This window comes from Pelobates fuscus, chromosome 5 (genome assembly GCF_036172605.1).
Source record: "Pelobates fuscus isolate aPelFus1 chromosome 5, aPelFus1.pri, whole genome shotgun sequence".
Taxonomy (NCBI): domain Eukaryota; kingdom Metazoa; phylum Chordata; class Amphibia; order Anura; family Pelobatidae; genus Pelobates; species Pelobates fuscus.
Genome location: NC_086321.1, coordinates 303,754,489 through 303,890,507, shown reverse-complemented (window position 1 = coordinate 303,890,507; position 136,019 = coordinate 303,754,489). Strand labels below are relative to the sequence as shown.

The window sequence follows — 136,019 nt, the reverse complement described above, 5'->3', positions numbered from 1 at the left end:
ACACACACTGCATCCACTACACTAACACACACTCTGCATCCACTACACTAACACACACACTGCATCAACTACACTAACACACACACTGCATCCACTGCACTAACACACACATTGCATCCACTGCACTAACACACACATTGCATCCACTACACTAACACACACACTGCATCCACTACACTAACACACACACTGCATCCACTACACTAACACACACACTGCATCAACTACACTAACACACACACTGCATCCACTGCACTAACACACACATTGCATCCACTGCACTAACACACACATTGCATCCACTGCACTAACACACACACTGCATCCACTGCACTAACACACACACTGCATCCACTGCACTAACACACACATTGCATCCACTGCACTAACACACACACTGCATCCACTGCACTAACACACACACTGCATCCACTACACTAACACACACTCTGCATTCACTACACTAACACACACTCTGCATTCACTACACTGACACACACACTGCATCCACTACACTGACACACACTCTGCATCCACTACACTGACACTTTAGGGGTTCCACTGTCCCAAGAGAAAACTATAGGCTCTACCACAAGTCTTACGTTCCTGGGCATTCACCTGGACACTGTTACCTTACAGGGTAGTTTACCAGGAGAGAAGGTGCGACAAATCATAGAGATGGTGGAGTATTTTCTGGTTAAGGACACTTGTACCACGTCAGACCTACAATCTTTACTGGGCACGTTGAACTTCGCCATGAGAATCATTCCGCAAGGCCGGGCATTCATCTCTAGATTGTTGTGCCTTCTCCCTTTACTCAATAATGACTCCAGCTCCCTGTCACTAGATACTCACGCCAGGGCAGATCTACTCATGTGGCTACGCTTCCTGTCTCATTGGAATGGGAGAGCCATGTTCATCACACCCTTGTCAGAATCCTCACCAGTCATCTGGACCGATGCCGCAGCTCACACAGGGTTTGCGGCCATCTATGGCAATAACTGGTTTAGAGATTCCTGGCCCTTAGAAACCTTTGGTTTGCCCTCATTTAACACTACTTCAGCCTTATTTGAAGTCTATCCAATTGTGGCAGCCGCAAGAGTATGGGGACACCTATGGCAGGAGAAAGCAGCCTGTGACATCATAAACCAGGGTAGATCTTCCTCGATCACCATAATGAAATTGATCCGAAGGCCAACTTGGTTAGCAGCAACACGACAATTCCACATCACGTGCATCCACATTCCAGGAAACACTAATACAGATGCTGACGCATTGTCACGATCTAACTTACAGCTTTTCTTCAGGACGCATCCCACAGCCAACTCCAGCCCGGTCAGCAACCCCTCATTCCAAGACCTCATCCTGGACTAGAGAGACTGCTATCACACAGCAGTTACCTAGCCAGAGCTGCCCTCTCCACTAACACATCCCGGGCATACAATCGAGCATTTACCATATATACCAAATTCACGACAGATTATCAGATAAGCGACACCCATTCACTAGTTTCTATCATTCCGTTTATCTCCTTTTGCCACCTTAACCTTAAACTGTCATTTAATACCATAAAACTGTATCTCTCAGGTATTTAAAACCACATCATTAGTGCCTACCCTAGTTCTCAAGCCTGTATGTCTTCCTATCCCGTAAATATTCCACAGCCGTACAAGAATTAAGATCAGCATTTAAAGGTCTAGCAATGTAACTTATGTCCAATAAAGTTATTTGTTTACTCCAACCTTTTTGCCCTCTTTTATTACAGGCCTACCCCAAACGTCTATTCCGGTACACCACAACCGACTGTTATATTCTTATGTACTTATACCTTATGGCTTATGTCCCCGACTACAAATAGAAAGGCGTAGCCTGTAATTGTGGGAGGGGTTACCCGGCTATAAAAGCTCAGGCCCCCTCCTATGCAGTACTGGTATCGCTGGGTTGATCCCTCCCACCTCACCCCTTTTATTAGTACTATTCAAGGGTAGGCCCTCTTTTATTATAGGCCTACCCCATACGTCGGTTCCGGCACACCACAACCGACTGCTAAATTCTAAAGTACTTATCGTACCTTACGGCTTATGTTCCCGACTACAAATAAATATATATATATATATATATATCACACACAAACACGAATTTCAGCGAATCCAATGCTTCCCTATAGCGAAACATAGGAGGGCTAGTTCGCATTTGAGCAACATACGAAGTTTGACTTGGTTCTCAAAATTCTGGAAAACAGCCACTGGAGGTGTGTTAACCCTGCAATGGAAATATTGCAAATTCTATAAAACTGTTTCACATTGCAAAGGTAAGACTACAGGGCCTCTGCTCCCAACAACATCACTGAGATAAAGTAGTCTTGGTGCATTTAGTGGTCCTTTAAACATTTTAGCCTAATGCATAAAGTCAAAGGAGTGCTGCACACAAGAAAGTTTACATGGGAGCTTTGTGGAAAGGGGTCTGCATTCCACCAGGAACAACTAAAAACAGGTCCACATGTTACACAGTTACATAGCTGAAAAGAGACTTGCGTCCATCAAGTTCAGCCTTCCTCGCATAAGTTTTTGCTGTTGATCCAAAAGAAGGCAAAAAAAAATGGTTATTTATGCCTTCTTTTGACTCAACAGCAAAAAACAAATTTGAGGAAACAACAAAAGGCTGAACTTGATGGACACATGTCTCTTCACCCTATGTAACTATGTACCTACAGTATGTGGATAACTTCCGACCGCCTATTTTCTTTATGATATGTGTAGAAATATTGTGACTAGATGCCACGGAAGCTGCTCCTATGCGAAAAAACTGTCTAGAGAAAGAAGCAGGGTTGAAACCTAACCCGACTAAGCGAATCCTAATACATAGTGTAATTTATGTGTAGTGAGAAGGTTCCCATGCAATGATAGTTACAGAGAAGATGGGAGTTTATCTGCAAATGTCTAGGTGAGATCATTAAGTACCTTTACTGGACACCAACTGTTATTCTAAAGGTAAATAGGTATTACTACTGGGCATCATAGGCGTGCGCATGTGCCACCACAGGCAGGAGAGGACCCGGGGAGCTCTAGCCAGCAGCTCCGCCGGGTTCCTCTCACGAGGTCGGAGCGTTGCCGGGGCTAGAGTTCACTCACCATTGGACCACCAGGGATGGCAGCAGCACGGTCGCCCCTCCCTACATAAGGTAAGAAGGGAGGGGGATATTTACTAAACGGTCCCCACACAATACACATACAGCACCCTTACACATACACACAGCACCCTCACACATACACACACAGCACACACTAACAGCACCCCCCCACACACACACCACCCTCACAAACACACACACTAACCGCACCCTCACACACACAGTGCCCACAGGGCCGGACTAACATAGGGGCTGATGGAGCTGCAGCTCCAGGCCCAGGCCCATGGAATAGGCCCATTTAAAAAAAAAATAAAAAAATCCCACACACTACTCTTAGGTTTTCCACCTGACTGGTATTTTACTGGCACATCTGGTATTTGAGGCTGTAGCGGAGTAGAGGTATGATCCAAGGTAGCTCCGCTGGTAGACAGGAACAGCAATCCAAGACAGGTATAAACAGGTAGCGTAGTTACAATCCCTTCCCTCCAAGAACTAGACGACACATAGCTTGGAGGTCAACTGTCAGCTTTATTCCCACATTTTCTTTTATGTCTTTTTCCCATGCAAGGGAGGTAACATAAAATAACCAATCACATCGTAGTCACCTCCTCTCCCTCTCCTCCCCTTAGATTAACAGTTAAGTTCATTAGTGGGAACAGAGTTTTCCCCAGTTTCTGGATGTCCCCTAAATACAGGGGGTACGGTGAGGGGTCCCCTGGTAGGTCTGTTCTGGGTGAGCAACATATTCAAAATTCACCCAGATCAGACCAGGGGTTCGGGAGTTAAAGCCATTTAAAGATTTGACCGACTGCAGGGATTCGGTAGCCGAAAACAGCTCCATGGATTCTGGCCCTGTAGTCGGTCTATTTCACTGAACAAAAAATACCGAACATTTCAGCCATCCGGCTCTAATCTGCCGTTCGGCAGTTTGAATCGTGCATTTTGGTGGTCCTGGAGGTCTGAGCGGTGTTTGGGTAGTCGAGCGTCCGATTTTAGTTCCAGACGCTCGACGACCAAACACCGCTGTTCGGGAGTTAAGATGGCCGCCGCCACGTGGAGATTAGGCGAACGGCGGCCACTCACGAACCCAATTACGGTTCCTGCAACATTGTTTCTTTCTATTAACTGGAGGCACACGACCACAGCAGGGTGGTCTTGCCTTCGGTACTTTCAATCGGTTCCCGAACCGGCTACGCATTTCTGGTTCGGGAACCGATTACATTAACATGCTGGTAAAATACAAGGTATATTCAGTGACAGGTAGTTCCAATAACATTTAACATTTCAAGTAACAGTCTCTTGTGGCTGCTTCTGCCACAATGCTCCCCCAGAACCAAGCCAGCATACACAGTCTGATCCCAACGGATCGGCTTGGGGATGTCTGGAGGAGTACCCACAGATCACTTGTCCAGTTCAGTTTGTCGGGATAACCCGTCGGCATTCCCATTGAGCTTCCCCGGGCGATATTGGATGTTGAAATCAAATGGCTGCAGTGCTAAGCTCCAGCGCAGCAGCCTGGCATTGTCCCCTGACACCCGGTTCAGCCAGACCAACGGGTTGTGATCTGTGAGCAGTGAGAATGTTTGCCCATACAAATAGGGCTGCAGTTTCTTGAGGGCCCACACCACGGCAAGGCATTCCTTCTCGATGGCGGCGTAGCTTACTTCTCTGGGTAAAAGTTTTCGGCTGAGGTAAGCTACCGGATGTTCACCGCCATCGGCTCCGATCTGGCTCAGTACTGCTCCCAATCCGAACATTGAAGCGTCTGTATGGACGAGAAAGCGTTTAGTCGGATCGGGAGCAGCTAACACAGGGGCATTAACGAGGGCATTTTTGAGGAGTTGGAATGCCTGTTCACACTCTGGGGCCCATACTACTAATTTAGGAAGGTTCTTGCAGGTTAAGTCTGTAAGGGGCTTGGCTAGGGCGCTGTAGTTAGGTACAAACTTTCGGTAATACCCTGCGGTCCCCAAAAAGGCTAGTACCTGGGTTTTAGTGCGGGGGGTTGGCCATTTAGCTACGGCCTCTATTTTGGCTGGTTCGGGTTTTTGGTGGCCGCTGCCTACTCGGTGTCCTAGGTATTGGACCTCGGCCATCCCTATATGACATTTACTGGGTTTGAGGGTCAGTCCGGCTTCTCTGATGCGGTCGAGTACTGCCCCGATATGGTCTAGATGGTCTGCCCAGGAATAACTAAAGATGGCTATGTCGTCTAATTAGGCGCAAGCGTACTCCTGAAACACGTCCAATAGTCGGTCCACCATTCTCTGGAATGTGGCCGGAGCGTTCTTCATCCCAAATGGCATGACCCTGAATTGATACAGGCCAAATGGGGTGACGAAGGCCGATTTGGGAATAGCGTCCTCGGCTAGAGGAATTTGCCAATATCCCTTGCAAAGATCAATTGTGGTTAAGTATTTGCCCCTGGCCATTTTGTCTAATAGCTCGTCTATCCGGGGCATGGGATAGGCATCAGATACGGTTTTATCATTGAGCCTCCGGTAATCTACGCAGAAGCGGGTAGTTCCATCCCGCTTCGGCACGAGTACCACTGGGGATGCCCAGGGACTATCCGAATGCTCAATTACCCCTAACTGCAACATTTCCTTTAGCTCCTTGTACATGTTCCCCCTCACTGCTTCGGGAATGCGGTAGGGCGGTTGACGGAGCGGGGTCGGATCTAGGGTTTCTACTCGATGGGTAGCTAACGGGGTATATCCCGGGAGGTTGGAAAAAGTGGCTCCTTTTTCCCTAATTAGACTTTGGGCCTGAGCTCTTTCCTGGGGATTCAAGCTCTCACCTAACTGTACGGCTGCGAGATCCTCTTGTAGGGTTTCTCGGGCTAGCATGTCAGGGAGGGGTAGGTTATCTGTGTCCTCCGCAGCCGAGGCGCAGATGGCGGATACTTCCTCTGTGCGCTCGTGGTAGGGTTTCAGCATGTTCACGTGGAACATGCGTCTGTCTCCGGTCCCGGTGCAGGGGCCAATTATATAGGTGGTATCGCAGACCTGCTCTACCACCTTGAATGGGCCCCGCCAGGAAGCCTGCAGCTTGTCAGTAGGGACGGGTCGTAGGACTAGCACCTTCTGGCCGACCTGAAAGCTGCGGTCCCTGGCTCCCCTATCATACCATTGGCGCTGGCGTGTCTGGGCCGCCTGGAGGTTGTTGCGCACAGCCCGGGTCAATTCCTCCAAGCGGTTCCGAAACTCCAACACATAGGGTACGATAGGGGTGCCGTTAATGGTCGTTCCCCCCTCCCAGTGTTCTCTGATTAGATCTAGGGGTCCCCTTACTCTCCTTCCGAACAACAATTCGAAGGGGGAGAACCCAGTGGACTCTTGGGGCACCTCTCGGTAGGCGAACAGGAGATGGGGTAAGAACCGCTCCCAGTTTTTCTGGGTTGCTACGAACGTGCGGATCATTTGTTTTAGGGTTCCATTGAACCGTTCGCAGAGGCCATTGGACTGGGGATGGTATGGGGAATTAAGGATAGCTCGGACCCCGCATACTTTCCAAAGCTGGTGAGTGACCTCTGCCGTGAATTGGGTACCCCTATCCGAAATGATCTCCCGGGGAATCCCCATACGGGTAAATATGCGCATGAGGGCGTCTACTATAGTCTCAGCATGTACATTCGTCAGGGCTACTGCTTCGGGGTATCTAGTGGCGTAGTCTACTACGGTCAATATGTATTTCTTGCCAGACGGGCTTTTTTGTTTCAGCGGTCCGATAATGTCTACCGCTACCCGGCTAAAGGGTTCTTCGATTATGGGCAGGGTGTGTAGTTTGGCCTTGTATCGGTCCCCCCGTTTTCCCACTCTCTGACAGGTATCACAGGTATTACAGTACTGCTTAATATCCTGGGATATCCCTGCCAGAAGAAATTCTGCAGCAGCCGATGTTTGGTTCGGCTGATCCCTAGGCGTCCTGACAGGGGAATGTCATGGGCGATTCGCATTAACTCTTGTCTATACTTTCGAGGCACAATTAACTGGTTGATGGGTACGGGAATCGATCCGGCTACTACCTTTTCTGCATACCGGTATAATAACCCCTTATCCCAAGCATATCTCTCCCCCTCTCTGCCAGTCTGGTTTTTATCTATCCGGTCCTTGTAAACTTGTAGGGACGGGTCCAGGGCGACCTCGCTACCAAATTCTAATGGGGCAGCCCAGGGTAACACAGTGTGATCGGGGGGGTTCGAGCTTACCTGAGCCTCAGAGTCGATGTGGGGTGCCGTGGTGCGAGCCTGTTGACGGGTGACGACCGGGTAAGCTTCCTGTGGAGGAGGTCGGGTAACAAAAGCGGAGGTTAGCTCCCCCAAATCGTTCCCCAAAATCACATCGGCAGGCAGATCCTGCATCATTCCCACTTCAATTTGTCCTGCCCCCGCTCCCCAGTCCAAATGTAGTTTAGCAGTGGGTACTTTGTAGATGGCTCCCCCTGCCACTCGAACTGCAATACAGTCCCCAGTGAGATGGTTCGGGGCCACTAGATGGTTCCGTACCAGAGTGATGGTGGCCCCAGAATCTCTTAACCCCTCCATCCGCTTGCCCTCCACATGGACCACTTGTCGGTGGCCTTGGCGGTTGTCCGATGCCGCCTGTACCGGGTTTACCTCATGGAGGGTGCCCAAGGGTTCCTCTATTTGGGTAGGGGTGAAAGGTTGAGCCAATGCTCTGGCCTGATAGCAGTGTACTGCGGCTCGAGGGTTGGTTGGTGGTCGTTGAGGGGTCCAGGCCGGCCTGGCTTCGGGGACAGTCTCGTTGCATGTGACCCATCTGGTTACAGGCATGGCACCGGATAGATGCCCTGTTGTTGTACCGGGGAGGTTGGGACTGGTAGGTCCCACCTGGTCGGGGCGAATCTACTTGGGTAAGTCGGGGAACATCTGGCGTGGATTGCACTCTGGTGGATGAGTGCTGTTCCCGCCGGGTGTCCTGATGCTCATCTGCTAGCTTAGCGGCCTCTTGCAGCGTACAGGGCTTACGGTCCCTTACCCAGATCTGTAGCTCTGCGGACAAACATTGGTAGAACTGTTCCAGCACCATCAACTGCTTGATTTCTTGGGACGTGACGGCTTTGGCTGCCTCAAGCCACCCGTTAGCTGCCCGTTGTAGGCGGTGTGCAAATTCTGCATGCGAGTCTTTTCCCGATTTGAGTAGTTTCCGGAACTGTATTCGGTATGCTTCAGGTGTAATGGCATACCGTGCGAGCAAGGTTTGTTTTACCTTCTGATAGTCCCGGATATCCTCTGCCGGCATAGCTCGGTAGGCATCTGCTGCGCGGCCTGATAGGTTACCCGCTAGCAATGGCACTTGGTCTTCAGTGCTAATGGCATGCAGCTGGCACAACCGTTCAAAGTCCTGTAAATAGCCATCAATGTCCCCCTCGGTATCAATAAATGCTTTAAATACCTGGTACAGTATTTTAGCTTTCGCTGGCGGGGTGGGGACAGACGTTGCGCTTCCTTCCCCCGCTTCTCTGTGTCGCTAGCAGCATAAGGTATGCCTGTACATCGTTGTACACCTGGTCTGCTCTCTGCTCTGCCATGGCTGGTGGGAATAGAGCCATCCTGCTCCTATATTCCTTGATAAACTCAGTTTCCTCCTCCTCCCTTGGAGGTGCTGCAGCAGCTGCGACTCTGTCTCCTTCCATGAGCTCTGCGATTAGGATAGCCTTTGTTTTGTTGCTCGCTATCCTCCCTCTCGCTTCTAGTAACTCTTTTAGCGTGTCCCGTTTCAAGAGGGTATAATCCATTTCCATTCAGTCCTTTTTAATTTCTGCTGAACACTTCTTGCTGTGTAGTACGATCCCACCGCTGCCACCAATTGTAGCGGAGTAGAGGTATGATCCAAGGTAGCTCCGCTGGTAGACAGGAACAGCAATCCAAGACAGGTATAAACAGGTAGCGTAGTTACAATCCCTTCCCTCCAAGAACTAGACGACACATAGCTTGGAGGTCAACTGTCAGCTTTATTCCCACATTTTCTTTTATGTCTTTTTCCCATGCAAGGGAGGTAACATAAAATAACCAATCACATCGTAGTCACCTCCTCTCCCTCTCCTCCCCTTAGATTAACAGTTAAGTTCATTAGTGGGAACAGAGTTTTCCCCAGTTTCTGGATGTCCCCTAAATACAGGGGGTACGGTGACAAATGAGGGGTCCCCTGGTAGGTCTGTTCTGGGTGAGCAACATATTCAAAATTCACCCAGATCAGACCAGGGGTTCGGGAGTTAAAGCCATTTAAAGATTTGACCGACTGCAGGGATTCGGTAGCCGAAAACAGCTCCATGGATTCTGGCCCTGTAGTCGGTCTATTTCACTGAACAAAAAATACCGAACATTTCAGCCATCCGGCTCTAATCTTTCGTTCGGATGAATCCCCTAGTCTGGGTAGGGCCGTTCGGCAGTTTGAATCGTGCATTTTGGTGGTCCTGGAGGTCTGAGCGGTGTTTGGGTAGTCGAGCGTCCGATTTTAGTTCCAGACGCTCGACGACCAAACACCGCTGTTCGGGAGTTAAGATGGCCGCCGCCACGTGGAGATTAGGCGAACAGCGGCCACTCACGAACCCAATTACGGTTCCTGCAACATTGTTTCTTTCTATTAACTGGAGGCACACGACCACAGCAGGGTGGTCTTGCCTTCGGTACTTTCAATCGGTTCCCGAACCGGCTACGCATTTCTGGTTCGGGAACCGATTACATTAACATGCTGGTAAAATGCAAGGTATATTCAGTGACAGGTAGTTCCAATAACATTTAACATTTCAAGTAACAGTCTCTTGTGGCTGCTTCTGCCACAGAGGCTGCCTGTCCAGTACCAGTATTGCAGTAATACCGGCAATACAAATGCAGGTTTTTTATTCAGTATAAATGGAAATTACTCTTCAATACCAGCACCGGCCAGTTGGGGTCACTGTGTGTGGAGAGATGGAGGGATAGGAAGTAACAGCATATCCCTCCCTGCCTTTCTTTACTACTCACTAATCCATGGGGGAGCAGCCAGGGCTGGCCTTAGGCAATTAGGTGCCCTGTGCGAAAAGTCTTCACGGCGCCCCACCCCCCACGCCCCACCAAGTTGCCTGAATATAGTAACACACACAGGCATCTGGAACGTGTGTATTGCGAGGCAAACAAGGCATCTGCCTTGGGCGGCACTTTGCAGGGGGCGGCAAAAAAAGCCTCCCCCAAATGCAGATCCCTTGCTTGCCTCGCATCCTGGAGGGCTCAAGAGCTGGCCGGCTGGCCACTTTGAGCCCCCCTGAGGCTGGCAGTGGGCAGCGAAGTAGCATACTCACCTGAGCTCTTCCTGCTCAGCTCCCTCCTGCGCCGCCTAATGAAGCCGGGAGCCGGAATATGACATCAGTCCGGCTCCCGGCATCACTAAACGCCGCCTACTCAGCCTGTGCACCCCCTGCCTGCACGCCCAGCAGCCACACTGGACTGCAGGTAAGAAATTCACTCCAGCTCTCCCAGGGAGGCTGGGTGGATTTAAAATAAAATTTAAAAAATATTAGTTTGTGAGTGTTAGTGGAAATGTCTGTGAGTGTGTATGTCTAAGTGAATGTGTGTGTGTCTGTGAGTGAATGTGTGTGTGTGTCTGTATGTCTGTAAGTGTGTGTGTCTGTAAGTGAATGTGTGTGTGTCTGTAAGTGTTTATGTGTATGTGTCTTTGAGTGAATGTGTGTGTCAGTCAGTGAGTATGTATGTGTTGGTCAGTGGGGGCGTGCATCTTCCAGTGAGTGCGTGCGTCTGTCAGTGAGAGTGTGCATCTGTCAGTGTGTGTCCAAGTAATGGTGTGTGTGTGTGTATGTCATTGTTTGTCAGTGTATATGAGAGTGTCTGTCAGTGAGTGTGCGTCTGTCAGTGAGTGAGCGTCTGTCAGTCAAAGTGCGGCCTTGACAATAGGGCTGGGGGAAATTTAAACTCTGTTACAGGCATGTACACACACACTCTCTGTTAAAGGCAGTCACACATACAGGCACAGGTACACACAATGGCACAGCTACAGCGACACACACAATTAGAGTCACACACAGGCAGGCAGTCACACAGACAGACAGTCACACACAGACAGACACACACGGGCAGGCAGACAGTCACACACACACACACACACACACAGGCAGTCACACACACAAGCAGGCAGTCACACAGACAGACAGTCACACACAGGCAAACAGTCGCACACACACAGGCAAACAGTCGCACACACACAGACAGACAGTCACACACACACACACACACACACACTTACCTCTTTCCAGTGGATGCAGTTGGCTGATGGAGAAGCAGGGACTCCTTCCCTCTTCCTGTGCAGCAGGGGCTTCGGGAGGTATTAGCCCCGCCTCCGCCTCGCGATAAGCCCCGCGGCTCAGTAAGCCCCGCCCCCTCTGCCGCGATTATTTTATTTTTTTTAATAGACCCGGGTGGAGAATAATTAATCCTCCACCCGGGTAGCTGTTTTAGCTCCCCTGCACTCTGGCCATGTGCGAGCTGTGTCAGCCGCAGGGCGCCCCCTGCTCCATGGTGCCCTGTGCGGCCGCACAGCTCGCACACCCCTAAGGCCGGCCCTGGGAGCAGCTACACAGCACAGAGAGTCCACACAGCAGCTCTACAGCTCAAGTCAGTGAGGGATGGGGGAAAGACAGCATGGAGACATGGGGACACTGAGACACTAAGGGACACTGAGAAACTAGGGGACACATGGGGACACAGACACATGGGGATACTGGGAGACCTGGAGACACTGAGACACTTGGGGACACTGGGATAAATGGGTACACAGACACATGGGGACACCGAGACATAGAGACATTGGGAGACACTAAGACATTGGGACACAGACACTAGGGACACAGTGTCCCATAGTCTCCCAGTGTCTGTGTCCCCATGTTTCAGTGCCCCTAGTGTCTCAGTGTCCCCATGGCTCCCAGTTTCCCCATGTCTCCCAATGTCCCTAGTGACTCAGTGTCTCCATGTCTCCCTGTGTCCACAAGTGTCTCAGTGCCCCATGTCTCCCAGTGTCCCCAAGTGTCTCAGTGTACCCGGGTCTCTCAGTGACATGGGGACAAAGTGAGACATGGGGACATTGGGAGAAATGGGAACACAGACACTGGGAGACTAGGGGACTGGGCGACATGGGGACACTTACACTGTGATACATAGGGACACTGAGAGACTGGGTGACTGGGAGACAGGGAGACCCCACTGGAAACAGTCCATCTATACAGCAGAATCAAACTGTGAGTAGTTTGTTGGTGATTTTACAGAATTTTCTCTTATGTCACTCCTTGTGATTTACATCATGTAATGTCACGCATAACTAATTAATTATACAAATGTATAAGGCTGGTATTTTTTTCCAAGAAAGGTGGCAACCCTAATTACTCTTCACATACTCTTGCTTAAAGGAACACTATAGGGTCAGGAACACAATCATGTATTTCTAACCTTATTATGTTAAAACCACTATTTAGCCCCCCCTGGCCTCCTCTTGCCTCCCTAAATATAGTAAACTCTTACTTGTATTCAAGTCTGTAGCTGCTGGCTCTGTCCCGGTCTGTCTCTGAACTGACTGTCTGCTGACATCATCATAAGTGGTGGTCTGAGCAAATTACAATGCTTCCCCATAGGATCATTGGCGGATCCAGGGGGGGGGGCAACGGGGCAATTGCCCCCCCCGAGATTCTCCCCTGCCGGCTAGTGCAGGGCTGACATTGCCCAAGTGCCAGCCCTGCATTGTGCCTGCAGACCGGGAGGGAGATCAGTGATCTCCCTCCCCGGTCCGCAGGCACATTACTGACAGCCGACCGGCAGGGGAGGGAGAGAGGACCCGGGAGCTGTTACCAGCAGCTCCTCCGGGTCCTCCTCTCGCGAGATTTGGAGCGTTGCCGCGGTTACCACGGCAACGCTCCAAATCTCGCGAGAGTGAACTCTAGCCCTGGAGCGCGGGCTAGAGAGTTCACTGGAACCACTGGACCACCAGGGATTCCCCACTGGGACCACCAGGGATCCAGAAATGTCCCCCCTCCTCCTCAATAAAGGTAAGAAGGGAGGGGGGACATAATATATTTTATTAAATACATTTTTTTTTTATTTTTTTTATTAAAAAGCCTCCCTTCCCTCCTCCCCTCCCCCATACACACTGCCCCCATACACACTGCCCAACATACACTGCCCCCATACACACACTGACCCCATACACACTGCCCCACATACACTGCCCCCACACACACTGCCCCCACACACACTGCCCCCATACACACACTGACCCCATACACACACTGACCCCATACACACACTGACCCCATACACACACTGACCCCATACACACACTACACACACTGACCCCATACACACACTGACCCCATACACACACTGACCCCATACACACACTGTCCCCATACACACACTACACACACTGTCCCCATACACACACTACCCACACTGTCCCCATACACACACTGCCCCCATATACACACTGTCCCCATATACACACTGTCCCCATATACACACTGTCCCCATACACACACTGTCCCCATATACACACTGTCCCCATACACACACACTGCCCCACACACACACTGCCCCACAAACACTGCCCCATACACACACTTCCCCCTTACACACACTGACCCCATACAACACTGTCCCACAAACACTGTCCCCATACACACTGCCCCACAAACACTGCCCCATACACATACTGCCCCGCACACACTGCACACCTATACACACACAGTGCCCTACACACCCTGCTGCCCCCCCATACACACATTGCCCCAAACACACACACACGACCCCCCCATACACACAGTGCCCCCCATACACACACTGCCCCACACAGACATACAGTGCCCCCCCATACACACACTGCCCCACACAGACATACAGTGCCCCCATACACACACTGCCCCCTAACACACACACTGCCATCCTTACGCACTCACACTCACTTCACCGCTCACACACACACTGCACCTTTCACACACACTTCACCCCTAACACACACCACTTCTCCTATGCCCTATATCCCAGCAGACCCCAGGTAAGTTGTCAAACTGTTCTTAAACGGTATGACTACTTACTCCGGGGTGGGATCCTGGCACTACTGGCACCATAACTACTACACTGAGCTGTAGTGGTTATTGTGCTAGGATTATTTTTTTTAAATAATCTACAAGTGCCCCTCCCGAGATCAGGCTCTGGATCCGCCACTGCATAGGATTGGCTGAGACTGTAAACTAGGGAGATCAGGGGCAGAGCCAGCACAAGTCAATCATAGCCCTGGCCAATCAGCATCTCATCATGAAGATAAATTGATTCAATGCATCTCTATGAGGAAAGTTCTGCATGCAGAGGGTGTATTGTAAGTGTATTTTGTAAAGCTGGTGTGTGATCTGTATTTTGATCACTGTAGTCAGTGATCTGATGGCAGGGAAGGGGTTAATGTTTATTTAAAAAGGGTAAAGGGGGTGGGATTTTAAACTAACTTTTTTTTTTTTACAGGGAGAATCAGATCACTGCTGATCCGTCTCTCTGCATTTGTGCCTGTCAGCCTGTCAGAGCGATCACAGCTGCACGGACAGCGCAATCGGGTGCTCCCGGTCTGCCTCAAATACCGAAGGAACCCGGAGGAGCGTTAACCAAGCAATTGCCGCGATCGCAGCGATCTGAGGTTTACTTTAGTAAATGACAGAAATTTACCGTCATGCGTCCTTAACAGTAGGACAAGCATGATGGAAAATGTTCATCTAACACCTGGAAGGGGTTAAGTACTTAAAATATTAGGCAACTAAAAGTCTCAGAATTATTCAACCCCTTTATAGCAAGCATTTTTAATACTTAGTATAGTAGAGCACTCTTTTGCTGTTATAACCTGCTGCAAATGAGACGCATAGCCAGACACCAGCTTCTGGCACCGTTCCTGAGGAATGTTAGCCCATTGCTCATGAACAATGGCCTCCAGTTCAGTAATATTCTTGGGTTTGCGTGCTGCAACCGCCTTTCTCAAATCCCCCCAGAGATGTAGTATGAGGTTCAAGTCACGTGACTGTGATGGTCATTGGAGAATTTTCTAGGACTTTCTCTGCAAGCAAGACTTGGTGGAATTTGAGGTATGCTTGGGATCATTATCTTGTTAGAAGGTCCAATGACGCCCAAGCTTAATTTTCCTCACAGATGTCATTATGTTTTCTCCTAGGATTTCCTGATACTTCAATTAATACAACTTGCCTTCCACACGCTGCAGGTTTCCAGTGCCAGAGAATGCAAAGCAGCCCTAGAGCATCACAATGCCACCACCATGCTTAATTGTAGGCATAGTGTTCTTTTTAGCATATGCTTCATTCTTCTTCCTCCAGACATACCGCTCATCCATTGGGCTGGACAGTTTTACGTCATCACCGCTTGTCAGGACCTGCTCTGCTCTGTTCTGATGTCTGACCATGGCTTCTGGTATCCAGTCCTCTTTTTACAATTCTTGTTTAGTTTTTCTTGTTTTCTTTTCTATGTCTGGTTTTCTTTATGCTGGGTTTTCTGGGTTCATTCCTGTATTCAGTTCCTGGAATTCCCAGTCTCTTGGATTCCTTTATATGTTTGTTTTATGTTGCCACAACCATTCCTTTTCCATTAATCCTTTTGTTCCAGTTGGTTCCTGCAGGCAGTTGCTCCAAGCCCTCTGCCCCTTTCTTGCAGGTAAGTGCTGTGTGTGTTTTATTATTGTTTATTTAGTCATGCATATCTAGGCAGATAGGACCCACCGTAAATTGGCTTATTTATATGATTTTTAGCATATTGGATCTTTCTTTTCTTGTGCATTTGTGTCAGTAGTGTTGTACGACTTGGAGTTCTGCCATGGAAAACATCTGCATTTAGTACACGCCTTACTGTGCATACTGAAACCTCAGTACCTGTTGCCACCAGGTCTTGCTGCAGGTCTTTTGCAGTCATTCAAGGGTTTTTCACAACCTACCTACTCAAAAATCTAGTTGCAGCCATTGATAGCTTTCTTTTTCTGCGCCGTGCAGGTAGTGTAACAACTGTTCCTTCAACTTTGAACTTGCAAGCTATGCTTTCAACGGTGTCTCTAGGAACATCTAGTGCTATTCACGATCTTTTTGTATCCGGTTTGTTGCTTGTGACTTAGCTATATTTCCCTATAGCTCCCTCGCCACATCTGATCTGGAGACAGGCACCCAACCCACTGGACCCCAGGAACATGTCCACGCCAGCTCTCCAGGTCTGTGAGTGTATGTCTGTGTGTCTGTGCATGAGTATATATATGTGTGTGTGTCTGTGTCTGTGTGTCAGTGTGTGTGCGCACGCGTATTTATATACACACACACACACGTGTATATTATTTTTTGGGGGGTTGGGAATCTTGGGAGAGTTTATCCCCCAGGACTTCTCGGGAGATCTCCGGATCTCCCCTGTCGGCTCACGCAGAGCCGCGCTGCTCTAAGCCTCAATGGGCTGGCGGGGAGATCAAAGATCTACCTCACCAGCCCACAGCAGCATGGAGGGAGGCAGGAGAGCATCCAGGGAGCTCTAGACAGCAGCTCCACCAGGTTCCTCTCACAAGATCTGAGCATTGCCACGGCAACACTCAGATCTCACGAGAGTTATCTCTAGCCCTGCAGGCTAGAGTTCACTCTCCACTGGACCACCAGGGATGGCACATGGCAGCAAGGATCCCCCCTCCCTACATAAGGTAAGAAGGGAGGGGGGATATTTACTAATCTGCCCCCACCTCCACAATCCCTCCAATCATACAGCACCCTCACACATACAGCACCCACACATATACAGTACACATACAGCACCCTCACACATACAGCACCCTCACACACAGCACGCTCACACACACAGCACACTAACCGCACCCTCACAAACACAAACAGCACACTAACAGCACCTTCACAAACACACACACAAACAGCACCCTCACAAATACACGACACCCACACACATCACACAAACAGCACCCTACAGTAACAGGACCCTAACAAACACACAAACACAGCACACTATCAGCACCTATACAAACACCCTCACCCACATAGCACACTACCAGCACCCACACAAACACCCTCACCCACATGGCACACTACCAGCACCCACACAAACACCCTCACCCACATGGCACACTACCAGCACCCACACAAACACCCTCACCCACATAGCACACTACCAGCACCCACACAAACACCCTCACCCACATAGCACACTACCAGCACCCACACAAACACCCTCACCCACATAGCACATTACCAGCACCGACACAAACACCCTCACACACACACACACATCACACTAACAGCACCCTCACACACACACAGCACACTAACAGCACACACACACAGCACACTAACAGCACAGAGCAGTGTATATATGTGTGTGTGTGTATATATAATACATGTATGCACATGCGGCGTGTCTTTGTGCTTTAGGGTGCACACCCTAATGCAATAGGCTGCGCACGCCTATGCTGGGCATCCTGTTTGACTGGTCTTATTGTGTTTTAGTGATAGGATGTAATATTTGTTTGTCTTAAAGGGACACTATAGTCCCCCAGACCACTTCAGCTCAATGATGTGGTCTGGGTGCCAGGTCCCCCAGGTTTTAACCCTTCAGATGTAAACATAGCAGTTTCAGAGAAACTGAATCAATGTTGTGCACCCTCCTCTCCCATTTTTATAACATACTCACAGCTAGGGGGGCCCTCTTTGTAACAGGCCTAACCTCTCATCGGTTTCGGCACACCACAACGAACTTTTAGATATATAATTACACATAGTCCTCACTGTACTATCAGCCTATGTTACCCGACAACAAATAAATATTATATATATATATATATATATTAACTTCTGCTTTAGATACATCAGAAAAGGAGGTAAGACCAGAGGTGAATGATTTGACAGATCCACGAAGCTCCTGGCACCATAATCACTAACCCTTTAAAGCTATTATAAAGTGAAGGAAAACAAGCTTATTGCATTACATATAAAGAGGGAGACTACTAGTCCATTATTCCATTTATATCATCCATGAGTAAAGATTAAATTAAAGTTTCACATATCACCACACAAAGGGAATCAGGGATACTTTGACAAAACTAGCACAAATGTATAACAATCTCCTGAAATATCACCAGTACAACTCTTTCACAAAAACTCAACTATTGAACTCCTTTAGGGGAATCTAAGCAACTTAAACATTACATCTCACTGTAGTGGTTATGTTGCCAATAGTCTATGGTTGTCATACCTTCTCTTTTATTAAACTATTTGGAGGCATTTTGACAGAATATGCATTTTTATCAGTATCAATTCCATCTAACCTTGGAGGCAATGATAAGCTAAGAGCACTGTGGGACAGAGTCCACAAACTATGGGAAAATGGAAAAAGGCTATTATCAACATAACCATTTAGCTGAGCTGTAGAGATTATGTTGCTTAGATGGGCCATTTAAGACTTCTGTCAAACATCTATCAACTAAACGTTTAATAATATGACGTTGCTTAGTTTACTGCTACAATTTTCCAATAAGCTTTTCAAAGTTAATATTGGGCTTTATAATTATTCAGAAAAGGCATTAAGAGAATGATTTGATTTAGACATCACGCCAATGTCTGTCAACGTTTATTTACTTAACTGGGAAAAGATCACTTCATTGTAATAAAACATGCAACTTTCCAGAATTGTAGTGTAGGAAATAAGGTACTACATGATTTATAAATAGATGCTGGGGGTTAGAGGTTAACACTTTCATAAACTAAATTGGGAACCCCCACCCCATTCATGTAATTTCCTTTAATGCAACTCCTCTTACCTCAGATTCCCTGAAACTGAAAGTTTCCCTATTACAAACCAAGGTCACACAGGGATATATAATTCAAAGGGATAAAAGTGCCTGCACATAAAGGAAGGGACACCCACTGAGAGAAGCCTACAGAACAGATCCAATGGCTCAGACTTGCAGGATCGTACTCCAGATGGCACTTCTGTGTACTGGTGAGTTCAAGCAGCATGCAGAACCTTAAATGTAGATTGTTACAGCAGATCAGAGTAGATATAACAAGGCGATCTACTTACTAAGTACTCATTTAAATGCAAGATAGTTGCTTAATGCTTAGTAAAAATAAAACATTAGCTTGTTGAATTTTCCTCTCATTTTGTGGCACAAAATAGCTTCACATTTGATTTTCATCTTCTTGTTGAATCAACAGCAGTAATACAGATGTATGACAGGTTGAATGTCAAGGATTTAAATGGTTTATTTCAGCTTATAGTACTATGGGATCTATTCACTTAACTTCAAATTGTAGGAAATTAAAAACTGAATTTTGATATGCAGGTTTTAGTTAGCTAAAATTAAAAAGAGAAAAATAAAATAATGATTTTCAAAAAGCATTTAAGTCAGCAATTTTCTATACTAGTTTGGCCTTTTAAAATGAATATGTAAAATGCAATAGAATGAATAAAATTAAATTGATTTCTTTCATATGTTATGCGAAGTAAGCTTTTTATGTATATTCTGAAGGAGTACAAATATTATTATGTTTTGCTAACCCTAACCTTACATTGTGACATAGTTTCATACAGTGTTATGCACTAAATTCCCAATTGCCCTACAAAGAAAGTTAAATAATGTAGTATTAATATACTTAGGTAATGATTCTACTCACCAGAACAAATTAAATAAGCTATAGTTGTTCTGGTGACTATCGTGTCCCTTTAACTTTCTTAAGCCCTTGAGGACCGATGCCTTTTGCCAAGCATTAATTCCGCCACAATGTTCCCCTTTCTGTTTAGGTGCACCCATACATATTAAATATCATTGTTTAACCCCTTAAGGACACATGACGTGTGTGACATGTCATGATTCCCTTTTATTCCAGAAGTTTGGTCCTTAAGGGGTTAAAGGAGAAATTGGTCTACCTTGTGATAACCTATATGTATACATAATGCAAAATTAAATAGGAATACAATATTAAAAATGGGGGGAAAAAACACTTTTTCAGTTATACATTTAATAATTTCTTCACACCAAGTGCAAATAAAGAAAAGTAACTCAAAACATATGCACTAATTATTGTCAAAATTCCCAATATGTTTAGGGTGTCACATGATTTTTAGGTTATAAAGCAATACTGCAAAGAATGAATTACAGATTTAAAAACTAAAACTTTCCAAAAGTTTGCATTTTGAGCTTACAACTTTTATAGTAGTCACAGAATAAAAAAACACTACACAAAAGTATCTACTTATAGAAACTAAATCCCACAGGGATGTAACGAAAAGCATTTTGACAATATTCATTTAACCATTATATAACAATTGTTATTTTTTTTCCACACGTAGTTTGTGGATATTCATAGACTACACCTGCAAAGCATATTTTATTCTTATCACTGGGCAATGATATCCTACACGTGTGCTTGTGTACCTTTTACTCTAATCCTAACCCTAGACAAAACCTTAATCAAACTCCTCATCCAGCCCTTAGTCCAATATCAATCCATAACTCTACTAATAATTCAACCTGTAATGCTACCCATATCTTAACCCATTTCTTACCTATAATCCAAAACTAATACTACCTATAATATTACTCTATTCTAATCCATAATGCTATTCATAATTTGACCTATAGTCAGGGTGACCAGATCCACCACGTTTACTGGGACACATAATTTTGTCATATTCATGAAAATGCATGAAAAGGTTTGCCCTGCAGTATGTATAATGCATATTCTGCAGGATTCTTCATTGCCAAATTTCTTAATCGTATACACTTTCTTCTGAATTCTACATATTACAGGGCTACCGTTTTCATCTGCTGCCTATCAATATGTGGCCCAGAAAACTCTCACCTCTAAAGGGAATTCCCTCTGCTGATGTCAGTACTAACATCAGCAGAGAGATTTCATAGCTCACACAGTATAGAGTGCTATATAAGCACTGTGTATTGGGTGATTGCAACATGAGATGGAGAGCATTTACACCAAGCATGTCAAACTCAAAGGCTAGTACGGGCAAAAAAAAAGAAACCCTTAATTTTTTTTGAAAAGAACAATATAAAAAAAAAAAAAAAACAGCATCCCCCTCTACTAAACCCCAGTCCGCCCCTCTGTAAGAAATCCCAGCCCCCCCTCCTCTACTAAACCCCAGCCCCCCCTTCTGTACTAAACCCCAGCCCCCCTCCTCTACTAAACCCCAGCCCCCCTCCTCTACTAAACCCCAGCCACCCCCCTTCTCTACTAAACCCCAGCCACCCCCCTCCTCTACTAAACCCCAGTCCCCCCTCCTCTACTAAACCCCAGTCCCCCCTCCTCTACTAAACCCCGCCCCCCTCCTCTACTAAACCCCGCCCCCCCTCCTCTACTAAACCCCAGCCTCCCCCTCCTCTACTAAACCCCAGCCTCCCCCTCCTCTACTAAACCCCAGCCCCCCCTCTCCTCTACTAAACCCCAGCCCCCCTTCTCCTCTACTAAACCCCAGCCCCCCCCTCCTCTACTAAACCCCAGCCCCCCCTCCTCTACTAAACCCCAGCCCCCCCTCCTCTACTAAACCCCAGCCCCCCCTCCTCTACTAAACCCTAGCCCCGCCTCCTCTACTAAACCCTAGCCCCCCCTCCTCTACTAAACCCTAGCCCCCCTCCCCATCTCTACTAAACCCCAGCCCTTGTTTTAAAAAAAAGCAACAAAAAACAATATTAGCCAACAAGCAGACTCCGCTCACATTTCTGCTGCCTGTATGCGACTCTGGTCAGTACCAGGCTAGGAGGACCAAAACTATTTTTAAAATTACACTACCACACCATTTAAAGGCTATGAGCAGCACTCACTTTGACCACTGCTCATAGCTCTCCTGTTAGTCTGGGCCCACAGTTAGTTAACTGTTAACTAACTGTGGGCCCCAACTGACAGAGGGGAACTACAGGTATCAAGAGATATCAAAAGCCCCCAATATATGGTTTTGCAAACTTACAGGGTCAAATGTAGGGCTTTCCCCTTTTCCATGTTTGCACATTGAAATTTGCCAGATTGGTTTGCTGGGCCTATGTTGCCTTTGAGACCGTATGGCAGCCCAGGAATGAAAATTAACCCCATCATGGCATACCATTTGTAAAAGTAGACAACCCACGGTATTCCAAATCGGGTATGTCCAGTCTTTTGTAGTAGCCACTTAATCACAAACACTAGCCAGAGTTAGCGATTTTATTTGTTTTTTGTATTTTTTTTTTTTACACAAAAACTGCACTTTTACTGGGGATTTCATCGTCATGATAGGTTTTACGGTTTTAAACACTCATATTGGTGTTCAGCAAAGTCTCCCGAGTATAACAATACCCCCCATGTACATGTTTTATGGTGTTTTAAATTAAAGGGTTAAATATAGGGCTTGTCCAATTCAGTTTGCCAGATTGGTTTGCTGGGTCTGTGTTGCCTTTTGAGACCATTTGGTAGCCTAGGAATGTGAAATAACCCCATCATGGCATACCATTTTCAAATGTAGACAACACAGGGTATTCAAAATGGGGTATGTCCAGCCTTTTGTAGTAGCCACTTAGTCACAAATGCTGGCAAAAGTTATTATGTTTTTTCATAATATATATATATATATATACACACACATACACATACATACACATACATACACACACACACACTTATTTCCTATATATGTAAAATATATTATAATTAAAGCATTTTATAATATATTATACATATATATGATTTCATTATAAGTGCATTTTGAGATATGTGTATATATATATATCTCAAATTACACTTATAATGAAATTATATATGTATTAAAAAATTATATAATTATTTGATATTATATTGGGCATAGGCAACCTTCGGAATTGCAGATGTTTTGGGCTACACCTCCCATGATGCTTTGCCAGCATTATGTGTGTAAGAGCATTATTGGGGATGTAGTCCACAACATCTGGAGTGCCGAAGGTTGCCTATCCCTGTATTATATTATACATATATAATACAGACACTCCTCACTTACCGACCGTGTTCCGTTCCTATGACCTGGTCGTAGAACGAATCGGTCGGTAAGTGAGGAGTTAAGGGATTCCCTGCTCTGGTGCGTTTGTCTATGTTCTGGTAATTTTCCCCGAACATAGACATGCGCACCAGATCAGGGAAGCCCAACGACGGCTCGCACTTACGCCTGGTCGTAAGTGCGAGCCATCATAAAAAAGGTAGGTCGCTAAATGAGGACCACCTGTACATGTATAATATAATTATTTTATAATTATTTTTTTTTTTTACTTTTTAGCAGCCTGGGGGACTGCCTGACAGCTCAGACAGTCCCCCTGCTGGCAGCTCCTAGAGTCCTATTGCGTCGATGTGATCATGGTGATCACATGGCCCTGGAGGGCCTGGGTGGCCGGAGCTGCTGCAGGGGAACTGCTTTTTTCAGGCAGCAAGGGGAGTACCGGTCATCGTTCTAATACATTTTACCGTTTTGAAACACTAATATTTGTGTTCAGCGAAGTCTCCTGAGTAAAACAGTACCCCTCATGTACAGGTTTGTATGGTGTTTTCAAAGGTTACAGGGTTGTGTGTGTGTGTGTGTGTGTGTGCATATATATACAGTATATGTCCTGATGAAAGCTCTGAGAGAGAGCTGAAACGTCGAATTTGTTTATTGGATTAAAAGAAAAAAAGCTTAATTTGGAAAACCGAGGAGTGCTGGTATTTTTTCTATTGTTATATATATATATATATATATATATATATATATATATATATATATATATATATAAAACCGATCAAACTCTTGCACTCCTACTAAAAATGTGTCCTGATGAAAGCTCCGACCGGGAGCTGAAACGCTGACATCTCTGGATTCACCAAAAATAAATCGGATGAACAAAGCCTAGAGTGCCGGTATTTTTTTGAGAGATATTATATATATATATATATATATATATATATATATACACACACACACACACACACTTATGTATATAGATTGTATTATTGTATATAGAATGTATTCTTTTGTTCTACATGTATTTTGATATCAATATTAATTTTAAAATACAGTTAGAACGAATTTACACATGTATATATTTTTTTTTTTAATGTATTTACATATTTATATTATATATACATATATATAATGATAATTATATATTTAATCAATATCATTCTACGTGTACTTAGATAATATATATATAAAATTATATATATATATATATATTATTAAAATACACTTAGACTGTGTGTGTATACTAATATATACTAAGATAATATATATAATAAATATATATGATCTAAGTATATATAATTTAATTTTAAACTGTTTTAACATTTATTTTACTATTTACAGGCAGCAGGGGGAGTACCTGTCATTACATGCATTCCCCCTGCTGGCACTGACATGGACGGCTATGCCCAGGGGGGCCGGAACAGAAGGAAGGGGACTCCCTGGTAAGCCAGCTGAGTCCCCACACCACGATTTCCGGCGACCGGTAAGTAATGCCGCCCCCTGGCGTTTAGACCTGGGACCCCAAGGACGGCGTAGCACAACCGCCGTTAAGGGCTTAAAGGACCACTATAGTGCCTTGAAAACATACTCGTTTTCCTGGCACTATAGTGCACTGAGGGCGCCCCCACCCTCAGGGTCCCCCTCCCGCCGGGCTCTGGGGAGAGGAAAGGGGTTAAAACTTACCTTTCTCCAGCGCCGGGCGGGGAGCTCTCCTCCTCCTCCGATCCTCCTCCTCCTCCTCCTCCTCCTCCTCCTCTCCTCCCATGCGGCTGAATGCGCACGCGCGGCAAGAGCTGCGTGCGCATTCAGCCGGTCTCATAGGAAAGCATTATCAATGCTTTCCTAAGGACGCTTGCGTGCTCTCACTGTGATTTTCACAGTGAGAATCACGCAAGCGCCTCTAGCGGCTGTCAGTGAGACAGCCACTAGAGGATTTGGAGGCTGGTTTAACCCAAATATAAACATAACAGTTTCTCTGAAACTGCTATGGTTATAAAAAAAAAAAATGGGTTAACCCTAGCTGGACCTGGCACCCAGTCCACTTCATTAAGCTGAAGTGGTCTGGGTGCCAATAGTGGTCCTTTAAGTTTGGTGACTAGCATTAACTCTTTCTTCGGAATCAATGTCACATGTATTTTATTTGCGGTCACCTTGTGTAAGAAAGTGATCTTCCTTCCTTCTTTTTTGAATATCAGCAGAATCTTAACTTCCCTTTCTTTAAAATAAAATAAAAATGTTTGGCATACAATTCAAAAATATAGCACTCTTGGGACTTGTTATTAAAAATAAAAATAAAAACTTAACCTTTATTTGTTCATTAAATTATGTCAGCGTTTCAGTTTTATCTACAAAACTTCCTGATAAAACTAAAATGTTGACACATATCCTAATGAGCAAATAAAAGTTATGTTTTATTTTTATTAACAAGTCCCAAGAGTGCTATATTTTTGAATAATTTGTATTGTTTTTTGATAGATTCTGGGCACAGTAATATAGGAGTGCAGGTTTCTGGAGATTATATAAATATATAGCAGCCGTATAAGTCCAGTGATGCAAATGAAATTTGCATCTTGTAATATCTTTTTTTATTGGACCAACTGAATTTTGGAATGACAAGCTTTTGTGAGAACCGCCCTTTCTAAAATCTAAAGCATTTTAGAGCAAAAACGACACATAGAATTCATAGTTGAGTTGTGATACAGTGGTTAAAGCGATGTGAGTGCAACGAAGGCACAGGTCTGATAGCAAAAATACATTCTCACAGAGGGTTGCAAATATATTGTGTAAGGTAGGTATATAGTGTGCTATTCTTATGATCTAGAGTCTAGCACAGGGACCTGCTACCGTGCTGTTTCATTTATTAGTTTATTTACTTTTTCATCTAATATTTGGTAACAATTTAATACTAGCGTTCACTAGCTCAGTGGGACTATCGGCAAGTGCCCTCGAAGGCACAGGAGGATGTTAGCCCTAGCACCAAGAAAGTGTTAGTTTACTCTGCAGCAACTAATATTTAGATGCAGTTTTCATTTATCATTGAGATGTTGAGACCTACTGATTAACACTGCATATTAAAGGGACACTATAGTCACCCAGACCACTTCAGCTCAATGAAGTGGTCTGGGTGGCAGGTCCCTCTAGGGTTAACCCTGCCTGCTGTAAACATAGCAGTTTCAGAGAAACTGCTATGTTTACATTTGGGATTAAGCCAGCCTCTAGTCAAGTGGCTGTCTTCCGGACAGCCACCAGAGGCGCATCAGCGACGCTGGAGGCATATTATGCCTCCATCACGCAGAGCGTCCATAAGAAAGCATTGAAAAATGCTTTCCTATGGACACTTTGAATGAGCGCGCGTTGCGCTCCGCTGACGTCAGACGGGGGAGCTGACGGCGGCAGGGGAGGAGAGGTAAGGGAGCCTGGCGGTGGAAGAAGGGGAGTAACTGAAGGGGTTTTAACCGCTTCGGCACCACGGGAGGGGGACCCTGAGGGTGGGGGCACCCTCAGGGTACTATAGCGTCAGGAAAACCGATTTGTTTTCCTGACACTATAGTGATCCTTTAAGAAGTAGTACAAATAGACACTTCATGCTCTTTTGATTTAGTCCTTATAGATCTAGACTATAAGCTTTTCAGATTGGGACCTTGGCTAATCCCCCTACTAATCTTTAGTTCTACTACTCAATACAACTTTGTTTTAGTTTCTATTTCAACAGCGATTAGCATCTAAGGAATATTTATTCCACTGGTTCAGCATTATACATGGCAAACTGCCTGCATATTCCTCACCAGTCCTGAGAAAACTGACATCTACTTTCTAAGTGTCAGCTCACTCTGCTGTAATTACTGTCTAGATGCCTCATTTATCTGTCTATTATTGAGATCCATCTAAAAATACTCTGCATACCAAAGGGATACTATGGGACACCTATGCTGTGTGATCAACAGATGGCCTTTACCAAAAGGATCTGTATGCTACTTAAGCCAATCTTTTTTATTAAACACTAAAACGGTTTAGTTCTACTACCAAGTACTATCTTGCTATTACCTCTATTTAGTAGCTTTAAAGGGACTCTATAGTCACCATATAAAAGCAAGAAAGACAGGTCCCCCAGCCTTCCTTCTTGCTTTTATATGTACTTTCATTTATTAAAAATAAATTTCGAGGTGTTTTTATATTAAAAACTTACCTCCGTTCCAGCGCCGAGCTCCCCGCTAGGCCGCGCCCCCTTTTTCGTCAAAATGACGAAATCGCGGGGCCCAATGGGACGGCTTCGCGCTGCACCAATCGCGTTCTTCATAGAGCGGCATTGAATGCCGCCCTATGAAGAACCTGAGCGCTTTACCGCGCATGTGCGCGGAATGCGCGTTCGCGAGCTGAGCTGTCTGACTGACAGCTCAGCTCACTTTCTAAAATTATCAATAAGGGGGGGGACCTACTGTCCCCCCCCGGCCCCCACCCCTGTGCGGCGGGTGGGGGCCCTAAAATTATCAATAAGGGGGGGGACCTACTGTACCCCCCCCCGGCCCCCACCCCTGTGCGGCGGGTGGGGGCCCTAAAATTATCAATGAGGGGGGTACCTACTGTCCCCCCCCGGCCCCCACCCCTGAGCGGCGGGTGGGGGCCCTACAATTATCAATAAGGGGGGGACCTACTGTCCCCCCCGGCCCCCACCCCTGTGCGGCGGGTGGGGGCCCTACAATTATCAATAAGGGGGGGACCTACTGTACCCCCCCCCCGGCCCCCACCCCTGTGCGGCGGGTGGGGGCCCTAAAATGATCAATGAGGGGGGGACCTACTGTCCCCCCCGGCCCCCACCCCTGTGCGGCGGGTGGGGGCCCTACAATTATCAATAAGGGGGGGACCTACTGTCCCCCCCGGCCCCCACCCCTGTGCGGCGGGTGGGGGCCCTAAAATGATCAATGAGGGGGGGACCTAATGTCCCCCCCCGGCCCCCACCCCTGAGCGGCGGGTGGGGGCCCTACAATTATCAATAAGGGGGGGACCTACTGTCCCCCCCGGCCCCCACACCTGTGCGGCGGGTGGGGGCCCTAAAATTATCAATGAGGGGGGGGACTTACTGCCCCCCCCCGGCCCCCACCCCTGAGCGGCGGGTGGGGGCCCTAAAATGATCAATGAGGGGGGGACCTAATGTCCCCCCCCGGCCCCCACCCCTGAGCGGCGGGTGGGGGCCCTACAATTATCAATAAGGGGGGGACCTACTGTCCCCCCCGGCCCCCACCCCTGTGCGGCGGGTGGGGGCCCTAAAATGATCAATGAGGGGGGGACCTACTGTCCCCCCCGGCCCCCACCCCTGTGCGGCGGGTGGGGGCCCTAAAATGATCAATGAGGGGGGGACCTAATGTCCCCCCCCGGCCCCCACCCCTGAGCGGCGGGTGGGGGCCCTACAATTATCAATAAGGGGGGGACCTACTGTCCCCCCCGGCCCCCACCCCTGTGCGGCGGGTGGGGGCCCTAAAATTATCAATGAGGGGGGGGGACTTACTGTCCCCCCCCCGGCCCCCACCCCTGAGCGGCGGGTGGGGGCCCTAAAATTATCAATAAGGGGGGGGGGACCTACTGTCCCCCCCCCCGGCCCCCACCCCTGAGCGGCGGGTGGGGGCCCTAAAATTATCAATAAAGGGGGGACCTATTGTCCCCCCCGGCCCCCACCCCTGAGCGGTGGGTGGGGGCCCTAAATACAAAGGGGGGGGGACCCTAGTTAACCCCCCCCCCCCCAAAAAAAATATCTCCCTACCTACCCCCCTCACCCTAAAAATAATGAGGGGGGACCATTAACTAAAAACCTGTAAAAAAAGAAAAAATGAGAAAATCAACTTACCATTCGATGTTTTCTTTCTTCTAAAATCTTCTTTCTTCAGCCCCAAAAAAGGCCAAATAAAAATCCATAATAACCGACGCAATTAAAAAAAAAAAAAAAAAAAAACGAGCGCAAAAAAAATAATCCATCTTCACCCATGGAGGGCTCCGCGCAGACTGAGCTCCGCAGGGCGGGGGAAGGCTTATAAAGCCTTGCCCCGCCCTGCAATTATGCTAAGAACACTCTGATTGGTGGGTTTAAGCCAATCAGAGTGCTCTTTGTCATTTTACAAGCGTGGGAAAGTTCTTTGGAATTTTCCCACGCTTGTAAAATGACACAGAGCACTGTGATTGGATGGATTTAAAGCCATCCAATCACAGTGCTCTGTGTCATTTTACAAGCGTGGGAAAGTTCTTTGGAATTTTCCCACGCTTGTAAAATGACACAGAGCACTGTGATTGGATGGATTTCAAGCCATCCAATCACAGTGCTCTGTGTCATTTTACAAGCGTGGGAAAGTTCTTTGGAATTTTCCCACGCTTGTAAAATGACACAGAGCACGGTGATTGGATGGCTTGAAATCCATCCAATCACAGTGCTCTGTGTCATTTTACAAGCGTGGGAAAATTCCAAAGAACTTTCCCACGCTTGTAAAATGACAAAGAGCACTGTGATTGGATGGATTTCAAGCCATCCAATCACAGTGCTCTTTGTCATTTTACAAGCGTGGGAAAGTTATTTGGAATTTTCCCACGCTTGTAAAATGACCAAGAGCACTCTGATTGGCTTAAACCCACCAATCAGAGTGTTCTTAGCCTAATTGCAGGGCGGGGCAAGGCTTTATAAGCCTTCCCCCGCCCTGCGGAGCTCAGTCTGCGCGGAGCCCTCCATGGGTGAAGATGGATTATTTTTTTTGCGCTCGGGTTTTTTTTTTTTTTTTTTATTCCGTCGGTTATTATGGATTTTTATTTGGCCTTTTTTGGGGCTGAAGAAAGAAGATTTTAGAAGAAAGAAAACATCGAATGGTAAGTTGTTTTTATCTTATTTTTTTTTTCTTTACAGGTTTTTAGTTAAAGGGTCCCCCCTCATTATTTTTAGGGTGAGGGGGGTAGGTAGGGAGATAAGTTTTTTTGGGGGGAGGGGGGGTGGGGGGGAGAGGGTTAACTAGGGTCCCCACCCCCTTTGTATTTAGGGCCCCCACCCACCGCTCAGGGGTGGGGGCCGGGGGGGGACAATAGGTCCCCCCCTATTGATAATTTTAGGGCCCCCACCCACCGCTCAGGGGTGGGGGCCGGGGGGGGGGCAGTAGGTCCCCCCCCCTTATTGTGAATTTTAGGGCCCCCACCCGCCGCACAGGGGTGGGGGCCGGGGGGGGGACAGTAGGTCCCCTCCCTATTGTGAATTTTAGGGCCCCCACCCACCGCTCAGGGGTGGGGGCCGGAGGGGGGACAGTAGGTCCCCCCCTTATTTTTTATTTTAGGGCCCCCACCCGCCGCACAGGGGTGGGGGCCGGGGGGGGGACAGTAGCCCCCCCCCTTATTGTGAATTTTAGGGCCCCCACCCGCCGCACAGGGGTGGGGGCCGGGGGGGGGACAGTAGGTCCCCTCCCTATTGTGAATTTTAGGGCCCCCACCCACCGCTCAGGGGTGGGGGCCGGAGGGGGGACAGTAGGTCCCCCCCTTATTTTTTATTTTAGGGCCCCCACCCGCCGCACAGGGGTGGGGGCCGGGGGGGGGACAGTAGGTCCCCTCCCTATTGTGAATTTTAGGGCCCCCACCCGCCGCACAGGGGTGGGGGCCGGGGGGGGGCAGTATGTCCCCCCCTTATTGTGAATTTTAGGGCCCCCACCCGCCGCACAGGGGTGGGGGCCGGGGGGGGACAGTAGGTCCCCTCCCTATTGTGAATTTTAGGGCCCCCACCCGCCGCACAGGGGTGGGGGCCGGGGGGGGGCAGTATGTCCCCCCCTTATTTTTTATTTTAAGGCCCCCACCCACCGCACAGGGGTGGGGGCCGGGGGGGACAATAGGTCCCCCCTTATTGATTATTTTAGGGCCCCCACCCGCCGCACAGGGGTGGGGGCCGGGGGGGCAGTATGTGCCCCCCTTATTTTTAGGGCCCCCACCCACCGCTCAGGGGTGGGGGCCGGGGGGGGGGGAGGAGAATAGGTCCCCCCCCCCCCTTCAACCACTATTGTGGCCGGACAGCATCCCTGTGGGTTCGGGCTTCAGCTGTCAGCTGAAGCCACGCCCACAGCAGTGCTGACAGGCTGTCAGCACACAAAGCGCGTTCACAGTGCTTTGTGTGCTGATAGCCCGTCTGATGCATTCACCCAGAATGCATCGGACGAGAGGCCTTTTTAGGGCCTCTGAACTCGGAAGTCCCTCTGGTGGCCGTCTGATTGACTGCAACAAGAGGTGTTCCAAGCTTCTAATGTAAACACTGCATTTTCTCAGAAAATACAGTGCTTACAAGAAAAAGGCTCCGGGTAGCTGTAGCACTCACCTAAACAACCTCATTAAGCTGAAGTTGTTCAGGTGACTATAGTGTCCCTTTAAGAACATCTAATTATTTCATTGACCGTCATTCAGATTGATCTTATTGTTATGACTCCATACCTGCCAATCTACCCGTGTATTCCTTACTAGTCCTGCTCAAACTGGCACCGAATTTAAAGTGGCCCCAGTACTTATGAGTTTTTTTCTGATCCAGATATATGCAAGGTAAAGCAGGCTAGACAGTTCTCTAATGTAAGTCGGGGTCTGGTACAATAACAGACGATACCCTAGTTTACAATCTGTGTAAAAGAACGCTTACAATCTGCACTAGACTAGTAGATTGGAGATCGGAATGATTATTTGCGATTAGTTTCAGTACCACAGGGTGCTTTTTAACAGGGTATTGATTTTTGTAAGAACAGGGCGGGGGGAGGGGGAGGGGGAAGGGGAGGAGAGAGTCAGCGCTAAATAAGATGAAAGGCAGCAACCCAAAAAAGGGAATCCCTCAAGACCCTTATTAAAACAGGATACAAGGGGGTAAGGGCTGCGCTCGGGGCTAACAGCAGTAGTCTATAACAATGGAACCAGACCAAATGGTCTAAAAGGATAAACAACAACAAGTAGGCCTATGTAGATAATAAAAAACGGTAGAGAGTAAAAAGTCTCAATTAAGACAACAGAATAAACTAGAAAAGCTACAATTTCTGGGGAAATTGTGTAAAGTGTCCTTGCCTCCACCAGTAGTCTACAACTGGAGTGGGCGGAGTAACTGTTATTATTTATTTATATAGCACATTTAATTGCAACGTGGTTGCCCAAAGTGCTTCACAGTTACATTAACCCTTTAAGCCGGACTGAGCCAAATGTACACGTTGTGAACAGAACAAAATGTAAACAAAACCTGGCATTTGCGCTATATGTCTGTCCAACCGTAATTCACCTCTTTCATATTAAATGCACCCCCCTTATTATATATAATTTTATTCAGGGGAAACAGAGCTTTCATTTAATATCAAATATTTAGCTATGAAACATAATTTAATGTGAAAAAAATGGGAGCAAATAAGAAATTGTTATATTTTTAGTTCTACATGACATTTTAACTGTCCATGTCATAATACTGTTTGCTTTTACTGCAATAAAATACACATATTTGTATTCAGCAAAGTCTCACGTGTAAAACAGTACCCCCTATGTACAGGTTTTATGGTGGTTTGGGAAGTTACAGGGTCAAATATAGCGTGTTACATTTGAAATTGAAATTCACCAGATTGGTCACGTTGCCTTGGAGACTGTATAGTAGCCCAGGAATTAAATTTACACCCATAATGGCATACCATTTGCAATAGTAGACAACCCAAGGTATTGCAAATGGGGTATGTCCAGTCTTTTTTAGTAGCCATTTGGTCACAAACACTGGCCAAAGTTAGCGTTGGTATTTGTTTGTGTGTGAAAAATGCAAAAAACGCCAATTTTGGCCAGTGTTTGTGACTAAGTGGCTACTAAAAAAGACTGGACATACCCCATTTGCAATACCTTGGGTTGTCTACTATTGCAAATGGTATGCCATCATAGGGGTAATTTTCATTCTTGGGCTACCATAGGGTCTCAAAGTCAACGTAAGCAATCTGGCGAATTTTTATGTGAAAAAAATGAAACAAGCCTTATATTTGACGCTGTAACTTTTGAAAACACCATAAAACCTGTACATGAGGGGTACTGTTGTACTCGGGAGACTTCACTGAACACAAATATTTGTGTTTCAAAACAGTAAAAAGTATTGCAGCAATAATATCGTCCGTGTAAGTGCTGTTTGTGCGTGAAAAATGCAAAAACTTCACTTTTACTGGCGATATCATCGTTGTAATACATTTTACTGTTTTGAAACACTAATATTTGTACAGGTTTTATGGTGTCTTGGAGAGTTATAGGGTTAAATATAGTGCTAGCAAATTAAATTCCCTATACTTTCGGCATGGGTTGTCAGGCAGGTCCCGCTAATTGTAATTAATTAGGATACCTAATTATGTAACAATATTACATAAATATATGTGTAGAATTAATATATGTATATATATATATATATATATATATTTTTTTTTTTATATTTATATTTTTATTTATATGTAGGTATATATACGTATATATTTATGTATATAGATATATATATATATATATATTTCGTTCTACGTGTATTTTAATATACACGTGTATATATACACGTGTATTTTTAAATGCAGAGATTAACCGACTGTTAGTCCAGTCTACCTCGGAAGCTAGGGTAGGAAATTCTATGGCATATTCCGAGATAGACCGGTTCCCTTGTCTGATATGCATCAGGGCAGTAGAGGCGTCATCCTATCTGCCTGAAGGTTCAAACGTAAGCCTACGTAAGCCTACTCAGAGATATACACCCATTCATTAAGAGTATGCTACACTTCTATTAACATGGTCAATGGATAAGCCTATACAGCCTCTTACACACACACACACTGACTTGCACCACACTACTGTCTACTTGTATTAAATGTAAAAATTTGCACAGTTTCTTCATGCCAATTATCTTCATATGTATATGGAAACTCTGGCATTAGCCGTTGTGGCATCGCTGGCGTAAATGTAATGTGTATAATCCATGCACGACAAAATAAAGAATTTTAAAAAAATAAATAAAAAAAAAATGCCAGGGAGAGTAATAATAAAAAGTGCATATAAAATCCAATAAAAAGAGAATTGGTACAGAAAAAAAAAAGTAACCAAGAAACATTTATTGTTAAAATACACAATTTAAAACCAATAACACATTTCACCTTTCAGGCTTTTTCAAAATGGTATAAGACATCATACCTGGCATGGCGAGTTTATATAAGGATATGTAAATTTAAAATTGGCGCCAAAACGTGGATCAGCCAATAAAGAAACAGATCATAAAAATCATATTTAAAACAAATAATACCTATATGGTTTCATAGAGTAAGCAAATATGAACATAGTGATATAAATACATGTGTAAAACAAAGCTTGTATAATAAAATATAGAGAGAAACATGGCATCATGTGACCGGTATTATTTGGAACAAAGCTCTTTGGGTAATGTAGTTTAGCCAGTAAACGCTAGCCGGCGAGAGGGGGGCATACGTAACATAAAGGGAAGGGCTAGATGGGGGAAGGTGCGGCGAGCAGCAAGCTCTGGCCGCTGATAGCCTTGGACGCATGCAAGGGGAGGGGGGGGCTATGAGGGATGCAAGAGGAGAGCGGCGAGCATAATGTTTATGCCGTATGATCGTGCCGTCAGAGTCAATGGACAAATCCATTTTAGGAGGGGAGCACTGGCGTACATACCGCGGTACCTGGTGTCACCGGCTGGACCTGGGGGTGCGCGAGGGAGGCTGGCAACTCAGAAACCCTGAGCGCGCTCTCTGCCCAGCTCCCTCACGCACCGCAATGATGCCGGAATAGGACGTCATTCCGGCTCCAGCATCAGTTAGCGGCGCGCGATGGAACTGAACAGGGAGCGCTCAGGGAGCACCCCCAGGACCGGCTGCCGGGCAACACCACTGGACCCCAGGGAATCCCCTCACCTCTCCCAAAGGTAGGGAAGTGTGTGTGTATGTGTGTTAGTATTAGAGTGTGTGTTCGTTTTTGTGTCAGTGTGTGTGTTACTGTGTGTGTCTGCTAGTGTCAGTGAGCTACTGTGTGTGTTAATTGTGTGTTAGTTTGTGTGTGTCTGCTAGTGAGTGTCAGTGCGTGTGTTAGTTTGTGTGTCAGTGAGTGTGTTACTGTGTGTCTATTACTGAGTGTGTTAGTTTGTGTGTGTCTGTTAGAGAGTCTGTTTGGTGTCTGTTAGTGAGTGTGTGTTTGTCAGTGAGAGTGTATGTGTGTCTGTCAGTGAGTGTTTATGTGTGTCTGTCAGTGAGTGTTTATGTGTGTCTGTCAGTGAGTGTGTCTCTGTCAGTAAATGTGAGTGTCTGTAAGCTAGTGTGTATGTGTGTGTTCGTGAGAGTGTGTGTGTGGGTTTAAAACCCCTTCAGCACTTACCTTTCTCTAGCGCTGGACTCCCTTAGCGCTGGGGATCCCTCCACCCCCATCCGCCTTTCAGCTCCGAATGCGCATGTGTGGCAAGAGCCGCACGCGCATTCAAACCGCCCATAGAAAAGCACAGGCCCGGACTGGCCCACCGGGATACCGGGAAATTTCCCGGTGGGCCGTCGGCACCTGGGGCCGGGGAGACATGTGGATGTCCTGCGGCCGCATGGAGAGCTTGGATGGCGGCCACAGGGGAAGCTCTCCTTGCGGCCGCAGGGGAAGCTCTCCTTGCGGCCGCAGGGGAAGCTCTTCTGGCGGCCGCTGGGGGAGCAGGCTGTTCTGTCTCTGCTCCCCCTCCCTCGCGCGCTAGAAAGAGACCGGCGCCGGAATATGACGTCATATTTCGGCCCCGGTCTCATTAAGCTGCGCGCGAGGGAGGGGGAGCAGAGACAGAACAGCCTGCTCCCCCAGCGGCCGCCAGAAGAGCTTCCCCTGCGGCCGCAAGAAGAGCTTCAGGAAGGCTGGCTGGGCTGGAAGGTGAGCACAGGAGGGGAGGGGGTGGGGGGGGGAAGTAACAAAGGTCACAGGAAGGGGAGGGTGGGGGGTAACAAAGAGCACAGGAGGGGAGGGGGGTAACAAAGGGCACAGGAGGGGGGGTAACAAAGGGCACAGGAGGGGAGGGGGCTAAGAGGTCACAGGAAGGGGAGGGTGGGGGGTAACAAAGGGCACAGGAGGGGAGGGGGGGTAACAAAGGGCACAGGAGGGGAGGGGGCTAAGAGGTCACAGGAAGGGGAGGGGGGGTAACAAATGGCACAGGAGGGGAGGGGGCTAAGAGGTCACAGGAAGGGGAGGGGGGGTAACAAAGGGCACAGGAGGGGAGGGGGCTAAGAGGTCACAGGAAGGGGAGGGGGGTAACAAAGGGCACAGGAGGGGAGGGGGGGTAACAAAGGGCACAGGAGGGGAGGGGGCTAAGAGGTCACAGGAAGGGGAGAGGGGCCAAAAGATGAGCACAAAAGGGGCTGAAGAGGGTACAAGTCGGAAGGGGGGCTAAAGAGGGCACGGGATGGGGCTAAAGAGGGCACAGGAAGGGAGGTGGCTAAAGAGGGCACGGGAGGGGGCTAAAGAGGGCACAGGAAGGGAGGGTGCTACATAAGGGCACAGGAGGGGAAGGGGCTAAAAAGCACACAGGGGGCAAAAGAGGGCACAGAAGGGGAGGAGCACCTATCAGTCTGCCCACCCACCCACACAGGTAGCAACAAGTATGTATGTCAGTGGGAGTGTGTCTGTCTGTGTCATGCTGTGTGTGTGTCTGTCTGTGTCACGCTGTGTGTGTTTCTGTGTCATGCTGTGTGTGTGTGTGTGTCATGCTGTGTCTGTGTCTGTGTCATGCTGTGTGTGTGTCTGTGTCATGCTGTGTGTGTCATGCTGTGTGTGTCTCTGTGTCACTGTGTGTCTGTATCATGGTGTGTGTGTCTGTCTGTGTCATGGTGTGTGTATGTCTGTCATGGTGTGTGTGTGTCAGTCGTAGTGTCTGTGTGTGTTTGTAAAAATAGTGTTTTACTCACTTTTTTTTTCCCAACGTCATGCTGGTCTCTGCCTCTATGACTGAGATCATCAAGCTTGATGATCTCAGCCAATCCGCACTGACACAGGAAGCGCCTCTAGTGACCGTCTGAGTGTCTGTCACTAGAGGTGTCACTAGGAAGCAATGTAAACACTGCCTTTTCTCTGAAAAGTCAGTGTTTACATTCAAAAGCCTGCAGGGACAGGCTATAGACACCAGAACCACTACATTAAGCTGTGTGTGTGTGTGTGTGTGTGCGCCTGCTAGTGAGTTTGCTTGCTTGCATGTGTGTGTGTGTCTGCTAGTGAGTGAGCTTGTATTTTTATGTCAATGAGCTTATGTATATTAGTGAAATTGTTTGTCTATGAGGCTGTGTATCAATGAGCTTGTGTGTGTCAGTGAGATTGTCTGTGTCTGCATGTGAGTATGCTTACTGTATAATTAAATGTTTTACTCTGAAAGGACCAATATATTATATTAGAAAAAGCTATATATATATATATATATATATATATATATATAATTACTCAATCATCTGGGGTGGCAAGACATAGCCTTACATATTACATGCGACAATATATGGCGCAATGACTTATGGGGCTGGCATAGATTTTTTTTCCCAGGGCTGCTTTGTATCCCCAGTCCGGCCCTGGAAAAGCATTACTCAATGCTTTCCTATGGATGTCCAGCGTCTTCCCACTGTGATTTTCCCAGTGAGAATCGCGGAAGCTCCTCTAGCGGCTGTCAATGAGACAGCCACTAGAGGCTGGATTAACCCTCAGTGAAACATAGCAGTTTCTCTGAAACTGCTATGTTTTCAGCTGCAGGGTTAAAACTAGAGGGACCTGGCACCCAGACCACTTCATTGAGCTGATGTGATCTGGGTGTCTATAGTGGTCCTTTAAGTGTACGTGTATCTGCATGCACTGGCGTACATAACACGATCGCAGCCCTGCGACCCCTGCGACCAGGTGCACGGCGCCATGTGTTGCGGCCCCAGCTCGCGCAGAGGGGTGGGGGTGGGGGGGCCCATGGATCAATTTTCGCACCGGGGCCCCATGGGTCATGTGTATGCCACTGGAGGGGAGTAAGGGTATGCCACTGGAGGGGACCACTTGCCTAATTGGTGTGGTGGGGGGGGGGGGAGAAGGGGGAAATAATTAATAATTAATGGGACAAGAGAGTATATAGTGGTAAAGGGTAATAGGGGTCATCCTCAATATTTAAAGGAACATATACATTACATAAAAACATGAATATATGCAAAATAAATATGTAACATTAACTTGCTGGTTACAGACAAAAAAAAGTAATAGAAATTATACGCAACTTTTAAAAGAGCAAGATCGACCTGTACTATTGGGGTGCTGGCCTTACCCCATGTGAGTTGTAGCGGTGCCCTATCACAGTATGCATCATGACTCCATAAAAGTCACTAGCGGGCTCCACCGAGGCACATACCTTCGCGGTACCCAAGCCGCTCAAAAGCCCCACCATTGGGGATGGCCCTAGGCCCCACGGAGGATGACCCACCGTGCCACTCACTAAACTCCCAGACCATACCCACTTATCCATATAACACCTTTTATGCGTGGAAACACCAAGTAAAGATTATACCCAGAGAGCATCTATTTCATTATATATTTAAACCCTATCAGATACATACTACGAGACAACTCCAGTCATCCCTGCCCCCCCCCCCCTCCATACAGCCTACTACCGAATATAACAAACCTAGGCCTCTATACACATGATATGGTATTTCTTGCATGGAGTTGCCTAATGTTCCTCTAGGCTTAGATGGAATGACTTATAGACACCCTATCTCACAGGCAGTCTACAATGTGTAGATTTTATATAATACTTACTTACATATTAAGACGTCTCTTACATGTTCATCTCACTGTTTATAACCATGTATATTCAAAACAGATCTTTATAACATACTATAAAAATGTGCGCTGTATTGCCATGCCATGCCTTAGTAAACCGATGTTGATTGCTAAAGCGCGAGTACATGCTCTTGGGGCATGACAAACGCATTTGCTTTTCATATATGCACTTAAAAATAAAGAATTAAAAAAAAAAAAAAAAACTTTGAAAAGAGCATATCCATTGTATGAAAATCCGTAGCACTGGCTTGCTAGTAACAGTATATTCATATTAAATGAAGCTTGTTAAAAATAAAACATAAAATATAACATTAACCCCTTAAGGACCGGACTTTTTTTGCGATGTTGTACATTTGCGACCAGGCATCTTTTTGACACTTTTGTGGTGTTTGTGTTTAGCTGTAATTTTCCGCTCTCTCATTTACTGTTCCCATACAAATTATATATTGTTTTTTTCAGGACAAAAGGGGCTTTCTTTACATACCATCATTTATATAATCTCATGTAATTTAATTTTTAAAAAATGAAAAAATATGATGACAAATTTAAAAAAATACACGTTTTTTGAATTTTATGTGAAAAATCTTTTACTCATCTACAAAAGCGAATGAAAAAAACTGCTTAATAGATTCAAAATGTTGTCCTGAGTTCAAAAATACCCAGTGTTTACATGCTTTTTGCTATTTTTTTGCATGTTATAGGGCTATAAGTACAAGTAGGATATTGCGGTTTCAAAACATACATTTTTAAAATGTATCAATAGTGACATTGTAACACTATTATCTGTCATAAATTGCTAAATAACACCCCACATGTACATATTTTTTTAAAAGTAGACAACCCAGGATATTCAATATGGGGTATGTCCAGACTTTTTTAGTAGCCACTTAGTCGCAAACACTGGCCAAAGTTAGCGTTCATATTTGTTTGTGTGTGAAAAAAGTAAAAAACTAAATTGAACGCTAATTTTGGCCAGTATTTGTGACTAAGTGGTTACTAAAAAAGACTGGACATAACCCAAGGTATTGCAAATGGGGTGTCTTCTTTTGCAAATGGTATGCCATCATGGGGGTAATTCTCATTCCTGGGCTACCATACGCTCTCAAAGGCAACGTAACCAACCTGGCCATTTTCAATGTAAAAATATTTGACCCATATATTTGACCCTGTAACTTTCAAAAACGCAATAAAACCTGTACATGGGGGGTCCTGTTCTACTCAGGAGACTTTGCTGAACAAAAATATTAGTGTTTCAAAACTGGAAAATGTATCACAATCATTATATCATCAGTAAAAGTGCTGTTTGTGTGTGAAAAATGCAAAAAAAAGTCACTTTCACTGACAATATCATGATATTGTGATATGTGATATGTTTTACTTTTTTGAATCACTAATATTTGTGTTCAGCGAAGTCTCCCGAGTAAAACAGTACCCCCCATGTACAGGTTTTAGGGTGTCGTAGAACGTTACAGGGTAAAATACAGTGATAGCAAATTAAATTCTCTGGACTTTCGGCCTGGGTTGGCAGGCAGGTCCCTTAAATTGCAATCAATAAAATAACTTAATTATGTAAAAATATTACATAAATACGCACGTAGAATTTAAATATATATGCATATTTATATAAATTATTTATGTAATTTTGTATATGGACATATGAATAGTTCGCATTCTTTTTATTTATTTATATATACATAGATATATATACAATTTCATTCTAAGTGTATTTTGATATAAATATATATATATTAATAGCAAAATACAGTTAGAATAAAATTTCGTATAGATATATAATTTTTTTAATTTTTATTATTATTTTTAATTTAATTGAAATTATTTATTATTCGTATTTTATAATATATATATAGTTATTATATATATACACGTGTGTAAATTAATTCTAAGTGTATTTTTATATTAATATATGTACATATTAATATAAAAATACACTTAGCATGACATTATATATGATATATAGACATATATTATATAGGTATAATATATGTCTATATATCATATATATATACATATATAATAATTTTTTTTTAATTAACTTTCACTTTAAATTTTTTTATGATTTTACAGTTGCAGGGAGACTGCCTGTCAGCACAGACAGTCCCCCTGCAGGCAGAGACTAGGACACCTATTGTGACCATGTGGTCGCCCTGTTGGGCGATCACATGGCCCCAGGGGTCCTAAACCGCCATGGGGAGACTGTCTGGGCTGCAGACAGTCTCCCCACACCGGGAGCACCGCCGATCGCCGCCGTGGGAACGACGGCGATCGGGTAAGTACATTTTAAATTTAAAAATGCCGATAACGGTCCTGAACCGTCTAGCGTCCTCAAGGGGTTAAAATCAGTATAAAAGTTAATATTGGTTTCTGTATACACAATTATAAGAAATGAAACAGATCAAAGTCTGCATTTAAACCATGGGGTGTGAGAGTCTGTAACTTGTAGACCCATTCCATTTCTGTTTTTCCTAGAACGTTTTTTATATCACCCTCCCTCCAAGGTAAAATACATTTTTTAATCCCCATACATTTAAAAAATGTGGGATCTTTGTTGTGATTAATAAAGTGTTTGGATACCGAGTGATTTAAGTATGCATTTTTTATATTTCTGCAATAGCTTCAACAGCTAGGGGTAATAGTCTCTCCTTGATAGGTATAGTATTACCTTTAACAAACTTAACATCAATGAAGTTTCCAGCGGCACCTGAATCCATCAGAGCTTTGCATGAAAAGTTCTTCTTTTCAAAGGCAATAGTAATATCAAGGAGAAACCTATTTTTATCCTTTCCAGAGGACGTTTCCATTACACCTAAGACCTGTCCCCTTAAGGTGCTTAGATGCGGTAGTTTTCCGGACGTATGGGACAATTGATTCTCATATGTCCCTTCCTACCGCAGTATAGACATAGGCCTTCTTTTCTCCTATATTGTCTTTCTGCTTCCGACAGTCTAGTGACCCCCAACTCCATGGGTTCGATAATTCTATTATCAATCTGTATGACAAAAGTGATAAATTCATTAAAGGACCACTCTAGGCACCCAGACCACTTCAGCTTAATGAAGTGGTCTGGGTGCCAGGTCCAGCTAGCTTTTACCCTTTTTTTATAAACATAGCAGTTTCAGAGAAACTGCTATGTTTATACTGAGGGTTAAGCCAGCCTCCAAAACCTCTAGTGGCTGTCTCATTGACAGCCGCTAGAGGCGCTTGCGTGCTTCTCACTGTGAAAATCACAGTGAGAGCACGCAAGCGTCCATAGGAAAGCATTATGAATGCTTTCCTATGCGACCGGCTGAATGCGAGCGCGGCTCCTGCCGCGCATGCGCATTCAGCCGATGTCGTCGCGAGGAAGAAGAGGAGGAGGAGGAAAGCTGCCCGCCCGGCGCTGGAGAAAGAGGTAAGTTTAACCCCCTCCTCCCCCCAGAGCCCGGCGGGAGTAGGTCCCTGAGGGTGGGGGCACCCTCAGGGCACTCTAGTGCCAGGAAAACGAGTATGTTTTCCTGGCACTAGAGTGGTCCTTTAAGCTTTTTGGGTACGTCTTTGAAGGCAATTTCATCAAGCATAGTTCAGATAGTCCCTTTTTAAATGCAGAGATTAACCGACTGTTAGTCCAGTCTACCTCGGAAGCTAGGGTAGGAAATTCTATGGCATATTCCGAGATAGACCGGTTCCCTTGTCTGATATGCATCAGGGCAGTAGAGGCGTCATCCAATCTGCCTGAAGGTTCAAACGTAAGTTTGAATTCCGTAATAAACTCCTGGTAATTGTGTGCCACACCTCTATTACTCTCCCATAATGGATTGGCCCAAGCTAGAGCTTTACCTTTTAACGGATTCATCAGGTAACCAATTTTAGCTCTGTCTGTGGGAAAAGATCCTGGTGAGGCCTCAAAATGATACTCTTTTTGGTTAAGGAATCCCCGGCATTCTTGGAAATGACCATCAAAATGCAGAGGAGGAGATAGAGAGATAGTTGGTGCCTTGTATACTATAGGCAGAGGTACATAAGGCAGAGGTGAGACAGTAGGAGCACCTGCAGGTTGCAGATGCGCTGTATGAGTAAGAAGCGTATTGAAAGCCTGGGCAAATTGATCCATGCGGTGATCATTCTCATCTAGTTTCCTTTCGCAAGCAGCTATGTGCTTACACAATTCTACAGGATCTATGGCCATGTCGTAATGTCTGGATTACAATATGATCCAGCACGTAGTGTAACACAGAGGACTAATAGGTAATGTATACCGGACCTTAGAATGGCCGGACTAACGTACCAAAGAATAGTCAGGAATAGCCAAGGTCAATTGATACAGCAAGAGACACAATGATAAGGAAAAGCCAGGGATTAGGGATGCCAGAAAACAGGGAAGTCAAAAACAATGCCAAAGTCAAATAACCAGAATCAATAACGCACTCTCGGACAACAACAATGGAAACCATGACAGGGCACTGAGCAGGATGAGAACTGGGCCTAAATACCCCGCCTCTGGATCTGATAGGCTGTAATTGGCCTTTGACCCCAAAGGCAGTTACCAGGTTCCCATTTGCATAATTGCTGCTCAGCACAAACCCTCATGTGGATTTGATTGCTTCTCGGCACAACTTTTCCTGTCTGAACAGTAAATTCCATTTATCACATTTTTATAAGCGGATGAATATGTGACAAGAAGTAAGGGACGTTTCTAGTTTGATGAACAGTTCTTGTTGACTTTAGCTAGGGTAATTAATTTGAATTGGGCTAATTACCTCTGTATCAAAAACATTTTCAACAATAATAATGGTTTCTAAAACAAAAGATATATCAGTGAAACTTTTATTTGACTTTTACATTTTATTATCCGGACTGATCAACTTCTGAGGATTTCACCCCTATTTTATTCTTTTGTCTTAAATTAGACTTTTTACTCTCTAACGTTTTTTTTTTGTTTTTTTTTGTATCTACATAGGCCTACTTGTTTATCCTTTTAGACCATTTGGTCTGGTTTCCATTGTGATAGACTACTGCTATTAGCCCTGAGTGCAGCCCTTACCCCCTTCACATCCTTTATCCTATTAATGTTTAGTACTTACTGTATGTTTACTGTCTGCACACAAGCACATTCACTAATATATATATATATTCTGTTATAAGAGTTTATATATTTTTTTATTTTATTAACCTAGTATTCTGTCTGGCAGCTATTAGTCTGTCATTTCTGACATTTTGACAGTTAGCTACAAATTTTCAATTTCTATTTCAGGCTGTATAGGTACACCACCTTTTGCCTTTCTATATTGTGTAAGGATCACAGATCGAGGGGGACACATCCACATTCACATCCAAGAGTCCAGAATATGCATGAAGGCTATATATATATATATATATATATACACACACACATATATACATACATACATACACACGCACAAATATATACATAGAAATATACTTAAATGCACAAATATATGTGCATGCACACCTATACATACTTCATATTTGACAACATTAGAAAAAAAATTCCAGGGACACTTTGCCGCACAGCTATTAATTATTACCTTACAAATTTACCACACCCACTGCCGCAAAGCACCGCCCACTGTGTCCAACCCACATTATTAATTTCTGCCTACCTATAGTGTAGATTACAGGGTCTACTGAATAAATAGAGAAATACAAGGAATTGAGATGGTAATTTTAAACTTAAGGCTCCCATTCAGCTGCATTTTTTCGACCTAAAGTCGGAGCACAATTCCCTGCAATTCTCTTTATTGAGTAGACCTTTATAACACCAAGTATCCACCAACAGTACCATGTATCCTTGGTATGCAATAGACACATTCACAGTATAGCATCCATATCAGGCAGGTACATTTGATCACTTTTAAGTGAGTTGGGTATCAGTGGTAACACTGTCAGTTCTTCAGTCAGAGAGTTGTGTCTACACCATAGAACATACATTAGTTAACAAAAATAATTATATTGGGGAGTGAATGTATATATATATATTTTTTTTTTTTTTTAAGAGCTGAAAATATGAAATATAAGATATATTAGTAGAATTTACAGAATGGAATTAAAGAAATGGGAGCAAAAGGAAAACATGTGCACATATTCCATTAGCCCCTTTTCATGCCTCAATTAAACATGTTGAATGTATGAGATTGAGGCTTTAGTCACCACTAAACTGCTTCTGACTCTTCTATTTCCTGGAGTCTGTGGGTATTATATGTGTATTCAGAGGCGGCTCTCTAATTAGGCGGTTTAGGCGGCCGCCTAAGGTCTCGCGCTGGCTGGGGCCTCGCGGCCGCCTAAACCGCCTGTTGGCAGAGTGTGTCAGGTCCTTGGTCACTGACCGAGGACCTGACACCAGGAGGGGGCCCGGCGGCTTGCCCGGTATGCCGCCGGGTGCGAGGCCCCTCCTGGCTGCCCGGCCACCATCGCAGACACTGGTCTGCAGCTCCGCAGTGTGTAGAGCTGCAGACCATGTGACTCGCGAGAATTGGCCAATCAGAGCGTTGCCGCGGGTTACCACGGCAACGCTCTGAAATCTCGCGAGCTTACACGGAGGAGGAGCTGCAGACCGTGAGCAGTGGCCACTGGACCACCAGGGAAATCAAGGTAGGCCTCACCCCCTCCCAGTCACCATCCCCTCACCACCCCCCATCACCTCCCACCACCCTCAGCCTCACCACCCCTAGCCCCCACCACCCTCAGCATCACCTCCCCTAGCCCCCACCACCCTCAGCATCACCTCCCCCCACCACCCTCAGCATCACCTCCCCCCACCACCCTCAGCATCACCCCCCACCACCCTCAGCATCACCCCCCACCACCCTCAGAATCACCCCTACCACCCTCAGCATCACTCTCCCACCACCCTCAGCATCACTCTCCCACCACCCTCAGCATAACCCTCCCACCACCCTCAGCATAACCCTCTGTCACCACCCTCAGCCTCACCCCCCTCTCACTCTCACATTACCCCCTCTCACTCTCACATTACCCCCCGCTCCCTCTCACCATCAACCCCCCGCTCCCTCTCACCAACCCCCTGCTCCCTCTCACCATCAACCCCCCGCTCCCTCTCACCATCAACCCCCCGCTCCCTCTCACCATCAACCCCCCGCTCCCTCTCATCAACCCCCCGCTCCCTCTCATCAACCCCCTGCTCCCTCTCATCAACCCCCGCTCCCTCTCATCAACCCCACCTCCCTCTCACCATCACCCCCCTCTCCCTCTCACCATCACCCCCCCTCTCCCTCTCACCATCACCCCCCCTCTCCCTCTCACCATCACCCCCCCTCGCCCTCTCACCTTCACCCCCCCTCTCCCTCTCACCTTCACCCCCCCTCTCCCTCTCACCATCACCCCCCCTCTCCCTCTCCCTCTCACCATCACCCCCCCTCTCCCTCTCACCATCACCCCCCCTCTCCCTCTCACCATCACCCCCACACCATCACCCCCCTCTCACCATCAACCCCCTGCTCCCTCTCACCATCAACCCCCTGCTCCCTCTCACCATCAACCCCCTGCTCCCTCTCACCATCAACCCCCTGCTCCCTCTCACCATCAACCCCCTGCTCCCTCTCACCATCAACCCCCTGCTCCCTCTCACCATCAACCCCCTGCTCCCTCTCACCATCAACCCCCTGCTCCCTCTCACCATCAACCCCCTGCTCCCTCTCATCAACCCCCCGCTCCCTCTCATCAACCCCCTGCTCCCTCTCATCAACCCCCTGCTCCCTCTCATCAACCCCCCGCTCCCTCTCACCATCAACCCCCTGCTCCCTCTCACCATCAACCCCCTGCTCCCTCTCACCATCAACCCCCTGCTCCCTCTCATCAACCCCCCGCTCCCTCTCATCAACCCCCTGCTCCCTCTCATCAACCCCCTGCTCCCTCTCATCAACCCCCGCTCCCTCTCACCATCACCCCCCCTCGCCCTCTCACCATCACCCCCCCTCGCCCTCTCACCATCACCCCCCCTCGCCCTCTCACCATCACCCCCCCTCGCCCTCTCACCTTCACCCCCCCCTCGCCCTCTCACCTTCACCCCCCCTCTCCCTCTCACCATCACCCCCCTCTCCCTCTCACCCCCACACCATCACCCCCCTCTCACCATCACCCGCCTCTCCCTCTCACCATCACCCGCCTCTCCCTCTCACCATCACCCCCCCCCCCAAACACACAACACACTTCAAGCAGCTACCCCATACACATAGGGTCTCAGACAAAAACGCAAACATGTTCAGAGACATACATTCACACACACAAGGATACTCTGTCAGACACACTCTCAGGCACATACACAGGTAGACAGTGCATCAACGTGTATATGTGACACTTTTTTTGTTAGTGGGGCCTCATGTTTGCGTTTCGCCTAAGGCCTCATAAAGTCTAGAGCCGCCTCTGTGTGTATTATACAAAGAGCAGCACTATACAGGGAGCACTGACTGTCCCAGGATATTATACACTGATCTGTACTATACAGCAGTCTTTGTACTATACAGGGAGCACTGACTGTCACGGGATATTATACAGACCCAGACCTGTATTATACAGAGAACAGCACTATACAGGGAGCATTGACTATTCTGTGATATTATACAGACACAAACCTGTATTATATAGAGTGCAGCACTCAGGGCCGCCATCAGGGGGTGACAACCGTGATGGTTGTCATGGGCCCGGCGGTCCTGGGGGGCCCGGACTGCTTTGGCAGTCCAGGGCCCCACAATTACACCCTGCACATATATATATCGATCATCGCTATATATATATGTGCAGCCGCGGGCCCCCCTCGGCTCCCTGTATTTGCAGAGGGGGCCCAGCGGACTGCAGGAGCACTTTCCAGCATTTCCCTGTCTCTAACTCCCGCGAGACGTGGTTTGCACGTCGCGCGGAGCGTTGCCATGGTAACCCATGGCAACGCTCTAATGGCCGCACATCTCGCGGGAGTTAGAGACAGGGAAATGCTGGAAAGTGCTCCTGCAGTCCGCTGGGCCCCCTCTGCAAATACAGGGAGCCGGGGGGGCCCCAGAATGCCATCGGACCACCAGGGATCAAAGAATCTTCCCCACTCCCTGAACCAGGTAAGAAACAGGGAGGGGGGAATAACTTTCATTACATTACATGCATACACTAGTAAACACACACACACACACACACTGCATCCACTACACTAACACACACACTGCATCCACTGCACTAACACACACTCTGCATTCACTGCACTAACACACACTCTGCATTCACTGCACTAACACACACACTGCATCCACTGCACTAACACACACACTGCATCCACTGCACTAACACACACTCTGCATCCACTGCACTAACACACACTCTGCATCCACTGCACTAACACACACTCTGCATCCACTACACTAACACACACTCTGCATCCACTACACTAACACACACTCTGCATCCACAACACTAACACACACTCTGCATCCACAACACTAACACACACTCTGCATTCACTACACTAACACACACTCTGCATTCACTGCACTAACACACACTCTGCATCCACTGCACTAACACACACTCTGCATCCACTACACTAACACACACTCTGCATCCACTACACTAACACACACTCTGCATCCACAACACTAACACACACTCTGCATCCACTACACTAACATACACACTGCATCCACTACACTAACATACACACTGCATCCACTACACTACACACTCTGCATCCACTACACTACACACTCTGCATCCACTACACTAACACACACTCTGCATCCACAACACTAACACACACTCTGCATCCACAACACTAACACACACACTGCATCCACTACACTAACATACACACTGCATCCACTACACTAACATACACTCTGCATCCACTACACTACACACTCTGCATCCACTACACTACACACTCTGCATCCACTACACTAACACACACTCTGCATCCACAACACTAACACACACACTGCATTCACTACACTAACACACACACTGCATTCACTGCACTAACACACACACTGCATCCACTACACTAACACAAACACTGTATTCACTACACTGACACACACTCTGCATCCACTACACTAACACACACACTGTATTCACTACACTGACACACTCTGCATCCACTACACTAACACACACACTGCATCCACTACACTAACACACACACTGTATTCACTACACTGACACACACACTGTATTCACTACACTGACACACACACTGTATTCACTACACTGACACACACACTGTATTCACTACACTGACACACACACTGTATCCACTACACTAACACACACACTGTATTCACTACACTGACACACACTCTGCATCCACTACACTAACACACACACTGCATTCACTACACTAACACACACACTGCATTCACTACACTAACACACACACTGCATTCATTACCCTGACACACACACTCTGCATTCACTACACTGACACACACACTCTGCATTCACTACACTGACACACACACTCTGCATTCACTACACTGACACACACACTCTGCATTCACTACACTGACACACACACTCTGCATCCACTACACTAACACACACTCTGCATCCACAACACTAACACACACACTGCATCCACTACACTAACACACACACTGCATTCACTGCACTAACACACACACTGCATCCACTACACTAACACAAACACTGTATTCACTACACTGACACACACTCTGCATCCACTACACTAACACACACACTGTATTCACTACACTGACACACTCTGCATCCACTACACTAACACACACACTGCATCCACTACACTAACACACACACTGTATTCACTACACTGACACACACACTGTATTCACTACACTGACACACACACTGTATTCACTACACTGACACACACACTGTATTCACTACACTGACACACACACTGTATCCACTACACTAACACACACACTGTATTCACTACACTGACACACACTCTGCATCCACTACACTAACACACACACTGCATTCACTACACTAACACACACACTGCATTCATTACCCTGACACACACACTCTGCATTCATTACCCTGACACACACACTCTGCATTCACTACCCTGACACACACACTCTGCATTCACTACACTGACACACACACTCTGCATTCACTACACTGACACACACACTCTGCATTCACTACACTGACACACACACTCTGCATTTATTACACTGACACACACTCTGCATTAACTATACACACAGCATCCACTACACAAACATCCTGTATTCACAGTACACACACTACATCCACCACACATTTAAACATTCTGCATTTACTATACAGAGACACTGCGTCTAATACACACACTACATCCACTACACACATTGCATCTAGTACACACAAAAACTACATCCACTACACACACTGCATCCGCTACACAAACACACACTCTGCATTCACTGCACAAACAGTATCTAATACACACAAACACTACATCCATTACACACATTCTAATTCACTTCCACTATACACACACCACATTCAGTCCTGCATCATTGTCTGCGGACTAGGTAAGAGTCCTGTGGGCGGACTCGTGGGCGGGCCGGGGGCATGGGGCAGGGGGGGGGGGAGGGGGCCCAGACCTTGTGCTTTGTCAGGGGCCCCAAAATTTCTGGTGGCGGCCCTGGCAGCACTACACAGAGAGCACCGACTGTCCCCAAATATTATACACCCCTAGACGTGTATTATACGGAGAACAGCACTAGAAAGGGAGCACTGACTGTCCCGGGATATTATACACACAGATCTGTACTATACAGGGAGCACTGACTATTCTGGGATACTATACAGAGAGCAGCACTATACAGGGAGCACTGACTGTCCCGGGATATTATATACACACAGACCTGTACTATACAGAGAGCAGCACTATTCAGGAAGCACTGACTGTCCCATGATATTATGTACACAGACTTGTATTATACCTAGAGCAGCACTATACAGAGAGCACTGACTGTCCCGGGATATTATACACACAGACCTGTACTATACAGGGAGCAGCACTATAAGGGGGCACTGACTATTCTGTGATATTATACAGACACAGACCTGTATTATACAGAGAGCAGCACTATGCAGGGAGCACTGACTGTCCCAGGATATTCTACACACAGACCTGTACTATATAGAGAGCAGCACTATACAGGGAGCAATGACTGTCCCAGGATATTCTACACACAGACCTGTACTATACTGAGAGCAGCACTATACAGTGAATACCGACTGTCCCAGGATATTATACAAACAGACCTGTATTATACAGAGAACAGCATTATAGTATTATACAGATAGCTGAGCATAATACCCTATGTTACAATCTTTAGACTACTAGTACCTGTTAACAGCAGCTCCCAGATGCGTGTAACAGGGCTGGGCAATGCAGGCTTAAGTGTGCGGTAGTTCACACCAGCCTTATAAGTTATTTTATACAGTTAGCACACAAGCTCACCGATACACAGGCTCATAGACAGACAAGTTCACTAACACACAATTAAGCTCACAGAGACAAAACTGACACACACAAGCTTGCTACTGACACACACGCTCACTAAATACAAGCTGACTGACACACACTAGCTCGCTACAGACAAGTTCACTGACACTAACTCACTACATACAAGCTCACGGACACACACAAGCAGTGCCATCTTAACAGCGTTATGGGCCCCGGGCAAAGCAAAGCACTAGGGCCCTTCCTACACAACAACTTTATCGATTATCGATAAAATTAAGCTTATATTTATTGGTACCTCCAACAAATGCAATACATTCATACAAAACATACACACACACACAGACTGCTGCATACAGTCACAGACTGCTGAACAGATTCACACAAAGACTGTTACATAGTTACATAGCTGCAGGGGTCAAGTCCTGGGGAAAAAAGTATGGGAACTCCCCCGTGGGAACTCCCCCCCCCCCCCAAAAAAAACCAAAACACTTGTATGCATATATAAACGCGTGCACACACATACACTCACAGACGCACACACATACTCAGACACTCACACAGTGGTGTATTTTAATTTTGTGCTGCCCTAGGCATGACTATACCTGAGCACCCCCCTAACCTAAATTTACCACCCCTTCCTGGCAAGGGCGCACCGCTTCCTGATTAAGAACCCACGCCTTCCTCCACCTTTTCCTGCTCCTTTTAAAGAAATACTATAGTGCCAGGAAAACAAAGCTGTTTTCCTGGCACTATAATTCCCTATAGTTTACCCGTCCCCCACTCAACACTGAAGGGGTTAAAATCCTATGGGTAATTAGCAGATGCTGGGTGTCCTCATGCACAGGGTGGGGACGTCCAGCATCAGTTAGGCGACTTTTGGTCACCTAACCACCCGAAAGTCCCTCTAGTGGCTGTCTGGTAGACAGCCAGTAGAGGTGGAGTTACCCCTCAAGGTAATTATTGCAGTTTCTGAGAAACCGCAATAATTACACTTGCAGGTTTAAGGGGACTGGGACACTGCACCCAGACCACTTCAATGAGCTGAAGTTGTCTGGATGCCTATAGTGTCCCTTTAAGCACACTCTCTGACAGACACCCACACTGGCAGATACACACTGACAGTAACACACACACGTCATTGATTTGACACGCACACATTCACTGACACACACTCATTCATTGACAGAGAGACACACACAAACACACTGACAGACACACACTAATAGTAACACACACTCTAAATGACAGACTCTCACTGATTTGACAGACACTTACAAACATACACTAAGAGAAGCACATACACGCAAACATACACTAACAGAAGCACATACACCAATACGCACACACACGTGCATACACTAACAGAAGCACATACACGCAAACATACACATGCATACACTAACAGACATACACACATACTAACAGACATACACACACATACACTAACAGACATAAACACATGCACTAACAGACACACACAGACATACACTAACAGACATAAACACATACACTAACAGACACACACAGACATACACACACATACACTAACAGACATAAACACATACACTAACAGACACACACACACATACACTAACAGACACACACACACATACACTAACAGACATATACACAGACATACATATATATACAAATTATTATTATTATTCACATTGCCCACCCACCCAGCCTCCCTACCTTTTAGGAAACCTGTCATGGGGGGGCCACCTGATTGCCCCTCTCTCCCCCCCGGCGGGCGGCTCTCTCCCCCCCCAGCGGGCGGCGAGGGAGCTGTGTCCTCTCTGCTCCCTCTCACCGTGTGGGTTGTCTGCTGATGCAGGGAGCCGGAATATGACGTCATATTCCGGCTCCCTGCATCAGAAAACGGCGCGCGGTGAGAGGGAGCAGAGAGGACACAGCTCCCTCGCCGCGTGTGACCGGGAGAGAGCCGCCCGCCGGGGAGGAGAGAGCCGCCCGCCGGGGGGGAGAGAGGGGCAATCAGGTGGCCCCCCCATGACAGGGGGAACACAGAGCATTGGGCGGCGGCATTTTTTGCCGCCCCCTGAGTGCCTGCAGGGGGAACGGCGTTCCTGCTGTGAAAAAAGTGCAGGAACGCCGTTCCCACGCGTTCCTGAAGGACTCGAGCCCTGCATAGCTGAAAAGAGACTTGCGTCCATCAAGTTCAGCCTTCCTCACATATGTTTTTTGCTGTTGATCCAAAAGAAGGCAAAAAAACCCAGTTTTAAGCACTTCCAATTTTGCAACAAGCTAGGAAAAAAATTCCTTCTTGACCCCAGAATGGCAGTCAGATTTATCCTTGGATCAAGCAGTTATTACCCTACATTGAAAGATTATATCCTTGAATATTCTGTTTTTGCAAGTATGCATCTAGTAGCTGTTTGAACATCTGTATGGACTCTGATAAAACCACTTCTTCAGGCAGAGAATTCCACATCCTGATTGTTCTTACCTTTCCTTTGCCTTAGACGAAATCTTCTTTCTTCTAGTCTAAACGCATGACCTCGTGTCCTATGTAAAGTCCGGTTTGTGAATAGATTTCCACACAGTGGTTTGTATTGGCCTCGAATATATTTGTTTTAAATATGTTTATTGGTATCATGTCTAGAGTTCTCATATCGGACCGTTTTTTATGAAAGCAAACAGTCGCCTGCGCAGAGGCTAAATTATCGGTTTAAAAGGGTTAATGCAGAATATCACCTGCGCAGAGGCGTATTACTCAGTACATATAAACATATATAAACTTTGCAGAAATGCATTTGTACATATTTCAGCACAGACTGCGCATAATGAACAGATGTATCATGCTACGCTAGCTGCCTGTGAGCGTGAAGCTTCATGGGTATGTATCTTATACATATGTGTCTTAATAAAAACGTATAGAAAACTAATAGTGCAAAAACTGTATGCATGGTACATGAGCTCACATCCGCTTAAACATGTGTTACAGTAATCATATGCGGCTGGAGTATCCCATCAGTCAACTGTCTTAATGCAGTAATAAGTGTGTAATCTAGGCGTTTAAGAAAAGCCTTTGGTGAGCTGGTGTGGCCGCAGTAATAGTGACGTGTAGCTACATGTGTGGCGTGCGTCTCCCTGTTGGGCTATGTTAGCATTTTAACCTACATCATGTTTTGTATCCATCTGGTTATCTAGTCAACAAAAATAAACTGCCTTAAGCGGAGGCCCTAGGGGGCTTTCGAAATTTAAATAGTTAATGTCGTGTAGCTATACGTATAGCTTGCGTCTTCCTATTGGGATATGTTAGCATTTTAACCTACATCATGTTTTACATCCGTCTGGTTATCTAGGCAACGAAAATAATAATAGTAAACGGTCTCAAGCGGAGGCCCTAGGGGGCTTTTGAGATGTAAATAGCATGGTCATAATTTGAACTAAGCATAATTAACATAAGGAAACAATGGCATATGTAGCCTTAGCAAAGCTGAATCGAGCTTCAGAATAACAAAAACTATTATCCAGGGCCTTATCAGCTTCCTGTGATTCAGTGAATGAGTTCCAGTGGCCTTATCAGGGGCTTGACCGTTCCATCTCAACTTTGAAAAATAAATGCAAACGTGGAAATTAAGTCTGTGAACTGTCGAACAGAGCTTTGTTATTTAATCATGGCCAGACTAAACAGTGTCTTTACATGGTGTGGACTGAGTGGAGCAAAGTTCGTTACCCCAGGTGAGGGCCGATCCCACACCTGCCGTTGTGGGCCCTTTAGGCCGTCCATCCTCCGTCAGTCCTCCCCAAGTCATATCCAGCTCCCCCGCATGATGCCCCGAGGTTCCGTGGGCACTCAGAGTCCGGATTGGTCTTACAGACCCCCCACCAAGAGTCCTCGTCCCATCCGTCTCCTGCACCTCCCCAGCACCCCAGATGCATCTGTGAAGCGTCTGGGCCCTCACACCCCACTGAGCGCCGGCCACATACTTGGGACTGGGTCCACCCTCTCACGGCGACCGGTATACCGGAAAGGCTGGTGTGTTCCCGTCCCACAGGACTCACGGTGTCGGGGGCATAAGGCTGCCCCCCCCCGAACCCAGAGGCCGGGTCCATATCTTCCCTCGGGAGGGGGGTTGGTTGCTCAGGGGTCCTTCCGTATGACAGCAGCCGTCGGGGCCCCCAGGGCGGCGTCTGATCATTTCCCCATCTGAGTGGACGGAGGCCTCCCTCTTCATCCATATCGGTGTCTGCTGGCGGGCTGTGTTTCAGGCAGCCTTTGCCAGTTCAGGCGGTCAGCGTGGGACCAACGCGGGAGCTCCCGCCATTGTGTGGGCTGCCGCCATGCGGCCGGGATGACCCCCGCCGGCCAGGGGGGGGAAGCGGGGCCGAGCCCGGGGCCGGAGCAGGTCTCTTTGTGTGCTGGTACCTCTTACAGGGCGTCTGTCTCTCACCCTGGTGTCTCCTTTGGATGTGTCTCCGAGTCGTTATGGTGGCAAGAAGGCCGAGGGTAGCTGTTTTAGCACATCCCGGTTGCTGCAGGCATCTTCCAGGTATCTGGTTAAAGCTGGGGTTGTTCTCTATTGAGTGGAGACGGACAATCCGTCCTTGACACGGTCGGTAATGTCTCTTTACGGTGTTTTAGTAGGCTCGGTGCTGGAGCCTAAGCAGATGGCTGCCAGTCGGCCCGGCGGCCCGGCCCCGCCCCCCCTCGAATATATTTGTATAATGTTATCATATCCCCTCTCAGGCAACGTTTTTCTAAACTAAATAGGTTTAAATTTGTTAACCTTTCTTCATAGCCGATATGTTCCATTCCTTTTATTACTGTCTATGTGTACTCTGCAATCTGTGTGCGTGTATTCAGCAGACTGCGGAGTTCACACACAGACTGTTAAATATACACACAGTACACTAAATACACACACAAACACACAGACTGCTGAATACACACAGGCTACTTCATACACACACTGCTGAATGCACACACAGAGACTGAGGAATACACACAGACTCACAAATGTGGCAATGTGCATTAAATAAACACATCTCCAAGTTGGTCTTATCTGTCCAAATGACATTGTTCCAGAAGTCTTGTGGTTTGTTCAGATGCAACTTTGCAAACCTTGCTGCCATGTTCTTTTTAAAAAATAAAAAAAGACTTTTTCCTGGCAACCCTTCTAAACAAACCATTTCTTGTTCAGTCTTCTTCTAATTGTACTGTCGTGAGATGTAACTCTTCCTATGAGAAAGCATTGGAACTGGCTGAGATTGTCAGTTCTGATGATCTCAGCCAAAGAGTGGATTGGGGCATGGCCAGCCCCACGCAGGTCTGAATAAAGGGGAGTTTTATTACATTTTTGGGGTGGGCAAGGGGGGCCTGAACCTAAATGGTGATTTTAACAGTATAGGTTCAGATATACACGTTTGTATTCCTGACCCTCGTGTTCCTTTAATGGAATATTTGTTTTCTATTGTATTTAAATAATTCACCAATGCCAAATGGATCATATTCAATGAATTATTCTAAACCATATTTTGATTGTGTACCAAGGTAACCCCTTAAACCCCTTTTCTTTCGCTTTCCAGCCCGGACTTCTTTAAATGTGCTTCCTCAGGATCCCATTGTGCCCGTTGGTGGCACAGTTCAACTGAATTGCACTATTAATTGCCATGGAGGTTCTACTACCTGGAAGGGACTTGACACAAACCTGGCTGGACTAGTCTCGGGCATAGGTTACAGCTTACTTACCATCGAAAATGCAAGCATCTCCATGGGAGGTTACAGGATCTGTGTTGGGATGTGTCCAGGAAAGAGACTTCTCCAAAGAAAAGTGCACCTGCAAGTATACGGTATGTATGCCTATTTGTGTTATCAACAAAGCTTACATGGATAGGGCTAGGGTGTCCAAATATCCATATATTAGCAGAACATTATTTCTGCTGGGCACATTAATTCTAATATTGTGCCTTACCCCATCACATTCAGAAGGGGCACTAAAGGCACTTTAACCAACCACAACAACCCACTATAGTGGTTATGGTGCTAGCCCTGTGTGCAATCCCCTGGCAAGATGTCAAATTGTTCTTCAGATGTAACACAGTCCAAGGGTCCTTCAATCACCTGCCGTACAGCCACTGTCTATATAAGTAATGCAGAACTTCCTCTGAAGTGCTAATTATAGTCTGTCTCTTACAGCACTCCCACAATCCCTACAAGTGACCTCCCACACTAAAGAACAGCCTCCCACTCTGCGATGTTCTATGTATGGACTTTACCCACACGTACCTGTAAAACTGACCTGGTACCGTGGTCAAGAGAAATTGATGAGTGCTAGTGATAATGAAGACATAACTGAGAATGGGGAGTTGTTTAATGTGAAGTGGAGTTTGGAGATCCCTGCAAAGAAAATATGGGCAGCAGGGACAACGTACAGGTGTGAGGCTGAGGTGACCATTCTTGACCAAGTATTCAAAAGACAGGGTACCTTGCAACTGGAAGACAAAGGTATGCTAAGCTGGCAAATGTTAAAGTGTGGGTGAAGTGGGACATACAGAACTTTCAGTGATCGTCCTGTCCTGTTGTATGTATTCAGATGCAATAATCCTTTTTATATCTACCTGTTGCTAAGCTACAAAACTGCAGATCCTCTGAGAATAGTCATGTTTTTGTTTATTGAAGGATAACAGTGACCAGAATCTTATTTTATTGCATTATATAAATAATACACAACAATATGCAAATTAAACAACAAAAAAAATTTTTTTTTAAAAAACATCCTGCAAGTGCCTCCTGTTAATGGGATGTCAATCACTACAGCTATAAGCAACGGTTTTCAAGAAGACAGAGACCGACTATATACAATAGCAATATGTATATAGATGGGAGTGTCTCTTTAACTTAATGTATTTTTCTGGTAAGTATAAGGATTCCCTTCAGGCTTTTTGCAGTAAACACTTTTTTTCCAGAGAAAAGGCAGTGTTTACATTACAGCCTAGTGATAACTCCACTGGCCACTCCTCAGTTGGCTGCTAAATATGCTTCCTGGGGCAGTGCTGCATTGTGCAGCACTCACATTTAGAGTCTCCACCCTCTGCATGTAAGCACTGAACTTACTTCATAGAGATGCATTGATTCAATGCATCTCTATAAGGAGGTGCATATCGGCCAGGGTGATGTTTAACTCTGCACCCTAGCTGAGATCATCAGAATTGACAATCTCTTAAGGGAAAGCATTGTGATTGGCTGAGATCATCCAAGGGGCAGAGCCAGCACCAGCAGACTGGAATAAATGTAAGATGTTTTACTAAATATAGCAGGGGGGGGGGAGAGGGGACTAGATAGTGTTTTTAACAATATTGGGTCAGGAATACATGTTTGTGTTCCTGACCCTATAATGTTCCTTTAACATTTCTTTTTCAATTAGGCACAGGCCTTGGAAGTCTCAGACCTAGAAGTCATTTTGTGGTTGTTCTTTTCATAAAGAACCATAGAATTAAATCTTACTCAACAATGACGGGTCAAGTCTAAGACTGTAGCAAAAACAAATGACCAAATTAAGGCATGTTCTATAACTACAGATTTAATTCAGTACATAAGAACTAATATCAAACAATTTTAATTAGAATCACCAGAGCCTATAGAATATTGCTTGTAAGCAAAGTATATTACATTATGAGGCATTTCCAAAAATAAATAAATCTAAATTTCAATTTTCCCTAGTTCTTGGAAAGGAATCAAGGATAACCACATGAGATGTTTTTCACTTAAAGGAACACTGTAGTCACCCAGATCACTTTTTGTCCCTGGCACCTTAACCCTGCAACACAATGCAGTTTTTGTGAAACTGCAATGTTTACATTACAGGGTTTACTCCTCCTCTAGTGGCTGTCATAATGACAGAGTAAAACTGCTACGTGACACAGAAGCCCCATAGGAAAGCAGCAATATAATGTTTTCCTACAGTGAAAAATTAAATGCTTGCATGCCGCTCTTTGAGGCGCATTGAATAGAACCCAGCTGGAGGAGACCCTGCCTCCTTTGTGACAGCACTTGGGTGAAGGTAAGCAGCACTGATGGAGCCTCCGTAATGGAAACAAGTTAAGTAAAGAAGGAGTTTTAACCTTTTCAGTGGCAAACTGGGGGACACCCGCATTCATGCAAAGGCATTCCTTGCAATATGCATGTCAAAAAGGATGAGGAAAAAAAACAAAAGAGAGAGATCATAGGTATATAAAAACAAATCATAAGTATATAAGAGCAAGCAGTGCAAAGTATTAAAGATGAAAGATATGCAGAAGACCAAGAATATGGCAGCCCCCCATGTCCGGTGAATCACAGGAAGTGGACACAGTATCTGGCTCAGCCTATCCCTGCCAGCAGAAGTGGTGCGTGAACAGGGGTTATCAGGTAGTGTACTGCAGTAGTACAGCAAACCAGGGTTCTCCCTTGTCCCCAGGCCAGCATCCTTAGAAACCAATTCCTTTCCCCTTACAGGGAAGGCAGAGGACACTGGTGGTATTCACTGTTTTCGGGCAAGTAATCCTCTGTTTCAGTGGTTAATGCTTGAAGGCAGTGCCTCAGGGGCTTTTGGCCAAGGCGGGCGTACAGCAGAGTAAACAGGTGCTTGCTGTGTAATAGTGCCCAGGAGAGTTTTGTTCTGCTTCAACTGCTCACAGCACTCCACTTCTTCCCTCCGCTCAGCTAGGGCTGTCCGCTCACACTCCAGAATCCGCAGCCAGAAGCTTTGGAATATCTCATCTAGGCACTGCATAGTTGATTTAGTTGAGCCGTGGTAAGGTGCGTGCAGGCCCTGCTCGTCCGGCTGATAGACAGGCACCATCTTGGAACTGTGTACAAGCTAAGTACTTTCAACGGTAAATGTAGAGCACAATGTATGTGCAGTGTAACTTGCCCCAGTGAAGTGTGTCCAGTGGGGACTGGGATGGTAGGAGTACGGCTGGGTCAAACAGTGGCTCCGGAGTGAGAAAATAGTCTGCCTCTCCCCAGCTCCCTCCACAGTAGGCTTCAGCAGGGTGACTCGGGGCTCAGCCGGGTAAAGAGCACGATTCCAGGGTCTGAGTAGTTGCCCCGTGCCCCTTAGATCAAGATTGTGCCCTTTAGCATATAGTGACAGCTAAATTACCGTGATTATTGCCCCAAAAGTAGTGTGGGACTCAGGAGCTCCAGCTTGAGCCCAGCACATCTGCCCTGTATGGAAGTCAGGCTCGGCGCCTTCTTTGTGCTATTTCAGGTTTTATTTCCATTTCCTTTTTTTTTTTTTTCTGTATCCCAATGTTACCAAAACTTTTTAATAAAGTAAAAAAAAAAAATTAAATCAAAAGTTTTACTGAATACTGAAGCAAATTAGCTGATTGTATGGGTGTAAATACAATTTAGCTCAGAACTATAGCAAATCAAATCATTGCCGAATGCAGTCATTCTTTAGAAAAGATCACCTGATGTATAATTTAATGTGAGATCCAGTCAATTAGTTCAGGTGTCCTGCGGATCATAGTATGCTGCTAATCTGCCTGCTTTTAAATGATCTTTTCTTTTACGGAACTCAGCCAGTCATATCTGTTTTGAATGGGAAAGGTCCTAAATGTTCTCTCATCAGTAATCATACCTTGATATAGAATAGTGCCTTATACACAATCAGTTATTGCACTGTATTAACTAAAAATCTTAATGCTGCATTTACCTCCTGTATTTAAAGTAAAACAATAAATTATATTGATTTAACTTTGATATCTGGGATTGACATTTACCCATACCATAAACCGGTCTATGCCAATACAATCAAACTGATCATCAAAATGTAAAACCTTACCCATCTAGTTTTTCCTTTTATCTAGATAATGACTGTACCTTATAATGAACCATTTAACAGCCCTCATATTGTTAATACAAAGCATAGTAATCAACGGAATTGCCTTAAAGGAACACTAAATTACTTTAGCTAAATAAAGCAGTTTTAGTGTATAGATCATTCCCCTGCAATTGCACTGCTCAATTCACTGTCATTTAGGAGTTAAATCACTTTGTTTCTGTTTATGCAGCCCTAGCCACACCTCCCCTGGCTATGATTGACAGAGCCTGCATGAAAAAAAAACTGGTTTCACTTTCAAACAGATGTAATTTACTTTAAATAATTGTATCTCAATCTCTAAATTGAACTTTAATCACATACAGGAGGCTCTTGCAGGGTCTAGCAAGCTATTAACATAGCAGGGGATAAGAAAATCTTAATTAAACAGAACTTGCAATAAAGAAAGCCTAAATAGGGCTCTCTTTACAGGAAGTGTTTATGGAAGGCTGTGCAAGTCACATGCAGGGAGGTGTGACTAGGGTTCATAAACAAAGGGATTTAACTCCTAAATGGCAGAGGACTGAGCAGTGAGGTTGCAGGGGCATGTTCTATACACCAAAACTGCTTCATTAAGCTTAAGTTGTTCAGGTGACTATAGTGTCCCTTTAACCCCTTAAGGACCAAACTTCTGGAATAAAAGGGAATCATGACGTGTCAGACACGTCATGTGTCCTTAAGGGGTTAATGTTACACAACTGTAAAATATCAAAGTATTTTCATTTGTTAAATTATACTGGTTATGGCGGTCTTATTTTTATATGTACCTACCTCTTAAAACCAATGCTTTTCAGCTATATGAGAAATTTGAGATAGGGGTATAGGCGAAGCGAGGAGTAAGTTCCTATGATATCTTATCAGTTTACTAAAGATGCGTATTTTATAAAACAGCAAAAAGTACTACACGTGCCATCCTGCTTGCAAGCTCAGAAACCACAGGAATCCCTACAACTATTTCAGGAAGACCTCACGGTGCATCAACCATGGAATTATCCACATGGAAAGCAGATATTCTTCGGGCACAAAGAAGTTCCACCCCACAACCTGAATGTACCAAAATACAGCCTAATCCTACAACCTCTACCAATAAGGAACCTGTAACCCAAGCTGAACAAATGGGAACAAAGCTGTCCGCCACATTCATGTCCATTCATGAATCAAGAAATTCAGCTACTAACTCTCTGAAAAGCAACAAACTGTTAACATTCACTACACCCCTCATCATCCCTCGAAGCTCATTTATCGAGGAGAAGTCTACATATCCACCTTCTGTCTATCAAGGTACCCTAATGAATATTTACATCAAAGTAAACCTCAAAGACATCACAACACCAAGTGAATCTATCGGGAACAGTATTGTAGAGGAAACATCTACTCCAATTATACCCACAGGTGAGATAAAGTGTGAATTTTAACATTTGCAAAGAGATGTGAAATGGATTTTATACAACATCACTTTGTTAACTCTATTCGAATAGTGTTTCTGAGCTGTTATAGACTTGTTCATTTTAATCAAAATTTTGGGTGATGTGTTCACTTGTCCAAAATCTGAATGAACAAATTCCTTTAATTAAAATAAAATAAAATAAATAAAGTTCACAGACTAAATTGGTCCATAAAATTAGATTTTTGTTTTATTATTCTATTTGCAAGGAAGAAACTCTGAGCTCCCTCCTTGTAATTTAACTATTAAGAGTAAGTATTAGACAGCAGCATTGCTGCCACTTCCCATCCTCACAGTCTCTGGTATAGTATTGGGTGTAAATGTTTACTATAAAAGGTCCTGGTGCAGGGTACTGCCACAACCCTCACCTATTGGCAGTGAGGGGTGAAGAAGCACATGCAACCTGCACCTTAAACAGAAGTGAATTGGGGATAATAAGACAAGAGGGATTTTGGAATTGTTATAGACAAACTAAGCAACAATGTTCAAGGTCAATCAGCAGTTGCTTAGGCATCAAGTCTCAGGATGAACATATAATTCTGCCTCCATATGCAGTGCAATTTTGGCCACTTGCTCTAGGTCACGCATTTAGACAGGAAGAGAGGAGATTTAGTCTAGGGCAAAGAAACAGGTTTATTTACAGTAAGAAGAATAAGGATGTGGAATTATCTGCCTGAAGAGGTTGTTTTATCAGAATCTATACAGATCTTTAAACAGCAACTGAATGTCATTCAAAAACATAATATTCAGTTTATTTTCATTTTGTGGTTTAATAGCTTCTTGATCCATATCTTCTTGGGTGCTAATAAAAAGCTGGGCAAAAAAACAAGTCGCAAGAGAGTGCCGAGAACAGACAACAGCTCAATTAGCCTTCCCTTCGGTGGGTCGACGCTTAGTTCTCAAGCTGTTTTTTTGTTTTTTTTTATAAATTCTTTATTTTTCATTTTTCCAAAGGTACATAGATATTGAGGCATACGGATCATGGATTTGGTGTTACATCGATAATAGCAGGTTTCTTATCGCTAATGCGTTGCTCATAGTGGTAATGCTGTTGCTAGCTGCAAGGCATATATGGTGTCTTAATAACAACCTTGTCCAATTTAGGTGTCTTATGTACCTATTTCTTTTTTTTAACCAGGTGGGGGTAAACTGGGATACATAGTCTCAGAATCTGTCGGTTTCGCTTGTTCGTTTTTAGCGATATCTCTTCCCTTTTCTATTGAGATTGAGAGGAGAGGGGGTACAGTAGAGAGGTGCCAGGGGAGAGGAAGAGGGGAGAGAGGAAGAAAAAAAAAAATTTTTTAAAAAGGGGGGGGGGGGGGGGGGGGAGGCTGGTGTCGAAGTTTGGTGGGCTTTGCTGCTCTCCCTTGCGTGTTGTTGGTGGGGGGTTATGGGTGTACTCTCTGTTTGTTCCCTCTCTGCCTGTGTTGGGTTTCGGTTGTTTGTTCGAGGGGCGGGGGGCCCGGAATGTGGGCCTACTGTCTGCGGGGATCGTCTCGTCGTTGTGCGGTTGGGATACCGCCTCCGGGTCTCATTATCAGGCCCTTGCGGTCTATTGCCGCGTCCGATGCGAGGGTTGGTGCCGTATAGCTGTGCCGTGTTAGGGTCCCAACGGTCTGGCTCCCAGTCTCTAGGTGTATAGTTGTCTTGGGTGGGACTTATTCTATCGGTCCGCGTGGGCCCGCTTGGTGGCGGTAGGCAGTCAGTCGGGGTCCGGAGCTAGCGTGGAGTCGTTTCTGACTTGCCCTCACCTTCTCCAGAGGCTCCTCCTCTACTAGCGTCGGGGGGAGGTCCTGTGGTGGGGTCGTGGGTGTCGTCCACCCCGGTCGCCCGCCGGGGCCCCGTTGAGGGGGCGGTGGGAAAGGGCGTGGGTCTTTGGGGGATAGTAGGTTTATTTGGGGGAGGTGAAGGGGAGACACGGGACGAGGCTGGTTTCCGTAGTGGATTCCGGCATATGCGTTTCGTCCATGCCGTGAGTGTTGCCAAGTGGTTGCGCCGGTGGTCCCGGCTGTCCTATGGGGCGTTTAGGTGGCTGCAATGGTGTTCAGTGTCGGGTAATTGATGTCCCAGGGGTCCCAAGTTCGATGGAATGCTTTGTAAGAGTCGTGTATCTGCGCGGTTAACTCGTCTAGGTCCCGGGTTTCTATGATCTTGTTGATGATGATTGAGAGTGTGGGGATTCGGTGGTCTGCCCATCGCTCCGCGATCGCCCTTCTTGTAGCCAGTGTTATCCTGGCGGCTAGTTTGTTTTCGCTCCTGGTGAGGGCGTCTAGCGGTTTGTTGAGTAGAGTTGTCCATGGTTGCGCCGGGTAGGGTTTATTGAGGATCTGTTCTATTAGACCGCTGATTGCCGTCCATAACAGTTTGATTTTTGGGCAGGTCCACCAGCAGTGTAAGTATGACCCCGTTTCTCCACATAGCTTCCAGCATAGTGTGTCGGGTTTTTGACCCATTTTGTGGAGCCTATGTGGTGTTAGGTACCACCGGAACAGCGTTTTGTATGCTTGTTCCTTGTGGGTGACGCATACCGTCAAGGAGTTTGTTGCCTCCCAGATTTCAGCCCAGTCGCTCGGTTCCTCCGGCGGCCCCAGGTCTCGTTCCCAGGCGGCGATATAGGTAAGATTAATGTGTGAGGTATGTGTTGTCAGAGTAGTGTAGAGGCTGGAGATTTGCCCTGAGTGTAAGGGTGCGTCGAGGCATCTTTTCTCAAATGGTGTCGGTGGCGAAGTCCCCGCTTGCTTGACCATTGGTTGTCTCGCTAGGTCTCTAAGCTGAATGTAGCGAAAGTAGTCTGCAGTTGTAAGTGACTCGCAATCCGGTAGGTCTTTGTAGGCTATGATTTCTCCTTGGTGATATAGGTGCTGAAATCTGGAGATGTCCCTTTGGTCAAATGCGCGAAAGTGTTTTGCCACCATCCCTGGTGGGAAAAGTTTGTTCCGGTAGATAGGTGTTACCGAGGACAGTTCGTATTTCGGGTTGAGTTTATCCCAAAGAGCTAGCGTGTGAGTGATTGCCGGGGAGGTGGGTGGGGGGAGTGGACGATGCGCGGGGGGCACCCACATGTAGGATGATGGTAGGTCCCATCCCATGATGTCGTGCTCTAGGTCCACCCATCTTTTGGTGCTCGGGGGAGCGTGCCAGTGTTGGATGTGGGCCAGTTGTGCCGCATTGTAGTATTGTTGGAAATTGGGTAGCCCGAGGCCCCCGCTAATTTTGAGGACGTACATGGTTGACCTACGAATGCGTGGTCGTTTGCCCCTCCATATAAATTTGTCAATGGCGGCCTGAAGATCTTTAAAGTCTTTCTTCTGTATGGGGATGGGTAGTGTTTGAAAAAGATATAGGAAGCGTGGTAGTAAGTTCATTTTGATCGTTGTGACTCTGCCCAACCAGGAGATCCCGAGGTTGTCCCATCGTTGGAGGTCCTGGTGGGCTGTACTTAGGAGTGGTTTGTAGTTCAAATCGTATGTGTTTTGCAGGTTAGGGGACAGTCGGGTGCCCAGGTATGTGAGGTGAGACGTGGAGATTTGGAAGGGGAACAAATTCCGCAGGAGCTGGATTTGTCGTGGGTCCATCGCCATCGGGATGAGGACGGATTTCGCCTGGTTGATTTTGTACCCTGAGAAGCTAGAGTATTCGGCTATCACTTCCAGCGTGGCGTGTAGGGATGGTATCGGGTCCTCGAGGGTCAAAAGGACGTCGTCCGCATACGCTGCCACTGCATACTTCTCGTCTGATGTGGATGCCTCGGATCTCCGGGTGATTGCGTATGGCCTGTAATAGTGGTTCTAGTGAGATTGCGAAGATTAAGGGTGAAAGGGGGCAGCCCTGTCTCGTCCCGTTCTTTATGGGGAAAGTTTGGGCCTCTAAGTTGGGCAGGAGAAGTTTTTCTATAGGGTGATTGTAGATTGCCTCCAGGGCGTTCATGAAACCGACCGGAAATTTTAGGTGTGTTAGTATTTGGAACATGTATGGCCAGAGAAGGCGATCGAACGCCTTCTCGGCGTCCAGCGAGAGCATGACCGCCGGGATGTTCCGCTTTTGGGTGTACCAAATTGTGTTGAAGGTTCTTCTGGTGTTAACCGATGCCTGTCGTTTTGGGACAAAACCAACCTGGTCTGGATGGATCAGCTGGGGGAGGTAAGTGTTGAGACAGTTGGCCAGAGCTTTTGTGAGGATTTTCAAATCTGTGTTCAAAAGTGATATGGGCCGGTAGTGGCCTGGTTCTAGCTGTTCTTTGCCTGGTTTGGGTAGGAGGCAGATGTCGGCGGTGAGCATATCCTGGGGGAGGCGTTGGCCCTGGAGTATAGAGTTGAAAGTTTTGCACAGGTGTGGTATGAGTGTTGCCTGGAATGTTTTGTAGTAAAGAGCGGTGAAGCCGTCTGGGCCTGGGCTTTTCATGGGTTTCAGCGTTTTAAGGACCTGCGCCAGTTCCTCGCCCTCCATGGGTGCTTCTAGCAGTGCCTGTGCCTGTGTGGTTAGCGTGGGCAGGTTAAGCGGCTGCAGGAAGGATGAAATTCGTTCTCTTTGGGAATCTTCCCCTGTCGGAGGTGGGGAGTCGGCGTGGTTATATAGTTTTGTATAATATTGTATGAATTCTTGGGCTATTGTATCTGGGTTTTTCGTGATCTCGCCTGTGCTGGTTCTGATTCTGGAGATTCTTTTGTTGTCCTGCCTTTTTTTGAGGCAGTTTGCCAGGAGGGAATCCGCTTTATTCCCCTTTTCGTAGAAGCGCTGCTTGGTCCACATGAGGTTTCGTGCCACGTCCGCCGTGGAGAGCCGCCGGAGGTGCTCTCGTATGGAGATGAGTTGCTTTAGCACGTCTTCGGAGAGGTTATGTTTGTGTAATGTTTCAAGCTTAGTTAGGTTGCCTAGCGTTTCCATGAGGTCCTGGAGGCGTTGTTTTTTGTGGGCCGTGGCGATTGCTATCAAGTGGCCTCGGATTGTTGCTTTATGCGCGGCCCACACGGTCGCCGGGGCCATGTCTTCTGTGGCGTTTATTTCGAAATAGGTTTCGAGATGGTCGGTTATGGTGAGTACTGTCTCCTTATCCCGGAGAATCCACGGGTTGAGGCTCCAGCGCGATGGGCGGGATAGTCGTGGGATTTGGAGGTCCAGCGTGATCTCGGCATGGTCCGACCACGTTATATTACCGATGTATGAGTGGGTGGTCCAGGGCTGGATCGCCCGTGAGACCAGAATGCAATCTATTCGCGAATATGACTGGTGCGTGTTGGAATAGAAGGTGAAGTCTTTGTCCGCCGGATGGTGGGCCCTCCAAATATCCACTAGGGTTGTCTCCTCAAGGAAGGTGGCATATAGTTTGTCGTTCCTTGTTGGAGCCGGCGTCGCGTCGTTGTATGCTCTGCGGTCAATGACTGGCGTGTGTGTCGCGTTAATGTCCCCTCCGATGATTAGGTGTTTGGCTGAAATTCTGTCAAGGCGGGCCTTGAAGGTGCTCCAGAAGGTGGTGTCCCGTGTGGCCGGTGCGTATAGGGAGCAAATGTCGATCGGAGTAGTGCCCATGTGGATGAGGTATCTCCCGTTGGGGTCCGGGAGCGTGTGTATGTCTTCTAGAGGGCAGGAGTTACGTAATAGGATTGCCACTCCTTTTTTCTTAGGGTCTGGCGAATTAGCTAAGTAGTGTCTTTTGAAGTGTCTGTTGGTTAGGGGGAAGTGTTTCTGGTCCGTGAAGTGAGTCTCCTGGAGCAGGATAATGTCTGAGCCGGTGCGGTTGGCCCAGCGTAGTAGCCAGTGTCTCTTGCCTGGGTAGTTCAGCCCCTTCACATTGAGGGAGGCTAGGCGAATCTTTGTAGATGATGGCGCCATGGCGTGCGTGGCCCTTGGTGGTGGAGGGCGATCAGCGTACGAGGGGTGGGTAGTGCGGTGGCGGCGGGTTATGGGCCGGGGGTCCCGACAAGCGCGGGCGTGGCAGGCGCTGTGCGTGGGGTAACTGGGCTTATCAATCTGGCCAGTCGTCTGGTTGGCGGGAGGGCTCGATCTCTTATCCGCGTAGTGGGATCAGAGGGTGCGAGTCCTGAGGGAGGGTTTTTGTCAAGTCGTGGCAGCTCCTGCCGTCGGTCTGCCTGGTTCGAGGCTGTGTTGGCTGAGCTCTAGCTGAGGTCTAGGGATGGGGTGGGGGAGGGGCTGAGGGTCCATGGGGGCCGTGGCTGCCCTGTGTGGTGGAGTGTTGACTCCCTAGCTGACTGGGGTGTGGCTAGGAGGGGGAGGGTGACCCGTAGGCGGTGTTCCGCCCGGAGGTGGCATGTTCTCAAGCTGGTTTTAGCTCATCGTGTGCCATTACAGAGAGAACAAGGCCATGGATCTCAGACTGATTCCACCCAAAAGGTCAGAACATATCCAAAATACAGGCCAGCTCTCTCTACCCGAGAGATACAGCAACCCCAGACGATCATTTCAACCTTGTTAGGCATCATCAGTGAGGTATAGCCAATATCCCTCTAGGCACCGTGAGTAAGAGGTCCACATCTGGATTACCCTTTAAGCCAAGTTTAAAGGGCAATCCAGATGTAGACACCTTGTTCACGGTGCCTAGAGGCATATTGGCTATAACTCACTGATGATACCTTACAAGGCTGAAACGATCACCTGGGGTTGTTGTGTCTCATGCAGAGGGAACTTGCTGACATTTCGGATCTGGATTGTCCGTACGGGTGGGATCAGTGTGATAGGCTTCAGATATGTCCTCTCTTTAATGGCACAAGATGAGCTAAAACCAGCTTGAGTTCTGAGTGGGGACCCACCGAAGGGCAGGCTAATTGAGCTGTTGCCCGTTCTCACCTCTCTTGCTACTTGTTTTTCTCTAATACAAGGCTCTATCTAGAAATGTATCCCACTTAACCATTCAGCTTTACTATCTGTCCCTCCATTTCATCACAAAATCTCTTGTCAATGTTAGATTCCCATACATTTCTCTACTAGTTTGTCCTTTATTAGTCTCCTTCTCTAATTTCTCTACCACACATCAATTTCACATGAGCATTAAACTTTTCCAAACTTCTCCCAGCCCAGTCTCTTATTCCGTTACAGCCATGAACTTTTTTATCTCACCTTCAGATATATTTTTTTCACACCAGTATTCATTCACTTTTCAATCCTCCCTCAAACAATATATGAGCATTAGTGCTTAATTACAGTCCACAACATAAAAGTCTCATCTGCCATTGTCTAATGGAGAATATAAAATATATGTGCATCTGCCAGCATAGCTATCTATAGCTCAGGCTTCATCAAGATCCCCTTGTATGTGACCTGACTATAAATGCTGCTGAGGTATGACAGACGTATGCAAAGTCACAATGAATAGGACAGACTCCAAAGTTAGTAATGACTAATCTTTACAATGACAATTACAAATCAATCACAAATCAACACTCTAAGGGCTCTAAAAATGCAGACAGGATGTTGCTAATTCCAAAGTCTTCAGAAGTGAAATAGAGAGAACAATACTTAGTTGTTCAAATACACAGGTGGGCAAAACTTATATCCCCAGATGTTGTATAACTACTGCAACCTCAACGATGCACGGGCATTCCAAAGGCTAGCAAAGCATTTTGGCAGTTATAGTTCTACATCTAATATATACACTACAGGCCCTGGCAAAAATATCAGGTGACAAGAATCACATGTACACACTTGCATAGGTCATAATTCCACTTACCTCTTAGCTTGTTAGCATATGTGACATCATGGTGTCATGGCAGCACCTATTAATGAGGGAGACTGCAGAAAGTAAGCAGCACAGTAAGAGGGAAACCATGTGCATATTTAAGTGATACAGACATATCACAGCTACAATTAATATTAACCTAGGAAAGGCAAATCTCACTTGTTTCACTTACCAGATAAGTTTTTTTACTGAAAAGTATGTTTATCAATATTAGCATTATTAAGAGATGGGTTACAATCTTAACCTACAGAGGCTTATCAAAATGTTTTTAATCCAAACAGAAGGTACAGGTATCACAATGCCTGCAACCCCTTCAATCATAGGAACACCCACTATTATTTTGGGGAGCTCTAAGGTGGCATCTTCTGCACTGGACACCACTACCACGCATGGGACACAAGGAAGATCCACTGCTCAATATGAACTCAAAGCCTCTCAAAGAAAACACAAGATAGAGTCTGCTACACAGAAACACTTTAATACTCCAACTACTACTGGCACAGAGCCTGTAACAAGGCTGTTCAGCACATTACGGCCATTTAAAGACAGAACTCTCATTACTAATTATGACAAAAGCAATCCAACTTGGCAATTTACTTCCTCTGTCACCCACACCATGATCAATCCTGCACAAGAGAAACCCACCAGATCTATTCTAAATGGTAAGACTGCAGTGTTAGATTTTTTTTTCCTTCATTTACCTACATTTTGGCAAAGTAATCCCTAGCGTAACTTCATACCACTTCCATACAGACTGCTACTAAGATTGAGATTTTTTTTTTTTTTTATTGACCACAATGGATTAATGCTATGAAAAAGGGCTTGATAACAGGACGCTGAGTTTATCAGACTAAAATGTACATGAAATATTCTTAAAGGAACACTATAGTCACCTAAATTACTTTAGCAAAATAAAGCAGTTTTAGTGTATAGATCATTCACTGCAATTCCACTGCTCAATTCACTGTCATTTAGGAGTTAAATCACTTTGTTTCTGTTTATGCAGCCCTAGCCACACCTCCCCTGGCTATGATTGACAGAGCCTGCATGAAAAAAAAACAAAAAACTGGTTTCACTTTCAAACAGATGTAATTTACCTTAAATAATTGTATCTCAATCTCTAAATTTAACTTTAATCACATACAGGAGGCTCTTACATGGTCTAGCAAGCTAATAACATAGCAGGGGATAAGAAAATCTTAATTAAACAGAACTTGCAATAAAGAAAGCCTAAATAGGGCTCTCTTTACAGGAAGTGATTATGGAAGGCTGTGCAAGTCACATGCAGGGAGGTGTGACTAGGGTTCATAAACAAAGGGATTTAACTCCTAAATGGCAGAGGATTGAGCAGTGAGGCTGCAGGGACATGTTCTATACACCAAAACTGCTTCATTAAGCTAAAGTTGTTCAGGTGACTATAGTGTCCCTTTAAAATATGTCACCTTACTCAAATATATCGGTAAACTAAATTTAAGATGCTTATCTTTATTTAAAGCAGGCTCTTTTTATTGCAGAAAAACTAAGATTTACATGGATATGGCTACCTACACTGGGTTTGACAGGGAGCATCCTACTCTCTTTCCAGCTCTGGAGGCGCCTAAATCGAAAAGGATCCTTCCAGTTTAAACAACCCTAAAGGAGCAAAGGATATATAAAGAAAAAAATATATATAATAAAAATTCCTGGATCTCTTATTTAGACTTGAGGGAGTGTCTTCTCCTGAAAACCCCAAAGAGAAGATACCAGAATGGTGTGGTTCATCATGTAGACATTTAAATCAATCCTAATGCACCATACTGTATACACAACTAGAAATCTGTGCATTAAGGTGAAGTGGCAACATGTTTTCCTGGAATGAACCCGGTTTCTACAGCCCAGAAAGTAAATTTGGTACTCTGTGCTCAGATTGGTGCCTGAAGACCTGTGGTCCAATCAAACCATAGACTGGTACTAAGACATTAAAACATGCCTATGAATTAATAAATAAAAAAAACAAAAAACATTTTAAATCATTTTGTAAATACACCGTAAAAGAAAATGTTCATTAAATGAAAATCACAGTTTAAGATATAAAGAATGCTGATTGAGTAAATATAGTGTCTTTATACTTTTTTTTTTTTTTTTTTTATTATTCTTTATTTTATTGAAGCAATGTGAGTTCGTTACAGAAAGGAAGAATAATATATCAGTGAGTTTACATACGTATACAACAACCCTTAACATCGATATACATTCTCAGATATGTCTGCTTCATTTTATTTTTAAAAAGTCGCTGTGTCTAATTAGTTAGGCATATGTGCTTATAATAATTAAGTACTAGGCATAGAGAATATCATGAGGATAAATTCAACATGACAGATTATTTAGAATGGCACAGTGTGTCATATAGCGCAAAACTAGGGCTTTAGATGATAACTGCGTATTTCTACGCTACACGAACCGCTGAGTTACTACAGCTTGTAAAATTGCTGCCACTGAGGTTTAATTTAAAGATATGGCAACTACGCTTTCAACAGTACGGCTGAGGTGGGGACACTGTGTCAGCTGTGATAACAGGCTAGAGCAGTTGGCGTGGCTGGGTGACATAGGGGAGATTGCCGGCTAGTCAGCTAGGGTCGCTTAAAAGATGAGCCGCTGTGGTCCCATACCTTGATGGTAGTGAGCAATCTGAGGAGGCCTGTTAAGAGTGTCCACGGTTGTCAATTAAGTGTGATGGGCAGGGATACTTATAGCGTGAAAACAGTTAGGTATAGCAAAAACCCATCTACAAGATTCAAGCTAGGATTAGAGCATAACTGAGTGTTATTAGAATTAGCGGTACAGTGCAACCTTTTTGGACTGACCCTTCTTATTTACGGTGCATAGATGATACAAACACGTCTGCAACGCCACAATAGCTATTGCTAGCTTCGTTCAGCATGCAAAAAACATTGCAAATACTTTGCACATTTTAGGAAATATTGAAAGTGAGCACGGAAAACTTGAGAGTCAGTACATACATGGAAAGGTGAACCAAAGCTTGGTGAGTGACTCATCTGACAAATTTAAGCAGAAATAAAGATAAACAACAGAGGCTATATACAGTTTTCCTGGGAGGCCACTTATAAAGAAAATAATATAAGGTATCAGGTTTAAGACTAACAGACCAAGCTAGGCTCAGAGAGCAGATATGAAGGAGGTAAACAAAAAAAAAAATCATGAGAGAATTTCACCATAGAGCTAATTAAGGCTAATAGTTCCCCCTGCAGCAACCAGGCCACAATCCCCATATACCCCATGCATTGTATCGGTAGAGCACAGTCCTTGCCCATACTGGAGCGTGCCAGGCCCAGGTTAGAGGCAGTGCATTGCGGCGACCAGGACCGGGTCTCTCCGTGGCTTATCAGGCTTGGTGCAGGGTTGTGACTTGCTCCATGTCGGTTCCTGCCTCCGTGCCGGTTTTAATTTTGTGGAGCTCCGCGGCTTGCGCTTCCACCGTGTTGGAGCCGTTGGTATGTAGAGCCCTCTCAGCTACAGATTTGGTGCACCAGGGTGCCCGGTCTGCTGTCAGTCTCTGGGTGCTGTTCACTAAGGTGGGTTCTTGCCGCACGTGAGAATCTCCCCGACAGCCGGGGTTTAAGTGATTGCTGAACTGCTTCACCACGTGTCGGATAACCCCGCGGCGCGGTAGTGGTTGCGGGCAGCCGGTGCATCTGGAAGTCGTCTTGATTCCTTGCCCAGAGGAGAGAGAAGACCTCCGAGACTCCAGTCATAGTGGAGGTGAGTAGCTTTTTTGGTTCGAGGGTGTATGCAGGTGGAAGGTGCTTATGGTCTTGGCGCCATCGCACTTGGCCTCCGCCATCTTGGTGGTAGTGTTTGGGTTGCGGATCTTGGTGGCCCAGCTACAGCGCCTCAGGTGCTTTGTGGTGGTTGGGTCCCGAGGGTGGGGACCGGGATCACCCCCCCGGTCCAGAAGGGGGGGGTTCGGGGCCAGTTCCCCGCAGGTCTGACTCCTGGCTGAGTGCTAATCGGCAGGCAGCGAGGCAGCGGCCGTCCACCCCGCTCACCGCCAGAGTAGGCCTTGAAAGTGCCAATGAGGAACCCTCCTCCTGGGGACTGAAGCCCATTTGGCCAGCCTCTCCCTGGATCCAGGGCTCTCTGCCCGCTGAGGGCCACCGGTGCTGGACGGTTTTCTGCCCGAAATTGCATTGTTAGTGCCTGTTTGGGCATAGTTTGCAGGAGCTGGTGTCGAGTGCGACCGTCCGGCTCGGCGGTCCGGCCCCGCCCCCGTCTTTATACTTTAATTTGAAAATCCATCCATATCTCTGCAATTGAATTGAACCAGGATTAAATGTTTTTTGTTGGACTTTTTTTTTTTTACAGGAAAATGTCACTATGGAGTTTATTCAGTAACATAGTTTCTGCCTGTCCCGTTTCAGATGAATGTAGGCTTTTAATGAGGAAAAATGCAGTTTAATTCTCAGGGATAATTTTCCTTTCCTATAGCCTAGTCTTAGTTTTGAATGTGTATGAAAGAAAGGGGAATTACTTGTGTTCATATGTTACATCCACACCAAATCATACCTATAGCCTAATCTGCACTCTCCGACTTGCCGTTTTATCAACAAACATTAGAGATTGACCAATATTATTTTTTTAATATCACATATATTACACAGATCATGAGTGGGCATTTGGGCCTATATAGCTGGTACCTATATTAAGTTCATTTGCAGTTTTAAGAAAAAGATACATAATTTCTACACAAGTCTGCAATTGGCTGAACATTTTTATTATTTTATGGTTTTTATTTTTGGGAGGGGGGGAGGAAGGTTCTTTCTTATAGATAAGTAAATGCAAAAAATATACATGCCAGTCATATGTTTAATGTTTTCAAGAAAATGTGTGGTAGGATTTTGTGGGTAATCCCTTCTGTTTGGCTAAACAGGACAGGCAGCATGAACAGCAAGGACCAGACAGGATCAATAACAGAGTATCAGAACAGGACAGACAGTTATTCACCTAATTTGATCCTTGTTTTCACACTGCATATCAGGACAAGCAGTGTGGTCAAAAAGGAATGGGCAGCAACCTGATATCAAAACAGGACAGGCAATGTGTTTATAAAGGAACCGGACAGATCTGTAGCTAGGTATGAGACGAAACTTGCACTCAATACCAGACAGAAGTCTCTCTCCAACTCTCACAAGCCAGGAATGCAGTGCGAAGCATTGCCGTGATAACCCTAGGTCAATTCCTAATAAATATGCTTAAAACAAATCTGTGTCTACAGTTTGGTTTGAATTTAAACCCTTCAGAATGCATGGCAGAATAATTGTGCCATGCTGTATTTTACCAACAGTGACCATTTTCCTGCTGATAAAAGGGTACCCCGGGTATTATTTGATACCTAGAGCTCCCCTCTGTCAGCTGGGCCAGAATTAGTGGCCCCAGACTGACAGATGCTCTGTTTGCAGTGCTCAAAGTAAATGCAAACAGGCATTTAAATGAGGGTTACAATCCCCATTGCTACAAGGCGGTTTGAGCAGGGTTAGACATATGGTGTACTCTGTAACTCAGGGCAAATTAACCGATTTTGAATTACTTTTCATAAGCTGTACTAATTATGCACACATACTCATTGCTAAAACTGTGAAAGAATTGTGTTTGTTTCGCTCTCTTTTTGTATAACATATGAGAATTTATATATGTATGTGTCACATCAAATTAAAGCTCCTTTTTAAAAACAAACCGTATACAACATGTGTTGGTGCAATAAATGGGGTCTCATTTGCGGGTGAACACACACATCAACATAGGTGACTTGGGAGATTCTTACCAGTTTGGCTATAGTAGTCTAAAATTTTATATTTGCATTGAATTCCTAGCAAATCACATTCTAAAGACCAACTCTGATATTGACTCTCAAGATGACAAGAAGAGTTGTGGGGAGAGGCAACATGGATGATCAGACAAAAGGGACATAGAGAGGTGACTTGCAAAATAGTTGGTGTCATTGTGACAAGATCACTAATAGATTACAAAGATTTAAAAGTATTAATCTAAAATGATTTACTAAATGTACACACCACAATAGGTAATTTTATACCAAGTATGAGATCCCACCACTGAGCAAGCAAAAGGAAACTTAAAGGACCACTATAGTGCCAGGAAAACACTCTTTTCCTGGCACTATAGGGTCTCTGGGCCCCTCCCCACCCCCTCAGGGCCCCTCTCCCGCCGGGCTCTAGGGAGTGGAAGGGGTTAAATTTACCTCTTTCTCCAGCGCCAGGCGGGGGACTCTCCTCCTCCTTCTCGTCATCGGCTGAATGCGCATGCGTGGCACGAGCCGCGCGCGCATTCAGCCAGTCCATAGGAAAGCCTTCTCAATGCTTTCCTATGGACACTGGCATCTTCACACTGTGAAAATCACAGTGAGAAGCGCCGAAGCGCCTCTAGCAGCTGTCAATGAGACAGCCACTAGAGGCTGGATTAACCAGATTATAAACATAGTAGTTTCTCTGAAACTGCTAGGTTTATAGAAGAAAGGGTTAATCCTAGCTGGACCTGGCACCCAGACCACTTCATTAAGCTGAAGTGGTCTGGGTGCCTATAGTGGTCCTTTAATAAGAAACTATAAAGGGAAGTGACATGGGGAAACTAAGTGGGCATGAAGTTGGAAGGGAAAATGGATGAGAAAGGGAAGGGGCATAGGGACCGTTGAAACAGAAGAGTAGAGGAAAGGGCATAAGGAAATGAGATAGGCATGTGGATAACAGGAGCATGTCACGTAATGACAGTGATAAGGAGACAAAGTGGCTTGAAGAGAGAAGGAGACCTGAGAAATTGTGACATTAATGAGAGCAGTGGCGGAACTACCGCAGTTGCAGCTGCAACCGGGCCCACCACTCCAGGGGGCCCGGCCGCCCTGCGACCACAGTGCCCGCCACCATGTGTTGCAGTATAACCGCCGGGGTCGCACATTAAGGGTGCGACCGGGCCCCCTGAGATGACATCACAGCTGGGAGGAGGTGACAGCCCCGGTCACGCCTCCTCCCAGCTTACACCGGGAGCCGCGCAGGAGTAAGAGGAATGAGTTAGAGTGGGGATCATGAATGTATGTGTGTCTGTGTCTCTGTGTGTGCATGTGTATCTGTTTGTCTGCATGTGTGTGGGGGCAACGTATGGGAGAGGGAGGGTAGCTGTATGGGGGGAGGCCAGGGCAGTTTTACGCTTCTGGAGGAGAGGATGGGTTAAGAGGACAGACTGCACAGATGAAAAGAGGGCTAGAGAAAGGAGGCATAGATAAAAAGGAAGATGTGAAGAGAGGTGACATGGATGAAGGGACATGGGGAGAAGTGACATGCATTAGGAAAGGACATGACATGTATGAGGAGAGGAGGGGATAAATAAGGTGAAATGGTTAGGAAAGTGACAGGTGAAGGGAAAAGAGTTGCATATACAACCCTGCATTTATACAATAGTTAGTTTGAGTAATTCGGATTGCTAAATTGACTGGAACATAGTCATCATATTCTTCTGGCTCTAGCAACTCCCCGCAAAAAGAAAAAACAGATTACAGCAGTTGTACATTACCCAATCCAACAATAACCACTTTAAGGTGCAATCATGGTACACACAAATATTTCTTAATGAATTCAATTTAATCTATAAAATTGTGCTAGGAAATGTATTTATTAGAAGAAAAAAACAAAACAAATATTAACAGAAATAAGCTCCATCCCTTACCTGTTAATTACTTATTTTAAGAACTTTTTTAGATAAGCTGGTAAAAACATGCCTTTTAAATATCTTGTTTGGGACAAGAGGTTGTTTAAATCTGCGTTTCACCTCCGCAGTTTTGAGTACAACTGCAAAAACAGCTAAAACCACTATATAAATACATTTTTTTTTGGGTTATATATTACATTTATTTAAGTAAGTCCCATAGTGCTGTACATTATAATGGTTCAAAAAAGTAACTCAAGAGAAATGTTACATTAAATATAAATGAACAAGCAGAGTGATACATACTGGTTTATAAAACAAATAAATAAAAAGGTGAGATGCAGTAATAGTATGAATTTGAAATCCACTTTGAATTCCTGGCAATTCATAAATAACTCCATTCCTGTTTGGTCACCATGTCAATCTTGTGGCATATATGGTCAACTGAGATAATACGGATATATATATATATATATATATATATATATATATATATATATATATATAAAAAAAGTTATATATATATATATATATATATATATATTTACTTATTTCCCAATAAACAATATATCTTATCACATAAATAAGTTGGTTCCGATCCATGATTTGGATCAAAAAAAGAAAACCAAATGGTCCATCACCTTTGTACATGATTACAATCAACTTCTGCAAATGGTAATAAGAATACATTTATGTGTGAATGTTTCTTTTGTGCTTGAGAAGATTTGATTTGTGGTTAAAAGATTTGTCACAAATGTCACAGGAGAAGGCAGCATTCTCCTTATGTGTCCTCTTGTGCTGCTGAAAGGTAGAAAAATGAGTGAATTTCTTTTTGCACTCTGGACACTGAAAAGGTTTTTCCCCAGAGTGGATCCTGCGATGCTCTCGCACAGATGACTCCCACTTAAAGCGTTTGCCACAAATGGGGCAAGCAAAAGGTTTCTCTTCTGTGTGGATGCGCATATGCTTGATGAGGCAGGATGTTCGTTTGAAACTCTTGTCACAAGACTCACATTTGAAAGGGAACTGATCTGAGTGGACCTTGCTGTGCTTGCTTAAGTCTCCAGCCAATTTAAATTTCTTTCCACACTTTTTACATTTATGTGGTCGGCGGTTTGAATGAACCAAGCCATGTTTGATTAGATCTGCGCAGCTTTTAAAATTCTTTTTGCATACCTGTGGGGATGAGAATATTCAAAGCTGTAATCAGGAGTCTTTACACGTTAAGCCTTCAATGATTAAAGTAGTTTATAATTAAACTATAGCGATAAGTCCCATAACAACTTTGCACAGCATCCCCTCTCCCTGCTGAAAGTAGTTCATGACAGTAACAAGTTATCTCAACTGGTCAAGCTACAGTCAACCAGCTGTGCAGCTTCAGACTCTTTGAAGGTATTTTAATATTTACATAATTGCTTTATCTATATAAATTACTTTACATATAAAAATCAGGGGTAATCTATTTCACTAATGTTTCCCTTTAAAAGTATTGAAATCACAAAAATGTATATGCCACAATGCATGCTGCGTTATCCATTAAACTTTGAATTATATATATAAAAAAAAATTGTAAGGGGGCAGGGCCTGGAAGCCAAGATAGCCAGACGTGTTCAAACAGAGCTCTGGCTTGCAAGCACCTGAAATTAGCTTCTCATGCACACAACCACACAGCTGGAAGCCTCATTTGAGCTGTTCAATACCCTATACTGAGGTGGGAACTCATGGTTACGCAATCTGTGCCGGTACGCTTCCTTCTCATAAGGCCCGAAGATGCAATCTTGTCTGTCCAGAAGCCTGATGTCCGAGGGAGACGGACGATCCCTTGGCACAAAGCTGGCCTTTCATGAAGATCATCTTGTCACCACCCAACTATGGGCCAGTAGGGGATATCCCGGTCCCCACTGGGGAAACTCACCACTATCCTACAAGAGAACTTTCAGCCATATCAAAACACTGTACAGCACGCCCAAGATGGCCACCACAGTTCAGCCTCCCCAACACCAGGAGAAAACCCCCTCCCAGGTATAGAAGGAGTGCTTCCAAGCCCGCTTTGAATAAATCTGCCGGGAGCTTTGGAGGCGCATTCAGTGATAGGATAGATATGCAATACAAATTCCGTTTGTCTATCAGCTTTTTCTATAACATATCTTGCAATGATACTAACCCAGTGGTGTAGAAACTCCTTTACTATTGTTAGCTTGTGATGCATTAACAGATTTTAATCAGTTTGACTGGGGTCTATGCTATAGCAAGCTTCCTGCTTTACGTATATGAATAATGTTTTAGCAAAAGGATTCAGCTTTTATACACCGCGTTACAAGTTATGTTAAAGCTTAATCTATTTCATCAATGTGTTTATTATGCTAGTTAGGTATGCCTTACTAGCTGGTTTCTTCTTATCAATATAAAAATGTGCATTGTCTTTCTATGTCATGCCCTTATATTTCAATGTTTGATATTGTATAACTTGGCTTTACTGTTGTGGCATCGCAAGTACGACTAACTACCTATATGCACTGAAAAATGAAGAATGTAAAAAATAAAATCTGTACAATTTAGGCAAAAAAAAAACCCCACAACCAATAAATACTTGAAATTGGGAGGGGGTGGGCGAAGCAGAGTAGACGTGCCAACTCGAGCTCTAGACCTCATGAGAGGAAAACTGTGATTTAGGAACGAAAAACAGGCTGCTGCCAAACTCAACAGCCCCTCACCCTATACAGGAGAAGACTATGGGCTGAAAAAACAAATAACCGAGTGCAGACAAAAGCCCCCTAAGCCAAGATATAGGGGAGCTGTTACGACGTTTGCAGGCCCCAATGGCGCTGGAGGACGAGAAGCCTTCCTACTCCTCAGGCGACTAGTCATACGAAGCGGGAGTGGGGGCAATGAGTGCTCCAATTGTCAGACCTAAGCCCCAGCAAGCCACCACTGGAGATCTGGTTACAGCCACCCAGCTAAAGAGCATGCTAGCCGAATTATGGAAGAACATAGCAGCAGACATGGAAAGCATTAAAGATGCTTTAGACTGCTTCACATCTAGGATCACCCTGCTCGAGCTCCCAAGACCAAAGAATTGACTCCACGGAGAGTACACTGGCTGAAATCCAACAACAAAAAATAGCCACCAACAACAGGGTCGACACCTTTGAAGATCAACGGAGGCGTTATAACCTCAAAATCCGCGGAATACCGGACACAGTAGGCCTAACAGACTTCCTCACTTTGTCAGGCGCCTTGCTGCCACCCAAACAGGCCAAGGCAATACGGCTAGACGGCATGTTCAGACTACCGAAGCCAGCCACAGCACCTCTCACACAGATCTGATAATCCGCTTCCAGTCCATACAGGATAAAACTCTCTTAATGGCGGCTGCCCGAGAGAAGGCTCCTTTACACTTCGAAGCAGCCACGCCATGTTTCCAGACCTCACTAAAGGCACCGAGTGGCGCAGGGCCCTGCGGCCGCTACTACCTCTGTTCCGAGACAAGGGCATCCAGTATCGGTGGGGGACCCAGAGAATGCTCCTCTTTCAGTATCAAGGCACAACACATCAAGCCCGTGGCTTCTCCGAGTTGGAGACTCTCCTACACAAACTGGGACTTGCAGACGCTCCTCAGGCGACGGCATCGGGTCTGTCCCGGCTAGATCCCTCAGCTGTGCCGGAGTTTGTTCCCAGATCATCCCGAAGACCAACAGCCCCAAGGAAGAAGACCTGAACAGCTACAAGCTCCACCAGGAAGTAACAGGAGCAGCTGGGGGTGTTAGTTTATAAAAGTGACAATTTCAATTGATATTTACACTTTTTGTAAAATGAGAAAATAAAATAACAAACAAACACACTCTTCACACATAAAGCACTTTAAGGGTCAGGAACCTAAGATGTAGGCACACATTTGCAGTATAAAAAAAAAATTATGAATTTCTACATTTAATTTCACTTTTCAGACATCACAAACTTGTATTTGTTAAATATTTAAAAAAACAAACAAAAAAACAACAACTTCCTTTTAAAAGTAGCACTGTCACCACCTGGGGACTTTGCCGAATTCACAAAGATCCCTCATGGTGATATAGCAGCTGGGGGTCCAGGGGTCACCAGTTGCATATGTCACTGCGTGAGAGTACGGCATTGGGGTCTATGGAGGACCCCGGGACACCGCAGAATCCTCCATACTGGTGACAGCTGTTGGAATTGACATGGTAGCTCTGCAAGAGAAGGAAATATACAGAGACAAAGTAGACCCTACTTTGTCTCCTTATAGCTCTTGAATGGTTTGGAATATCAATGAAATGCCAACACAGTCAAAATGACTACTTAATAAAGATTCTATCTTTATGAAATACTCATTTTTCTGAGTGTGGGGGAGGTAGTGACCGTGATGCTTTAAACATCTAAAATCTGTATATGAGGCACGAGTAAATGGCAATACTAGAATTAGCAATCTTTTAACCTTGCATTTGTAGGGGCGCTCTCCTGTGTGTATTCTCTGATGCTCCCGGAAACTTCCCAGACGTTTAATGACTTTATCACAGGTCTCACACTTGAAGAATATTTCTGGTTTAGGGGAAGGTTTGTGGCCTGATTGTTTAATTTTGCAAGAGAGGCGGCCACTCCTCCTTTTCTCAGGAGTCAGTTTAGAGGTCTCTGAAATTTGTGATTTCCCTTGCTCGAATACACATTTCTCTTCGAGTTCCTGTTTAAGTGGCTTCACATTTTGTGAATCAGAGGAGTCACTCTCTTTCTTAACTGATTCATTTCCACTAAGCTCAAAGTTTCCAGATGTAGGACAGGTCTCTTCCTCTTTTTTAATTTCTTTTTCTAAAGAATTAGCTATACAGTTACCAAAGCCACTAATGAGCAAATGGTCAGACTCTTCCTTAATACACTGTTCTACCTTTATTATAAAGGTTTCAGACCCAATACATTCTGCAGAAGTTATTTCTGGTTGGGACTCAGCCAGTGATCGGACATCTGTTATAAGCCACTCCACAGGCTCCTCTTTGCTAGTTGCATTTAACGAAGGAACAATTTGAGGGAATTCTATTGTGGATTTAAAATCTTCTGAATTAGAACATAAGATTGGTGCATATGATCTTTCTTCTGTGTCCACTTTGATATCCATGAGCCTCTTGGTGGCGTTCTGGCAATACAAAAACAAATAAATAAATATACACACACACTGTATTCATAAAATCAATGCAGTATGACTGAGAAAACTTATTTTAATGAGTGACTTATGATGCAATGGATTTATTGATAGTACAAATCATAAATTCAATTGTTCAAAATTCCGGAACCCACTTTAAAAACTGTCTTAAAACTATAATAAGTTCTTCAATTATTTACCCCACTTGGGTTCAGAAAGAATACAAATGTGAAGTTCGTAAGTAAAGCCCTAGAATGTATGACCATAATAATCTACCAATTGGAGTTAAGATCCAATCCAAGTTTTTGAAAATATATATATACTGTGAATACCATTAAATGAAGACTCAAAGCAAAATATATTACATACCTGGGGACTCCGCTCTAACAGCTGGGGCCATATTTGAGATGAGCTACGCGGTGTGCTGGAATTCAGGACGGCATGTGGATTCTTAAATAGGCATTTAGATAGCGGTGTGAGCAGGGTTAAATTCCTGCTCACCCCAGAAAACCCAGGATCAATAGATACCTGGGGCCATATTTGTGCTCTTATATGAGGAGTATAAAGATGGCCAGGATACCAATAAACTTTATTTGAACATGCAGACTTAGTACGCTTGTGCAAACACACAGCAGGAATACTGTCCTTCAGCAGCAGACATGAACTGGCAATAATGCTTGAGTTTAACAGTTATTTTGATTGACAGGTATTAGTGACCAATGATAATGAAGCATGCATTTCTGACGGGTGATTAATTTACCTATTTCATATTAAGTATACTCACACATATATAAAATAGGGATTGACCGATTACCAAATATATATATTTTCGGCACGATCAGTTTATAGAGATACCGATATTGCCGATAATGCAGACCAGGCCCGCCAGGCTTGTTCCTTGGTCCTGGAGGGATCGCAGCAAGCTCTTACTTACCTTCCCAGTAGCTCCCTTCAGCTCCCCTTGTCTAAATCTGGCGAGTCCCGCGGCCGTCAGGGAGCGCTGACACGGGTTACCATGGCAATGCTCCGTGCGGCACGCAGGCCGCGAGATTTAGACATGGGAGCTGCTGGGAAGGTAAGAGCTTGCTGCGGGCCCCCACTGCACAGTCCATGCCACGGGACCACCAGGGAATGCCATCGCGACCCCTCCCTGGCAAGGTAAGAAACAGGGAGGGGGACAAAAAAAAAAAAAAAAAAACTATTTTAAAAATACACAATTAAATATTTAAAAATAAATTTAAAATAAAAATCCCCCCCCCATTTTACACACACACTACACAAACTGCATTCACTATATGCACACACACTGCATTCACTATACACACACACTACACAAACTGCATTCACTATACACACACACACTACACAAACTGCATTCACTATACACACACACAAATTGCATTCACTATACACACACACAAACTGCATTCACTATATACACACACTACACAAACTGCATTCAATATATACACACAAACTGCATTCACTATACACACTACACAAACACACACTGCATTCCCCACACACACACACACACACACACTGCCTTCACTATACACACACTGCATTCACTATACACACACTACATTCACTATACACACACACACACACTACACAAACACACTGCATTCACTATACACACACACACTACATTCACTATACACACACACACACTACATTCACTATACACACACACTGCATTCACTATACACACACACACTGCATTCACTATACACACACACTGCATTCACTATACACACACACTGCATTCACTATACACACACACTGCATTCACTATACACACACACTGCATTCACTATACACACACACTGCATTCCCCCCCCACACACACACACACACACACACACTGCCTTCACTATACACACACTGCATTCACTATACACACACACACACACTACACACACACACTACATTCACTATACACACACACACACACTGCATTCACTATACACACACACACACTGCATTCACTATACACACACACACACTGCATTCACTATACACACACACACACTGCATTCACTATACACACACACACACTGCATTCACTATACACACACACACTGCATTCACTATACACACACACACTGCATTCACTATACACACACACACTGCATTCACTATACACACACACACTGCATTCACTATACACACACACTGCATTCACTATACACACACTCTGCATTCACTATACACACACTCTGCATTCACTATACACACACTCTGCATTCACTACACACACACTCTGCATTCACTACACACACACTCTGCATTCACTACACACACACTCTGCATTCACTACACACACACTCTGCATTCACTATACACACACTACACACTGCATTCACTATACACACACTACACACTGCATTCACTATACACACACAAACTGCATTCACTATACACACACACACACACACACTACACAAACACACACTGCATTCACTATACACACACACACTACACAAACACACTGCATTCACTATATACACACACACACACTACATTCACACTGCATTCACTATATATACACACACACACACACACACACACACACTGCATTCACTATATATACACACACACACACACTGCATTCACTATATACACACACACACACACACACACACACTGCATTCACTATATACCCACACACTGCATTCACTATATACCCACACACACTACACAAACACACTGCATTCACTATATACACACACACTGCATTCACTACACACACTACACACTACACACACACAAACTGCATTCACTATACACACACACACTACACAAACACAAACTGCATTCACTATACACACACACACACTACACAAACACAAACTGCATTCACTATACACACACACACACACTACACAAACACACACTGCATTCACTATATACACACACTACACAAACACACTGCATTCACTATATACACACACACACACACTACACAAACACACTGCATTCACTATATACACACACACACACTGCATTCACTATATACACACACACACACACACACACACACACTGCATTCACTATATATACACACACACTGCATTCACTATATACACACACTGCATTCACTATATACCCACACACTGCATTCACTATATACACACACACACTACACAAACACACTGCATTCACTATATACACACACACTGCATTCACTACACACACTGCATTCACTACACAAACACACTGCATTCACTATACACACACACTGCATTCACTATACACACACACTACACAAACACACACTGCATTCACTATACACACACACTACACAAACACACACTGCATTCACTACACACACACTACACAAACACACTACACAAACACACACTGCATTCACTATACACACACACTACACAAACACACACTGCATTCACTATACACACACACTACACAAACACACACTGCATTCACTATACACACACACTACACAAACACACACTGCATTCACTATACACACACACTACACAAACACACACTGCATTCACTATACACACACACTACACAAACACACACTGCATTCACTATACACACACACTACACAAACACACACTGCATTCACTATACACACACACACTACACAAACACACTGCATTCACTATACACACACACACACTACACAAACACACTGCATTCACTATACACACACACACTACACAAACACACTGCATTCACTATACACACACACACACTACACAAACACACTGCATTCACTATACACACACACACTACACAAACACACTGCATTCACTATACACACACACACTACACAAACACACTGCATTCACTATCTACACACACTACACAAACACACTGCATTCACTATATACACACACACTGCATTCACTATATACACACACACTGCATTCACTATATACACACACACTGCATTCACTATATACACACACACTGCATTCACTATATACACACACGACACAAACACACTGCATTCACTATATACACACGACACAAACACACTGCATTCACTATATACACACACACACGACACAAACACACTGCATTCACTATATACACACACACACGACACAAACACACTGCATTCACTATATACACACACACACGACACAAACACACTGCATTCACTATATACACACACACACGACACAAACACACTGCATTCACTATATACACACACACACGACACAAACACACTGCATTCACTATATACACACACACACACGACACAAACACACTGCATTCACTATATACACACACACACGACACAAACACACTGCATTCACTATATACACACACACACACGACACAAACACACTGCATTCACTATACACACACACGACACAAACACACTGCATTCACTATACACACACTACACAAACACACTTCATTCACTATATACACACACTACACAAACACTGCATTCACTATATACACACACACTACACAAACACACTGCATTCACTATATACACACACACTACACAAACACACTGCATTCACTATATACACACACTACACAAACACACTGCAGTCACTATATACACACACACTACACAAACACACTGCATTCACTATATACACACACACTACACAAACACTGCATTCACTATATACACACACACTACACAAACACTGCATTCACTATATACACACACACACACACTACACAAACACACTGCATTCACTATATACACACACACTACACAAACACACTGCATTCACTATATATACACACACTACACAAACACACTGCATTCACTATATACACACACACACTACACAAACACACTGCATTCACTATATACACACACACACACTACACAAACACACTGCATTCACTATATACACACACACTACACAAACACACTGCATTCACTATATACACACACACTACACAAACACTGCATTCACTATATACACACACACACACTACACAAACACACTGCATTCACTATATACACACACACACACTACACAAACACACTGCATTCACTATATACACACACACTACACAAACACACTGCATTCACTATATACACACACACACACTACACAAACACACTGCATTCACTATATACACACACACACACACTACACAAACACACTGCATTCACTATATACACACACACACACTACACAAACCCACTGCATTCACTATATACACACACACACACACACTACACAAACACACTGCATTCACTATACACACACACACACACACTACACAAACACACTGCATTCACTATATACACACACACACACTACATTCACTATATACACACACACACACACACACACTACATTCACTATATACACACACACACACACACACACTACATTCACTATATACACACACACACACACACTACATTCACTATATACACACACACACTACATTCACTATATACACACACACACTACATTCACTATATACACACACACACTACACAAACACACACACACACACTGTATTCACTAGTAAAATACCCTCACTGCATCTACTACACACACATATTCTAGAAAACAAAAAATTCTGACTGGCATGTATATTTTGTGCATTTACCTTTAATAAATAAATTACAAGCCCGGCGGTCCTGGGGGGGGCGGGCAGCAAGCGTTTACTCACCTCCCAGCAGCTCCTCCAGCTCCCCAGTGTAAATCTCGCGAGACCCGCGGCCAGCTCTGACGGCCGCGGGTCTCGCGAGATTTACACTGGGGAGCTGCTGGGAGGTGAGTAAACGCTTGCTGCCCACCCCACTTCCCTCCCCCAGCTAAGCCAATGCCACTGGACCACCAGGGATTAACATATCCCCTCTCCCTGGCAAGGCAACAAGCAGGGAGGGGGGACAACAAAAAATAAATAATAATTAAATATATAAAAAATAAATAAATAATTTAATATAAAAATTTAAAAAAAAATGTTTTAATAAAAAATGCCCCCTCACACACACACACACTATTATTATACACATACACTACACAAACACACTGTGTATATAATTCAGTGTGTTTGTATAGTGTGTGTGTATATATAATGCAGTGTTTGTATAGTGTGTGTATATATAATGCACACTACACAAACACACTGCATTATATACACACACACTATACAAACACACACTGCATTATATACACACACACTATACAAACACACACTGCATTATATACACACACACTATACAAACACACACTGCATTATACACACACACACACTATACAAACACACACTGCATTATATTATATACACACACTATACAAACACACACACTGCATTATATACACACACACACTATACAAACACACACTGCATTATATTATATACACACACTATACAAACACACACACTGCATTATATACACACACACACTATACAAACACACACACTATACAAACACACACACACTGCATTATATACAAACACACACTATACAAACACACACACTGCATTATATACACACACACTATACAAACACACACTGCATTATATACACACACACTATACAAACACACACTGCATTATATACACACACACTATACAAACACACACTGCATTATATACACACACACTATACAAACACACACACTATACAAACACACAGCTCCCCTGTCTAAACACACTGCATCCACTACACGTGGCATGTATATTTTGTGCATTTACCTTTAGAAATAGTTTTTTATTTTCCAAAATGGTAAATGTACAGAATATCTGCAAATTATATCGGCCTGAAAGTTCACAGGGTATCGGTATCTGCTCTAAAAAATCAATATCGGTCGATCCCTAATACACACACTGTCTAGGTGTATTTTTATATATATATATATATATATATATATATATATATATATATATATATATATATATATATATATATATATATATATATATATATATATATATATATATATATTAATATCAAATTACACGTAGACTGATACTGATTAAATATATATATATATATATATATATATATATATATAATTATATATATATTTATATATAATATGAAAAAATGTAAATACGTAAAAAAATAATTAAAAATAAGATATTAAAAATTATATAGATGTGTTTTATTTCGTTCTAACTGTATTGTGATAATATATATATATATATATATATACTGTTGTACTCGGGAGACTTCGCTGAACACAAATATTAGTGTTTCAAAACAGTAAAATGTATTACAACGATGATATCGCCAGTGAAAGTGACGTTTTTTGCATTTTTCCACGCACAAACAGCACTTACACGGATGATATTATTGCTGCAATACTTTTTACTGTTTTGAAACACAAATATTTGTGTTCAGCGAAGTCTCCCGAGTACAACAGTACCCCTCATGTACAGGTTTTATGGCGTTTTTAAAAATGACAGCGTCAAATATAAGGCTTGTGTTTCATTTTTTTCAGATTAAAATTCGCCAGAATGCTTACGTTGCCTTTATGACCCTATGGTAGCCCAAGAATGAAAATTACCCCTATGATGGCATACCATTTGCAATAGTAGACAACCCAAGGTATTGCAAATGGGGTATGTCCAGTCTTTTTTAGTAGCCACTTAGTCACAAACACTGGCCAAAATTGGCGTTTTTTGCATTTTTCACACACAAACAAATACTAACGCTAACTTTGGCCAGTGTTTGTGACCAAATGGCTACTAAAAAAGACTGGACCTACCCCATTTGCAATACCTTGGGTCGTCTACTATTGCAAATGGTATGCCATTATGGGTGTAAATTTATTTCCTGGGCTACTATACAGTCTCAAAGGCAACGTAACCAATCTGGCGAATTTCAATTTCAAATGTAACACGCTATATTTGACCCTGTAACTTCCCAAAACACCATAAAACCTGTACATTGGGGGTACTGTTTTACACGTGAGACTTTGCTGAATACAAATAATTGTATTTTATTGCAGTAAAAGCAAACAGTATTATGACATTGACAATTAAAATGTCATGTAGAACTAAAAAAATAACAAAAAAATCTTATTTTCTCCTATTTTTTTCATATTAAATTATGTTTCATAGCTAAATATTTGATATTAAATGAAAGCCCTGTTTCCCCTGAATAAAATGATATATAATAAGGGGGGGGTGCATTTAATATGAAAGAGGTGAATTACGGTTGGACAGACATATAGCGCAAATGCCAGGTTTTGTTTACATTTTGTTTTGTTCACAACTTGTACATTTGGCTCCGTCCTTAAGGGGTTAATATTAAAATACACTTAGACAGTGTATGTGTATTTATGTTTAAAGGACCTCGCGATCACATGGCCCAGGGGGGCTGAAACGGACAGAGGGGGACTCCCTGGGCTGCCAGGTGAGATCCCATGCCGGCGACCGAGTAAGTAAATAGGACGGCAGGGATGTGCTATGCTCCCCCCCCCCCACCATTTAGAGCCGGGTCCCCAAAGACAGCATAGCACACCTGCCATCCTTAAAGTGGCACTGTCATGCCGAACTTACCTTTCCTCAATCTCTTCCTCTTCTCCCCCTCTCTCAGGATCTGTTATTCTTTTCTTCCTGTCTTCTTTAGTTTTCTTTAAAATCATAAGACAAAGTAGGGACTCTTTGTCTTATGGAGGATTTCTCCGCTTGACCAGCTCAGACCAGCGGAGGAGCAAAGTGTGCTTCATTTCCGCTGGTCAGAGCAATTTTCCCATGATCCCTAGCTTTCCTCCCTGTTCCCACAATGCTTCCTGTCAGTATTGCCAAACGTCCTGTCACTTAGACAGAACGCCGGCAAAACTGCCGAATTGCATCCTAACAGAATGAGAAGAGTTTCTCCATTCGTGTTAGGATGCAATTCGGTACTTTGTTCGTATCGGAATTTCATTCTAATGAATGAAACTCCGATCCTATTCATTGCCGCGGCTGCATCTTGCAGCCGCTTAGTAGATAACTCCCTAATTCCCACGGTATCAGGGAGCCAGCTACTAAAAGGCTGAAAGACCTAAATTGGTCTTTCAGCCAAATTTACTAATACTAAGTAAAGATTACTTAGTATTAGTAAATAATATGCCCCTACTCGCTATACCGCGAGTAGGGGCATGTCTAGTAAGCGCTCACTGTAAAAAAAAAAAAAAAAAAAACCTAACCCCCCCCCCCCCGCGCGGGGGTTAAAGATGGGGGGGGGACCTACTGTCCTCCCCCCGGCCCCCACCCCTGCGCGGTGGGTGGGGGCCCTAATAAAACAATAAGGGGGGGGGACCTACTGTCCTCCCCCCCTGGCCCCCACATCTGCGCGGTGGGTGGGGGCCCTAATAAAACAATAAGGGGGGGGGGGACCTACTGTCCTCCCCCCTGCGCGGTGGGTGGGGGCCCTAATAAAACAATAAGGGGGGGGGGACCTACTGTCCTCCCCCCTGGCCCCCACCCATGGAGGGCACGCTGCGTACTAAAGCCTTGCCCCGCAATTAGGCTTAGAACACTCTGATTGGTTTAAGCCAATCAGAGTGCTCTGTGTCATTTTACACAGCGTGGGAAAATTCAAAAGAACTTTCCCACGCTTGTAAAATGACACAGAGCACTGTGATTGGATGGCTTGAAATCCATCCAATCACAGTGCTCTGTGTCATTTTACACAGCGTGGGAAAATTCCAAAGAACTGTTTACTGGACATGCCCCTACTCGCGGTATAGCGAGTAGGGGCATTGGGGAGATTTAAATCTCCCTTGTGCTATTATGGGGGTCATATTGACCCCCATAGAGTGAGGGAGGGACCTGGGGGGGGCTTATGAAGTGGTGGGGAGCACTGCTCCCTGACGCTTCTATCTTTACATATTACAAGGAGGGAGCTGCCCGCCGGTAGCTCCCTCCTTGTAATAAACTGAACGAACAAACGAACACTGATACTCAGTGTTAGTTTGTTCGTCTGATTTTTTCTATTCATTCATTCGTCTGTCTGATGAATGGGTGAAATTCCCGATCGCATGTCCAGGTGTTTCACTGGGCATGTGCGGGAATCTTACAGTCTGTCTAGTGTGGGCAGATGACGTGTCCCTCAGGGACTTCACCTACCCACACAAAGTTGGCGGCGCCCTGAATAAAGATCGGGGCAGAAGATAAAGAATAAAAAATAGGTAATGTGGGGGGCTTAGGGGGTGACTAGGGGACAATTGGATGTAGTGGAGGCGGGAGGGGGGTAAAAAAAAAAAAAAAAAAAACGGGATTCGGCATGACAGTGCCGCTTTAAGGGGTTAAAAGGGACACTGTAGGCACCAAAACAACTTCATCTAACTAACTACCCTCAGGGGCTTAGACTATTCTCAAAAGGTTTTAACCCTCAAGTTACCTCTAGCGGCAATATCCACCCCCACCCAAAGAGGCATCCAGCTTCTTAAATTTGACTTTCAGAAAGGCAGAGCCACCACTGATTGGCTGAGAGAGACCAGCGGACGCTCTCAGCCAAACAGCAGCGCTCCTGCCCGTTAGTACTCAGCACTTCCCAAAAATGACATTTCAGAAGCTAGATGTCGCCTGCTAGAGGAGTGAGCAAAGCCATGGTCGCTGGAGGCAACTTAAGTGTTAAAACGTTTGAGGATGGTTTAACCCCCTGAGGGAAGAGTGCTCCCAGGCACCATAACAACTTACTTTAGATTAAGTTTTTGTGCCTGGAGTGTCCCTTTAAGTGTCCTTCGTCTATGTGAAATTTTGGGAGTTATGCACACACCCGTTTGTATGTCTAAACAGATTTTTACAGACATATTGTATGGGTTCTGAAAGTTCCTGAACTTGCTCTTTATAAATCCTGTTCGCATCCGTTTCAACCAAGTTGAAAACCTAAGATCATGCAGTCTAAATTCATTACAACATACCCTTGGCTTATTACTTAGAGGTTTACAGATATTTGTTTTAAGTACCACTATTTATATTAATCTGCCAATATCCTGTTAATAATGCTACATAAACTAAGAACATTGCCTTACTGCATTAAATGTATTAAAATTACTTTGAATTTCATGTGGATTACAGAGCCTCGTCACTTACCCTAACGGTCACAGAACCTGGATTATGAAACTTCCAACCAGGAACCAAAATAGAATTTTCAAGTAGAACCGTAAACTGTCACTTCCGAACTAAACATCAAAAGACTCTACCTCGTGAAAATCCCCTACCCTCGTCACTTCTGGTGAGGGGAATCAGCTGGATCCTGTGCTGCACATGCGTGCTAGCACTCCTGCTACTCCTCCAGAGCAAGGTCCTGGAAGATAAGTAAAGCTAGTGTTACACTTTCATTAGTTAGTGCATTCACTAAGCTTAGGAGCACATTTAGGGTTAAGTGAGGGTTCAAATTAGGGTTAGGTAAACTACTTTAACCTCTCTCACATCTTATTCTAACCCGTGGGGTAAAAGTTAAATTAAACTGTGACATAAATCACAATTTAAAGATATTCCCCAGTGTGAAATATCACTAGATAAAAACTAACCACCTAAATCTAACCCTAATTTGAACCCTAACATTAACCCTAAATGTCTCATGTCCTAAACTTAGTGAATGCGCTAACTAAAATAAAAGTGTAAAACTAGCTTTACTTACCTTTCACGACCTTGCTCTGTTGGAGTAGCAGGAGTATTAGCACGCATGTGCAGAACATGATCCAGGCCAGGGGTCCTCAAACTCCGGCCCACCAGATGTTGCTGAAATTCAACTCCCATGATTCTCTGGCTATCTCTGCAATTCAAAGAATCATGGGAGTTGTAGTTCAGTAACATCTGGGGGCCGGAGTTTGAGGACCCATGCTCCAGCCGACTCCTCTTACCGGAAGTGATGAGAGTAGGGGATTTTCACAGGTAGGGAAATTTGGTGTCACAAGTGTCCATAGCAAGGCTCTCTGCGTTCAGCAGCCATATGGTTGGCGGACGCCATGTTGTGGTGGGCTACATTTCCCACCGTCACTGCTGTCAGCTGTCATTGGTATAAACCAAAGCGATATATAAAGAAATCTGAGTCTTAGGTTAGATAAGTGTGGATACGAAAAGGCCGCAGCTTCCAATATAAACATGGGGATCTCACGTTCACTACTTTAGTAACACTTCGTTAGGTATATGTGCCAGTAAACGGATGAAAGGTCTTTTGAAACTGGAACAAGGATCTTGTTAGTAAAGAGACACTCTACCCTCTAGGACCACTACAGTTTACAGTAGTGCAAAGAGACTCTGGTGCAAAGAGACTTTCCCTAAATTCTCAAAAATGCAAACACTATTTTTCTTTGAGAAGAGGTAGTGTTTAAAGTGTGCTCCATGACCACCCCTAGTGACAGTTACTCAGACAGCCAGGAGAGGTCCTTCCATTCTCTCCATGAAGATGACACTCTCCATAGAGATGCATTGAGCATTCTCAGAGCACAGCAAATGTTACACATGTAATATTAAAATGGCTGAGATTGTCTATTATGATGATCTCAGCATGGGAGGTGCGGCAACCGTTGCAAGATCTGTACAATGAGGGACTAAAGGTATGTAAAAGGTATGGTGGGCATAAATTTTACTTGAAACACACTTTGTTAGGAGTACATGTACAATCATGACACCATAACCACTACTATTGACTACTTACATGTTGAGGGCAGAGGACACTCCTGGCACATCGTTACAGTGTGCATAGTGGTTATGGTGCTTGGAATGTGACTTTAACAGGCTCCTCACTAACATGTGAATTGTTGAAATTTAAAACCCAAATATCAAAATTTAGGAAAAAAATAGCAGACCTGAAAAAATTCTCCAACTCAACAGCTTGGCTATTTTTGCGATCAATTCACTATTTAGACATATCATAGCAGGTCTGGCTTCATATTTACCTACCTTCTTTATCCATAGTGAAAGAAACATTTGTTGATACTTTCAAATAGATCAACTAACCTAAAATTTTTTGCACATTTTATAGTGAAGGAATTGTTGGAATTTAGAGAATATGTAGTTCTGGTTTGCTTTGGGTTTTTCCCCCTCTTTTTTTTTTTAGGTTTTCCCTTTTGAAACCTTGCCCTGCTTACTGGTAATGGGCCAAATGGTTTGCCCACTTCTCTGAGTCCCCCAGCTGTGAAAGCTTGGTGCCTTTTTCATTGCCATTCATTGGCAGAGAGTGCTAGTTGACAACTTTCATGCAATTAATGCAATTCCGCATTCCACTATAAGCACATCTAATGATATGCCAATGCTGTACTGTTCCAGGACAGTTCCCTGGTGTTCCCAGATGCATATCATTAGATGTGCTTCTTACTTTCCAGTTCCTTTTAAAGCAGGGGGTCCTCAAACTAAGGTCCACAGGCCGCATCCGGCCCGCCAGGGTCCTGAACCCGGCCCAAGCATTGAGGGACACCCGATGGGCCCTATATCTTCAGGGGCCCGGTCAGCGCTGCGGCCCTGCAATAGCGTGACCAGGCCCCTTTAAAAAAATTGCAGCCGCAAAGAAGTGCTTGGAGGAAGTGACGGCCGGTGGTCACTTCCTCCGCGTGGGAGGGAAGAAAGACAGGCTGCGAGGACGGAAGAGCCACACTAACTCCCATCAGCCACAGCAACCCTCCTGCAAAAAAAAAGGAAGAAAAAATTGCTGTGTATGTATGTATATCAGTATGTATGTCTGTGTGTATTTCAGTATGTATATGTGTCTGTGCGTGTGTGTATGTATGTCAGTATATGTTTGTATGTCTGTCTGTGTGTATGTATTTCAGTATGTATGTCAATATGTGTTTGTATGTCTGTGTATGTATGTCAGTATGTCTGTGTATGTATGTGTCTTATCTGTATGTATGTCTGTGTGTATGTCTGTCTGTGTGTGTGTATGTATATATGTCAATATGTGTCTATGTGTGTATGTATGTGTCTATCTGTATGTCTGTGTGCATGTATTTCAGTATGTATATATGTCTGTTTGTGTGTATGTATGTCAGTATGTGTTGTATGTATATATGTTTTTTTATGTATGTCAGTATGTATGTGTTTTTGTATGTATGTCAGTATCTGTATATCAGTCTGTGTGTATGTCTGTCTGTGTATATTTCTGTATGTGTGTATGTATGTCTGTGTGTGTGTATGTATGTCAGTATGTGTTTGTATGTCTGTCTGTGTGTAAGTATTTCAGTATGTGTTTGTATGTATGTCAGTATGTAAGTATGTCTGTGTATGTATTATGTCAGTATGGGTTTGTATGTATGTATTTCAGTATGTATGTCTGTGTGTGTTTATGTATGTATGTTAATATGTGTCTGTGCGTGTGTATGTATGTGTCTATCTGTATATCTGTGTGCATGTATTTCAGTATGTATATATGTCTGTTTGTGTGTATGTATGTCAGTATGTGTTATATGTATGTCAGTATCTGTATGTCAGTATGTGTGTATGTCTGTGTGTGTATTTCTGTGTATGTCTGTCTGTGTGTGTGTGTGTATGTATGTCAGTATGTGTTTGTATGTCTGTGTGTGTATGTCAGTATGTGTTTGTATGTATGTCTGTGTGTAAGTATTTCAGTATGTATGTGTATGTCTGTGTGTGTATATATCAGTATGTGTTTGTATGTGTATGTATGTATGTCAGTATGTAAGTATGTCTGTGTATGTATGTCAGTATGTGTTTGTATGTGTATGTATGTATGTATGTATGTATGTCAATATGTGTGTGTGTGTGTGTGTGTGTGTGTCTATCTGTATGTCCCTGTGCATGTATTTCAGTATGTATATGTCTTACTGTGTGTATTTCTGTATGTGTGTATGTATGTCAGTATGTGTTTGTCTGTATGTATTTCTGTCTGTGTGTATGTATTTCAATGTGTAAGTATGTATGTCAATATGTGTTTGTATGTATGTCTGTCTGTGTGTAAGTATTTCAGTATGTATGTGTATGTATTTCAGTATGTATGTCTGTGTGTGTATATATGTCAGTATGTGTTTGTATGTCTGTGTGTGTGTATGTCAGTGTATGTATTATGTCAGTATGTGTTTGTATGTGTGTCTGTCTGTCTGTATTTCAGTATGTATGTCAGAATGAATGTATGTATCTGTCTGTATGTGTCTATCTGTATGTTTGTATGTATGTCTTTGTGCATGTATTTCAGTATGTATATATGCCTGTGTATGTGTTTGTATTTATGTATATGTATGTATGTGTTTGTATATTTCAGTATGTATGTGTGTGTGTCTGTGTGTATGTATGTGTCTGTATTTCTGTATGTATGTGTATGTATGTATATGTTTGTCAGTATGTATGTATGTCCTTATGCGTGTTTTTTGTCTGTATGTATGCAAGTATGTGTCTGTGTGTTTGTATATGTCTATGTGTCTGTTTCAGTATGTATAGGAATTCGTTCAAATTTTTTTTCAAACTATAGTCTGGCCCCCAACAGTGTCTGAGGAAAAAAAGTTTATAGACCGGGGGCGGGGCCGGACCGCCATGCTGAGAGGTCGCATACAAGACGAGCTCCTGCAGACTAACGACATTAATACCTAAAAAAAAGCAAATAAACTACTCATCTGCAGTTAAGCAACAGCGGTCAAGGAGGTGCTGGAGCTGAGGCCACCCGGATTACAAGCATTTCGACCCCTGAGAAGGCACATCAGCACAGCTACATCTGAGGCCTACCCGAGCGGTGAGAGAGGTGGACGGGCGACTCCTCGCTATCCTGCCCTGCAGTTTCCCTTCGGAGCTCGGACGCCACGCGGTAAGGGCCCCGTATCCCCCCCCTTTGGACCGGTGGGGGTCATCCCGGTCCCAGGAGACTGTCTCCGCGAACTGTAATGCCTGGGTCTGAGAGGGCTCCCCGCAACCAAAATGGCGGAAGCAGCAGGCAAACCTGATATGGCGGCACAACCAGGGACCACCAGGTCTCAGCAGATCTGATTCCTCGAGGCTGTCCAGACAGTTGAACAGCAGAGGGGAGCCTCACTACAACGAAGTCACTGACTTACTGACCCACGGACGGGGATTCCCTTGCTCCTGCGGCAAAGTGCAGTCGGGACCTGCCACCCGGTCTATTACTATGCAACGCTGCCAACCCTGCTGACCTACACGACACCCTTGCATTTCAGCTGAATCCAGCAGAAGATCGAGCAGACAAAAGGGATCAAACACTGGGAGTGCACCCACCCCTCTTACCAATAGTCACGCTGGACTCACTCCTACTATGCCACAGACTCTGTAGATCGGGGTTTGGATGAGCACGAACTGCCAGGGGGACTCTCTCAAGGTCTGGGCTGCAGTCATAGGGGATGGCTCCTGTCACTCTTGCCATCTATGCAACCCGATGCTCTCTTTTAACAACTTGCACAGTTAAAACCACTTGCATAGCTTAAGCCTTGTCTATCATTTATTTTTATATTAATTTAGTTCTGCATTGAGTCATAGATACAAATTCAGCAAAGCAACTGTTTTAGCATATCTTGAAGCTTGATGTTTAACCTACTCTAACTACAACATAGCTAATCTAGCATTGTTAAGCATTAATAGTTGTATTTACTTTTACTCTGGCAATTTAACCGTTTAGTCAAGCTTGCTATAAAAATATAGAAAATTGTGCGAATCTTCATGCCACTGCCTAACTTTCGTAAATCCTGCAATACGCTGTAGTGGCGTCTGTTGATACCCTGTAACCACCTGCACAACAAAAATAAAGAATAAAAAAAAAAAAAAAAAGTTTATAGACCCCTGTTTTAAAGGATCACTATAGTGTCAGGAAAACAAACTTGTTTTACTCTTGCATGCTGGATGACCCTCAGCCGGCATTGCCACACTGACCATACCTCACTTTGGTTTCAGTGTCATCCGTCATGGTTGCCGAACCTGGCTTCCAGGCACCTAAGGGCCTACAAGCCTTGCTATGTACCGCATTGGCGGACTCGCTGCCTGAAGCCCTTGCTGCCATGCACGGAGACGCCCCTCCTGTTCCTGTGGGACCCACACCCAGCACCTCTGATGCTCGGGACTCCTACTCAGACGGCTCCCTCCGCTCTGTGGACATGGGCTCCGCATGCGAAAGACCTTGGACACGTCATGGCGCTGTCACTGGCAAGGCCACTAAAGTGAAAATGATCTGGAATGTAAAGTGTATTTCAATTTAATGGCCCAAGGGCAAATGTTCGGTGAAAATGCCAGCCAAACTAGCCAGATTGGTCTCCGGTTCTTGCGGTAACCCTGATGAAGACACATGCTCTGGGGCACCGGGCTATGACATCCTGAACGAATACCGAGCTGGCAGTTCAGGTAACGCATCACCCGGTGATGCACAACCCTCACGCTGTGTGAAAGAGACTTTCCTGGGCTCCCCTCCGACGGATTCGCTGAGGGTTGATGCTGACACCCCAGGAGAAATCTTGGACCCCTCTGATCACACGCTCTTTATCCAGGTCATCTCATACATCCTGCAGAATGGGCTCCCCCAGACCACATCGCGGAATTTCTCCATTATTGGTTTCGCCGCTCTTTGCACTAGGAGGTCCGGGCAAAACTTCAGAATGAATGCCCCCGTCCGACACTGCTGGATAAGGTGGCCCTTACCCCTGATTTTGACCTGGTGTTCACCACCTTCATGACGCGATCTGGGAAGGATCCTCGCAAGAGCCTGGATCAGGGCCTACGCTTAGCCCAGGATAAACTGCTCGATCTCAGTGGGCCATTGACATAAATTTTCCTTAAAGCAGATGATGCCCTACACGGCGGAGCTCTGGTGGCCGTCCATCTCCTTCAGGAGTGGGCTCAAAGGGCTAGTTGTCTCCTGGGCAATGCCAATGTGGCCCTCCACTCAGATCGATCGTCTGTCTGGACCATGGTTCGTCAACCTGGTCCCTACCGCCCACTAGTGGGCGTTTCAGGATTCCAGGTGGGCGGTAGGGATTTCCAGGTTGATAGTGCGGGCGGGTGCGAGCCGGCGGTACCCGTGCGACTGGGTACCGCTGTGACCATTTGCGGCTCCGGCCCGCGCGGTAAACCGCCGGGGCCGCCTTCCAAAGTGTCCATCGGGTGGCCCATGCTGTCAGGGCCACCCGATGGATGCGGATTGTAAGGGGGCCCGGTCATCGCTGGGCGCTCTAACTGCGTGACCGGGCCCCCTGTGATGACATCACAGAGCTGGGAGGAAGTGATTCCCCGGTCACTCCTCCCAGCTAAAACTGAGAGCCGCGCGGGAGGAACACCAGGGAGTCAGAGTGGGAACTCTGACTCCCATCCACCTGAGCCACCACTGGACCCCAGGAAAAGTCACCCTCCTGCACTTTAAAGGTAGGAAACAGGAGGGTGACTTAAATATAATGTTCGTGTTTGTTTGTGTGTGTGTCTTTGTAGGTATGTCGTGTGTGTGTGTGTGTCTTTGTATGTCTTGTGTGTGTGTGTGTGTGTGTCTGTCTGTATGTGTCTTTGTATGTATGTCTTGTGTGTGTGTGTATGTGTCTGTCTGTATATATATGTGTGTCTTGTCTTTGTATGTATGTGTCATTGTATGTGTGTCTTGTGTGTCTGCATGTGTGTGTGTCTATGTATGTCTTATATGTGTGTCTGCATGTGTGTGTGCATGTCTGTGTGTCTGTTTGTTTGTATGTGTGCCTGTCTGTTTGTATGTGTCGTGTGTGTGTGTGTCTTGTGTGTGTGTGTGTGTGTCGTATGTGTGTCTTGTGTGTGTGTGTCTGTTTGTTTGTTTGTATGTATGTGTCTTGTGTGTATGTGTGCCTGTCTGTGTCTTTGTGTGTGTAGTGTGTCTGTATGTGTGTTTGTGTGTCTTGTATGTGTGTCTGTCTGTTATAGTGGACTATAGTAAGTGGGCTACCTAGCTCAGCCTTCCTACTGGGCATTGCTATAAGGAAGGTTAAAAAATAGAAAAAGGGGGAAAAAAGGTGGGATGGGGAATTGAGGAGGGAGAGGAGATGAGCTGACGCACAAATGAGAAATCATATTATGCGCAAACAGAGAAGTCGTCTGAATATCTCTGAAAGAGACCTTCGTTTGTTCCTTACGAAAATCGAACCAGATATCAAATATTTAGTCTCGCAGCATCAACTTCAAGGATCTGATTAATCACTAGTAAAGGTAATTTCTATTTACTTTATTGTTTTCTCATTAAACTTTATAAAGTTAAAAACCTTATAAACCTGCATTAAGTAGAAATAAAAAGATAAATGTACGTACATTTTTTTTTTTTTAAACACCCTCCTTTCTTAAAAATATTCCGCATTTGCGCGAAAACTGGTGGGCGGTAAGGAAATTTTTTCAACCAAAAAGATGCATTAGTGGGCGGTAGGTAGAAAAGGCGCACCCAGGTCATCGGTCTCATACGACCGAATCGTGTGTCTTTTGGGGGACACATGGAGGCCTGGCAAGGCGATATTCGGATCCTGGCCGTACTTTGTCCTGGAATTGGACGCCACTTGTCTGGGCTGGGGTGCGGCTTGCGATGGCGTGGCGACAGGAGGACTCTGGACTCCGGAGGAGAAAACCCTTCATATCAAGTGTCTGGAAGTGATTGCGGGGTCATTCGCCATTCGAAGATTCACCAAAGGGATAAGTCATTGCTCGCTGCTTATATGCATGGACGATGTCTCAGTTGTCTGTTACATAAACCGGTTTGGAGGCTCCGTTCCTAACTTCTGTCGGATCTAACAAAGGATCTCTACCAGTATTGTCTGGACAAAAACTTATCGCTTGTAGCGGAATACCTTCCAGGCCGGGACAATCTAGTTGCGGGCTGTTTTTTCTCGACACTGGAGAGAGGCCAGCGATTGGCAACTACATCCTCCAGTGTTTCAGATGCTGAACTTCCTTTGAGGTTCCCTCCACCTGGATCTGTTCGCATCCAGGGTGAATCGCCAGACGGATTTATTCTACAGTTGGCTCCCGGATCTCCTCAGCGAAGCAGTGGACGCATTCCTCCAGGAATGGCCTCCCTCGGGGGCGTTTCCCCCCTTCTCCATGATTCTCCAGATGTTACATTGGATCAAGCTTCTGAGGACGTTCCCTCTCCTGATTGTGCTGCTTTGGAGGAGTCATGGTGGAGTTGTCGTGCAAAGACCCACTACTTCTGCCTGTCTCCAAGTTTCTCCTTCAGGATCCAGCAGGGAATCCACATCTGTTGGTATTAGAGGGCCGTCTGTCGCTGGTGGCCTGGACCGTTTCAGGGTTCCTGGGATGTGTCAGGCCTATCGACAACGGCTAGATAGTTACCAGACGAGTGTATCTACACGATTCTGGCGATTCTAGCATGTCTGGAGAGATGTTTGGATCCCTTTATGGCCCATATCATGGCCATCCTGAACTTCTTGGCTGAATTGTTTTCTCAGGGTAAGTCGTATAGGACTATTACGTCTTCCGATCGGCTATCTCGGTGGCTTGTGTGCCTTCTCAAGGTTTTGGTGTTGGTAAGGACACCTCGGTCTGCAGACTGCTTTGAGGTGTACGCCTTTTGAGACCCCCTGCTATTCCTCATTTTGGGCTGTCTTGCTGGTATTGTGCTTTCTTGAGGAATGGCCTGATAACGAGGAATTGACTCTGTGCCAGTTTTCCACTAAGCTGGCTCTACGTTTATGTCTTGTGTCTTTTTGTCGCGTTTCTGATGTTCGTGTTTTTGATATATAATCTTTCTCCTTTTCACTGGACGGTGTGTCTGTTTCTTTTTCAGGAAGAACAAAATCTAATTTGTCTTCTGTGTCGTATCCCTACTTTCCAGATAGACCACGACTCTGAGTAGCACGTTATCTACGGACATATATCTCCTTCACCTCGTCTTTTCATCCCTCTGACCATGGACAGCTATTGATTTCTTACGTATGACCTTTTAGGACTCAATGAAGTGATCTGGGTGCCAGGTCCCTCAGGTTTTAACCCTTCAGATGCAAACACAGCAGTTTCAGAGAAACTGCTATGTTTACATTTGGGGTTAAGCCAGCCTCTAGTGGCTGTCTTCCGGACAGCCACTAGAGGCGCATCTACGACGCTGGAGGCATATTATGCCTCCATCGCCCAGAGCGTCCATAGGAAAGCATTGAGAAATGCTTTCTTATGGACACTTTGAATGCGTGCGCGCGGCACTTGCCACGCATGCGCATTCGGCTTCGCTGACGTCAGCGGGGGAGGAGAGGTCACCAGCGCCGAGGGAGCCCAGCGCTGGAATAAGGTAAGCTGCTGAAGGGGTTTTAACCCCTTCAGCGCCACGGGAGGGGACCCTCAGGGCACTATAGTGTCAGGAAAACCACTTTGTTTTCCTGACACACTAGTGATCCTTTAATAATACATTTAGATCTGTTCCTTATGTGTTTAGATTGAGGGCACCCCTTTGTTTACAAATTTAGTTTAAAAAAACAAACAACTTTCCTGTAATCCAACTCCAGAATAGTCTACATTCTGCAGTTGATTCACCTTCTGTGAGATCATCAGTCATAATTATTATTGGCATTTATATATATCCAACTTATTTAAGCAGCACTTTACAATATTATTAATTGGGAATATAAAGAACAAACTATTACATATTTTGACAAGAAAAATAAATGGTTGCTTGATGATCTCTCTGTCAAATTCCATTCTTCACAAAGAGAAGACTTTGGGACATAGAATGCATGCATGGCAATTGCTGGGTTCCAGAAATCCAATGCTTCTCATATTGGGAAGTATTAGGACTGTTACGTCTCAACATGCTGTGCGTGATTACACTGAACATGAAATCCTTCAAAAATCAAGGAATCCCTGTAAAAATATAGGGAGGCTTGGGAAAAGAATGGTATACAATAGGATGGTGTCAGGATTACTATTTGATCCAGCACGTAAAATTGAATCACAGCAGGGACTAATAGGTAATGTCTTACCGGGCCTTAGAATGGCCGGACTAAACGTACCAGAGAAACGTCAGAATACTAGCCGAGGTCGGCGATACAGAAAGAAACAACGATTAGGGAAAGCCAGAAGTCAGGGATATCAGAATACAGGGAAGTCAATACAAAGACAAAGTCAATAACCAGAAGAAAACGCTCAGAAACACACTCTCGGACAACCACTAGGGAAACCAAGACAGGACAACGATGAAAAGGCATAAGGATTGACCGAAAATCTCTGACCGAAAATCGGCCTTTGACCCCAGAACGTGCACGCGCATCTCCCTCGTGACGTCCCTCGTGGATCCGCAGTAGCCGGCGTCCATCAGAATTGTGCAGGGGTCAGGTATACAGACGCATGGCCGCTGGGTGCAAATGCCGCAAGGTGAGGCTGAACAAGTTACAGATGGTTATTAGGTTGCGCCACAGTTTTTTTTTTTTTTAAATTTGTGTGTTCTAATAATTAATAATATAGTAAAAATTGTACTTACAGTAAAACAGCCAAACAGAAATGATTACAGTTTAAAATATGGGAATTGGTGGGAAGTCCATTTTTTGAGGTACTTGGATGATGAGGTGTAGATCTGTATTTGTGGAGGTCCTGGGAAGGTGATGTCTCTTGATCTTACAAGGAGAGTTGACACAAGATGTTGAACAGTATCCAGCGACTACGTGGCTTGACTCGTTAAACTGAGATCACTGACTGATTTCTTGGAGAGACAGGCAGAGACACACACACACAAACACCACCACCACCCCTCCTCCTGACTCCACTACATCTAATTGTCTCCTAATTGTCTCCCTAGTCACTCCCAAATGCCCCTAAGCTTACCTATTTTTTCATCCTTATTTTGTGTCTGGACCTAGGTCTTGAATGTAACACAGGAACTGCACTCAATCTTCCAACCTTAGAACCAGGGTGCAACCAGATCCAGGTTCAGCACCAAATCCCAAATGTGATACTTTAAAAGAAAGGATAAGGGCACTCCAAAGGTTCAATTTCAGGCAATTTATTGTCACCAGGATGTGCAAAAGAACGTTTCAACCAGTGTGGTCTTTATCAAGCTGGCAAATGTATGTGACAAACACAATTATATTGCACACATACTTACAACAATTAATCAATAATACTTATCAAATCAATCAGTGGAGTTAAATTAAATACACCCACCAATCGCTGTATGAATACAAAACGTGTAGGAGACTTCATAGCCAAATAAAAACATATGCAATGAAGCACATCTGAACAAAGTAATTGCTTGCCAAACATATTTGATTAATTAGATACAATCAAGCATATCTGTAAAAGAAGGGGAAAGGAATCATCCACCTAACACACTTGAGATGGAAGACACATGAAAAGGGCTTCAAAGTAATTAATACTATAGCAATACGCAGCGCATATGTAAACAAATTAATCAATTTAAAAAAATCTTTTGGCACAAAATAGAGTCTCCCACAATATATCATCCAACAGTAATTAGTGAACAATTTTTAATTTTTTTTTAACCGTTTTATTTCCTAAGCGCTCATCATAGAAATCTTTTTAAACAATAACAACCTTAAAGAAACTGCACAAATATCATATACCATAGCAGAATAATATCACAAGAAAAAAAGATATGAGTGATATCACAATATAATATTACAATTAATCCAATTTAAAGTGCAAAGACAATATTAAAGTGCAATTTATATTACAATTAAACAAAAGTGCTTTAGTTAATTCTTGAGATTGAACACATTTAAAGTGCAACAGACTAATTTAAAGTGCACAAAGTATTAACAATAAAGTGCATACAGATAATATAAAGTCAAAGAAAAGAAAAACGTTACCTGCGCTTTCTCCTTAATCCCTATGTATATTTAGACAAATGGAGGTCATTTAGTTGCTCCAATGGCCATTGGAGGGAATGCCCGCCTGCCAACGTCAAGGCAGACCCCCCTAAGCGGGTCCTAACACTGACCCTTCAGCCTGCTTCCTTGAGCTTCTGGCAAAGATATCTCTAATGAGACAGAAAGGGGTATTTTTTATATACACCCCTATACTTATTAACCCTTAATAGGGAACACATGGGATGGGTAGCAGCATTGTAACCAGGCTGTGTGATACAAAGTAAATACAAATACAAAAAGAGAAGTCCTGCGCTTAAGCAGCAAGGACTACAACACACATCAGCCCCAATATATAGTAAAAACCAAAGAAAAGAAAAACGTTACCTGCGCTTTCTCCTTAATCCCTATGTATATTTAGACAAATGGAGGTCATTTAGTTGCTCCAATGGCCATTGGAGGGAATGCCCGCCTGCCAACGTCAAGGCAGACCCCCCTAAGCGGGTCCTAACACTGACCCTTCAGCCTGCTTCCTTGAGCTTCTGGCAAAGATATCTCTAATGAGACAGAAAGGGGTATTTTTTATATACACCCCTATACTTATTAACCCTTAATAGGGAACACATGGGATGGGTAGCAGCATTGTAACCAGGCTGTGTGATAAAGTAAATACAAATACAAAAAGAGAAGTCCTGCGCTTAAGCAGCAAGGACTACAACACACATCAGCCCCAATATTTAGTAAAAACCAAAGAAAAGAAAAACGTTACCTGCGCTTTCTCCTTAATCCCTATGTATATTTAGACAAATGGAGGTCATTTAGTTGCTCCAATGGCCATTGGAGGGAATGCCCGCCTGCCAACGTCAAGGCAGACCCCCCTAAGCGGGTCCTAACACTGACCCTTCAGCCTGCTTCCTTGAGCTTCTGGCAAAGATATCTCTAATGAGACAGAAAGGGGTATTTTTTATATACACCCCTATACTTATTAACCCTTAATAGGGAACACATGGGATGGGTAGCAGCATTGTAACCAGACTAGTATAGGGGTGTATATAAAAAATACCCCTTTCTGTCTCATTAGAGATATCTTTGCCAGAAGCTCAAGGAAGCAGGCTGAAGGGTCAGTGTTAGGACCCGCTTAGGGGGGTCTGCCTTGACGTTGGCAGGCGGGCATTCCCTCCAATGGCCATTGGAGCAACTAAATGACCTCCATTTGTCTAAATATACATAGGGATTAAGGAGAAAGCGCAGGTAACGTTTTTCTTTTCTTTGGTTTTTACTATATATTGGGGCTGATGTGTGTTGTAGTCCTTGCTGCTTAAGCGCAGGACTTCTCTTTTTGTATTTGTAGATAATATAAAGTGCATAAAGCAACATATAGGAGCTATAAGCAATGCATCTTTACATGACACATAACACTGTGATTGGTTGATTAAAAGCAACCAATCAGAGAGTTATGAGTCAAATTACACAGCATGGGAAAATTCCAAAGAACTTTCCCACGCTGTGTAAAATGACTCCGAGCATTCTAATTGGTTGGATTTCAAGTCAACCAATCAGAGTGCTGTGACAGGTAAATGTAGAGACTTACCTGTCAGTATCTCCATTTACCTGTCAAAGCACTCTTATTGGCTGGCTTAAACCAACCAATCAGAGCGCTCTGAGCCTAATTGCAGTGCGTGGGAAGGGACCCCACCTGCAGCTCATAGGTAGGGGCCAGGGGGGGACAATAGGTCCCCACCCTTATTGTAATTTAGGGCCCCCACCTGCCACTCAGGGTGGGGGCCGGGGTGGTAGGACAATAGATCCCCCCCCATTTTCATTTGGGGCCCCACCCGCCGCTCATGGGTGGGGGCCCAGGGGGAATACAATAGGTCCCTCTCCCTTATTGTAATTTAGGGCCCCAACCGCCGATCAGGGGTGGGGGTCGGGGGGAAGGACAATAGGTCCCCCCCATTTTCATTTAGGACCCCCACCCACCGCTCATGAGTGGGGGCAGGGGGGAAAACAATAGGTTTTCCCCCCAATTTTCATTTAGGACCCCCACCCGCAGCTCACTAGGACACTATGGCACCCCTAGACTAGTTAAGAGATGCTGCACCATGGGGCCATTTATTGGGGGGGGAGGTTTATTTAAAAAAAATTTACAACAGTGAGCAGCCACAGTCTATTTACTAGCCACAGTCTATTTACTAGACATGCCCCTACTCGTGATATAGGGAGTAGGGGCAGATTAATTACTAATACCAAGTAATATTTACTTGGTATTAGTAAAGTTCGCTGAAAGAGCAATCTTGGTCCTTCAGCCTTTTGGTAAATACCGTGGGAATTAAGGAGCTATCTACTAAGCGACTGCAAGATGCAGCCGCGATCGGATCGGAATAAGCTGTCAGACAGATGGTGGGGGAGGCCCTAGCTTACTCTTACCCCCAATTCAGTCTCCCATTGGCAGCTTGTGAGTGGTTAAAATAAAAATGGGAGATGGTGAGCAGCCCACTCCCTAACCCCATTTCCTGGTCATAGGAAAAATGTGTGAAAAATAATGGGGTTCTAAAAAAAGGTTCCTCCTATGCATCTCACTCATGGAAAGTTACATTTATTTTATTTTAAACCAGTTAGCAGTAGTCAGAGCTCTTACAGTAGAAACTTTAGTGAACTTTAAAAGAAAAGAGAGGGGGTGGGGTAGAGGTGTGTGTGGTTGTACTGTCCTTGCTTATAATTAATTCAGCTATCATCTAGAAATTGATTTTACACAGTTAGATAAATACTAAAAGTTTGTTTTCATTTATTTTTACTTCCATCCTGTCAGCATGTTGTACTCTGGTAAAAATGAGCAAACTCCTGGCAGCATTTGGAGAATAGGGTTATGTATCAGAGCAGCAGAGCAGGTGCCTTTTTGCTCCAGTTGCTGGGCTACTCGGGATACAAGTAATATGTTGGTCCACCATGGATCTGTTAAAGGGACTCTCCAGTGCCAGGAAAACAAACCGTTTTCCTGGCACTGCAAGTCCCCTCTCCCTCCCACCCCCCATCTCAAGTTGCTGAAGGGACTTACCTGTATCCAGCGCCGATGTCCCTCGGCGCTGGGTCAGGGTTCGCCCATGCTCCTCCCCCGCCGACGTCCTATTGAGCATGCGCGGCCGCCGGCGGGGGAGACCTAATGCGCATTGCCTCGCACTAGACCTTCCCATAGGAAAGCGTTGAAAAATGCTTTCAATGTTTTCCTATGGGGATTTAAGCAACGCTGGAGGTCCTCACATAGCGTGAGGACGTCCAGCGACGTTATAGCACACTTTTCATGTGCTATAAACATGCAAGTGCCCTCTAGTGGCTGTCTAGTAGAGGAGGAGTTAACCCTGCAAGGTACTTATTGCAGTTTATGAAAACTGCAATAATTACACTTGCAGGGTTAAGGGCACTCCAATGGGCAGAAGTGGTCTGGGTGCCTGGAGTGTCCATTTAAGGAAATAACGAGGGACAAGTGTGCAAGACATAATCTACAGTACTCGGTATATGAATAATTTCAGATGAGAGAATGCACAGTATGGCCTAATAAGGGCTGGGTAGCACAATTTCTGCTGATGCATGGACCTCCCCTTGATCTGTAAAGCTGGCACAAATTCTTCCAAAAGACTTATCTTTCCCCCAAACTAAGCTTCAAATATTTGTTTTACCCAAATACAGGAATAGCATAATTTTACATTTGCATTTAGACCACACTATTCCAACATATCAAAATTGTATTGCCAACAGCCAGGGTTATTCACTAAACCAAGAATTGTTGGGAAATGATCATGAAAGAGCTTTACGTGATTTTCATTTTATATATATATATATATAATTATTTTTTTATTTTAATTCAGCTGTTTTTTTTTACCTATAAGGTGAAACTGTTAGGTCACTTCCTGGTTGAAGGACTAACCCAATAATCCGTATCCATGGCAATCGTAAACAAGCAATATTCAAGATATCAACCTGCGTCTACACTGGCTATTACCATAGCAACAAGTCACGCATTATTTGCCCTTAAGCAAGATGTCAGCTATGGCTTTTTTAGGATAATGGGTAAGTCTCCAGTGCCATACAATGTGCTGACTCTCTCCCAGATTCCCTCAGGTGTAAATGATGGCTGCGGAGAAGAGACGTGCGGTCGGAGGCTCTCCGGTCCCACGGCCTTCCCCTGGCCCCGCTAACGAGACTGAGTTCCTGGCCCAAACAGGGACCCGAGACATGCTGAGAGAGGCCGTGCTGAAGCTCGTGGAAGCCAGGCCGGAGGAACCAGCAGCTTTCCTGGCAGATTACTTCGAGAAGCTGGGGCATGATTCGGCTGAAGGAACAGTTTTGATCGGGGACCACGGATCACATCTACTGGGGCAGCAACGCCTGGGGCGGGCCATGTGGTACCTGAAACTGGCCCATCACTCTCAGAGGTCCGGATAGCCAGCTGGCATGGCAGGAAGGCGGGGGCCGGGGAGGGGGCTCCGTGTGCTGCATCCTTAGAGCCATCTACAGGGATGAGCCTTAGTCAGAGGGCGGCCTGGCCTGGGTAGGAGAGTCAGGAGCCTGGATCCGCTCACTCACTTATGGAGTGGGCACCATTACGGTGAATGGTAGAGAGCATTGACACTTGGCTGGTCACACCCTTGACATAGAGATGACGGAGGGGAAACAAAGACCTGACAAAGGGGAAAACAAAACCAAAAACACGTATTGGGTATTAGATGCACAGTATTGTATTAAATATTTTCGCTATTGATGATCCAATTGTAGAGACAAAATTATAATTTGGAAGGCCAGGGGAACATAAGGTCAGATAAGTGTATTAATCCCTAAAAATAGCTGAGATATAGTGTGGAAGGTACCGTAGTTAGGAAAAATTATTTAGCGCTTCTCATGCAAGTCCAGAATTTAAATCAAGGTCCCTAGATGTAATTATATACAAAAAAAAAAAGTAGAGATATATTAACATATGTACAATATTAGATTGAGGGGGAAGTCTAAGCTGAAGGAGATCAAGGGATATGGGGTGTGGGGGGAACTGTAGAAAAAAAACATGTTTTTAAGTTGATAGAGATGGGTCAAGTAAGCCACATAACATAATCCATCATGACTATTTTGATGGGGGAATTTTATATTCTGCCTATAATTTTCGTGAAAGTTTCTAAATGTTAATTTTAACATAGGCACCAAGACAACATAATTTAGTCATTTTGGCATATAGATCACGTCCCTGTAGTCTTGCTGCTCACATTTCTGTCATTCAGGAATTAAATCGGTTTGTTTATGCAACCTTAGTCACCATTCTATGCGAAAATACCTAGTTTGTCTGATTGTTGCAAATACTATGTTGCAACAATCTGACAAATTTAGTATTTTCTAAAACTTTTTGCCACAAGTATTATCTCTAAACTTTTTTCATTGAATACTGCTATAGAGGCAGGCAGATACAATATAATTATTCCTTTATTATTATTTTATAATTATCATTCCTTTGTAATTAATCAGTCTGAATTCTACTACGATTTACTGCCTCAAGCATTTAGCTGTACCTGGATGTTTAGAGGGTTTGATTTAGACCTCAATAGACATTTCAAATCTTAGTGTCCGACTCTCTGTGAGAATCTACCCCCTAATATATAGCAAGGGTCCAATATCTTGAAATCTAATATATTTTGATGTACTTTTCAAATTGATTTATTTATGAACTTAATGGTTTGCTATCATCTTGAGTCATTTCTATCAGTTTTCTTTGAACGCACGTGCACAGGGTATTTTTATTTTATTTTTTTCGTAAGATTTTATAAAGTATTTTTTTTTTAAATTTTCATTTATGAATTTCTAAGTTAACCACTCTTCCTTGAATATCCTTTAGGGTACTTTTCTGTGGAGTTCTCCCCCTTCAGGGTTGCTTTCCATTTGTTTTTTCTACTATCCACACTCTCTCTTACCAATTCCCAATTGAAAATTTAAACTTCATTAAACAGACTATAGTTCTTCTGTTAGTCTGTTCTCTGTATATTTTAAAGGAATACTTTAAACCACTCAAAACCTTTTGGCTTAATGAACTGGTTTTGGTGTACAGATCATTACCTAGTAGTCACACATATAAAGGGAAGATATAGGCACCATACCACATAAGCTAAATGTAGTTGATATGGTGCTAGGTGAGCCCCTCTCACCTCAAGGGATGAAACTATTCTTAAATGGTTTTAAACCCCAAGTTGTCTCCAGCACCGATTTCAACTCGGGCAGCATCTGGCTTCTGAAATTTAAATTTCAGCCAAACGGTGACTCCCCATTTATAAAACTGGCTTGAAAAGAAACTTCCCTTTTTCAAGCCACTTTTATGAATAGGGAGTCACTGATTGGATGAGAGTATCAGTTGACCACTCTCAGCTATCAGCGGCGCCCATGCCTGGTGACACTCTGTGCTTCCTGAAACTGACATTTCAGAAGCCAGCGGAATTGAGATGGGTGCTGGAAGCAACTCTGGGGATAAACTGTTTGTGAACGGTTTAACCTATGCGGTAAGAGAGCGCCCCCAGGGCCTTCTGGCATCATAACCTAATTTAGACTATGTTGTTATGGTGCCTGGAGTGCTGTTTGGAGAAATATTGCAGTGCTAAGTCTGCCTCCAGTGGCTGTCTACCAGACAGCCACTAGAGGCACTTCCGGAATGTTACCGGACTTTTGAACCGCTGACACTGGATGTCCTCACACTCTGAATGAGGACATCCAGCGTCAGCTATTTCACCATAGGAAAGCATTGATAGAAGGGCCTAATGCCAGTGTGCCGCGACCCAGTGCTGAGGGACAGAATTGCCACTGGTTGCTCAGTTTGTGTGACAATAGTTGTTTATAATAACCATGATGAGTGTGTGCGTGTGTATATATTAATAACCTTGATGTGTGTGTGTGTGTGTAATTTTTTTTATTTTGGCAATATTGCATAAAAAAATGTTTAGAAGTTCATTCACTAAATGGTGAATTGTAGTAAACTGAAAACCATTTAGCTGGAAATCAAAACTTGGTTTTATTTGCTCAGGTTTTTCAAATTCAATGTACCCCAAAAGCAAATAGGAGATTAAAGTTTCCCATAATCTGCTACAATGGACACCATGGGAGTTAAGTCTGATAAGGTGTCCAAAGACATTAAAGAGGAGAAGTGGATTGTGCTTGCTGTTCCACTGGTTTCCATGGTGACTACCCCACTTCTAGTATTCTGAACCACTTTTTAGATAAAAAATAGTTTTTATTCATAACCCCCAATATATTTTCAGAATAAAAAGCATGTAAAAATTGTGTGCAATTAAAAGTTTGCTGGTCCTAGTAAGTTATAGTTCTCTTTCTATAAACAGGACTGCTTTTAACAACAACCTCAACATTGCATATGACTGCTTGAGTGCAGGAGGAAAGAAAAGGAAGCCTGGCCTTAATGGGAAAAGTTACAGTGAAGTATTGCGAAGAATATGCCGGGAAGGTGACCTCCCTGAGGAAATCTCCTCTTCTCTCCTGAAGAGGATACAGTGCCGAGACCACGAAGCTGTGCCATTTGACGTTTTCCGATATGGTGTGCTAACATGCTTTGTGCTGTTGGAATTTATGTGCAAAGCGGAAACGTTGTTCAGTATCCTAGATGGGAATGGCCAGGCTGATAAAAGTCTATGTCAAGCTGTGCTGGAAACCCTTGAAGAGGCTTTGGTTGCCAGTGACATTTGTATCCCAGCCAGCTACCTGGAAGCAGGCTCAAAACTGGGACCCGACTGTTTGGCTGTAGTCATGGATAGGGCTTTTTTGAATAGGGATTCTGGCATCACTATGACCTTACAGGAGTTTTTAATGGATGCCTCTGCCTTGTTCCTTGAAAAAGTGAAGTCTGTTCAATGATGACTGCTGTCTGATCATTTTACTCTAGATATGATTTAATAGTCAATAGGAAAATCTAAATGTTGTCCATGCACATGGCTTGGAACAATTAAAGAGGTATAGACTAGGCATAGACAACCTTCGCACTGCAGATGTTTTGGACTACACCTCCCATGATGCTTTGCCAGCATTATGTGTTAGAGCATTATGGGGGTTGTAGTTCACAACACCTGGAGTGTCGAAAGTTGCCTATTCCTGGCATAGACTATGGTATTTTTTTTTTTAAACTTGCTGCTTCCCGTTTCAAGCTGCAAATATACCATATGATTTCATAATGCAATGAATGAAATGTTATCTTGTCTGTTAGTATTAATTATATTTGCATGAAACACCATGGCTGTTCCATGGCAAGCATCCCTATTTAATTGTACTTTGCAATGTTGAAAACATGTTGAATATATACCAAGTAGTAATATAGCTTGAGTGACCATTAAATTATAATAAAACATGTTTTATAACTCAGAAACCAAATTCACATCCTTTATAGTTTGTTTATGTTTTTAACTTGCACTTTATTGAAGTTTTGGACAAATATACAACAAAGGAGACATAACCGCCCAGTTTTTTTTCTTGATCTAGTATCCCTCCCTTTCACAGCAGTTTGCAAGGAGTCTGCTTCATCACGGTTAGATATTATTATTATATAATCACCTGGTCAATAATTTTTTTAGGCCCAGCCAGGGACCAGCCTCCAATTTACAAAGACCCAGAAAATAGCATATGTGAGAGTCACTAGCCTGAGTACCGCCTTTGGTGACCAGCAGGTGTCCTAACTCCTCCCTGAGTAGTTGAAAGCAGTCCATTGGATATATGGGGCCGAGCCATGGCTAAGCCTCTTTTGCAGATGATCCAGTAAATGACAATTATGTAAGGTGACTGTAACGGACCGTTTTGCACACAAGGTTAAAAACCGTTTAGGCGATATTCCCCTTTTCAGATGCACAGGCAGCTACTGCAATCACCAATCTCCCGAATTGCAAACACATGAATTCACCGAACTGGAACCAGGGGAATACTCCAAACTCCCGAACAGGAAACACATGAATGCTGTAAACAGCCAAACAGGAAAAACCATTCGAACAGCTTACACTCCTGGCAGTCGCACTGTAACAGCATACAATCCAATTCCCCCCAAGAACGAGACGACACTTCGTTTGAGGGTCAAGCAGAACTGATTTACTGGGGCTACCTTTTATGCAGGTCTCCCACCTGGTGGACACTCCCCTAGGGGACCAGATGGAAGACTGGGAAACATATTGGACATTGACCAATCACAAGCTTACAATCCCACAATGCATCACAATCCCTCCTCTCTGTCCTGGAGATAACTGGGAAGTAATCCAATTATCTCCAAGGACAGAGACAAAACTCCATTAACCACATGGTAGACAAAGGACAATAAAATACATAAAATTACATATTGTTACATTTATCACATAGAACACACACATTCTACCCATCCCCAGATCTGAGCGCACACCACCACCGGATGGTGCCCAGATCACATACATACAGTTCAATCGCCATGGAGCCAAAGTCTTTCATACAGTCTTTCAGTATACGGCTGGGCTCCATGGCATAGCTATCTGGGGTAGCATGGCTTTAACAGTCCGCAGAAAGGCACGAACCAACCTTTCTGCAGGGAAAAAGAACAGTGTTAAACATGGGGCCATAGTCCAGTGGCAGGAGGCGGGTGACCAGGCTCCTCTAGTGGCCAGTGGCGAGGTTGGTTCCGCCACAGCGACTACCTGGGTTTGCCTCTTTTATGCATACCACTATGTCTAGGGTCTGTTTTAAACCTTCACCCCACTGGTGATGACGGATGGCATATGGGGTACAGATAAAAGCCTATAGTTTATACAGTTTTGACTGTTAGTTTAAATCCCCATTTTCCACTGAAAAACAGGCCTGCTGCAGTTCAGGCAAATACAGTAGTAATTTAGATTAACTACTAGTGTAAGTACCTGGGTTTGTGTTCTTTTGGCTCCTCCCAGTTTCTTTCCCTGGACATCCTTCTACCCAGTGGCGTACTAAGAGAGGGGGGGGTGGCGGTCTGGTGCCATCAGGTAGGGCGGTGCCACCAGGGCTGGCCAGGCTTGGGGTTCAGTGAGCTGTGTGGCTGCACCAGGTGCCATAGCAGCAGGGGCGCCGGGCAGCCGACACAGCTCACACGCAGGGCCTGGGAGCAGGAGCAGGAGACCTGCACAGAGATTTGGGGGTGGATCCAAGCCGGATGTGGAGGCGGAGCAAAATGCAGCCTCATACTGCTGCACACAGAGGGGAAGCAGGAAGGAGTCCCTGCTTCCCCAACGACAGCACAGGAGGGACTGAATCCACTCCTCCTCCAGCCCAAGCTGACTGTAAGTGAGACTGTGTGTGTGATTGTCTGCCTGTGTGTGTGTGTGTGTGTGTGTGTGTGTGACTGCCTGTGATTGTCTGTGTGACTGTGTGTGTGATTGTCTGCCTGTGATTGACTGTGTGTGTGTGACTGTCTGCCTGTGTGTGACTGCCTGCCTGTGTGTGACTGCCTGTATGTGTGTGTGAGACTGTCTGCCTGTGTGTGTGTGTGACTGTGTGACTGTCTGCCTGTAATTGTGGGTGTGTGTGTGAGTCTGTCTCTGACTGTATGTGACTGTCTGACTGATTGTGTGTGTGTGTGTGTGTGAGACTGTCTGCCTCTGATTGTGTGTATGTGTGTAACTGTCTGCCTGTGATTTTGGGGGTGTGTGACTGTCTGTGAATCTGTGTGTGTATGTGTGACTCTCTGCCTGTGTGATTGCCTGCGTGTTTGACTGTCTGCCTGTAACTGTGTGTGAGTGACTGTATGTGGGACTGTGTGCATCTGACTGTGTCTGACGGTCTTCGTACTGCAGTGAGCCGGCAGCCAGGATATGATGTCATCACAGCCTCAGCGTCATTACAGGGCGTGTGATGGACCTGTGCAGAAAGAGCACAGAGATCCCAGCAGCAACCACTGACCACCAGGGACTGAGGATCTCCAGCCCTTCTAGAGCAAGGTTTGGGAGGCTGGGTGGACCTCTTATTTATTAAATATGTGTATGTATGTAATGTTTGTGTGCGTATGGGATTGTGTGTCTGTGATTGTATGTGTGTGGGTCAGTGATTGTGTAAATCTGTGATTGTGTGTATCTCTGCGTATGTGTTTAGTAGATAGCTCCTTTATTTCCTGTCCTTAAATATTGCAATCCCACATAAGGATAACAAATAAGGGATTTATCTACTAAACAACTGAAAATAAGAAAAGGGCGTTTTTTTTTAAATCCTTTAGCTGTTTAGTAGATCATTCCCTGAATTGGTGCCCGTATGTGAGATTTCCATATTTAAAGATACCAAACGAGGGTGCTGTTTAGCAGATAGCACCTTATTTAGTGTCCTTAAATATGGCAATCCCACAAAGGATAGCAAATAGAGGAGTTATCTGCTAAACAAAGATTAAAATTAAAGGGACACTATAGTGTTTTCCTGACACTATAGTACCCTGAGGGTGCCCCCACCCTCAGGGTCCCCCTCCCGCGGTGCTGAAGGGGTTAAAACCCCTTCAGCTACTCACCCTTTTCCCCCACCGAGCTCCCTTACCTCTCCTCCCCCGCCGACATCAGCATCCTTGTCTGACGTCACAGGCGCCGAATGCGCATGTGCGGCATTGCCGCGCTCGCATTCAAAGTGTCCATGGGAAAGCATTTTTCAATGCTTTCCTATGGACGCTCTGCATGATTGAGGCATAATATGCCTCAATCATTGCCGATGCCCCTTTAGTGGCTGTCCGGAAGACAGCCACTAGAGGCTGGCTTAACCCCAGATGTAAACATAGCAGTTTCATTGAGCTGAAGTGGTCTGGGTGACTATAGTGTCCCTTTAAGAGGTGTCAGCCAGCCCACAACAAGAAATCTGGGTGGCTAATGTGAATTATATGCAAATGTGTAGTCAGATGCCAGCATGCAGAACACAGCATGCTGGCATCAGACAGCCAACGGCAGCATATTACCCCATCCCCTAGTGAGAAGTTTTACTGCTCCCCCTCCTGTTTTGACTGTGGTATCTTATGTGCCCCCCCATATATATTGTTCCTAGAGTCGCCACGATGTCTGCATGTGTGTCAATGTGTATCTGTGTGTGACTGTGTTTGTGTGTATATGTATCTGCATGTCCGTGTATGTGTATATGTGCAGACATCTAAAAATCTCGCCAACACTACACACAAATACACTCATGCATTTCAACATCAACACTACATACAAACCCCACCATTATATATAACCACACCACTGCATTCAAATACCACACAACATACAAATGCAGGCTTGCATTCAAACGCCAACACTAGATACAAACACACCGCTACATTCACTCACATATACTCCATACAAAAACATGCATACATTCAAACACACAAACACTATACATAATACATAAAAATTAATTGAGCCCCCCTCAACTTTAAATCTAAAAACAACCAAAATATTTATTTTTAGGTATATTTTTGCGGGGCAAAAATAGGACCCGCCCCGGGTGCCAAATGCTCTAGGTACGCCCCTGCTTCTACCAAATAGGTCACAAAGGTAAGTTTATACATTCATTTTACAAAAAAAAGAGATGCTAATGAATATCCTGGCTGTATAAAGTCTGCCTGAATATCACAGCCTTGAAGGCAGAGAAGAGGTCAATACCCATGGCAATAAAAAGCTTCCCTGGGGGGGATTATTGAAGTACACACATGTATGTCATTGCTTTAAAAGCCTGACTCTAAGTCTTTGCAGACAATTCCTATCAAGGCATGTGGCATTGATTACTGTTATCTGTGTATTTTAGCACATAAGCAGGTTTCTTTCTTATCTAAATCAGCATATAAGACCAAGATAGCCTCTCTGTATGAACTGGTGTAAAGAGACAGCCTCATTATATGTGACTGATATTATCACTGTGTATGAGCTGGTGTGAAGCACAACATCAATGTGTGTCTATTATATGCTCTTTGTATGAACTGCTATGAGGACACAGCCTCAATGTACGAATCTGTGTGAAGCACAGTTTCAGTATGTGTCTACTATATGTTCTATGTACAGTTGTAATCAAAATTTTCAATCCCATTGAACGTTTATTATCAAAATGTATAGACTTTCAGCTGTTTGCAATGAACAAATCAAACAAAAGCAATTGAAATAGTTCAATACGATTGCTTCAATTGGTTTCCCCCCAAATTCAACTGAAAATGCAACTTATGACATCTCCAGTCTCAAAATTATTCAAGCCCTAAATAGAATCCCCCACAACAACACAAATATGCAAATGTGTTGTCCCAAGCACACCTCATACAGCAGGTGTGCTTGAGCTGGGACACTTGAAATACCTGGACTGGCTAGGGGTTTGTTGAGTGTTACGTTTGACTGCACGTTAGAAATATAGCTAAATCAAAAGAATGGTCCACAAATTTAAGACGAGCTCATCGCCATTCACAAACAAGGAACAAAAAATAGTGAAGGAACTAAGACACCATTGGAAGCATAGTTCGCAAGTTCAAAGTTGAAGGAACAGTGGTTATACTACCTGGATGATGTAGAAAAATGAAGCTATCAAAGGCTGCAACCAGATTTATTTTATATTCTTTTTTTTTGTTGCGCACAGATTAACATATAGGTATGTATTAGCATGTAGGTGAGGACATAAAAAAGAAGAACTTCATGTTTGGGTAACATAACATATCAAGAATACTGCTCATTTTAGATAAAAGAAACATAAAGAGAGGATGTTCAAAACACAATTCTGGTAGATCAAACAAAAAGACTAGGAGATATCAATACCACTAGCTAGTTAAATGGGCTATAGCAGATGATCAATATGAGCACAAAACAAGCTAAGACATGTCAAGCATAGTGCAAATATACCAATAATAATGCTCTTGGTTAGGTCTGTGAACCCGTCATTTGATGCTTAGAGTTGGCATGTCCCAGCTTCCATCTCAATCTGGCCATCTAAGGAGACCTCTCCATGTGGTCCAGGTCATTCGGCAGTGCAGCTTAGCTTTCCCCAGGACATTGATCAAAGCAAATTGATGCGGTCCCACAGACCTGGAGGCCTGGTTTGTATGTTGCCAGATCAGGTAGGTTGTGCTGGGGATAGGGACACTTGTCTCTCACTTGTTGCCAGCACGAGTGCCCAAACGATGAGATGCCGCAGTTTGCCTGTCGCTCCTTTTCCTCCTCAACTCCACCCTGAGAACATGTTGTAGATGCCAGTGAGAGCTAAGAACTTTCAGTTTGCTACCTGGTGCTACTTGCATTATCCCGCTAAAGACTTTCTGTTTGCTGGTCCTGCTTGGACTATCCTGCTAAAAACTTTCCATTTGCTTCCTGATCCTGGCCCTGCACGGCCTTGCCCCTGAAATTTCCTGCCTATTGTGACTTAAGTTTCAGAGACTTTCCATTAAGTCACTTTACTTTGTCCTTTCTCTGCATATCAAGCCCTTTCACTCCAATCCGTTACAGAACAACCGAGTCAAATCATGCAGCTAATCATGCAGATGCTTTAAATGTCCTGACATGCCAAGTGATTTCATTGGGTCAAACTGTCCAAGATCTGCAAGCAGGGAAAATGCAATTTCCCTGTCCTTAAATTGCAATGATGATGTCATTGCCCCCTTATCCAACACATCTGATTCTGCTTCCAGATGATGAACCCCAAGTTCCATTAACTGAACATTTCTCAGGAGAAAGGAATCAATTTGAAGCTTTCATCATGTCCTGTCAGTTGCTGTTTACCTTAAAACCCAGCACACATGACATCAACCTTACAAAAGTCCTGTCTGTGATTTCTCTCCTATCAGGGGAACCCAGAACATGAGCCCATCATCTTCTTTGAAACTAAAGCACTCTTTTGAATATTTGGGATCTCTTTTGATTAGCTATGGATGCACTTTATGAGAATCCCAATAAAATACAATCTCTTAAAACAAAGAGGCCTGTAGAGGAATACATCACAGATGTTTGGCATGTTGCAGCTGAAACCACTTGGAATGGACTTGCCCATGTCAGGGTAACTGACACTTTGGAGGAACTCACACAGCTGCTCATAGATGCTTAAAGTGCTGTTCTGAATCCAAAATAGCCAAACTGGAAATATTCCAGTTTGTCTACTTTCTCAATTTAAGGGCACCCCATGCACAGAGCCATGGTGAAAAGCTCATGAATGGGGACGAGGGCAATGCCAGGTGTTTAGCACAATACAATCTAGGACACCAGAGGACAAGAGAGACCGGGCTGGGAGAGGGTGTTCTGTAAGCTGTTTGTGGTGTTGCATAATTGTGGTTAGGCTGCCTGTGGTGTTGGGTGTATATGTGTATGTGTAGGCTGCTTGTAGTATAGTGTGTATGTAGGGATGCTGCTTGTGGTGTTGCATGTGTGGTTGAGTGTGTGAATGTAGCTGTTTGTGGTTTAGTGTGTGACGAGGGCTGTGAGATGGGGTTAGTGCTGTAATATACGTATTGATATGGGTTGTAATATTTGTGTGGGGATAATATGGACTGTGGTGTGTGTGTGTGTGTGTAATCATAGGGGCTGTAGTATGTGTTTGTAGAGGGATAGGGGTGCAGTGTCAAAGTATAGGGCTGTTGTGTAAGGGGATGTAGACTGTAGTAATGAGAAACTGTATGGTATGGGAAGGATAGGGTCTCTAGTGTAGGAGGGTAAGGGCTGTAATGTAGAAAGGATGGGGCATAAAAATAAATATTAATAAAGTTAAATACATTTCCCCCTTCGTTTTGTTTATCTGGTACAGGGAGGGGGGAAATTGATCCCTGGTAGTCCAGTGGGCTAATTATTTGTTTAGCACCCCCAGTGGATGCAGACCACTTGTAGTGCACCCTCAGGCTGACCCTAGTGAAGATCCAGAGCATTGCCATGGTAGTACTCTATAGCAGTGGCCCATTTCCATAAGTTGTACCCCTGATATTAGTAGTGAAATGTTTGTAATGAATATAGTTGTGTTATTTCAAATTTATGTTTTTCTCTTTTCTCGTCCTCGTCTGCACAGGCTCCCCTGCTCCTCCTGTCCCAGGTGCAGGGCCAGACTGGCCCACCGGGATACCGGGAAATTTCCTGGTGGGCCGTCGGCACCTGGGGCCGGGGTGACCTGCGGCCGCAGGGAGAACTTGAATGGCGGCCGCAGGGGAAGCTCTTCTTGTGGCCCCTGGGGGAGCAGGCTGTTCTGTCTCTGCTCCCCCTGCCCTCGCGGGCTAGAAAGAGACCGGGGCCGGAATATGACGTCATATTCCGGCCCCGGTCTCATTAAGCTGCACGCGAGGGAGGGGGAGCAGAGACGGAACAGCCTGCTCCCCCAGAGGCCACAAGAAGAGCTTCCCCTGCGGCCGCCATTCAAGTTCTCCCTGCGGCCGCAGGTCACCTATCAGTCTGCCCACCCACACAGGTAGCAACAAGTATGTATGTCAGTGTGTGTGTGTGTCTGTGTCATGCTGTGTGTGTGTGTCTGTCTGTGTCATGCTGTGTGTGTCTGTGTCATGCTGTGTGTGTGTGTCTGTGTCATGCTGTGTGTGTGTGTCTGTCTGTGTCATGCTGTGTGTGTGTGTCTGTCTGTCTGTGTCATGCTGTGTGTGTGTCTGTCTGTGTCATGCTGTGTGTGTGTGTGTGTGTCATGGTGTGTGTGTCTGTGTCATGGTGTGTGTGTCTGTGTCATGGTGTGTGTGTCTGTGTCGTGTGTGTGTGTCTGTGTCGTGTGTGTGTCTGTGTCGTGTGTGTGTGTCTGTGTCACGGTGTGTCTGTGTCATGCTGTGTGTCTGTCTGTGTCATGCTGTGTGTGTGTCTGTCTGTGTCATGCTGTGTGTGTGTGTCTCATGCTTTGTGTGTGTGTGTCTGTCATGCTGTGTGTTTGTCTGTGTCATGCTGTGTGTTTGTCTGTGTCATGCTGTGTGTGTGTCTGTCTGTGTCATGCTGTGTGTGTGTGTGTCTGTCATGCTGTGTGTGTGTGTCTGTCTGTGTCATGCTGTGTGTGTGTCTGTCTGTGTCATGCTGTGTGTGTGTCTGTCTGTGTCATGATGTGTGTCTGTCTGTGTCATGATGTGTGTGTCTGTGTCATGCTGTGTGTGTGTGTGTCTGTGTCATGCTGTGTGTGTGTCTGTGTCATGCTGTGTGTGTGTGTGTCTGTGTCATGCTGTGTGTGTGTGTCTGTCTCATGCTGTGTGTGTCTGTCTGTGTCATGCTGTGTGTGTGTGTCTGTGTCATGCTGTGTGTGTGTGTCTGTCTCATGCTGTGTGTGTCTGTCTGTGTCATGCTGTGTGTGTCTGTCTGTGTCATGCTGTGTGTGTGTGTGTCTGTCTGTGTCATGCTGTGTGTGTGTGTCATGGTGTGTGTGTCTGTGTCATGGTGTGTGTGTCTGTGTCATGGTGTGTGTGTCTGTGTCGTGTGTGTCTGTATCATGGTGTGTGTGTGTCTGTCTGTGTCATTGTGTGTCTGTATCATGGTGTGTGTGTGTCTGTCTGTGTCATGCTGTGTGTGTGTCTGTCTGTGTCATGCTGTGTGTGTGTGTCTGTGTCATGCTGTGTGTGTCTGTCTGTGTCATGCTGTGTGTGTGTGTCTGTCTGTGTCATGCTGTGTGTGTCTGTCTGTGTCATGCTGTGTGTGTGTCTGTCTGTGTCATGCTGTGTGTGTCTGTCTGTGTCATGCTGTGTGTGTGTCTGTCTGTCTCATGCTGTGTGTGTGTCTGTCTGTCTCATGCTGTGTGTGTCTGTCTCATGCTTTGTGTGTGTGTCTGTCTGTGTCATGCTGTGTGTGTGTGTCTGTGTCATGCTGTGTGTGTGTGTCTGTCTCATGCTGTGTGTGTGTTTCTGTCTCATGCTGTGTGTGTGTTTCTGTCTCATGCTGTGTGTGTGTTTCTGTCTCATGCTGTGTGTGTGTTTCTGTCTCTGTCATGCTGTGTGTGTGTGTCTGTGTCATGCTGTGTGTGTGTGTCTGTCTGTGTCATGCTGTGTGTGTGTCTGTGTCATGCTGTGTGTGTGTGTGCCTGTGTCATGCTGTGTGTGTGTCTGCCTGTGTCATGCTGTGTGTGTGTCTGCCTGTGTCATGCTGTGTGTGTGTGTGTCTGTCTGTGTCATGCTGTGTGTGTGTCTGTCTGTGTCATGCTGTGTGTGTGTGTGTCATGGTGTGTGTGTCTGTGTCGTGTGTGTGTGTCTGTGTCACGGTGTGTCTGTATCTGTCTGTGTCATGGTGTGTCTGTATCTGTCATGGTGTGTGTGTGTGTCAGTTGTGGAGTCTGTGTGTTTTTAAAAATAGTGTTTTACTCACCTTTTTTTTTTCCAACGTCGTGCTTGTCTCTGCCTCTATGACTGAGATCATTAAGCCAATCCGCACTGACACAGGAAGCGCCTCTAGTGACCATCTGAGTGTCCATCACTAGGAAGCAATGTAAACACTGCCTTTTCTCTGAAAAGTAAGTGTTTACATTCAAAAGCCTGCAGGGACAGGCTATAGACACCAGAACCACTAAATTAAGCTGTGTGTGTGTGCGCCTGCTAGTGAGCTTGCTTGCTTGCATGTGTGTGTGTGCCTGCTAGTGAGTGAGCTTGTGTTTTTATGTCAATGAGCTTATGTATATTAGTGAAATTGTTTGTCTATGAGGCTGTGTATCAATGAGCTTGTGTGTGTCAGTGAGATTGTCTGTGTCTGCATGTGAGTATGCTTACTGTATAATTAAATGTTTTACTCTGAAAGGACCAATATATTATATTAGAAAAAGCAATATAAATATATATATATATATATATATTACTCAATCATCTGGGGTGGCAAGACATAGCCTTACATATTACATGCGACAATATATGGCACAATGACTTATGGGGCTGGCATAGATTTTTTTTCCAGGGCTGCTTTGTATCCCCAGTCCGGCACTGCCCAGGTGCATGTATGTGTCTATATGTATGTGTATATATACAAGTTTGCATAAAAGGGGTGCACTCACAGGTCTTTTGCGTGAAAAAGATATTGTGTAGTTTATTCCAAAATTACATCACAAAGATAATTGTCCAATTGCCGTTTCGATCCCTCTGGGTCTTTCTCAAGATCTTGATTTTTTATTTTATTTTTACGCAAAAGAAAACTTGTATATATTTAACGCGGGACTGCACCAAGGCAGATAATACCAAATTAATGGAAGGGTGAGTATCTTTATTTATTTTTTATATATATATATATATATATATATATATGTTAAAAGGCCTGAACTTGTGGAGGCCTGAATTTGTGGGAGGAGTAAGTCCCCTACTTAAACTCCCAGCCCCTACTCACCTCTGCCGTTCAGCTGATTGTTTGGTCCCCATAGCAACCAGCACTTCCGGTTCCCGCCAGAATTTTTCTCGTGTTTCCAGCAGACAGACGTTCAGAACAAGCCCTCCGTCCGTTCGTAGCCTCCAAGCCGTTTTCCGGTCGAGGTACCCGGCTTCCGGTCTCAACACCGGCACAAACTCGTGAGTTAAGCGAAGGAAATAGCGTTCCGCTATTTTCCCGCCGTTCGGGCCTAAAAACGTGGGGGTAGGCTCCCTTTAAACTTAATCACACTATTACATGCTCGTTTAAACTAATCTACGCTCGCACCGGTACTTTTTCTCATCGTTTACATATCGTTTACATATTCATACGTTATTTACGACTTAGCTTATGATTCCATGTACACAATAATATTACCGGTATACCCCTCTTTACGTGCGGTCACCCAGGACCACCTTATGTCATTTATGTTAAGTACAAACACGACGCTCCTACACATATGCGATTAGATCTTATTTAAATAGGCTACTGTATGCATTTAGGTCTATTTTAAATAATTCTACATCAGGTTACTATTTAATACCTACTCGTCTGTTTAGTGTTATATATTTTACTCATTTTAAATACCAGCCTTTTCGATTTTCTATCAATGTTAGACAGCAATATTCATTTTACTAACCTTAATACTCCCACTACTATTATAAAATATACGGCTCGCTACATATCTCCTAAATTTTCTGTAAAAACGACACATATACTAATAAATGCTTTGTCTAAACAGTAAATACACCCGGAACATTAAACACATGTACTAAAGCATTTCTCATATAATCACGCCGCCACATATTTTTGACTTTACAGAATACTTCGGTTTCTCACTTTCTGAGCTAAAATTGATAGTTTCAAGGCCTTTTTCTTTACAGGAACAGGTACGGTATTTTATCACTCTTTGTCTTCACGGTCTAAGTAAAATTCATTTAAATATATAAAAATAAAAATACAAAATTCATTACATACCATCGCACCTGTGGTTAACTATGTATATTTTGTTCAGTCAATCCTTAAGCTCCTGAATTTAACCTAGGCTTCCACCGGTCTACACTGGTAACCTACTACGTCCATACGAAATTTCTGTACGACCTACCAAGGTATAGTCCTCTAATTTCTACTTACAAATCTTCATACAAGACCTCACGTAGTCTCATCATCTCCTTTCTGCTTTTTCAAAAGCTTACGCCCACGATACGTTAATCTCGTTATTTTATTTTTTCTATCCAGACATACGGTCATACGGCCTCCAGGCTCTGGAACATACACCAAATCCTGACCCGGTACTCAGCCATACCTTCAGGTACTTACGCCCTTCCCAAATACGTCCATTTTCCAACCCTAGGCCTCATTCAGCCTTCTCTAAAAATAGCAAAAATCATCCCAATCAAACTCCATAAACATTCCAGATCCCTCAACGCAGGATAACGCATGCCGCCCCTATCAAAAAGAAAACAAATCATACGCCACCACGATACATATAAATACATCATCTTTCTTAAATTCCCAGGATTCTTCAACGAGGACAACTAGACGTCAAGACTCACTACACTTAATCTGCCTAAAAGGTTCCAGAAACCATTTGCGTCCAGTTAAGGTTGGTATCCACACACCACTCCAGGCCACGCATCATACCCTTAGTATACAATCGAACTGGCTACAGGGTCTAGGCCTTACGCCTTAAGCTCACCCTATTAGTCCTAATCCTATCCTGCGAGGCCATCCATCCCCACCCCACCTCAACAAGGAGGTAGGGCCCCACGCCCAAATCATAGTTAGAAGCCTCGCATGCCCTACTATACTGTTCTAGTCAGGGCCTCACCTGTCACGGCCACACGTTTTGATCTTTCTTTACTGTCACCGAGAGGCCAACACCCCCCCACCACGTCTGTGGCAATCACGTCATAAGCCAAATCATAGGTAGAGCCTCTCACCGCCACTTGGCATTAGCAGGGCCTCACCTACCAAAACATTCAACAGTTAAACTCTTCGCTTCGGCATCTAGCATTACAGTCCAGTTCTTCCATTTACCTCACCCCCCACACACCCCAAACTTCCGTACTCCCTCACTAATGTATCTTCGCATAATCATTTCCTTTTTAGAATGTCCCAAGAACCCATGCCAACCGAAGAACTGACTGAAGATATACCATTCACGCCAACCAGACCCGAGTCTCCAAGCTATTCTCTCACCCTTTCAACCCCCACGTCCTTGAGAGCATGGACTATTCCCAAAATTACGGCTGAACTTAGGCTCAGGGGAATCCCCTTCCCGGCCACAGCCAGAAAGGCTGAACTTTATAGGCTACTGACCCACCAAGCCCCCGAGCCTAGGCCAGGCACTAGCTCTCAAGGACTACCACCAAGCTACAGCACGTCCAACCAGGATACCCTGGCAGAGATCTTGGCCAATCTTCAGGCCCTCAATAACAGACTATCCAAGGTGGAGAGCGCCATCTCCTCCCCAGGTACTACTACGGTAGTCCCAGCTCCTATCACGATAGTCCCAGCCCCTATCACGATAATCCCAGCTCCTATCACGGCTGTACCCATCATACCTACCTGCCCTCCCATACCCCCCCCCCTAGCACCAGGAACAGCCATTACACCATTTGAGTCACCAGCACACTCCGTCCCTGACTCTATCAAGAAAGATATCTTAGACGGGAAGGACGTGTGTCTGGTGTCTCTGCTCATAGCCTCCCAGGATGTTCTTGAGAACAAGGCCTTCAACTATGGCGACATTTCTGTGGTACTCAAGACGAGGGATCCCAGGCTTAATAAAAAATTGTCAATCCCACAGTTTGTGATAGCCTTCGGGATATATAGAGATGTTATTTGCACAGTGTACCCCCACAGGAGAGAGGAGTTAGACCTTTATCTGCACAAGGTGGTGGATCTAGGCATCAAGTACGGGGGCTTCTCGTTCTATGACTACCACAAGTCAGTGTCAGCGAAGGCGGCGACCCATCTAAAACAGTTCAATATCAAAATGAACTGGGGTCAGATGGACACTGAATTGTTCTGTCGCCACTTCGCTGGACTCAGGCCCCCGGCTTGTGCCATATGCAACTCGACATCCCACATGGCGGACTTATGTCCAGTCGAAGCAGATCCCACCACCTCCACACCCACCTCTCACTCTTTCACACCTCACTCTACTTTCACCCCCTACAGCAAGTCATCAGGTGGTCTTCGGGATAAGCTAGGTAGGCCCATCTCCTTTCTAGGGAAGGCGCAGGTGTGCAATAACTTTAACGCAGGCTCCTGCAGTTTCAGCACCTGTAGATTATTGCACATCTGCTCCATATGTTTCAGGGCACATACTAAGACCATGTGTCCAGCCAGGTTGTCACCAAACAAATGACTAACCGACATAAACATCGACAACCTGGTTTTTTATCTAAGGTCTCACCCTAGCAGGCATCTGGTAGATTATCTCACCACAGGGTTCACTAAAGGGTTTCTCACGGGTATAGTTGCCATTCCCCCAGGTACATTAGAATGCCCTAATCTACAGTCTGCACGTTTAGACCCAGTCTCCACAGACTCCTTCATTGCCTCAGAAATCACCAATGGGTTTATGATAGGCCCCTTCACCTCTTCACCATTTTCCTCCTGGCGCACTAACCCCATTGGCATTGCTACTCACAAATATTCTAATAAAAAACGTTTAATTATTGATTTATCGGCACCGCACTCCTCTTTTGTTCCTAGCATAAACGCACTCATTCCAGCAGACGAATTTTCACTTCAATACGTAACCATCGACGACGCCATACATTCCATAATTTCATCTGGTAACCGACCCTGGCTTAGCAAAACGGACATTACTAACGCTTTTAAATTACTACCCATGCACCCCTCACTCTGGCACTTACACGGTATTAAATGGCGTGATCTATACTACTTCTCTACACGACTCACTTTCGGTTCTCGTAGCAGCCCCAAACTGTTCGACATTTTCGCAGAGTCGTTGTGCTGGCTGCTCCTGAACATCACCAGGTGTCACTCCGTTATCCACTACCTCAACGACTTTTTACTTATAGAGCCAGGGTCACCATCACCCACATCAATCAAAAGCACTACTGCACTATTTGCCACACTTGGAGTCCCTTTGTCCCCAGCCAAAATTATAGGCCCCACAACCAAATTGACCTTTCTGGGGATAGAACTGGACTCGATTAACCTCAGAGCTAGCCTCCCTCACGACAAACTGGCACGTTTGAGAGGGGAAATAGACTTGTTCCTGCGGAATGATGTTTGCACTAGGAAGGAACTTCAGTCCCTTCTCGGATCCCTGAACTTTGCCATGCGCATCATTCCGCAGGGAAGATCTTTCATATCCAGACTTCTTTGCCTGATGCACGGAGTTCCGGACTCTGGCACAGTTTCTTTGGACCCCCACTCCAAGGCTGACTTAGCTATGTGGGGGAAGTTTTTGAAAGACTGGAATGGAATCTCCATGTTTATTCCCCCTCTCTCCACCTCTTCACCCATCATCCACACAGATGCAGCAGCCAATACCGGTTTTGCAGCCATTTTCGGGAACCACTGGTTCAGGGGCCATTGGCCCACTGAGATGGATGCCTTGCCAGGATTCAGAGAGACCTCAGCTTTATTTGAAATCTATCCCATTGTGGCGGCCGCACACACCTGGGGTCATCTCTGGTCTGGCAAGGCAGTCAAATGCTACTCTGATAACTCGGCAGCTTGCGAAATCGTGAACAAAGGGCGATCATCTTCCCTAACCATCATGCGGCTGATTCGCAAGCTGACCTGGTTGGCAGCATCCGGCCAGTTTCACTTAGTTTGTTTTCACATCCCGGGGATTCACAACACGGCCGCTGACGCTCTTTCTCGTTCTCAATTTCAGGCATTTTCTCAGGCACTCCCAACGGCTCACCTACAACCATCCAGGACACCACGGTTCCACAAGCTAATCCTGGATTAAGCACACTCTTGAACCACGCTAGAGCACTCACTCACCAAGCATTATCACCAAACACGGCTATCACTTACAATAGGGCACTTAATATATTTAATAAATTCACTGCAGAGTTCGGTCTACAAGGTGACTTCTCTATTCAAACCATGGTGGCTTTTGCCTCCTTTTGCCACCTACACCTAAAACTATCCCACAACACCATTAAACTCTATCTCACGGGGGTCCAGCACCACAGCCTCACCCTTTTCCCTAACAACACGCCTTTCCTTTCTTCATATCCCATCAAAAAGGTTTTGAAAGGTATAACTAAGGTTTCACCTCCACTCTCTACCATTAGATTACCTATAGATGGGCCTATCTTCAGGTCACTTAGCAATCTCCTTGACACAGCCCCATTCGACATCGGCACTAATACGGTGATTAAATCTGCTATATATCTCGCTTTCTACGGTTTTCTCAGACCTAGAGAGTTCACCGTAATTTGCCAAGGAGATATAAAGCTAAGTCTTAAAATATCACACCTCACTAAGATAGAGGATCACTACCAACTTTCGATCCCTACAACTAAAACCAACCAATCACTACATCCTACTATAATTCCTCTCTTCCCTACTGATAATTCCTGGTGTCCGGTAAAAGTATTAGATCACCTACGGTCATCTCTGCACGATCACCCACAGGACTCTCCGCTCTTAACACTACAAGGGCACCCGTTAACCACCGCTAAATTGATGGTTCATATCAGAATTTTGTTAGCTAAGCTCGGACACAACCCGACGACATTCTCTGGGCACTCCTTCCGTATAGGAGCCGCCTCTGCAGCCTCTAGCACTAACACACCGGTCCATATCATCAAGAGACTGGGACGGTGGAAATCCTCCAAATATACGGCATATATTCCACAGCCAGAGAAAGAGCTTCGCCAAGCTTTTAGGAACTTGGTTTTGTAAAAAAATGCAATAAAGTGTGTATTTCTCAAATTTATCTTTTGCCCTCTTTTATTTACAGGCCCACTCGTACGTTGGTTTTTCGGCACACCACAACCAACTTTGCTCACAGTTACTATTCATTACGTATTTAAATTCCGAGCACAAGTTAAAAGGCCTGAACTTGTGGAGGCCTGAATTTGTGGGAGGAGTAAGTCCCCTACTTAAACTCCCAGCCCCTACTCACCTCTGCCGTTCAGCTGATTGTTCCCACCCACCTACACCCTGTTATAATTACATTCTCCTTGGTGGGCCCTCTTTTATTTACAGGCCCACTCGTACGTTGGTTTTTCGGCACACCACAACCAACTTTGCTCACAGTTACTATTCATTACGTATTTAAATTCCGAGCACAAATATATATATATATATATATATTTATATTTATTTGTTTTCAGGGCATCAAACGCCATAGATTTAGTAATATCAAACATAAAGGGGAAGGAGGCAAAGTCAGTTGTGGTGTGCCGGAACTGACGATCCGGTAGGCCTGAAATAAAAGAGGGCCTACCTTATGTAAAGATAATTAAAAGGAGGAATGGTTGGTGGGGCAAATCGCCAGACCTGAGACTGTAGTGAAGAGGGGCTGGTTCTCCTTAAGAAGGGAACCAAGACCCTCCCACAACTTCAGGCCCAGCCTTCTATTTGTGTTCAGGGCATCAAAAGCCGTAGATTTAGTAACATAAAACATAGAGGGGAAGGGGCAAAGTCAATTGTGGTGTGCCGGAACTGACGATGCGGTAGGCCTGAAATAAAAGAGGGCAAAAAGATATAACAAGTTTATTCAGCCTACAATACAACATAAGTAGATCACATAATTATACTCCTGAATGCTAGGCATATCTCTTGTACTGGTTGAGGTATGTATCTGGTGTAAGCCGCGGATTTCCACCGCCCTAACGTTTTGATGATGTGTGCTGGAATATTCCTTTTGGATGCTGTAGTAGCAGCTTCTATATGAAATGAATGACCCGAGTATTTGGCTGGATTAAAGCCTAATCGCACCGATAACATTCTCACATAAATCATGAACCTACTAGTAGTAGGGGTATTGCTGGGCAAAACCAGAAGTGGTTGATGTAGTGCACTTTGAATGGAGGAAAGGTAGCGATCGAAGACTTCATTTATTGCTTGTGGGGTAATACGTGATTGACCGTCTGTCCCCTTCCACCTGTTTTGGTATGTTTTAGGGACAGTAGGTAGTGGTCGTGTGATTTAACTAAATGTGCCCTTGTGATGAAGTTTGGGGATTTAGTGTTAGAGGTGGTGAATTCTCTGGGCCTAAGAAATCCGTAGAATGCTAAATAGATGGCCGTTTTAATCACGTGGTTTGTCTGTGTTTCAAATGGTGAGGTATCTAGGAGGTCTGTCAGTGACTGGAACAGGTGATCGTGAATGGGTAGTCTAGCAGGTGTCGGAGTAGGGGTGGAGTAAGGGTACCTTTTAATATGATACCTTTTAATATGATGAAAGGAAGCGTTGCTTATTAGGCCAAGTGGTGAGGATGTGGTGTTGAATACCAGTGAGATATCATTTAATGTGTTGAAAGATAACTTTCGGTGAAGGTGGCAAAAGAAAATGAACACAATCAAAGTCTCCACTGAGAACATGTCTATTATGTGAAATTCCCGCAAAAATCTGTTGTAAATATAAAAAGCTCTGTCATATGATTTCCTAGTGCTATCAGAAAGACCTAGTTGTGAGAGGTGAGAGAGTAAACTGTCTAGTCCATAACCATGTCCTGCCACCTTGGTTCCTAGAGTAGGTATCCGGGCCGCTGTTGGTAGTGCCACTTGGAATTCCTGAAATCGAGATCGGGATAAATGATCAGCTGCGATTTTCAGGACCCCAGGAATATGTGTGCATGTCAAAAAAAAAGCTGTGCTCAGCAGCTTGCCATGTCAGATTCGTCATGAATCGCATGATGGCCAGGGAGGACAAACGTCCCTTCTTAACAATATGGCAAGTTGCAATGTTGTCAGAAAAGCATTGCACCATGTTACCCGACCAGCAAGCGCCCCATTTTACAGCTGCTGCCACGATCGGGTAAAGTTCAAATAAAGCAAGGGTGTCAGTGAACTCAGGGACTCCTTTAATCTCCTCAGGCCAGTTACCCCACATCCAGCCATTGCCAAAAATTGCGGCAAAACCGGATGTGGCCGCAGCATTCGTCCAGATTGACAAAGACCTGTCAGTCAAAACGGGAATGAATAAGCTTTTCCCGTTCCAATTCAGTAAGAATTCCCTCCACATGCGTAAATCAGCGGTGGTATGTGAGTCTAGCACGATGCGGGTGGAATCTGACTGAAATTGGGGAAATAGGCAGAGTAACCGGGATATGAATGCCCGCTCTTGTGGTATGATTTTCATGGCAAAATTAAGTGACCCCAATAGTAATTGCAACTCCTTCCTATTAAAAAAATCCCCCCCACCAAGTACTGGTCACGGTGGAAGGCTGGCTTGCATTTGAAAAGAGTCCAGTACTGCCCCCAGAAAGTTGATAACAGTATTGGGACCTTCAGTTTTAGCAGGTGAAACAGGAACACCCAACCCTTTAAACAATTGTAATATAGCCTGGAGGCTATAGGGTGGAAGCAAGTTACGCTCTATGGCAAGAAAATCATCAAGGTAATGGATTATGGTGGGGCATCTACAGATGTTAAGCAGCATCCAACATAATGTCTCAGCAAACATATCAAAGAGTCTAGGACTGCTCTTTGAGCCAAAAGTGAGTCGAGTGCAAAAATAGTATGGCTCCTGCCACTTAACACCATGTAGATGCCACAGGGAAATGTGGATAGGGAGAAGCTTGAATGCGTTTACTATGTCCGTCTTGCTAAGCCATGCACCGATACCTGCTGACAGAATAGCATGTATGGCATTGTCCACAGTCGCATATTGGAGTGAAAATTCCTCCGATGGGATGAGCGAGTTAAGGCTAGGAATGGTTGTAGGATGGGGAGCAGAGAGGTCAATGATCAACCTTTGCTTATTGGAGGATTTACTTGTAACCATACCTAATGGGTTAGTTCTCCATACTGCAGAGGGAGGAAAATCGAATGGGCCTAGTAAAAATCCCTGGTCTATTTCCTTCTGGAGCAGTATATTAATGGCGTCAGCATCTGCCAGAGCCGTCTGCAAATTTTTACATTTAATGATTCTTGTTGGCATATAAATGATTCCCGTGTGAAACCCTATTGTGAACCCAGACACCAAAAAAATCTACAAGATATTGCGAGGGCTGATTACCCAATAATTCTTGTAGCAGAGAGACATTGAGAGACGACAGGTAAGGCTTAGGGTAAAATTTATTTGGACACATTGTCTTAGAGTGAGCCTTGAAACATTGGGAGCAGATATGTAATAGTCTGCAGGCGCTGTACCCGCAAGTGCCAGCGTTGAAGTTGTTGCAGACTTGTGATTTCCCCCAAAACACTATATTGCGTACCAACTTATCTTTAAGAACCCTGTCTGGTCTACCTGTGGGCATTGGGTTGGTAGTGGGGTAGAAAGTACTCACTCTTGTTAGGGCATAAATTAGCCGTGTGTGAGTTAGAAGAACAGACAGCACAAACTGGTGTCTTCAGGCCCACAAAGATTCTACAAAAAAGTTCAGTATCCAGTATACTCCAGTCAGCTTGATAGTTGAACTGGGATAGTGATGCAGACGCCTTTGCGGAGAAAACATGGTGGTAGTTGTAAAAATGAGCAGTGAGACAAAATTTACATCTTTCCCTTACAAGATGTCCTTTTTAATGTTTGCCGGTACCATGTGTGCCGGGTTAATGATATGCAGATTTTTTGGAACAATTGGATTATTACCAGATTGGGAGACGGGGAGAATGGCAGCGTCAGGATTAACCAGGGCCGCTGGGGAATTCATGGCTTCCTGAGTCCATCCTATCCAATGTGTCGGTGATACGACCTAATGAGGCTAGAACCGAGGACAG

The 136,019-nt window shown here is 44.8% G+C and overlaps 4 protein-coding genes across 4 annotated transcripts; 3 read left to right on the top strand and 1 right to left on the bottom strand.

Moving 5' to 3' along the window:
- The first annotated feature begins 19,099 nt into the window (after positions 1–19,099).
- MADCAM1 (mucosal vascular addressin cell adhesion molecule 1) lies at positions 19,100–72,350 on the top strand. The gene is made up of 6 exons (XM_063457339.1): positions 19,100–19,154; positions 56,971–57,234; positions 57,581–57,889; positions 62,142–62,642; positions 70,669–71,046; positions 71,899–72,350. Exons 1-6 carry the CDS (start codon positions 19,106–19,108, stop codon positions 72,018–72,020), a joined length of 1,623 nt encoding a protein of 540 aa, XP_063313409.1. The 5' UTR covers positions 19,100–19,105; the 3' UTR covers positions 72,021–72,350.
- Positions 72,351–78,719: 6,369 nt separating this feature from the next.
- LOC134612884 (zinc finger protein 682-like) lies at positions 78,720–83,769 on the bottom strand. The gene is made up of 3 exons (XM_063457338.1): positions 83,610–83,769; positions 82,545–83,234; positions 78,720–79,267 (listed from the first exon to the last, which is right to left on the bottom strand). The coding sequence occupies exons 2-3, from the start codon at positions 83,214–83,216 to the stop codon at positions 78,782–78,784; spliced, it is 1,158 nt and encodes a 385-aa protein (XP_063313408.1). The 5' UTR covers positions 83,217–83,234; positions 83,610–83,769; the 3' UTR covers positions 78,720–78,781.
- Positions 83,770–110,749: 26,980 nt separating this feature from the next.
- TPGS1 (tubulin polyglutamylase complex subunit 1) lies at positions 110,750–115,012 on the top strand. Its single transcript, XM_063455503.1, has 2 exons — positions 110,750–111,300; positions 114,229–115,012. The coding sequence occupies exons 1-2, from the start codon at positions 110,993–110,995 to the stop codon at positions 114,755–114,757; spliced, it is 837 nt and encodes a 278-aa protein (XP_063311573.1). The 5' UTR covers positions 110,750–110,992; the 3' UTR covers positions 114,758–115,012.
- A 14,754-nt stretch (positions 115,013–129,766) lies between these two features.
- LOC134612217 (uncharacterized) lies at positions 129,767–130,486 on the top strand (the record flags this gene model as incomplete). Its single annotated transcript, XM_063456567.1, has 1 exon — positions 129,767–130,486. A coding segment is annotated over one exon (720 nt), but the record flags the coding sequence as incomplete, so codon positions are not given.
- Between the last annotated feature and the right edge of the window lie 5,533 nt (positions 130,487–136,019).

Bases quoted from the DNA above. Each gene is read 5' to 3' on its own strand.
- MADCAM1 (XM_063457339.1), top strand. From the start codon at position 19,106: ATGGCTCAGACTTGCAGGATCGTACTCCAGATGGCACTTCTGTGTACT. The intron at 19,155-56,970 runs GTGAGTTCAAGC...TTCGCTTTCCAG, and splicing joins GATGGCACTTCTGTGTACTG to CCCGGACTTCTTTAAATGTG. The intron at 57,890-62,141 runs GTATGCTAAGCT...TTTATAAAACAG, and splicing joins CTTGCAACTGGAAGACAAAG to CAAAAAGTACTACACGTGCC.
- LOC134612884 (XM_063457338.1), bottom strand. From the start codon at position 83,216: ATGGATATCAAAGTGGACACAGAAGAAAGATCATATGCACCAATCTTA. The intron at 79,268-82,544 runs GTTAAAAGATTG...TCATCCCCACAG, and splicing joins AGCGCCCCTACAAATGCAAG to GTATGCAAAAAGAATTTTAA.
- TPGS1 (XM_063455503.1), top strand. From the start codon at position 110,993: ATGATGGCTGCGGAGAAGAGACGTGCGGTCGGAGGCTCTCCGGTCCCA. The intron at 111,301-114,228 runs GTCCGGATAGCC...TTCTATAAACAG, and splicing joins CTGGCCCATCACTCTCAGAG to GACTGCTTTTAACAACAACC.